The 144,179-nt window shown below is 40.9% G+C and overlaps 1 protein-coding gene across 1 annotated transcript; it reads right to left on the reverse strand.

The window, feature by feature from the left end:
* Positions 1–8,054: 8,054 nt before the first annotated feature.
* On the reverse strand, positions 8,055–106,645 carry ERICH1 (glutamate rich 1; the record flags this gene model as incomplete). The annotated part of the gene is made up of 7 exons (XM_081998009.1): positions 8,055–8,218; positions 9,700–9,780; positions 40,741–40,935; positions 43,193–43,570; positions 75,650–75,784; positions 90,783–90,977; positions 106,624–106,645. 7 exons carry the CDS (start codon positions 106,643–106,645, stop codon positions 8,055–8,057), a joined length of 1,170 nt encoding a protein of 389 aa, XP_081854135.1.
* Between the last annotated feature and the right edge of the window lie 37,534 nt (positions 106,646–144,179).

The raw sequence follows: 144,179 nt of genomic DNA on the forward strand, positions 1-144,179 counted from the left end.
ACTAATTTTGTTTTACTGTGGGAAAGCAATTATGACATGGAATTCAAAATGTATGATTAAAAAAAAACCAAACCCCACCAAAAAGCCTGTTAGTGACCTAGTATAAACCGGTAGCTTTACATTCATCCTCCTGTCACTTTGGCGCAAACTTGTATTGAGACACTTGCGTGGTTAAACCACAGCTAAAAGCACCCAGAGCTTGAGTGGGTCCCCAGCTTCGCTGGGCGCTTGCGGGAGCAGTAGCTCACTAAAGCCACCCCGGGCTCAGCGTGGTCCCGGGCGCACCGCGTGGCCGGGAGCTGGGTTTTACAGCTCCTCTCACCTGGTGGGAGGGATGTCCCTTCTGCTTCTCTTGTTCTTCTCTGAGCGATGCCCTCCCTCCCGTCGCACGCCCTTCTGCAAGACGAGGTCAGCTGGGGCCTTGGGGCAAGGAGAAGGCAGGGAGGTGCAGGGACACGCATAGAAGAGCAGAACTGTTATTGCAAAATTGACAATAAGGAGGAGGGTGGCAAAAAGACATTGCAGGTATCTTTCAATGGCAAACACTCCCAGTGCTGCTTTAGCGTCTCCTCTTAATACTATGCTATCAAATTAACAATCGAATTCAGTTGGGATGAAACATTACAAATAACCCCTTAGGTACGCTCCGGGGCTAATGAACGGGATGTAACTGGCAAGTGAGTGAAAAGGGGACTCCGGGCTACCTGGTGAAGCAGCTCTTGGCAGAGCTGCGCTGCAGACGGCAGGCACGACCCGGCGGGAGTTTGCCCCTTACCCAGGGCAGAGCCGGGGATTCACACACACCAGCGGTGCTGCGATGGCATCCCTCCTCACGCCTCTTCCGTGTTCCCCACTCCTGCAGCCTGAGGGCCAGAGGCTGCTCTCGCCCTCTCGCCCTTACGTGCGCAGACAGACGGACAGACACACAGAGGGTCAGTCACAGCTCCACGTGCTTCAGAGGAGCCAGAAAGCAGCTCTGGGAGCAGGAGAGAGAGATGTGGAACCTCACTGAAGGCTCAGCGGTGCTCTGGTTGTGTGGGCCCGAAGCAGCCGCTGAGGAGCTCCTGTGCCATCAGAAGGTCACAGTGAAGCAGAGGTTCTGGTGCCACTCCTCCACCCTTCCTCTCCTCGCCTACAGCGAGGATCTACCTCGGGGTGCAGCTGAAGAGCGTCCGGGGGAGCAGAGCACAGTGCTATGTGCTTTCTTTTGCCTCAGGGCAAAGCTTGTTTTTTAAAAGGAAATATGGCTCGGGTATGACAGGGAAGGCAGCCGCGTTTGCGTTGTTCCCGGGCAGCGATGATCCCCTTCAAGCTTTCACGCGTTTTGGCTTCACGTGCCACCATCCTTGTTGGGCTGAGAGTTTCAAGTTCCTGTAATTCATTACCGACGAGCACAGATTGAAGGACAAACCTTCCTTTTTTAAAAAAGATTAAAAATCTTTATCAGCAGCAGGGTCACTCTGCCTTGGTACTTCCTCCTTTCTCTGGTTTGAATAACAGCAACAAGATACAGCCCCTTCCCCCAGCCAGGAAAACTGCAGAAAAATAAAAGAAATTCCAAACGTTAAGTGTTTTCACATTGTAAGGAAACCACCCACGTTCCTTCAGCTCATCTTAAAGCACCTTCAGGCCGCTGCCAGGTGGCAGGGTGGAGGTGTCCTCCCCAGGACCCATCTCTGCTGCCTGAAGAGAGAGCTAAGGGCACTGGCAGATGTGGTCAACCCTTCCATCACTCCTGTCAGACATGGTCAGCCCTTCCATCGCTCCTGTCAGCCGAGCTGAACCTCACCCATCCTTTTTTGAACAGCAACACATGGAAGCACTCACAGAGGGACAATTCAAGCCCTCACTTCACTTGGCATCAGACACCTCCTTTGACCACCCTGCCTCCAACGTCTCCCTTGCAGGACGGGCTTTGTCAGTGGGGTGCTGTGGACCACATGAAGTTCCTAAAAGCTTTTGAGAAGGTGTGGATTATTGGCTTTAAAGCACATTGTGCTCTCACAAAAAGGTCGCTTGCAAAAATGCTAAGGAGGTGAAGGAACATCTCTTTCTGGGCCCTTTTGGGCTCTTTTCATGCTGACAAACAGACTCACTACAGAGACAGGGGCGCTCTGATTAAAAGTCAGTGACACGCTGTAGCTCATGATTGCACGTTTAGTTAAAAACTGAAGAGAACATGGCCCCAGGAACCATATTAATCTACCGTTTGATTAAACTACCTTTCAGCTACCTTATTAAATTGACATAGTTGTAGAAGAGTAACAAGAAAGTCATATAAAAGACAAGACTGATTTAGGGGGCTATTTTATGTTGTCATTGTCTACTCATGACTAATAGGGTAAAAGGCATTTTATCCAAAGTAGGGAAAAACGTAACAAGCATTAATGTCTTTTGGTTTTTTTGTTTTATCACTAACATATTAATAGCGAAGTGCCATTGCACTGCACAGGTAAAACCATTTCTCAGTTAAATCCTTGTGGCCGCGTTCGACCGAAGCCAGGGAGGTGAATTACCACTAACACGCAGCTCTGCCACTGATAAACCCACCGTACAATTTGCGAGCGAAAAGGCAATGCAGACACAGAACATTTTAAAAGGGAACCCCCCACGCAGCCTCAGTGCCCCAGTTTTAATTGTGGTATTAGCTACCATTACAGCAGCACCCAAAACTCAGCTGAGGCCAAACTTGAATGTGTCCATCACTAGCAAAAATACACGGTCTAAAATGAAGGGCTCCTCAGCAAGGCAGCGGTGGCATGAGGGTTACACTGCCAGAACAACGCCCAAGCTGTGCAGTACCTCCATCAAGGGCCGTGGCTGGTAATTCATAGACTAGAGAGCAGCTCGTGATAGCAGACAACATGAAACCTCCGCGTAGCTGAAGGGCAGAAGGGAGCCCACACAAGTGATCTGATTCTTCAGCCTGCAGCACATCTGCTTTATAAAAAGATATGCACATAATTTAGGGGTAGAAAAATTAATTTTCTTGTTTGTGTTCTGTTCTTAGTTTGATATACAAATTAAAGGCTCAGCATCACGATGACATTGCCACTGCCTAGTAAGTGACAGAGCATCCACCGACTGGTAACTACTCAAGTTCGCCTTGGTCTATGGTCAAGTTCTTAGTCTATGGCATATTTGGAGATGCACAATCTGCAACTCTCTAATCTCCAGCTTTAGAGATAAATAATGTTTGAGAGTAGTAGTTTTCATGCAGAAACAAAATTTCCAGAAGATGTGATCATTTCCAGATGATGTGAATCATCCAGAAAAGATGTCAGAGATGTTGCCTTCATTTTACACTTCCCTTATTAGTAAATGAGTGTTACCTTGACTAATTGTCCTAGGCTCTCTCTTCTGATAGAAGACAGAAATTCTGCTTTAGGCAACTGAGTACATATATGTGAAGGACTTTTTCATAAAACATTCAAGTGAATTTAATTGACTTTATTTAGCAGAAGAGATCAAGCTTGAATTCACTAGCAATGCCATTTATTAATGCTAGCTCAAACGCTACATCTGTTTGAAGAGAATACCAACCATATTTGATTTTCTGATTATTTAATACTTTAATTTCACTTGCCTTTAGGAGGTGGACTCAGGCAAACAAACCAAACAGCTACAAAATCTCTTGGGATTCCTTCTCAAATAATAAAATAATTAACTTGATGTATCAAGACATAATTCAAACTAGAGAAGTTACTGCTGTTAGAAGTGGATTAGTTTAGTTAAAACTGTTTGGCGTCAGGAGATATTAACCCATATTTGCCTGATATTAGAGGTAAAACCAATCCCATAAATTTTATGAAATGGCTTTTAAAGTGTATTTGTAAAGAAGGTCTAATATTTACTAGCTTAAACAGTACTTCTATTTAAATATTTTTACAAGCTGGGGAAAGTAAAAAGTAATTCCTGGAGCGTAATTCCTCAAACATAACAATTTATGTGCCAAATGAAATCCGTTGCTGGTGTTCCTTAAAAGCTTTGCAAAACTAAGTAAAGCAGCATTAACCTCCCCAAGCTCACCAGGCTCCTGACTTTCATCAGCATTCAATTGTTGATGAATTGCCAACATTTTTGAAGTAAAAGCCATATAAACAAAAGTACAAATATGTTTAAAATGTAAATGCTTTTTAGGGTAGATCAAGGAAGAGATTAAATACCTCAGTCTGGCAAAGGATATAAGGATGTTCCTTAAACCCCCTTTGATTTCAATAGGACATAAACATATGCTTGAAGTTTGGCATGCTCAGAGCTTTGAAGACTAAATTCACAGGCAGGTTTGGGAATTGCAGCACAGAGTGGTATCCTGCCCAGATTTTGGGAGCCCAGCCATGTACTGAGCCTGCAGGTTGGAGTGAGAGGTCTATAAACATGGCAAACTCAGGTAGGGTCCAAGCGTATGGCACACTGAGTGCAGGGAGAGGGGGAAATTTAGCTAATAGGCAATTGGGAGGAAAAAGTCTTTCGTTTGTCCTAATTGTGAATTTAGGCCCCTTGCTGTAGTAGATGCAGAGCTGGGACAGGTTCATACAGCCAGACTCCTTTAGGAGTCAGGAACCCACGGACCATGCCAGTCCTTCAGAAGAACATGCAGAAGGAAGGTAAAGTGCCATGGGCTCCTTGGTGAGAGTTGCTTTGGAGGTCCCTTTCCTTCTTCCGCTGAAGAGTGTTTCATAGAATCACAGAATCATAGAAACATAGAATAGTTTGGGTTGGAAGGTACCTCGAAAGGTCATCTAGCCCAACCCCCCTGCAATGAGCAGGGACATCTTCAACTAGATCAGGTGGCTCAGAGCCCCATCCAGCCTGACCTGGAATGTTTCCAGGGATGGGGCATCTACCACTCCTCTGAGCAACCTGGGCCAGTGTTTCACCATCCTCATGATGAAAAATTTCTTCCTTAGATCTAGTCTAAATCTACTCTCTTTTAGTTTAAAACCATCACCCCTTGTCCTATTGCAACAGGCCCTGCTAAAAAGTCTGTCCCCATCTTTCTTAGAAGCCCCCTTTAAGCACTGAAAAGCTGCAATAAGGTCTTCCTGGAGCCTTCTCTTCTCCAACACTGTCCTCAGAGGAGAAGTGTTCCATCCCTTGGATCATTTTTGTGGCCCTTTTCTGGACCCTCTCCAACAGGTCCATCCATGTCTTTCCTGTGCTGAGGGCTCCAGAGCTGGATGCAGGACTCCAGGTGGGGTGTCACCAGAGCGGAGTAGAGGGGCAGAATCACCTCCCTTGATCTGCTGGCCATGCCTCTTTGGATGTAGCCCAGGACACAGTTAGCTTTCTGGGCTGCAAGTGCACATTACTGGGTCATGTTGAGCTTCTCATCAACCAACATCCCCCAGTCCTTCTCCTCAGGGCTGCTCTCAATCCATTCTCCACACACCCTGCATTTGTGCTTGGGACTGCCCAAACCCAGGTGCAGGACCTTGGCCTTGTTGGAGGTTCACACAGGCCCATTCCTTGAGCTTATGCAGGTCCCTCTGGATGGCATCCTGTCCCTCAGGCATGTCAACTGCATCACTCAGCTTGGTGTCATCAGCAAACTTGTTGAGAGTGCACTCAATTCCACTGTCCATGTTGCTGACAAAGATGTTAACCAGCGCTGGTCTCAATACCAACCCCTAAGGAATGCCACTTGTCACTGGTCTCCACTTAGCCATCGAGACATTGCTCTAACAAATAGCAAGACAAAAGGGGCTAGGGGATATTAGCTTCCAGTCATACTTTGGGCAGCCCCCAGTCTACCTCTGTGCTTCCAGCCACAGGGGGGATGAGAAGATGGCATGTTGTTGCACATGTCCACATGATGTCTTTGTGCTCAACATGCTCCAGCCTCACCCAGACTAGGGGAAACCTGAAAGCAGATCTTCTAGGGAGCCACAGCAGTAAAAGGAACTGACATGTGGCCGTCTGTTGTGCCCAGCATGAGGTGGCAACTGTACTTTAGAAAATAGAAATTTTGGATTTAGATTTTTACAGGAGCAGATAGGTCAGCTACAGATGCTTACATCTTCTGCTGGACGCAGTCCCAACTTTTCATCTAAAGGTGATTTTCAGCCTGGGCCTAAATCCTCATCAGCAAGTTTAAATGTATTTGTTTTGTAATTAATTCCAATGACACCTTCCCCATGTTTCACTGTATGTTCCTGAGGCTCCTAAGGCCCACACCTTTACCGAGTGTCTCTACATTCAATTTGCCTATTGCCCGTGTTGTGCTCCTGTCATTTTCAGTGGTACCGGGTAAAACTTTCAAAACCATTCAAAGCAATTCTCATCGAAAAAACACATATTCCTCATGAGCATCATTTCCATGATGCAGTAAAATGGTAACATCTCAGTAGTGAAGTTATCATTTATTTTATTCTAGCATATCTTCTTAAAATTGTATTGTTATCACACTTAGCTTTTATCTAACAGCAGAGCTCATATTAGCATAGTAATGGCTAATGATCTTACATTCATGTTGCATGGGGGCAGGAAATCAGTTAGCAAAAATGCAGCTGCCCAAAATCCTACGCATTGATTACAAAGCCAGAAATATGGCATATTGAGGGTGGTGGTGGGGGTCACACTGTGTATCTTCAATCAATGCTTTCCAGAGATATAACTCTTATTTTTGTCAAAGGGATCAAGTATTTTGTTTCATTTCTTGTAGGTGAAGGCAGAAGATGGAATATTCCATTACAAAATTTTTTATTTTAAATGTAAACAGAAGGCTATACAAGATGGAGGTAATTTATCACCTGGTACGTCATAAAAAAGGACCTTGTAAACACTGATTTTCTCATCTTCTTCAATTTAAAAACAGTTGTGGGGTGAGGAAAGGCATTTCTTAGAGGCAGCGAGAAAGAGAAACAGGGGCAAAAACAATTTAAAAATTAAAAAATGTTAAAAATTTCAACCTGATTCAATTTGTGGTTTGTAATGTTGCAATGAGCAATCTGAAGACTTCAAAATATTCAGCTGTGTAGGATGCCCCTTAGTGGTTGAATATAAACACAGTTGACAGCAGAAATAATTTTAAACATGGAAAAAAATTCAAAATAATATTTGTATTTAGTAACCGAAAACAAAGGATCTTAAACGCTAACATGTGCACAGAAGAGCCTACAAAGCCATGTTTACATAAAACATCAGAAACAGTTGGAAAAATACAAAACAATAGTAAGAGACCATTCCTGAATAAGCTATTGCATCGAGTGAGAAGAACAAGAAAACAAGGGAAAAGGAGGGAGAAAAAGGTCAATCTCTATGTTTATTTTAATCAGAATGTATATTATGGGATGAGTGGGCTTCGCAGAGGAATATGATCAGATATTGAACTCTGCAATGAAACCCAACCCCATATTTTTACTGATACTTTCTAGATAAAGAGTTTCTGTACAGAGTTACGGTTCCTTCCCAATACCCTGTGGATGGTGTGGCCTGTGGCCATCTCTGCTGCTGCAGAAGGCTACCAGCTTGTGTTACAGTACACAAACATTTCTACACAAAAGGCATCAAGAAACCTTTAAGATTCGATAGGTAAGGTTAGAGTGCACAAATTCTGTAATACGCACAAAAGGACATATCTAGTTAGATATTACAGTACAAAGAGTCTATGAGAGATTATTTTTATTTGGCCTCAGTCTTGTCATGAGGAATATGTTGCTTCCAACTTTTCCTTTTCAAAACCAGTCTTTGCACAGAAGTCAGTTTGCAAAAGCTGCAACAAGGTGACACTAAGGAAGCACGGCACCCAAAACACCACCTGTTTACACCTACTCCGATTTTAACTGTATTTTATACCTTTAGAGCTCTCTCTATGTATACACTGCATAACAGAAGAAGTCCACTGTATTTACAGCCAGTTTGTCTCACTTGGAAATCTGATGCCTCTGCTAATCATTATTTTTTTTTCCTTCTTGGAGAAGTCTGCAATTCTTCCATCTTTTTAACTTTGCATGTAGAAATCACGTCTGCAAAGTGCCTCATTACCTCCACACCGGTAACTGAGGCAGAAAGCCACTCATCAGCACTACTGACATAAGCCTTTACTTCTTGGGTCACATCCCAACGCAGCTTAAAGGATCAAGGGAAGTCTCTTCTTTTGAGTTAGCTGGTGTGTGCTGTAGCTGGATATACTGATCCCAAACATTCCCAGCAGCAACGCCGCCCGTTGCAGCAGCGTGTCTGATGGGTTGATAATGATTTTTCCTGCAGCTTGAGTCTGTGGGAGAAACAGAGCGAGTTACACGCTGATTCAGCTGAGCGCAACACCAAAGTGGGTCTTTGGAACCTACAAAGCACTTTTTTCTTCTCCATGTCATTTAAGATAGTATGACTCTGCTTTCTGCTGAAGAGTATTCAGCACAAACTGTTCCACATTTTGGAAGGCCCCCCCTTTCATCACTTTGTAAAAGAAAGGACACATTTCTGATATGATTTTTCTTTCATTCTTAAGTCATTGATTCCAGTGACTTTAATGGGGTTCCCTCCGGCTACTTGGCTGAGAGGGAGAGCTGAATCAAGCGCGGAGGCTTAGGCATAAAGGGGAAGGGACTTTCTTGTTCTGTGAAGTACAAAGATCTCTTCCTTCCCACAGATTAGCTACTAACACAGTGATGCTCCCAGGAACGTTAGTTATTAATTCAGGAAAGCAAGGCTAAAACAGATCCGTAACATCTTTTATTAGCTGCACAGGTAGGACTAGACCAAGCAGACAAGTTTTAACACAGTCTCTTTGTCAAGTCCAACAAAGAAGCAGGAAATGCCAAGCAAAGTAAAGATAAAAAAAGTTGTTATTTACTGATTATCTGAATAACAATGAGAAAAGAAATTAAGTTACTGTTGCTTGCCTAGTACGTACGATACACTAACCAAGAAGCAGAAAAACAGTTTCAGGGACTATAAGGTGATATCAAAAGATATGCAGGGAGGCGTGAAAGAAAATCACACCGAGGAGAGAAACACGGTATCCTTGGCTCAGCCCCTCAACTTCTCAACTATCACCTCCCAGCTACTATAGTCTATGATTTTGCATGCAGATCACATTGCTAAGAGCTGTGAGATTTTCCAACAAAAGGATATATACTCTGTAAATATTGAAACATGGAGTACAACAAGAAAGATGCTCTACTTTGGTATACATATTTTTGGTTGGTTTATTCTCAATTTACTTAGCTGATTTAAAACATTTTCTACGCATGCTTTTATTTTTTCCTTCATACAGTGATTGAGACTCTGGTCCCCCAAAGTTCCAGAGGCCAATACTGACCGACATTTCTTTATTATAACCATAGAAGCTGGTTGAAGTTTTTCACTGACGACCCATCTGAGTTGCTTAGGAACCCAGCATCCTTCTTCCCATTAACAGTTTCCTACTGCCCCAAACACACAAAGTCATTGCAAGAGAAAATGATGGCTAAGTAGTTCCTGTTTAAGCACTGCAGAAACATAAACTCCTTCCAAGTATTCTGCTTTCGGTATTCCAGCATGATACGAATTATCAAGAATTATCATAATTCGTTTACTTTTCAGCAGAGGCTTAATTAAGACTTCTTTGAGTTGTTATGCAAGTTAACCCACCTGAAACCAGTGCTCCCTTGCGTTGGTCATGCAATAATTTGAAATAAAATCAGTCTGAGCAAGAGAAATACTGGTATTTCGAAGACCTAATTAAAAGCAGAAAAAGAGATAGACTTTTCGTACCTGCAGCAACCTTATATACCCAGGTGTCATTCTCCGGAGAGGAATAACCATGATTTCTGAGACTTCGTAGAATTTCAGCCCCTGCAATTTTAGAACACACAAAACATTACTAAACCCCAGGGATTTTTTACAAGTTGACCTCTTAATGAAATATAAGATTAAGTCTAACTTCGTTCGCTGCAATGCCAGAGCGCTCCAAGAAGCTACACACGCAAACATTTTTTCCTCACCTGATGCTCTTTTCCCCAGAGCCCTTCACACGCTTAAGGTCCTTGCGGTATATAAAGCCCAGCTCAGTTGCATAACCCGTCACATGGGATCTGTCTGCACCGCTTAGGTGTTGGCAGAGCCCTAAATGTCCTGCCCGGGGCCAGGTATGTCTTGCAATATTGGAAAACTCTCTGGGAATGCCTGAAGCTCATTAAGAGACCAACGTGACAGCTGACCTCCTCAAGAAGAAAAGGGCCTAAGCCTGCTTTATAGATCGGACCGGACATAAAAAAAAAGGAGGTCATTATAGCATTTTGTATCGTAGGGCAACAATGCAAATAGGATTGGATGGCTTTTATATAACTTAGAGCATATATTTATACCCACAGGATGACCTGACTGGGTAGGAAGCTTAATGCAGCCATGACCCACGTTGAAAGGATGTGCTAATATAATAGGGTTATTCCTTTTCTGATAGCATTCTCTTTTACTCAGCATTATGCATGTTCTTGACTTTTTTTCTACTGCTAAAGCTTCACCACTAAAAATATTTAACCTAATACTTATTATTACTGTTATTACTACTTTCTGTTAACTGTGATTTCTTTTCACTGTAGTGAGCTTGGGCTCAGTTCTGCTTCTGGGGTCACACAGTACACAGTGTGAGAAACGGTGGTAAAATCTAATCTACAAAATTAATTTTTTCTTCTTTTAGGAGTGCTCCTGGACAGACTGCACTGGGAAAGCTCCTTTTTCCCGTTACCAATACATGCAATCTTGAGTATGGATAGCAAAGCAGAATTTGGCTCTGGTTGCAGTTGTACTTCTAAACATGCAGGGTAAAAATCTTCAGGTGGTGTAAGTCAGTACAGCACCAGAGTGCACAGTGAGCCCACATCGGTGTTCGTCACAGGTGCTCCGCAGAACAGCACTGATTTACACCCCTTTAGTCTCTGCTATGGCAGCCTGAAGCTCTCTGAGAATATTCCTGCTGTAACAGAGCAGAAACATGAAATGTTTCTACTTGGAGAAATACTCTACATTAGGTATTCCACAACGACGCGACTTCTCATAACTCATTTACTTCTCAGCAGATGCTTAATTAATGCTATATAAAGGAACGCTGCTGTTTTCTTCTGAGGCTCTGGCTTGCACAGCACCCAGCGAGCAGATCTCATTCTCCTCTCGCCGCACCACGCTGATACCACGTGAACCCCGTCGGCACCAGTGGAGCCATGTCTTGTTCATAAAAAAGGTAACCTGAGTTGAACTCATCCTATAGCGTCAATCTAAATAGTAAAAGCAAGAGACTGGGAACCTGCCAGTCTGCTCCAGGTTTTTTTTTTCTAAATAGGCAACTTGCACAGTGACCCCATGCTAAACCTAAGTGCCGTGTACCTCAGCTGTAGGAAATATTGTATTAACGGGAAACAACCAACATAAAATTGGGAGCTGACTGAAGTTAATGGAAAACGTATCAGTAAATACAAGTCACTGTACCTGCCCAAGCGCATTTGGGATGAAAATCTATACTATGAAAAGGCAAAGGCTTTTTATTCTTCTTCTTGTTTCTCGCTGTATGCCCCATACTAACTTTCCTGCACAAAGAGGAGACTGCCTGGGCTTGCAGCCCAAAGCAGGACAAGGCTAACGCTGCAGTGTCCATGTTCTTCTGGAAATATGCAGAATGCAGAGTTTTTCCTTTAAAAGTTCCAGCCTTCAAAGAAAAACCTACTTACTGCAGTATCAGAGTTTCAGGAGCTGCAAAAAATGTGCTGCTAACAATTTCTGTCATTTTGTGTGTAATTCTGTCCTTTCGGAGAACAGCAGTGAGATTCCTGTGGCACTGTATTCAGAAAGGGAGAGTTTTCCAACTGAGTTTGTGTGGAAAATAAAAGGGAAGGGAAAGAGTATTCCTAGAATCCCACATGTCTTTAAAAATTATTTCTTGGCCATGCTCAACACAGTTGAATTGTAGAACGTTATCTGTAATTGCAGGTGTTACCAAAATCTGTATTACTTTCCCCAGGACTCTGAAAGAATAGCCCTCCTGGGCTGTTTCAGGAGAACTTTGAACAAACAAGGGGCTGCCTCCGTTCCTTTTGACATTCAGGCCTCTGAGAATTCAGTCCCGACTGCCGCGACGCAGAGAAGAACGTGCCCCGCCTGGGCAGGGGACTGGCTAGCGGAGGAGGAAAAGCACAAGCAGTGAAGGGCTCCCTTGGCAAACACACGGGGCTCCCACGTGCAGTGCAGACTGCTGGCCTCATTCATCTGCCGATGCCTTCGCTGCTTGATGGAGCCACTGTTTTCTAATAGGCGTCGAGCAAGTAAGAGTGCAAAAGATATGTTGACATCCTCCAAAATTAACAGCGAGGGACACTTTGAACCCGGCTGTCAATATTCACCACCTTGTGCTCTACTTCCATTGAGAGGAGAAATCAATAATTAAATTAAACGTTTCTTCTCTGTAATCCTGCGCCTTTGGGACCAGCAAGGGCTATTTCCCCAAATGCAGCAGGACTCAAGAGAACAACTTACTTTCACTCTCACAGCCCCTCCCTGACTGGCACTCCCTGAAAAGCAATTTGTGCTGCCCATGAGTGTGTCCCTGCCTCTCCGGAGCACGGTGCAGGGACACTGCCCACCACAGCTCGGTGGCAAGCAGCAGGGCAAGCATGGCAGCACGGAGCTCAGACCCCTGCTCTTTCATTAAGTTTTGTGGCTCACACCAAGCCTGTGCTGTTGACCACTCCAATACAGATGCCCCAAATATTTAGGCTGAAACTACATTGCAGTCACAGAATCATAGATCATTTTGGTTGGAAAAGACCCTTAAGATCGTAGATTCCAACTGTAAATCTGACACTGCCAAGTCCACCACTAAACCATGACCCTAAGCACCACATCCACACATCTTTTAAATACCTCCAGGGATGGTGACTCAACCACTTCCCTGGGCAGCCTGTTCCAATGCTTGACAACCCTTCTGGTGAAGAAGTTCTTCCTAATACCCATTCTAAACCTCCCCTGGCGCAACTTCAGGCCATTTCCTCTTGTCCTATCGCTTGCTACTTGGGTGAAGAGACTAACACCCACCTCACCACAACCTCCTTTCAGGTAGTTGTAGAGAGCAATGAGGTCTCCCCTCAGCCTCCTCTTCTCCAGACTAAACAAGCCTAGTTCCCTCAGACGCTCCTCAGAAGACTTGTGCTCCAGACCCCTCACCAGCTTCATTGCCCTTCTCTGGACATGCTTCAGCACCTCAATGTCCTTCTTGTAGTGAGGGGCCCAACACTGAACACAGGATTCAAGGTGCAGCCTCACCAGCGCCGAGTACAGGGGCACAATCACTTCCTTACTCCTGCTGGCCACACTAGTTCTGATACAGGCCAGGACATTGTTGGCCTTCTTGGCCACCTGGGCACACTGCCGGCTCATCAGCTGGCTGTCAGCCAGCACCCCCAGGTCCCTTTCCACCAGGCAGCTCTCCAGCCACTCCTCCCCAAGCCTGTAGCCTTGCATGGGGTTGTTGTGACCAAAGCGCAGGACCCTGCACTTGGCCTTATTAAACCTCATACAGTTGACCTCTGCCCATTGATCCAGCCTGCCCAGATCCCTCTGCAGAGCCCTCCTACCCTCCAGCAGATCAACACTCCCACCCAACTTGCTGTTGTCTGCAAACTTACAAACTTATCATTCATGGACTTGTTGCCCCAGACTTCGTTAGCATCTCTTTTACAGATGGCTGCTTCTCCCATCATCCTGAATTTACTTTCATATCCTTAAATACGTTCTCTCTTAAGATTGGGCTCAACTTCCCAGTTGTACTCCAGTGTACTCCATACAGTGATTCCTATTTTCCAGCTCATTTTCCCAGCAACTTTCCAGTATATTTACTTTTATCCTGAACAAAAGGGCAAGCTACGCCAACATTTCCCTCTACACCAATACTTCAGCTTTAGCATGTCTCTTCAGAAAAGGGATCCATACCGCTCTCTTCTGCCGGTCAGTTCTTGCCATCGCAGACCCTTGCAGCTGCCAGAATAACGATGGTCTGTGGCAATCAAGAGACTCTGGATGCTAGCGGGCCCTGACTCTCAGCCCTACAGCAGTCCATTGCATACACTTAGACATGCTATTTTCCCTCTGCTTTCTTATTTCTCAACCAACCATATTTCTAAAAAATTTTGTAGCCATCCTGTGGCAGAGGGAGGGAGGAGCGAGGCAAGCTGGTAGGGCATGTGAGTTAAAGCACAGGCAACGGCAGCTGGGGACGGCAGTTTCTCTTACACCTGCGTGGAAGCCCAGACTATGGAGCTGCAGCCAACGCACGGCTGTTACGCAAAGGATGCCCGGACAGGTTCACACAGACGAGGATCCACCTGTGGGGTCTGCAGCCGACGTCATGCATGGTGTTGCTTTTGGTGAAAAATGAAAACAGAGAAAGGGTGAGGGGAGAGGGACAAAATAAGAAAGAGGAAAAAATGGAAACTCAGTGGCCAGTGGGAAGAGAGGTGATGGGGGTCCCCAGGCAAGCAGCCTCTCCAGGGCTCCCCTCCAGTGCAGCAGGGTCACCCCAGAAAGTCCCTTGCAGAAAGTAGACAAGTGTAACTGGGACCTGCTCAACCTGCTGTCGGTGGTTCCCATTTGTGATGCTGCCATCGCTGACTGGCGCAATGCTGGCAGGGGCTGGTGTGTGCTGACCGACAGCGATGCTCCGAGCACGTATGTTATTTGGTCCCCAAGCAACGGCGGCAGAAGCGGGGGCAAGGCAGGTGATTCTCCCGCTGCCACAGTCGCCTCCTATGAGAACCCACCACAGCCACGTTACCGGCTTCGCTGGGGCAAGGCCACAAGAACGACGGCGTGAGAGCAAGAACACGAGACCAAGGAGGGGGAAATTCTGCCCCACAAGCGGCTGGGGTGACGGGCAGCCCCCACTGCCAGGGGAAGGCAGGCTGCTCACCGGCAGACATGAGGCTCTCGGCAGCACGAAGGCTACGGCACCCAAGGCAAGGCGGTGGCAAGTGTGTGTGCCTACAGGCATCAGTTACTTGTCACCCACTGTACGCTCAAGGGGTTGGAACTGGCGTCTCCCAACAGTGGTCGCTCCTACCTGACGGATGAAGATGGCAGGCAGCACGCTGCAAGGCACTGCCTAGGTGCGCTCGCACTTCTGAACAATAAACTGGCTTAAAGCAAGACTCTCCACTGGCTTTGAGGGTCATCAAGCTTGATTTACTCTAGGCCTTCCAAGCTGATTCAAGGAGCAGCATGTTGAAAGAGGATTTCCCTAAAGCATACACAATTTTCATTCTATACCCAGACAACAATAGCCAGCTGTATTATTTTGAAGTCAAAATTTTGAAAATAATTCAGATATTTAACTAAAGAAGTACTTTCCAAAATTAATCATTCATACATAGGCCAGGACTGAGGAATATGGGCAGGATCCTGAACCTACCCATGGCTTCCGCTGTGGCTCTCTGTGTGGGACAGGAGCAAACACCAAGTGCTGTCAGTGTAGTCAAATAAAGAAAGAAGACTGTATAAAGAAAACAAAACAGCAAATCTTCCTCTACACACAACCGTATGACTAATCCTGGGCTTTTTAACTTAAACAGTTATTGGATCTGAGAGTACATCCTCTCAAACCATTCTGTGCATTACTTAAAATTTAGAGCTAAGCTAAAAGGAATTTTGCCTAAACCAATGGTAACTAAATCTCTGTAGGGGTAACACGACTGGGCACTGTCAGCTCACAGAAGACAGAGATGGTCCTGCCCCAAAGAGCCTACCATCCGTGGGGAGGCAGATGGATGCCAACAGATGGAGGAGCACAGGGAAACAAAAAGCATATATCGCTTGGCATGCGAGGCAATGTTCTCAGCTCACTCACAGTCAGATTGTTTCCAAATTGTTGTAGGCGTTGCAGCAAAGCACAGTGTTAAGGAGGGATGTGAAGGTGGTTAATGAATTTTAAGATGATAAGGCAGGCAAGGAACAGGAACAATGTTAGTCATATTGTTGCATTACACAGTAATATCTTTGCAGAGCACAAAATTAGGGAGATGTATTGGAATATGTTGATGACAGAAGTAGGAAATACTGTCAATAAAAGAAGACTGCAGTATTGTGTAGATGAGCTGAGGCATAGACAGACAACTGCAGTTAGTTCAGTCCTCAAAGTCATCTAAGGTTAGACAGAGAGCAGCAAGAGATGGTGTTGCTGAGGCTTATGGAGTTACCATTGAAGTAGCTTTAACTACTCATTTCCTGCTGAGAATTGACTCATTCACATCCCACAGCTCCACTGCCAAGTGGTTACTCCTGCATTTGCAGCCTGCCTACCCATGGTGCTTTGATGCCATGGAGGGACAAAATAATAGAAACAGACAAAAATGTAACAGCAAAAGACCTAATAGCAGAAATTTGAGTTAATTTCTGCTACAGAGAAAGGAGAACTGCCATGAAAGAAATTTTTTTTGTTAGAAATTGCTGCAGTTTGTATCTGTTAGAAACTACAGGGAAAAAATAATCCTGGAATGTTTTTTTGAAGTATTTCCAAAGCAAAGGCACATAAGCACTACTGTCGCTTCACAAAGGGAAGCTGGTATGAAGATGGCTACTAAGATGACCAAAGCAAATGAAAAGTATGTATTATAAGAAGAAGTTATAAAAAAATGTTTAACCTCACAAAAGGAGGATTGTCAAACCCTTCCTCTCCTCTTACATACTGACAAGCAGTGATGATGTCCTTGAACACTGATTTTTGCCTCATCCCTCAACTACTGGATGTGGTCAATAGCTGTTGTGGTTTAGCCCCAGCCGGCAACTAAGCACCACGCAGCTGCTCGCTCACTCCCCCTCCCCCAGTGGGACGGGGGAGAGAATTAGAAAAAAAACCTTGTGGGTTGAACAAAAGAACTATTCTGGGGAAGACAGTCTGGGTTACTCCTGCCTCATGTCCCCCTTGCTCAGGGGAGGTCTTCATAGAGGGAAAGCAAAACAGCAAAATTGAGTAGCCAACTACACACAGAAAAGCCAACACATGAGAACTGCATTTAAGGCGCTGCGTGAACAGGTACTATCTGACCTGATGTGCAAGTACAGCATCTGTGAGGGACCATCTCCAATCTCCCAGTAGTCAGTCACTGCTCATCCTGACTGCTACTGATCCATGAGCAACCATCTGGGTGAATAAACTCAGTCAGTTTTTCTGTAGCTAAGGTGTGTACTAGTACAGATGTATTTATTCATTTTACAACTGAAAACCAAAAAACACCCAACCTAAATGAAAAACACCCAACCCCAAACAAAGAATATAAATAACTGGCATTAATAGAGAGACCTGGGGTCTTGAAGGTCAGAAAACCTTAATAGAAGCTAGCACCCTTCAAAAAGGTGCTGCTGCACTCATGCCAACCACTGGCAAATCTGATGTTTGGGTCCACCTCAATGATTTGTACAACTTTGCAGAATGTGTAGGTTGGACCATGTTGTGGTTTAACCTGGCTTGTAGCTAAAACTACACACCTATTCACTCACCCTCCTCCCCCGCGGGATGGGGGAGAGAACTGGAAAAAGGGTAGAACTCGTTGGCTGAGATAAAGAGAGTTTAATAGGACAGGGAGAAAAAAAAAATAGGCCCACCAAAGCTGCTCTGTCACTGCCCTCCTCAGCTGGACGGGGGAGAGGAAATATAATGAAAGGCTGGTGGGTCGAGATCAGGGCAGGGAGAGACCAGTCACCAGTTACCGTCATGGGCAAAACAGACTTGACGTGGGGAAATTAGTTTAATTTGTTGCCAAGCAAAATCAGAGTAGAGTAATGGGAAATAAAACCAAATCTTAAAACAACCACCTTCCCCCCACCCCTCCCTCCTTCCCGGGCTCAGCTTCACTCCCAATTTCTCTCCCTCCTCCCCCCGAGCGGCACAGGGGGAGAGGGAATGGGGGCTGTGGTCAGTTCATCACACCTGGTCTCTGCCGCTCCTTCCTCCTCAGGGGGAGGACTCCTCACCCTCTGCCCTGCTCCAGCCTGGGGTCCCTCCCACGGGAGACAGTCCTCCATGGACTTCTCCAACATGGGTCCTTCCCACGGGCTGCAGTTCTTCACCAACGGCTCCAGCCTGGGCCCCCCACCGGTGCCGTCCTTCAGGGACAGACGGCTCCAGCCTGGGCCACGCGGGGTCACAAGTGCTACCAGCAACCCTGCTCCAGCCGGGGCTCCTCTCTCTCCCCACGGGGCCACAGGCCCTGCCAGGAGCCGGCCCCAGCGCGGGCTGCCCACGGGGTCACGGCCTCCTTCGGGCATCCCCCTGCTCCGGCGTGGGGCCCTCCCCGGCTGCGGGTGCAGATCTGCTCCCCCGGGGAGCTCCATGGCCGCAGGGGCACAACCGGCCTCCCCGTGGGCCTCCCCAGGGGCTGCCGGGGACCCTCTGCTCCGGCGCCTGGAGCCCCTCCTGCCCCTCCTGCTGCTCTGACGCCGGCTGGCATTGGCTCTGTTGGACATGGCAAAGCTTCTAGCAGCTTTCTGGAGAAGCCACCCCTGTTGTACACACGCCTCGCTACCAAAACCTTGCCACGCAAACCCAGTACAACAGTATACTATTTGTTGCTCTAAAGGAGTGACATACAATGGCTGCTATTTTGCAAAGAAACAAGGCATCAAGCTCTTTCCTGTGAACAGCCGGCAATTTGCTTTCCATTTAGAAGAGATGGAGCAAAGAGGGGTGAGCTTCTTAAGGAGTAAGGCATGACTTCTCACTCTGCTCTTCTCCCCATAGTCCACTAAAATAGGCATCTACATAGAGACACCTGCCAGATGTTGTCTCCTGTGCCAGGCTGTACGTGTGTTCCTGGCTAGCCCGTCCTCAGTGGGTGTTTTTCACTGTGAGAGTTGATATGAGAAATGTTATTACAATCTGTGATGAGAACTCTTCACATGTCCTTTGCTGCTTCTGCGGCTGATGAGACAGAAAGCTGGGCTGTCAGGCTCCAGGTCCCCATGAGCATCCCTCACTCCATGTGCAGAGGGTCCCAGATCATGACAAGCTCCATCACAGCGTCCCAGGTATCTTCTGCAGCTTGATACACAGGGTACAGCTACACTGCCCTGCACAGGGTCGTAACCGCTCCAACGCACGTACGCACACAGACCAGAGCCTTCTGGATTTGAACCACTTGTTTGCAAAAGGCTGGACAGATCATTCCCAGCAGTTCTGTACTGCTGCTGGGAAATTTTCTCGTCAGTAAAACTGTGCACACGAGCAGGTGCCTACGCAACTGCTGAGCCGGGTTCTTCCTCCTCCTCCGCTACATTGCATGCCTGTTACACACATGTCAAACCTTCACAGTGAATCACAGAAATGAGAGAGCTTCAGAAGCAGCCTTCTGACAGGTAATTCCAGAAACGCAGGTATTTGGGTATGGCAGCTGAGGATGGAAGCCCACGAGATCTCCTGCCATGCCTGCAAATGACTGGGAGGCTTGCAAAGAATTGCAGTATTTTATGTATGAGAAAGACACTAATATACATTATACTGTGCTTTTCTGTAGCTAGGGACATTTTTAATTTGTTTCAGAGCACAGCCACAGTGTGAAAAAATAGCCACAGTAGGGATGTTTGGGATACCAGGACTCTGGAATGGAAAAGGGTTCATTCTACAAAGATAATACAGATACATTCAAAGCACAACCACAATTTTGTTTCTAATTCTAAAGCACTGATTTACAACAGAAATACACAACTTCAGTCAATCATTTCACTGGTACCCCTCTGTTCTTCTCAACCAAAATTTTCAGATACTCAAAATGTGTGGGTTACTGTATGTGGGTTACATATACCATATGGCTTCTTAAATTGTGAGTCATGAATCCTACAAAAGACAGTTTGGTATTTTTCCCCCCCTTTTTTTAAACTCCCAAATTTCAAGGTCTATACTTCAAAGCACCTGATCCACCTTCTAAACAAAGATGTAGAATCTTCTTTTTGGAAGGGCTGGAACTTGTTCTACATGTGATCACAGTTAAAATGAATCTGGAGCTATTATCAAAATGTAGAATTTTATTGATAATATGTCTGAACATTGAGAGGTTCTGAAGTCTTCTGTAGCAGTCTGCTAGGAAAGTTACTTACATTTGGCAGTAACGGATATCTGCATCTGTAACATCCAAAAATGGTTTCTAATTTAGAAACTGTAAACGCTTTGATCCATCCTTGCAGATATAAAGGCCTGAATACATATTGCTGTATGCCACGTGTTTCCAATGCAACAGCCTAATGAATTAGCCCACCCAAAACACAAAAGGTCTTTAAATGCTCTTGTAAGACTTCAAACTGCAATATAAGAAGATATTAATTACCGGAGCCTTGCAAATATGAAAGCAAATGCTTCAAAGCTTTAAATTAAATGACATAGCTTTAGTGGGAACCTTGCTAGTTGAATTTCTGTCTAGCACACTTTCTGACATACACATTATTTTGTTTCCTTGTAATTGCCTTCACACTGCTGATTACATATGGTTCCCATCCTTTACTATCTGTATTCATATTTAAATATTCTAATTCCTTAAAGAGACGCCTAGTATTTCTAGCATGGCATTGTGCCAGCATAGTTGTGGCTATTCAACATGACTGATAATCTATTCTTAGGTAGAATCCTGTGATAAGGTACATGTCTTATGACGTGAACTCTCTAGCTGAACACTGGAAGAGTCTTTCATCAACTTAAGAAGGTGGTAAAACAATCTATGCAGGAAAGGAAGCATGAAAAAGACATTAATCAAAAGAGCAGCATTTCTATAATGTTTAGTTTTTCATTAGGTAGTCTTTATTCTGATAAGCGTTGTGGCTGTCTGACTGTAAGGCCAAGCAGAAATTATTAAAACAGAATTCAAATTACCTAGGAGTGGAAAACAAAACAAGACGGGAAGAGCAGTGAACATTTGCACTTAAGCACGATGCACTGGACTTAGCACAGAGTTCTCTCTTCAGAGATCGTATTTCCCATGGCACAACACTTAACGGCTCACTAGGACCAGATGGTATTCACCTAAGAGCTCTAAACCAACTGAAGGATGAAATAACACAACTGCGAGCCGTAGTGTATAACTTCTCACTGGGAATTGTCTCAGTGTCAGGGGATGGGAAGGCGGTGAATGACTAATTTTTACAAAGGATTCCAGGGGTGATCTGAGGAACTACAGACCAGCAAACCTGATGTCCTTGTTCATCAAATCAGTAAGCACCATTGCAAGGAACAGAATGAGCAGACACGTGGAAAATACACTGGGAAGCACTCCATTAAGCTTCTGTAAAGGGAAGACATACTTCACAAGCCTATCACCATCCAAAGGGACCTGGACAAGCTCGAGGAATAGGCCCATGTGAACATCATGAGGTTCAACAAGGCCAAGTACAGGGTCCTGCACCTGCATCAGGGCAACCCCCGCTATCAACAGAGACTAGGGGTGAAGGGATTGAGAGCAGCCCTGACAAGAAGGACTTGGGGGTACTGGTGGATGAAAAGCTGCACATGAGCCAGCAATGTGCACTCACAGCCCAGAAGGCCAACCTATCCTGGGCTGCATCCAAAGCAGCGTGGCCAGCAGGTCAAGGGAGGAGATTCTGCCCCTCTGCTCCACTCTGGTGATACCCACCTGGAGTCTTGCATCCAGCTCTGGAGCCCTCAGCACAGGAAAGACATGGACCTGTTGGAGCGGGTCCACAGGAGGGTCACAACAATGATCAGAGGGATGGAACACCTCTCCTGTGAGGTCAGGCTGAGAGTTGGGGTTGTTCAGCCTGGAGAAGAGAAGGCTCCAAGGAGACCTCATTGCAGCCTTCCAGTACTTAAAGGGTGCTTAGAAGAAAGATGAAGAGAGACTTTTTGGCAGGGCCTGTTGCGATAGGACAAGGGGTGATGGTTTTAAACTACAAGAGGGTAGATTTAGACTAGATCTAAGGAAGAAATTTTTCATCATGAGTGTGGTGAGAGTGTTGCCCAGAGAGGTGGTAGATGCCCCATCCCTGGAAACATTCCAGGTCAGGTTGGATGGAGCTCTGAGCAACCTGATGTAGTTGAAAATGTCCCTGCTCATTGCAGGGGGGTTGGGCTAGATGATCTTTAAAGGTCCCTTCCAACCCAAAGATTCTATGATTCTAGGATTTTTTTTTAGGAATCAACAAACAAGCATACAAGGTGTACTAAAGTGCATTTTAAAAATTCATTGGAAAATAAAAAGCTCTTAAAAAGCAAGTCTCATGGTCTAAAAAGATCCTCATTCAAATGAATAAGCAATTAAAAGATCTGAAAGAAATAGCAGGAATGCAGAGTTTTCCCACTGGAAGGAAATCACCAACGCAGTACTACGGGACTTTGTGTCAGGATCTGTGGTGCTCAGCCATGTCCTAAATGACCTGGAAAAGGTGATGAATAATGGGGGAACAGAGACTGCTAATTCCACTACAGTTATCACAGGGACTAAAATTGAAATCTGACTCTGCAGAGCTGCAGAAGAACACTGTGATCATGAACAACTTGTGATAAAATGGCAGATGAAGTCCCATGTAGGGTATTGCAAACTGGTGCACATAATTACTTAAACTGATAAGGACCATTCAGCAATGAAATAACAATTCTGTGAAGATGTCAGCTCAGTACCCAGTAAGGGGTCAAAAAAGCAACCAAATTATTTGGAAAGGACCACAAAACAAATGAAAGCACACTTCAAAAATGCGTGGTGAACCTGAAGTTCATTGCAAAACATGAGCAGTTTTGGTCCTCCCATCTCTGAAAGGATGAAGCAGACTCAGAAAAGATACAGGAATAGGCAAAAAGGGTGTAGAGAAAAGTAGGAAAAGTTTCGTTATGGAGAATGAGGAAACAGGACTCTTCAAGCTGGATGTGTCTTTTACTCTTCTTCCCTGCTTCTTTATCTCCTCTATTTGACTTTGTCTCCCTCTCATGTTACTGTGTTCTTACCAACACTTCCATGGTCTTCCCAGACCTGCAGACAAATGAAGGGTTTGAAATACAAGCTGTTGGGATTTTCTTTCCTCACTCCGCATTAGAAGGAGAGCTTCCTCCGATCTTCCCCTACTCCTTCTCCAAGGCAAGATATGTATAAGGATTCCCAGCCCCCCCACACCAATATACAAAAAAACCCAACTTCCTTTGAGATTTTTACCTCCTTCCTGCACCACAGCCTTGTCAACAGGATTTTTACTGATTATCAGACATTTACTTCTCCAGTTCGGAGGCAGAGAGACTGCTTTCAGTGTACGGCTTCTCTGTGAATAAGGAACTGCTGTGACACATTGTCCCACCTTGAACTTACTTTTAGAGCTGATTGTAAACTCCTCCCATTTCACAGCTTATAGAAATCTCAGCCAACTGCTTTTCCCTGGTGGTGAGGTGGTACTACTAGTCTTACCTCTCACTTACGGGAAGTTTGTGTCAACTTTATTTAGAAACTGGAGCACAGATACTACAATAGCCAGAGGGGGCAAATGCCCTGGCTGCTTCATCTTAAAATTCAGCGCTAACCAGCTTTTGACTCTGATGGAAAACTCATTCTGACTTGAGAGACATGTTCATGGATTCCCACTCATTTGAGCCGCAGACACATAGATATTCAGTTACTGAGAAACGCCCTGCTTCAGTCCTTGGCTCACACCACTTCACAGACTGGTACAGAGTTCAGCTGAGGAGGAACAGGACTGATGGGCTGCAGGCTGGAAGCTGCCCTTTGTGCAGGCTCTGCAGAGACTTTCCACGAGATGCGTATCAGTTAATTCCTATGAACTTCTACATAAAAGCCTTTCCCTGCCAGAGACGATTTGGTTTTTACACTGCTCTATAGGAAGTGTCCAATTATACAGATTATGCAGAATTCTGCTTTGCTTGGTTCCCTACAGTCTGAAGCACTGATCTTCGTTAACTTAGTGTCACATATTTTTTGTGAGCATTAGAAACTCTGTGGAAGGCCGAGTGTAGCACTGTGGAAAAAAGGTTGCCCGTCACTATAAAAATGCAAAGCACAACCAAGAGAGGGTGCTTTAATTCCAGATAGACAGCTGTAAAATTGCTTAGCAAAGATAGTTGGAAATTTGTTTGTATTTCTTCCCAATTGCAATGCAGAGGTGAATGGCTGTGTACTGATAAAGCCATCTGTCTTGTGGGTGCCTGGAGGAAGCCTCTGCACCAAAGCAATATTGCCAGTTTTACAGTTAATATCCTGGTGCACAATACTCTTGAGATGAGAGCTGGACCGCAGTCATTCCCATGCCTTAGGGCATACCACAGAACAGCAGCACGCTCAGTTGTAATGACTCTTGCTCACAAGCACAGGCTGCCAGGTTGGGAGAGGGAATGAACATCCCTGCAGGGCATAATGGCAATGTGAGCACACCATTGCATGCACTGAGAAAATATTCAGGTCCATGGACTCAGATTTGAACCCGGAGAAGAGAAGGGACAGCAACTGTGGGTAGAATGCTTTTACTGGGTAGGTTTTTCAGATGACTTGCTTATCCTGGATATTCAGAAAGAGTAACAACAACAATTTAGGGACTCAGGAAAAAAAAGGTGGCAAGGACTGGCCTAGCTTTCTAACTTAGATTTCTAACAGATAGTTATATGGTTTTTGTAGTATTACAGGGCTCTTTTCAGAGTTCTTTGGTTGGCTTCAAACAAAATACCATGCAAGAGACTGCTGTACGAAGCATCTATGATTTCTGGATACCAGTAATTCCTATGATTTGTATCAGCCTTGGACAACTGGAGCTGCATCAAGGTTGATAGAGAGGACCCTTAGTTATTATTCAAAAGACTAATTATCCTCTTAGAGATACTTGCTTGATTCCATCTCATCTTTGTGACTTTTACCTCCCAAGTTTCTCACCACTCTCACTTGAAAGTGCAAGTCTCAGGTTAACAATGAGAACGTTGCTGAGCACAGAGCAGAACGGGTCTGACAATCACCATCGCAACATGCAAGGGACAAGTTTAACTCATGTAGGCCCATCTCTCCTTCCCTCCTGTTCACATCACCTTGGTAAGTCACTGTTGCCAGTTGCTTCCCAGGATCTGCCTGTGTTCAGATTCTCATCCTATGGTACCTGCCAGGTAGTCTGAGACTGTTTTTCACTCTGTGAAACAGGGCAAGGTCTTTCAAATTATGGAGAAAGTGGATGGGCATGGGACTTCTAGAAATACAACAGTCAGCTAAGTCTTTGTGTCTCAGGTACTGTCCTGGTTTCAGCCAGGATAGAGCTGGTTTTCCTCACAGAAGCTAGTGTGAGACTGTGTTTTGGATTTGGGATGAGGAACTGTTGATAATGTGCTGATGCTTTGGGTTGTTGCTGAGCCGTCAAGGACAGTCCAGCTTCTTGTGCTGGCCTGCCAGTGAGCAGGCTGGGGGTGCACGGGGAGCTGGGAGGGGACACAGCCGGGACAGCTGACCCAGACTGGCCAAAGAGATATTCCCTGCCATCCGACGTCATGCCCAGTACATAAACTGGAGTTGGCCGGGGGGTGGAAATCGCTGCTCGGGGACGGGCTGTCGATCACGGGGTGGTGAGCAATCTCTGTATTGGGCCTCACTTGTTCTTGTACATTCCTTTGTTGGTATTATCATTATTGTTCCCTTCTTTCTTTCTGTCCTATTAAACCGTGTTTATCTCAACCCACGATGTTTTTCCTAATTCTCTCCCCCGTCCCACTGCGGGAGGGGGAGTGAGCGAGCGGCTGCGTGGTGCTTAGTTGCCGGCTGGGGCTAAACCACGACAGGTACCCTGACAAGGACACCTGAAATGTTTTTGGCTTGATATTGAACTTTGATGGTTTTTTTGCTTATGCATAAGGGAATCAGACTGAAAGAAAGGATGCTGCCAGGGCATCCTTGCTGCTTTTTTCCCTGACGCTTCCAGTGTAGGTGAGAGTGAAGAAATCTTTTGGAACCCTGCAAGGCGTGTTCTGTTAGCACAGAGCCAGAACCTGGGAGCTGGAGGCTCTATGCTGTTTGTATGCGAGGGGCTTATACAGCCACAAGTCAGATTCTGGCTAGGGCAATTAGACGTTCCTCAAATAAAGCCGAACTGCATTCACCAGCTTTATTCACATTGAGAAAACAAATCAATGTATCGCTCTGAGTATCTCTTCTCTTTGGCACTTCTTCTTTTGCAATTTCTGGTACAAAACACTTTTCTGCCTTTGAACTGTGGGCTCCTACAGCTGCTGCAGAAGTGGTACTTCCAGTTGCAAGTTGTTTTCAAATCCTTTTCCCCTCATGCTTAGCTCCTGCACTAACTGGCCCTACTGTGACTTCGCTGGTTGCTGCGCTGCTGTGCTGTTATTACTCCTTTGTTTTTCCATTGTGTAGCTTTGGGACCAGCCTGTGACACCGCGTTGACTAAAGGGAACCATAAGGGTGATGAACCACTGCAATGAAGTGGGAATCCCACTGGCAGTTCTGTCTCGTACGAGGATCCTCCTGAGAATCCGCTCCTGCTTCGCTCTGCACTCTGATGGCTCTGGGCAAAGAGTAACTGGGATTTCTCTGCCATTTCTAGCTCCAACAGAAAACGTTAATGCCACCTGCATTTTGATTCATGATACCAGCTGCAACTTGGCACTCCATGAGCAGCAGAAGTTGGGAGACTAAGCTGAAGTTCGATTCAGATCTCTGATGAATCCTTACACTGGTCTCCAAGAATAGCTTAGGGTTCAGACAGTTAATGCTGATACTGACAGTTAACATGCCTGTGCTGTAGCCTGAAAATCTGCTCAGAGAACTGTGTCTGTAAAAAATTGAAAATTTGCATATCCCACTATAAAACTGTGAATGCAACTTCCTAAGCAAACTTCCAAGTCTCAAACCCATTTTTTTAATCAGTAAGTTAATGAACCTGTTGCAAGCATCTTCCTCCAATTACCCACTGGAAGAAATGCAACACAACAGAGAACGCACACACTAGACACCTTCATAACTGAAGTTATGGATCACATCTCACAAGAAAAGAAAGAAATATGAATTTTCCTATGGTGTTTAAAAATAAAGAATCTTTCACAACAATCGTTCTTAACTAATGCAAACCATTCCCCACAGAGCAACAGATTGAAAACACGTAAGACAAATTTGAAAGGCTGCTTACATTGAATACTTTTCAATTACTCTGCTTCACCTTAAATATACTCTAAAGCACAATTCTATAGTTCTTCTGTACAGCATCTTTAGTTTGGACTCTTATCTTTACCTAAAAAAATTAAAGCTTGTTCTTGTAGAAAACTGGAGAAATACTTGTTGACAGCAGCTGACAACCATTATGCCTTGTGATCTTACCTAGTGCCACATGACTTTCTGATCAAAACAAAAAAAGCATGTAAAACAATAAAGTACATGTTAAATACATTAGAAATCTGCTAGGTGATTCAGTTTTCTGTTTTTAAAAAGAAGGTATAAATAGGGAATAGTGACTGAATGATGTTATTTCTCTTTGGATCTCATAAAGATTAGTACTAGTACTCGATGCTGTTCGGCATTTTTATTAATGATCTTAATGTAAGTAAACACAGAACCATTACTGGTACAATTTGGAGATAACACCAAGATTAGCAGTCGATACTAATGAAAGCGGTACAAGGGCACAAAATAATCCATCATTTACTAATCTAGACATAGTCAAAGAAAATTAACATCAATATGGGCAAAGTTAGACATTTAAGAATAGGAAGTATGGAACCAGGGACTACATCCTGTAAAGAAATAAATTTCAAGAGTACTTGTCTACTATGACAAATAATTCAACATGGACTCCCTATACAATCCTATGGCAAAAAGTGGACCCACAAACAGTGGAGCAGTGAGTGTGAAAGTTGGCACTGCTATTTTAAATTAAGTTCTATGTGCAGATCCAGCACACTCGTTCTCTAAATGGTAGGAAAAAAATTGAAGAGAACGTACAAGAGAGCCACAAAATCAATTTGAAGGTTGTAGAAAATGCCTTAAATAAAATAATTTAAAGAGATAATGTTTAGGGTGGCAAAAAAGAAGCTGCATGGTAGCTTGATTACAGTGTTCAAAATCTTACAGTAACAGAAAATAGTGGCTAGCGAGGCACTACTTAATCTAGTGAAGAAAAGCATACAAAGAGCTAATGGCTGAAAGTTAAATCTAGACAGATTCAAATTTAAAATAAGGCACATGTTTCTAACTGTGAGAGTGACTGAGTAATGAAATAAATGACCAGAGAAGGGTCTAAATCTTCAGTTCTTGATGTCTTTAAATCAAGCTTGCCTGTCTCTGCAGAAGACTTGCTTTAGCAAAACCCACAAATTGTGCTTTTGTCAGACTCAAGTTACTGGTCTTCACCCTGAAGTAAAAGGAAAATTTATGACTAGGAATTTAGATGGGGTCAGAGAAGACAATCTCATGTCCTTTTTAGCCTTACCCTCTATGAATCTATCAATTTACTGAGTGAGTACAGAGAAAAAACTTCCTGAGTGACTTTTGCCGTCTGGATAACAATGTGATCTGTAGCAGATTGTAAATCATCCAGTAATAAATGTATGTCAGAAACTATTGAGATGAATATATTCTTGCAACGCCTGCTAATTTAGAAATTTAGAGTTATTTAATATTTTACACATTAATTTTATACTGGGTAATTGAATTAATGTGAAAGGGTTAAGCAGACAGGCTAATGAAACACTGTGCCATGTACTTAGCTTAATGTGGTTGGAAAAATCAATGCATTTTCATCTGTCAGTTAGTAATCACAGATCTAATTGAATAACATGTCAAGTATTTTAAACTGTTTACCAATGTAAATAGAATCCAGCACTATAGTAATGGTAATAAGCTAAGCTGCTTTCCCTGAATTCCAATCATATTTGAACATGACCTTCATTTTAAGCTCCGACATGCCAGACAGATCAAACAGCTATCATTATGTCTACAGAGTTTGGTGATTACTCCTGTGATTCTGAAAAAAATGTATCTGCTATTGATTCACTCTCTAGGACACAGGTAATGGGTAATCAGTTTGATATTCCTAGCAATGGTTACTCCTTCTCTGTGCATTTATATTCATTTCCACTTCATTATCATTACTGGGAGGAGGAATAAATCACACAACAGTCTTTTACTGAGCCTATCCAAGAAGTGGTGGAGGCCACTTTGTGCATGACTGCATGAAGGGAACAAGAGGAAGAGGCAGGAGAAGCACCTCCTCAGTTTGTGTTGGCTGAGTTCCAAGCACAGCTGTATAACAGCTCCTTACTCTTCTTTTCCTTCTCCCTTTTACCACTCCCAGGCAATGGCTTCCCAACAGAAGATATGAAAGCAGCAAGGAGGAGGTGGTCACAGCCCTGTTCAAGTTGAAGGAGCTTGCCACTGCCGGACCAGCACCAGGAGTAGGCAATGCTTTGGACATGCAACATGTACATTCCTGCCTCTTTCTCAGATGCAGTAAATGAATTTTTGTTTACAAGATCCAGATGCCTGCCACGCAGATGCTTCCATCTGACCTGTTTATGGTCCCATAACAGTCAACTTAAAGACATAAGTTCTCCTATTTGTACCATTGTTCTTATTCTAAAATAGATGTCTAGAAGCTATCAGTTACACTGGGCTGTACAAGTATCTATTTTATCCCCATTATTATAAAGTTCTTTGGGACAGGCAGCTCAGATGGAAACATCTACACCGTAGACATCTGAAGCTGGGAGAAATTAATCCCACCCTGCACGCCTCCAAGCTCTCCTTAGCCAGCTGCAGATGAACACTGCCTCCAAAGAGTCTACTAGGGAGAACCAGGTCCCTGTTTTACTAGACTGATCACGTGTGCGATGTAAAATTATGATGCCATTTTTAACTACCAGCAGCCTTGCTTATGTGTTCTGGGATATTCTTGATTGTAGTTAAGTCTATTACATTCCCCTAGCACATTGGCACCTCAGAGGTAATAGAAACTCGCTGTGCTGGGTGCTGTGCAGCAGGCCAAACCCTGCTTCTAGTTTAAGAAAGGAGAAAACAGATGAGAAAATAAGCAGATAGATGTGGGAGTACACAGATACAATAAGGCAGCATTAGTCAGCACGGTAGGCAGTTGTCTTAGCACACTAGCGACCTAGCTGTTGCGAAGCTTTCAGGCAGCATCATGGCGAAGGAGAGTTTTGAAGAAGGAAAGAAAGACGACCGAAAGACTGCTCTGCAAAGAGCTGTTGAAGGCATTGTGGGAAAAAGCACAAATCTATTAATCTGAAAATGCAGCAGATGGGTGATGGAAGCTAGTACCAGAGACTGAGAGGATGAAGAAATCATCTGTGCACTGACTAAGGGACTAAGAAGACTGGCAAATATCTTGAAGGTGAAAAAAGCAGCTTCTAGTTGATGCAACCTCTAGCAGCCTAGAGTTGATGCAAAAGAAAAGAAGGTATTGAACCACAGATTCATACCTTTTCTATTTTTGTGTAGTCCTCTTCAACCTTAGATAACACTTTATTCTTGCATTATGTATCCTAAAACAGGATGTAGCATTGCAGTAATAATGTAAAAGAGAAGTACAGCTTACTTATGTATTTTACAAATTTATACAGCTCATTAAAATGACTACAAACTATTAATTCTACAAAGTTATACACTCAACTGGGAGAACGTCCTTATTAAAGCTATATATTTGACCTTGAGTGACTGTGGTGCATAGACACTGTTTTCAAATAATCAAATAATACAGAGTTTTTCCCTAGATCTTTAGATGTGGTAAACATACAGCATTTGTAAATTTCTGCTTTTTCTTTATACTCCTGTGGTGCTTTTCCCCCATGGCTTAGTTCAGCATATATCTAGCAGTTTAAAAATACACATTTTTTTCATCTAAGAAGAACATACATTAAAAATTGTGAAATACTCAAGACATTATAATTATCCTATTCAACATAATTTACTTAGATGCAATGCAGAGGACAAAGGAGTTAACAGTGAAGGTAAATTAGCTGCATAAACATATGCAATGCAGCCCTCCTTAGGTACAATCTAGGGCTGAAGCAATTAATCACAAAATCTACATAGCTATAACCTGAGGTTGGCCTAAATATTAAATACAATGCATTCTTCCAGTCTTATAGTTTGCAGCTTTTTTCCACTACCACTCTTTGTTATTATACTTAATGTGTAGCACACTGTACAAGCATAATACACAACACTTTCCACTCTATCTCTGTGGACTGGTTTTATGATATACCAGATATTACCAGTTGAATCACATTTCCTTCGGTCAAAGACAGCTTAACAATTTTCTGCCTTCATGCTGCCACTCACCACTTCTTTCCTTTCTTGTCTTTTTTTTGAAGTCTTCCCCCCCCCGCCAGATGTCACTGCAGAGATTCAGCCTACTGAGTAGTACCCCCCTGTGCTGGTGCAGGGGAGAAAAGCCAGCTATCATAGAAAACACGTTAAAGAATTTATAACTCTACATTATTGTAAAGTACTATATGAAATATCTCACCACTTATGAAGCAGTAAAAATCTGTAACATTAGAGACTGATTCCCACATTACATATCCACAAAAGAGAAGAATTAAGGTCTTGCAGACAATTTTGAGAATAAAACATGTACCTATATAGAGAGATAATGGCTTTGAACGCATACCCTTGCATACAAGCGTAGTGGCCATCTATTCACTACTACAACTGCCCAAAACTACTTCAGCCTCTGTGGTCTTCCTTGTACATGGAGCCCGGGGAAGGGACCACCACCTTACTCAGAGCCCCACTTCTCTCCCACTGTGCTGCTGTTCCTTCCTTACTGTGTAATGCTTAATTATGTAACCTAGAAAGTTAACTCTTGAAGCCACATGCAGGTTACTTTCTAGTTGATCCTTAAATTTCTCCTACTGTTGGAGTCCATGTAGGTTTTAAAAACAAAATGTTAAAGTTCTATCTTCCCAGAAGTTTGAAATATGCTGATAATAGTGTGTGTACAGTTCAGTCTGAAGTTCTCTGACACAAAGTCCACTTAGAAAACTCTTCCATGCCTCAGAAATTCCACATAATACTGTACATTCATTAGACTGAATGATGTGGAAGAAGCAAAAACTCAAGGCCATCTCCTTTGCCATTTATGAGTTTAGCATGAAAATCCAAAGTGATAAATGTTTCCTTGCTATGTTGAAGCAGCCATGTATACCGAAATGTAAAACACACTGTGTTCACCGACGGATATTAATTTAAAATTTTCAGGTTTCATATCCCAGCTGTGCTGGTTATACCGCTGCTCAAATAAACGATAAAAGGTGTAGGGAGAGTCCGCACCATTTCTTTTGGAGAAGCAGCACAGAAAGTGATCAGGCATTAAAATTCTGGTGTGTGAAATCTTTTTGACTGCAAAATAGGGTGTTAAACACGGAACCAAACAATCCTTCCCCCCTGCCATTTTTAGTACATACTAGATGTATGTACTAGATCATTCGGCTGTGTTCTTTCATGTATTGCTTTTCAGAGTTCTTACACGCTGCAGTTCAGCACACCGTCGTTTGGCATGTTTGTTTCAGAAGCAAATACACTCTCATGCGATTGCATTTACCTACAACGACAACCTACAATTTATCTGCTTGAATTTGGTCCAATTTTCTAAACTCTCCAACATGCCAGATTTTACTTTATTCTCTAGTCTTTATAATCCCTGTTAGTGTAATAGTGGCTGGTGTGATAAGTGTAAGATTCAGCTCCTATCGCAGGTCATTTACAAAGACATCAGATATCACTGACCCTAACTAGCTACGTTCTGAAACTCTTCCCAGGCTTCCTTTGTTAGGACCAGTTGATTCCTGCACAGAATATGAGGCTCTTACAGTGTAAGACAGAAAGTTTATGAAAACAAAGAAGAGAGACTAAAAGCAATCTTTTCCCCATTATTACCTGATTCAGGCAAAGTACGGTTTTGACCTGAGAAATGTTACTCACATTCTGGGATTAGGCTACTGATAGTACAAAATATTTCTGTTTGGCAAAGATACCCAAATATGCTCCCCTGTATGCAGGTATTTAAAATGCAGCGTAATTTTAAAAATCACTTTAATATTATGAGAAATGGCCAAGCACTGGAACAGAAATAATAAAGAAGAGCAATTAAAGCAAGAAACAAAGCTGTGAGACGAGTGCGTGAGTGCTTGTGAGATCTCAGGTCACTTCACGTGTGAACGTGTGATAGCACGTGTCAGGCTGGACTAGCTGGTGAGAAGGAGACCCACAGGGCGGGTAAGAGGGACCAGGGTCCAGGCAGGGATATGAGAGAGGCTGGGGGCTTGTGCAGGTGTCCGAGGGATCTGCGCCTGGGGGTATGCTTGTGAGCCTAGGAAGAGAAGGCATGTGCGTTTTCACTCGTGCGCTTCAATCCCCATCAATCAGAGAAGATGGCTGTGCTTGTGCACTCACTATGTAAGTGGGTGCTGTTAAAGTCTCCAGGTGCACCAGCCTGGGATCCAGAGGACAAGGAGGAGGAATCCCCACGTCCTGGGGACCACCCAAGGCAGCAGCTTTGTAACACCCCTCAGCACAGTTACTTGGCATCAGGAAAGGCAGGCACTACAGTTGTTCGTACAGCCCTAATTTGACCTGGGTTGTACTTGTGTTTCAAAATACTGTCTTTAATGACATGATCTCATATATTTTTTCATACTCAGTGTACAGGACAGACGATGCTTACCTAATGAGTTGCTGCATATCCTTTTTCTGTGGTTCCTAGGCCTCATTTACTGCACGACATTCAAACCTTAATCTGAGGATGAAGTGATTAATTTCCTGTGGGGTCTGTCAACAGAGTATACAGGTGCTTCACATTCAAGTGATATTTTCTTCCCTCTCCAGATGTAGGACTGAGGCACACAGCATCTCAGTGAAAAGTCACAGCTGCAGAGCCTGTGTTTTAGCAAGTCAGGAGCATTAAAACAGGGAACACACTATTAGTTTCCCCTCTGCAAAGTCTGGTTTAAATACGTTTCCTAGCAGATACAGACCTAACTCAAGTTCTCCAGAGCTGCACACTGCTGCCTTAGCCATAAGACCATTTTTTCTGCACCTGCAATCCTTTGGCATGATACAGAACCCCTTTTAACTTCTTTAATTAACGAGAAAGAGGTATGATTGTATTTTTATTACACATTTTTGTGCATCACTAGAAACAATGCTTTGCAATAGGATATATCATGCAATATAATACAAAAAACAAAGCAAAAACCCCACGCAATGTTTATATAGTCTCATCACTAATATATCTCCAGGCACATGTTGGAGAAGATAAATATGTTGCCCCTATCCTGCTGATGAGGAAGCTAACACACTAAGATATGAGAAATGGTTTGCTCTGTATCACCTGTCAGGTGAATGACTCAGCTGAGAGAAGAGCCTCTCACTTATGAAGCAGTTTTTTCTTCAGGATTCCAAAACATTTTACAACCATAGATATTATTTACTGTATCATCTACACATGGATAAATTCAGTTGCAGAAAAACTACACTGTAATCAGTGAGAGAAGCCAGTCCCATAACTCTGCAGTCGGTGAAGCCCATTAGATTGTAACAGGCTGGGTGGGGAAATAGTTCTGAAAATGCCATCCAAGTTTCTGCATAACTCCAAACAATACCTACATGACCCACATGTAGAAATGTATCTCTTTCCATAGTTTAGCAGTTTATTCAGCAAAAATACGTTCCTCAGGCATATTGTTGCTTAGATTTAAATATAAAAATATATTTCTGTTTTTTGGGTTAACAGATATATCAGAAAAGCAAGAAAAGTCAAGAAACAAAACTTTCATACAGGAACGATCAATTTATAAACAAAAAACCCCCAACCATACTTCTTAAACAAAATCCTCAATACAGACTTTATTATTCCAGAGAAGTCACTTATCCTAAAGTGAAACATAGATATTAATCCAGATGAAGACTCAGGCCACACATCATATGCATATTCTTGACCAACCAAACACAAAAATCTCATATAGTTATACCCCATTTATTGTCTTCTGGAGTTTGTAACACAGAAAAATAATTAATTTACCTGAAGGTGTAGGATGTGTGTTGACACTGCTCTTCCTGAACAATTGCTACTTGGTTAAGAGTTTGTATATTAAATTTTAACCCTGCGTACACAGACACAGGCAAGGCTTTATTTCCTGTTCTTCACAGGAAGGATATCTGTAATCCAGTAGTGAAACAGAGACGTGACTATCTTGGTATGATCTGAAACAAAGAAAACAAATTCCTCCTGAAATACCTCTATGACATTTCTGAACATTAAAGCAAAAGACTTGTGCGAACACCTGTTTCCATTCAGGATTAGCATTTCAGTAAAACCAATGCAGATATAGGAGCTTGAAGACTAGTACATATGAATTTCTAGATAAACAGGTGCATTTTCCTTTAGGACGTCAGTTATTTGCATGAAAAACAATTTTGGTTCTATATTTTGGACTGTCCTATTTGTTATGATTCAATAATTCAGGAAAAAAGGAGATCGAAATGACATGATCATATGGGTAAGGCTAAAAGAGTGCAATCTTCTCCATTTCTTTCTGTCTGGAAAGTAATTTCACACATTATTATTTAACTTAAAGTAGCACCTAGAAGCCCTAGTTGAGAATGAGTTGTCTTGTACAGACAGTTGCATTAAAGCCTCAAAATTCCATGGCCTCTGTCTTGATTCAGAGATTATCTATGTGATTTCATTTATTTTTAATGACAGGACTTATCACATAGCATCACATTTAAGATGATGCTATAATGTTATACTAATATAGATTTCATATTTCATTTCCTTTTCTTTGAATGTTCATTCATTCATTCCAAAAAAAAGGTTAATAATTTTAGGGCCTCTGTGTATCCAGCCTGTGCATTGTTGGCACAGAGTAACTGTATTACTTCCGGTCTGCAAAATGTATACCCCACCCCCAGCAACAGAGACATATATAAAGGACAACTCTCCACAAAAAGGCAGTTAAAAGAAGCTTCTAGCTCTTCTGTGAGTAATAATTTCCTAGGCAACAAGTGAAGAGTATATCTGAGACTTACACTAACCAACAAAGGGAGAATGTTAACAGATAATGGAATGAAGTTGATGAGTAGAAGCTGAATGAGTTCATAAATTAGGAGATAATGACTTTTTTTTTTAATTAGGTGATCACCTATGCTTTAATAATTGATGTGAAACAAGAACTAAGTAGCCGTCATTTCTAAAGCTACAGTTTCCAACCGGTAAATGGAACATTACTTCCCGTCACAGCTCTTCTCTTTTGCCCGCTGCACTGTGCAGGACCATGAGGGTGCCTGGCTTCTTTCTGCAAGTGGCCACTGACTTTCTGACAGAGATCAGCCAAACCCCCATCATGAGAAATGCATGTCTATTTGACTTCTAAACATTCTCTTCTCTGCATTTTTAGAAGACTTTAGGTAGAAGTAAGTACTTTTTGTTAAAGACTACCAAATAAATGGAAATAGTAATAGGGCATTTTGTTCTTTTTTATAGTCTGAGAACACTTCTAATAGCCACGTTCAAATAAAAACTCCTGACCAACCTCAACTTTGTATGATTGCGGAAGTACAAGGTCAACGGTAACTTGATGGTGTAACTTGAAACACAAAGTATAAGGTAACTTGGTGGAGGACAACTAGACAGAACAACCAGTATCTCTCAACCATGGAGATTTTCTTGTTCAAGTATATTTTCTCATTTAAATGAACAGTTAAAGAAAATACTTTAATGTTGATCATTTTTGTGTTTCAAACTCCTTAGCAATTTCCTCTTGCTGCAAATTTTTTCAGATCCTACCACCAACCTTGTTAGACCTTTCTTTGATATGACTGCAAATATTTGGATCTAAGAGCTTAAGATAAAGAAGAAACTTTTTTTTTTTTTAATTGTTTCTATTTTTCTTTCAGTTGAACAGTGATTCCCAATCTGAATAACATGCTAAGAGGTGTGAAGGACATACCACAACAAGGTCTTGAACCAGTGGTTTTCAATTTGCGGTCTGCAGACCTTGGGCAGTCCACAGCTTTACTCTAAAGGGTCTGTAAAAAGTTACTAAAAAAAGCAAATTTATCATCAGTAGACATAAACTTGCCAAGTGGGATTTAGTAGCTCCAGTGGAAAATTAGATGAAACCATAACATATATAAATAGATGAGGAAATAAAAGATATATAATGGTATGTTTACTTTGTAAAGTTTACTAATAGAGAATGTGCACTTATATGAAAGAGATGGATCACATAATTTTTTCCCTGCTCTTTCCGTCCTTGAATTAAAGACAAAACTGAACAAAACATAGCTCCCATTATTATTATTTTGATGCTGGCACCTTAAGAAGAATTATAACCACAGGAAAAAGGGTTAACAAACTGCTTCTTGAACTAAAACCAGGGTTATTTTGTGAAATAATACACCTTGCTAAAATAAGAAAAATTGTTTTCTTTTCATTCTGTTGAGAAGGAATGACCTTTTCTTCTAGTACATCAGGCCCTAGCAAAACTAAATAAAACACAAAAAAGGGAAGATAATCAAACTTGTAAAAAAAATTGAAATTATGATGATGTACTGTACATTTTTATCTTCATAAAAAGCCCTAACCTGTATTTCTATAACAAGAACTTGAACTTGCTGGAACAAGTTTTTGTAATAACTCTTAACTTTTATCACCTGTTTATTGTGAATGAAATCTAAAATTAAAAAAAAATGGGCAAAATGACTTATTTTTGAGCAAAGAGTAGGGAAAAAAGTATTATTAAAAGCCTAATTCAAGGTAAAATTTCAAAGCCATATATTGTCATTTACTAGAATTCCTGAATTACAAATAGAATGTATTGTTAAACTCTGCTGAGGCAAATTAGCAGGTGTTTGATTATCCTTTAATAATTTATAACAATGCATTTTCCTCTTTCTTATGTTGTTGTACCTCATGAATATCACATCAACTACTATGGTTACACCACTGTGAACTTGCAATGAGATTAGAATTGAGCCCAGAGTGACAGCAGTTACCAGGGAAAAAAATTAACTGGAAGAATAGACAATTTCAGTCTGTATCAGCAGAAACATAAATGAATTAAAAAAATCACTCAGAAAATTGTTTTCTGCTTTTTCAAGTGATACATATATCAGAAAATTAGGGTAGTTGCACAGTTTGTTTCTAATTTGCTTCTGTTTTCTCTTCTCTCTTCAGTTTGACATTTCTGCTATATAAAAGTAAACAGAGCAGCTTGCCTGAAGGCTACAAAACCCAACAGAATTCCTACTGTATTGAGTAGAATTTGGTTTAAGGTCTGCAAGGAGTATTCTGAATGTGGTCACTTCAACAGTTCCATTCTGATTTAATCAACAGAAGCTGAATTAGGTCATTTAATAAAGGGACAATACCATTACCCCTATTCCTGCTGAGTCCTACTTACTTTGCAATGTGTATTACATCCAATGAGACTGATTATAATTAAGATCATGAATTCTAGGCTTGAAATTAATTATTGAATGCACAGAAGGATTTTCTTTCATGTATATGTGGATATTTCAGATCTATCAGAACCCTAAGGGTTGTCATACTCTGTATGTACAGGACATTTTCTAAGAGTGTCGTTTTCAAAAAGTATCAGCTATGAACTCTACAGGCAGGAATTCTCTCTTTTCTATGTTTTTACAATGCACAGCATGCAGTAGGCTCCAGTCCTGACTGGGATTTTTAGCCACTATCACAATGTAAATTATTTAATGATGTTACAAGCAGTAGTCTCTTCTTTGAAAGTTATTGTAAGCCTCTGATGGCTATGATCTTATTTACTGTGTTACCACACTACTACCAGCTCAGTTGTTATTCTTCAAAAGACTTAGAGCACTATCAAAAATGGTTGAGATTCTCTCGTGCCATAGCAAGTGCTCTCAACTCTGATTAAATTCTCTGGGAGACAAGAAAATTCAGCACATCTTGTAGATTTGGCTGATGCTGGAACAAATGTACTGATGGCATGTAACAATGACTGTTTAAATGAAGACTACTTGGAAAATGAATTATTATACCTTCTATGGACTACATGCTGATCCCACATTCACTTGAGAAGCTATTAACTGTCCAAGAAGAAATTCTACTAGAATTATAGGGGTTATAATAAAGAACAAAAGGACCATGAGTGAAATCAGACTTTTGCCTCAGGGGTGAAAAGATTTAGTAAGAGAATAATTTTTCATTTTATGAATGACGTTAAAATATCATTTATTATAAAGAGTATTATAAAGAGTTTTTACATAATCAAAAGTATTTTTTGTAAACTTAAACCAGATCACAGAATCATAGAATTGTTAAGGTTGGAAAAGACCTTTAAAATCATCAAGTCCAACCATCAACCCAACACCACTATGCCCACTAAAACATGTCCTGACGTGCCAGATCTGCAGGCTTTTTTGAAAACTTCCAGTGATGGTGACTCCACCACCTCCCTGGGCAGCCTGTTCCAATGCTTGACCACTCTCTCAGTAAAGAAGTTTTTCCTAATATCCTAATATGCCCCGGCACAACTTGAGGCCATTTCCTCTTGTCCTATCACTAGTTAGTTGGGAGAAGAGACTAACACCCATGTCGCCACAAACCCCTTTCAGGTAGCTGTAGAGAGCGATAAGGTCTCCCCTCAGACTCCTCTTCTCCAGACTAAACAAGCCCAGTTCCCTCAGCTGCTCCTCAGAAGACTTGTTCTCCAGACCCCTCACCAGCTTCGTTGCCCTTCTCTGGACACGCTCAAGCACCTCAACGTCCTTCTTGTAGCAAGGGGCCCAACACTGAACACAGGATTCAAGGTGCAGCCTCACCAGTGCCGAGTACAGGGGCACAATCACTTCCCTACTCCTGCTGGCCACACTAGTTCTGATACAGGCCAGGACGCTGTTGGCCTTCTTGGCCACCTGGGCACACTGCTGGCTCACGTTCAGCTGGCTGTCAGCCAGCACCCTCAGGTCCTTTTCTGCCAGGCAGCTCTCCAGTCACTCCGCCCCAAGCCTGTAGCGTTCCATGGGGTTGTTGTGACCAAAGTGCAGGACCTGGTACTTGGCCTTATTAAACCTCATACAGCTGACCTCGGTCTATTGATCCAGCCTGCCCAGATCCCACTGCAGAGCCCTTCGACCCTCCAGCAGATCAACACTCCCACCCAACTTGGTGTCATCTGCAAACTTACTGAGGGAGCACTCGATTCCCTCATCCAGATCATCAATAAAGATATTGAACAAGACCGGCCCCAAAACTGAGCCCTGGGGAACACCGCTTGATGTTTATATTCAAACAAAAGCAAAGTTGTAAATCAAACTTCTGCATGCAAAATCTATGTGTTGAAGAAGCCACATAGGTGACCAAGAAGAAACGAAATAATGGGCTTCACTGATTCTTATGGATGTAAGATTAATCCTTAACTGGATGAGTGAAATCTTCAAGATAAACAAGTTAATTCCCATGATTTAAAAAGTCAACAAAGAGAATGTATTAGAAATACGCTTTAAGCATGATTAAGCCTTAAACCAGTCAAGATTTAAAAAATGTTTTTTTAAGAACCTGGATCATCTTGTTCTCTATAGTTGCTGCAAAGTATGAGAAGTTTCATAACCAGACAAGAAACAAGGAAAATCACTGTATTTTTGGTGGGAATTACGCTTTCAAATCTTGTACAAGCATATATTTACCACTATATAATTATTTACAGCTTCCTAATAAAAAAATCTGTGATGAATCTGAATTTTAATCCACACAAAAAAGAATATCAGTGAATGAACATGAATGAATAGTACCTACCAGGAGGCATCATGGATTCTTCTTGGAATTGTTTCAAAGCATCCTTCAATCTCTCAATATCCTGTAGCAATACAAGGGATTTCAGCTGATGCAGAAGAGTCACATCTGAGGAAGAGATGGTGCGAGATTCAAGATACTGTAAAAGCTCTTGGGCAGTTGCTGAATTTACAGCAGAATCCGTGCCTTTTGATTTATCTGGAAAAACGATTGGAAAACCACATTAAAAATACTCAGTGAGCACAGAGAATTTTCCTGATTATACTTTATTTTCAAAGACAGCATCTTCCTTTTTAGTATAACTTACCACCAAATATCAGGTACTAAAGAGCAGCTTGCTCCTTCCACTTTTAGTCAAACATTAAATCAATGGTAAGAGGGGAAAGTATCAAATGCAAAAAGTAAAAAGCAAAGCACTTCTGGAGGCATTCAATTACCTTGTTACTGTACTTTTATGTTTTTATTTCAAAAGCAAAGATATTACAGCATGCAAGACAACAAAGAAGGACATACATTTTTTCTACAGTATTAAACATAAATTCATCCTTCCATTCCACTAACAATGTATAGTCTGTCCCTTTAACTCTACTGTTTTTACCAGCAAGCCCAGCAAGCCAACTGAGAACAGATTTTTCTTGATTCAGCTTTCTGCCATAAGTACAAGAAGTATAATCCAATGTGACCATTTGAAAATGCTGCTAAATGCAATAGCTTCCAATTTTATCTAAAAAAAATGGGGAGTGTTAAAGTCACTCAACTATAAAAGGCAAATAGCATAATGTCAGATCTATACATAAACTGGGATTTGCCTAACAAGAAAGTTAGTCACACTGATTTATGGATGTGATATCTTATCTGCAGATGAACTTTCTTTTACCTGAGAATTTCTCTCTGTGGATTCCAAGGTCCTCACTGGCTCAACACTCCAATCTTCAGGTTTGACAGCAAGGCCAGTGGGTCTGTCAACCACTGCTAAAACCTGAACTTGACTTCCAGGAAAGCTGGAAGCTCAACACTTTTTCTTAAAATTCAACATGCAACACAGCTGTAGATAACTGACCAGGTTTCTGTTCTGGGTCATGTATTAATAGCAGAACTGTTAACTGAGTTTACAATCTTGCTCAGTCACCCTGTAGTTACACTACAGCAAATGCATGTAGTTTAGCTTACTTAAGCAAACACTGAAGTAGTAAAATTCTTATTTCTAGTGATGGAAATACATTAGCCAGAAAGTAGGATGGATTTTGAATGCTAGGCTTAGTATGAAGACCTGACACAGCAGAAATATTTTAACAGTAAGCAAAGAAAATTCTACATATAAATCTTGAGAAAAAAAATTAACATGAAATCCCTGATGTCATCTTAACAGGGTTTTAAAAGTAATTCTGTAGTCAAAGATGAATGTTATTGGACTAGGAGCTGACAGCTTTGACTTAAGGTGGACTTATACAGGTAGGTAAGCTGTTTAATATTCTTCATTCAGCTCTACAAAGACAGTCAAGGCCATGCACTTTGAAAAAATCTCATTGCTTTTTTCCAGTTTTACAAGACAGTCATCATTTTAAAAGGTATGTTCTGAGCTGAGCAACTAAAGAACACACCAGCTTGCCCTTAAGAAATCTTATCTAGTGATGCCAACATAATCTGCTGTATGTACACATAATTACTATCCTTACCATTAAAACTTCATTATCTCTGAAAGGCATTTATGACATAAGCACCATACAAGTAGCTTTTTAGGAAGGCAATGGAAGAAACATACAGCAGGAATTTCTCTGATTTTAGTGGTCAGATGAACATTCAATAGGCCATTAGGGATAACATCCATGCAATCCTTTTTAAAGTGCTATGGAATGTGCATTGAGCATCAGTTCACATTCATCTTGTTCACAAGTGCTTTATGTCAATACACTTTCCCAGTGCCAACAGTATCTTCCCCTTTCCTCTTGGATGCTGTCTGTGTGGATTTCCTTATATATTGCAAATAAATCTCCTGGGAAGGAGAACTTTCTGAAAAGTAGGTTGGTTCAGAGATAGTAAGCATGAAAGTAGTTTAGGATAGCAATTATTGCCCTCATTAGAAGCTCTTCTGAAAGCAAGTAATCCTTCTGGATGTTTGCTTGCAGAGGAAAGAAGAATTTGGTCCACTTTAACCAGTGTATTTACCCCAAGTGCACTGGAATGCTTTAAAAAAGAGCAAGGAATATTACGTATATTTTCAAAGACAGAGAAACAAAGCGATTAGGACCACAGTTTTTTATATTGATGTGAGTTCTTACATAGTCATGTACACACCACAAAATGGGACAAATACTAAGTACTCGCATGTCTTCCTGAGGTCAGAAGAGACACTTCTCTAGTAGATTTAGCCCATTCTACAGCAATAATAAGTTCACTTCTATTTTCCCCTCTGTTGTAATACTCATAAAAAGAAAGGAGAAAGAGTGGTACATACTGTCAGCAAAATAAATTTGTTGTGTTGCCTGCAGGAAGTCCAGAATGCTATCTGCCTTTTCATCGATATCTTTTAAGCCTGCTGCTTCTTCTCTGTTGTTTTTGTCAGGCTGATATGTAAAATCCACACCAGTAGGTTTTGTTACCAGGCCAGCTGCTCTCAATTTTTCTTTCTGTCGCTTCTTTTTCATTTTCCTCTTTTTGTTTTTGCTTATTTTGGGACTGTCTATCTGCTGCAGCTGTAAATTATCTTGAACAAGAGTCTCTTGCATTCCAGATTCTGTTTGTTCTCCATGTAAATTATTAGAGTTTTGCAAATTGTTCTTTTGTTTCTTCCTTCGAATGCGCTTTCTCTTGGTTTGTCCTTGATACTCTTCCTCTGCAGATTCAAGAGAGACATGATAGTTGTAAATAAGAAGATCTGTAATAAGCATTTTGGAACTGCATACAATGAAATATTACTCCTTTCAAATTCTGGGATGTCTGAGTGGCTCTAACCTTACTTTTATGCTTATAATGCCTTTCAGTACTACAATGTCAAAGACAGCTTTTCTGAATGCATTGAGTAAGAAGACAAGTTCTTTCCCTTCTGCTTTCAATAAAAACTTTACTCTCCTTCATGCTACATATTTCACATGATATTTACTTTCTTAAGGCAGGTAATATTGTTCTATCAGAGAGTGAGGTCAAAAGGATCGCCAGGGCAAAAAACAGTATGGGCAAGCTGGCGGACATGCGATGAGAGAGCTCCCCAAAGAGCCCCATGCCACCAGTTGGTAGACTTGACCAAAACATAAGAAGAATGTGTGTAATTCACAAACAAAGACAATAGTGCTTGTATCAACAATATCCCTCCATGACAGTGCTGTGCCTTAAAAAGACCAGGCATCTGTTTCTGATTCTTCTACTTTCTCCTCCTCAAACATCCTCCTCCTTTGGGATACCTTACTGCTAGGTCAGCTTTGGACATTAACTTTATAGGGAAAGAATGCAAGGCATCAGTGACCTTGGAAAGGAATCTCTGATCTCTTTCACAGCCTGTCTTGGTTCTGTCATTCCCTTGCTACGTTATAATTTCCTAATTCTTCAAAAGGTTCACATGTCAATGGAAAGATGCCCCTCTTGCTCTTCAAGACAGCTTTCATGCTTCTTTACGCAGATCTTATCCCTGTACACAAAGTCAGAGTTCTTAAGTCATCTCTGACCCTGAAACAACTACCTCTCCCACACACTCACTTCTGAGTGTGAGCCCTCCTGGCACTAGCAAGGGAAGACTGTCAGAATCCATGTTCCCTTTGACTGCACTGCTGTTGAAGTCTATATTTGTGCCTATAATAATTCCTAATTACCTGAAATTCCCTCTCCAAGCTCTAATAAAATCCTCACCTGTTTAAACATCATGGAGTGCAGAATGCCAGTGTTCTTCTAACATCTTACTCTAGAAAGTTAAGCCATTTATCCCTCCCTAAACCTCTGCCTGCATGTTTCCAAATTCCTCACAGTGCACTGAGCCCAGTGCTCTTATTTACCTGGTTTTAGACCATTTCCTCGGGGTCAAAGGATCTTTGCTTGGCTAACGCTGGTGTAAAGCAGGAGAGACACCTGAAGCTCAACGCTTGTTTCCGAATGATCTGCAGAGTCTCCTGAGCTGCTGCAGATGTTCTCAGCTTGTTTGGCCTTCTCATCACTCCTCTCCCTACCAGTCTTTGCCTCTATTTTCTCCATGGTTGGAGGCCCTCTCTTTCATTTCCGTTTCTTTTTCTGTCTTGAACTCTGTCAGCTCTGAGCCACTTTCTTTAAATATCACAACAAGACTTCCAGTTCTTTAGCTGAAAGATGATTCACAGCAATTTTCCATACTTTCTATGAAGAAAGCTGCATAAAAATAAATCTGCTGTATTGTAATTGAACACCACAGCATGTTAAAGACACACCAAATATCACCTCGTGCCCACAGTGTGCAATGTTTCGCACGCATGGTATTTGAGCTAAATATCTTTATACATGATTTGGACATATGGATGTGGGAAAAAGAACGTCTGTGTCATCCTGTAGGAATAAAATATCAGAACTGAAGGCAGATATGAATGGTGAAAGATGTTATAAACAAAACATCAATGTTTCATCTTAAGATTTAATTTGGATTTTCATGGGAGTATTTGTGTTATAACAGGCGAATTTCACAGTAAACATAGATACATTATTCTGTAAAACTTCTCAGCCCTCTGTTAACCTGAACCACACTGTTTGCTAATAAAGCTACTCTAATCTGTGCTCTCAGCAAAATAGCCCAATGTGCTCTTTAAGCATCCAAGAATCACTAAATCTCTGCAAAACTACTGCATGTTGTGCAGCCAAGCACCCTCAATGGGTTTGAAGCCACTTGAAAAAAACGGTGCAGAAGGTAGAACAGGGCTTAAGATAATAGATGCTTTGAGTCAAATCCAAAAGTTTGCTTATCCTTGGTAGCGCAGGACAGCAGAAGGTCTGAAGAGACCAGGTTGAAGCTGTCAAAAGGCAGAATGAATGTAGTCCTCCCACATATGTTACTAAGATAAATACCCAGTTGAAAGGAAATCAGAACTCTGCTGAGTTTCCTCCAACACAGAAAACAAATCAAACATAAGACTTTACCTAGTTCTCTTGAGGACTTAAGCTGGCAGTCCTCTAGCAGTTTTCGTCATTCTTTGCCCCTTATTTTAATATCTCTTTAGCACCTACTGCTAGATGTGTGGGAGCTACTAGTGATTCAACATCAGGAACAGATGAAATTAGGTGTTGACAAATGCAAAGCAATGCACACAAAAGGGATTAATTTGAACAATTCACTGCTAGAGTTAGAGGGAACTGTTATCAGCTCAGGAAAAACAAAACAAAAGCCTGACCTGTGTATCAGTATGGAAAGCTCAATGAAAATATTTGCTCAGTGGGTATCAGTGCTCAAAACAGCAAACACCTTGTTTGCATACATAAGAAAGAAGATGGAAAATAACAGCATGGAAAATATTCCAAATCCATTATACAAATCTGTTGCACTCTTCAAGCTTGTAATGCTATGTTTCTTAGCGTAATCCCAGCACAGTAAGACTTTGGCAGACAAGAGGAGAACTCTCACAGAAGTTACCAGAGAAAGAAACTCCAGAAAGACTAGTATGATTTGACTTGAAAGAGAGAGTAATAAAATGAGCTCTGTTTCTGCCTCCTCATGCAAGAGCAAGGTGACATCTAATTAATCTGAGCAGTTTCACAAGCAAATAGAAGAAAGTAAATACTTGTTTTACAAATGGTAGAGTTAGCTTATTGAATTCACATGTGTGTGGTATGCACAGAAGCCAAGAGCTTAATGGGATTCAAGAACTGGTCATTTATACAGCCAGCAAGGCTACCTGATTATAACAGCTATACTAAAATACAAGTAAGAGTTGGACAAGAAAGATACCATAGATACCACAAGAAACCATAATGTTTAGGCCACAGCCCACACAATGATCTTAACAAATGAAATGTTCAGTGGGATTCACCTCCCACAACTTTAGTTGTCTGAAAAGAAAATACTCAGTGCATACTTAGACCTATGCTCCCTCTGATAAACCAAGAGACGCTAGCATCTTCAGAAAGCAATTTACCTCATCCTAAACTAGCTGGGACGGAAATGCACCCTGAAGGTCTTCATCTCTCCCCCCCCTTCCATTAACTGCAAAGGAAATGCAGACAATGAATTTGGACTAGATGCTTGCAACAACTGAAAAGAATTAGTCTCTTTTACAAAAATTAACAGTATGGAGGAAGATGCTTCTTAGCACGAGTTTGCTCATCAGACTGATTTTTACTAATTAACAAAAGCCACTGTTTTATGAAGAAAAAACAACGAACACTTTTGACTGATTCTCTACATTTCAAACCAGTAAGGAGGCCTGATAAAATTTCAACAGATATGAATTTGGTTCCAATAATTTTTCTCACTGCCTGAAGAGGTTTGTTATATCAAAGCAGCATAATTATAACAAATACAGGGGATATATACTGCACAAGTAATCTTAGTAAGTGTTGAATACATATTTAAGCAACGTCGATAGGAACATCAGCTTTTGGACCACACCAACTATAGCCACAACTGCAGCTGCAGCTTGTCCTAATTCCACAAGAGCTGATGATTCTTCTCCTTCTGTTCCATAATGGCCTGTCTCCTCTCTCCCTCCTAAGACCCATCTCTGCTCCACAAGTGGCTTAATTTATCACATAATCCAATTATCCAGAAGCAATTGTCTTTAACCTGTTTAGTCTGGACTTGGTACCCTCTCAGACTGAGCAAAGTGGCTTCCAGACAGAATGCCCATATACATTTTCCAGCCACGGTCATAATTTCATAAGCATTTCTTTCAGCCTTAATAAGAACACCCTCCTCAGGAACTGTACGGAGTCAAAAATAACTGTTCCCCCGCCCCGGATTATTTTCAGTCTAGATTACTTTCCTGATGCAGTTTACCATGCAGCTGCACAGTCACACTAGCCTGACTGACAGAATGATATGGAAGTGGGAATGAGTAGCCTGAAAAGGAAAGTCAGCACCAAAAGTAAAAGTCATCTTCTAACAGCCTATCTCATCTGGTATGAAACATTGAAGTTTTCTCCACGCAAACTGCATGTCTCCTTAACAGAACAGAGGCAGAAATATCTCAAAAAACAGACTTAAAATGAAATAGAAGACTCAGTTTATAGGTATTGCTTATTGAATTTTGATAACGAAAAGTGAGCACATCCAGTTTACATCAAGGAAAAATAGAAAATAATAACGATTTACATCAAGACTCCAAATAAGCTGACTTTAATTTATTAACTTCTATTACATTAGCAAGTTATTTTGTCTTCATCATTAGGGCAGCTGGAGACACAAAGGGATTAAATACAGAGCTTAACATAGGCTAACAGCAACAGCAGACAGTTATCCCCCATCCAGACTAACCATCAGCATGAACACATTGCTGGCAACTTGGTGACTGAAAAGATGAGCTTCCTCAAGTTTACCTGTATTATTTCAGTTCCTTCAGACAATGGCAAATGGAAACATTCAGGGAAAGCATCATATAAGAGAATGAAAAATGGAAGGCTATTTACTTAGGTGTCTGCAAGTCTAAGGCATGCAAAGTTCCAGAGCATGCCAAACTGAAGTTTGGCTTTGAGTATCTGAGAAAAAGCTCATCAAACTAGGGATTTTTAAAAATCAGGTCCCTAAATATTATTGGAACAAATCTTTAGAACAGCACATTTAAAAAAAAAAAAAAAAAAAGGAAAAAAAAAAAAGATGCAGCAGACTGAGGAAAAGATAGTCAAAGAGTATCATCTAAGCTTCAGAAACATAATGTGCTCATCATGACTCAAGTATGGTAGCTGGCTCTCCTGTTCAAGGACCAAGTCCCACAGTAGGCTTTCCAGATGTTGTTCATAGTAATTTTGTTCTTTTGTTCAGATGAAACAGAACATGTGCCCATCCTGATTTTCCATCCAGTTTAAACTCTTTTCTTCTCCCTGATATACTGCATGGATTTCCCATGCTGTACCGAGTAGTCAATGCTGAGAAATTTAATTTTGGTTTAGGATCTTGCAAGGGAAAAAAATAATGTTATTTTTAGTGCCAATTAAGATATCAGCAGCTACAATTTGGCCAAGAGTGAAAAGCTGTGGCTAACAAATGCAATAAAATTTAATGGTTCATTAGAATAAAAGCATTACTGAAAAGATCTCACGAGCACAAGACAACAGTAATATTTTTACACTTTTTTGGGGGGGGAAATTGTTTGAAAACAGAAAAAAAAAAAGCACTTCAAAGGTTTTAGTAATCTAGAACACTTTTGATGTTGGAAAAAATTGAAGAAGACTGGAAGCTGTTTAGGACAGGGACCATCTTTTGTTTGTTCATTCATACTATGTTTGTATATTCACAAACAAATAATTCATATAAAACTGGCAAATGTTGCATATATGCTGCCTACCACAATAGAGTACTACCTCCTGGATTAAAAGCAAATCCAATTAACAGTAATGACAATAGTAAGTAAAGGCAGATATCATGGTCTGCAAGTCTTGAATCCTAACTGTTTATCTGACTGTATATACAAACTAATTTCTCTTATGTATAAGCTATGTCAAACTCCTGCCATAAGAGGAACTGTACTTGGTCACAACAAACATCTACTTAGTACTATAACCTGTATCAAACAATAGCCATACATCACATTCAAAATAAGGGGAACTTTGGATTTATACAGTCGTATAATGATGCTCCTTCTTTTGTACTTCTTACCCTAATAATTGCCAACATTTTATTTGCTTTTTGACCGCTGTTGAGTGCTGAATTGTTGTTTTCAGAGTGAGTTAGTAAAATCTTACCCCTGCCTGGTAACAGGCAGCTCCGAGCCCACCATTTTGCAGGTGAATTTTGACTAGTTATTTTTTCCAAAGTGTATCACTTGACAACTATCTAAAATGTGTTTCATCTGCCATTTTGGCATATCACTCAATTACATTGCACTCGGTTCTTGCCTTTAGTTAGTGCAGTCAATATCTGTGTAGCCATCAGTTACCTTCTAACTTCACTATTGACTCTTTTTACCATCAAACACAAGCCTCCAGTTGTGACCTCCCTCTTTTTTGCAGAACTCCTGTATTCTCTTCATCTACTTACCTACTCTGGGACTTTCCCTTTCAGGCTATGTCTGTGTGCCCCCTTTGCTGAGAGGCTTTATCAAAACCTTTGTGGAAATTTGAGGAAACCACATCAGCTGTAGCACTCTTATCCGCCTATTTCCTGGCTCTTCAACAAACTCCAAGTCATGTATAGATTACCTCTTTGCAAACCTTGTGTTGATCTTTCCCACACAGACCACAGGTTTTCGAGCAACGACAAATCTTATTTTGCATTATAATTTGTGCTGAACTGCCGAAGGCAAACACCAGGATTACAGGCTTGCAGTTCCCTGGATGATTTAAGAACTGTTTTAAAAAACTAGCATCACGCTATCCAGCCTCAAAGTCTCTGATAACAAGGCAATCTGAAAAGAAAGAGGTTATGCATTCCTGTCAGTAATGGGCAATTTTTCCCCTTGAGTTATTTCAGAAATTTTAGGTGAGTAAAATCTGGTATTGGTGACTTTATTTAAACACTTACTTTGTTGCATGACCATTAAATCACCTCAATTTCACATGTCCTTTGAGAAAGCCCAAAGAGGAGTGTTCTAGCATGGGATTGTTCATAGTTTTTCCCACAGGTAACGTCAATGCAAAGAATTTATTTAACTTCTCTGAAACAGGCCTCTTAAGTATTTCTTTTACACCATGATCATTGATTCAAAAGACTGGCAGGAGCATTGCTCCTGATGCATCAGAATTAAGACCTATTACCGGTTTTAATTCTTTGTACCATTTGCTCAATTACGCCTTAGCCTGTCTTACCATGTTTTTACATTTAAAACTGCTTAAAACATAATTTGGGTGTGAAATCGGCATTTAAAGGACACCTACTTCTTTCTAATAACTTGCTTTACTCTGCTGTCTAGCTCTACTGTCTTTCTTTCACTTTTTCTCAAGCCTTTCATGGCAAGTGGTGGGCGCTGGGCTTGAATACCACATATGGTGTCCTTAAGTGGCTTCCACAGCACCTGGTACAACTTCCTTCTCTTAGCTGACCTTTTTAGGTTCTTTTTAGTATGTTTACTTTTGTGTAGTGTCCCTTCAAGTGGATCACAACGGTTGTGGATTTTCTTGTTCGTTTTTTATTGTTGTTGTTGCTTCATTAGGATGTTGAACCTAATGGTTGCTGTTGCAATGTGCCTCTTGTGAAGCAAACTCCACCCAGGACAAAGTCAAGAGTCACATTTCCTCTCAGAGCCCCACCAACCAATGCCTTGGTTATTGACTGTGTCTAAAACCTGAGACTTTTCACAACATCCTGATGTGAAAGTTGTGAAATCTGAACAGGGAAAAACTGAAGATCTCATTACTGCTCTCTCTGCTGTTTCTCTGATCTTTCAGCATACAGCAATGAGTATTCACAATCCCAGCTGGATACATGATGAAACAGACTCTGAACTTGCTTTGCTTTTTGATATGTACACTCAGTCCACACACACATTGATCTAAAGCATCCAGGAGGTATTTGAAACGATCCCAATGAATAAATTAATTTTGACAATAATGTTTCAGGACTCCTGTCACTTTATGCAAAAAGCTATGTATGATGAAGTCTCCAAATTTTCTCTAATAACAACTTTTCTGATACAAATTCTGTACAATTCAGTGACTTAATTTTTAAATGAAAGCAAATATTTTGACCTTTTACTGATCACAGAATCATAGAATGATTTGGGTTGGAAAGGACCTTTCAAGATCATCTAGTTCCAACCTCCCTGCCATGGGCTGGTACACCTTCCACTAGACCAGGTTGCTCAAAGCCCATCCAATGTGGCCTGGAATGTTTCCAGGGACGGGGCATCTACCACCTCTCTGGGCAACCTGTGCCAGTGTTTCAACACCCTCTCTGCAAAACATTTCTTCCTTAGATCTAGTCTGAATCTACCCTCCTTTAGTTTAAAGCCATCACCCCTTGTCCTATCTCAACAGGCCCTGCTAAAAAGTCGCTCTTCATCTTTCTTCTAAGCACCCTTTAAGTACTGGAAGGCTGCAATAAGGTCTTCTTGGAGCCTTCTCTTCTCCAGGCTGAACAACCCCAACTCTCTCAGCCTGACCTCACAGGAGAGGTGTTCCATCCCTCTGATCATTTTTGCGGCCCTCCTCTGGACCGTCTCCAATAGGTCCATGTCTTTCCTGTGCTGAGGGCTCCAGAGCTAGAAGCAGGACTCCAGGTGGGGTCTCACCAGAGTAGAGTAGAGCAGAGTAGAGGGGCAGAATCCCCTCCCTCAACCTGCTAGCCATGCTTCTTTGGATGAAGCCCAGGATATGGTTGGCCTTCTGGGCTGCAAGAGCACATTGCCGGCTCATGTGCAGCTTTTCATCCACCAGTACCCCTGAGTCCCTCTCGACGGGGCTTCTCTCAATCCATTCTCTGCCCAGCCTGTATTTGTCCTTGGGATTGCCCCCACCTCTGTGCAAGACCTTGCACTTGGCCTTGTTGAACTTCATGAAGTTCACACAGGTCCATCTCTTGAGCCTGTCAAGGTCCCTCTGGATGTCAACCCTTCCCTCCAGTGTGTCATTGGCAAGCTTGCCAAGGCTGCACTCAATCCCACTGTCCATGTTGCCAACAAAGATGTTAAACAGCATTGGTCCCAATACTGACCCCTGAGGAATGCCACTCGTCATTGGTCTCCACTTGGACATTGAGCCATTGACTGCAACTCTTTGAGTGCACCCATCCAGACAATTCTCTGACCTTTCTCATTATTATTTGTTAAATTTCAAGCTCACTGTCTTCATTCATTTTGGCCTTTTTGGGATGATTTGACTGACTGACTCAGTCACCTTTGTACAGAGGCATCATGCAGCACTTCCTAAAGGGGTTCAGTGGTGCTTCCCAAAAGCACTCAGAATTATTATGTTGACTCAGTAAGGAAAATTAAATAAAATCATGGAGTGGAGCATATTCACAGACATGAAAGAAGAACAGAGATTCAATGACAATCAGTAACTGTTCTGAAGACTACTAAATCAGAAATGCTCAAGGATCCCAAAGCTGCGTATGGAGTTTCTACAGTTTAGCAGCCACAAAGACCTATTGCTACTAAATACAGAAATCTTCTCAGTCTTTGGTTAATAAGATTAGGTCTCTGTGTTTGAAGAGAAAGCATCACCATGAATTGGAGGGGGAGATTTGTAACATTTATATTAAAAAAACTGAAACATTTTAAACATTTGATGTCACATTTATAGCCCATTTTTTTTTTTCCTTTTAACTTTGCAGGACACAAATACACCTTCAGAGTTTTCTTTAAAGTCTCTTTTTTTCCCCAGAGTTATTTTTATCCAATATTTAGTTTAAAGAATCCAAAGCTCTCCCTTTGCTCAGAATAACAACTGAAATAAGAAAAGCTGCAATCTTAAAATCCTGTTCAGCATTTAAAATATTCTTTACAAACATACCAGCTAAAACAGTGTAAAGCGTAAGAATTTATTAAGTCTGCAGGACCAGAGACTATTAAATGATAAGCAACCTAATGGAAAACTGATATCTAGTTTTCCCTTGTGATAAAACAGTATCAAAGAGCAGATCTAAAGGAAAAGTACAATCTTTTGTACAAAAGAGCTATCTAAAAGTACACAGACACTAACATAGCAAAATTAAGATACTCAACAACAAAACTCAGCCCCAATGTATCAATTTCAGTTATCAAATATTTAAATATGATATCTCAATTCAATTTTTGTAATATTTCACAACATTGCTTAACTTTTTACATAGCATCCAATAACCAATCACATTTAATCCAACACATGAAAGAGCTACCACAACTACAATTTATTACTATGGTTCTTTCAACAAATCCTGTTTCAAAACACTTTGGAAAAGGAAAGTCTGAAAGAATGCAAACCTTCCAAGTGTTTTATTTTAAACTATTATTTCCTTTATCCATTTATCTTTGTATATTAACTCTGATTTGAGTTAAATTTAATTACACAATTTCTAAACAGCTTTGTAAAACCAGGGATGTTTTAGGATCTGGGTTCAGCTTATTTTTATTAATCACATTCTAAATTAATTACATTTTAAAGAACAGCTGAAAACATTAATGTAAGTAATTTCTTCATGACCAAGTACTCTATGTTAAGCTAATCATACATATAAATATGCAGACAGGTATGATGTAAAAATGAGAAACACCATAGGGAAGATCCTGAACAGTTGTGTAAACCAGTAATCTGCCAATTTGTAATAGATGGGAATCTGGCGTCACAGTCTTCCCAGTGATGTAGCTTTGTTCTTGACTACATACTGTGCTGCAACAGGGCTCTGCTCCGGCCAGAACTGTGAGGTCAGACTGTGCAAACCTTTTTTTCCACAGTGAGCATTTCAACATGGCTTTTAAATGGGAAAGCTAGGTTTTATTAGAACAGACACTAGAATAGGTGATGTTTTTTGGGAGAAAACTCCAAATGAAGAAAACCAAACCAAAACAATACATAACTGCATCTCCACCTTGCCTATTGCATCCTGCTAAATCAATCCTCTTTGCTTAGGCTTGGTCTCAGTCCAGCACATCAGCGACTTCCAGAGTTGCAGGAAAGTCTGCACAGTCCCCTTCGGGTCTCTAGGGAAAGTCCCTCTGCAGGCTGGGTTCCCACTGTTCTCAGCAGACATCTGGTCTCTGCTACACAGAGGGCTTATTCCTTGGTCACCATCACTCGCCCGCAACCTGTTTGTCCTTCATGTTCTAGAAAGTTATTCCCTCTCAGCAAATGCCTCCTCATCTCCTAAGGGCTCCATCCTGGCTTCTCCACTGGATGGCTACAATTTTTCAAAGAATGAAACACGATATATGACCTAAACATGTGATTATTCATAATAATTGAAAAAAACCCCAATCAGAACCAAACAACTGATACAATCTGCTACACAAACAAGTATTTGGGAAGTGACTGAAATAATTGTGTCACATGTTCTCAACACGAGATCAATGTACTATGCATACTCTATTTTCCTAGGGATTGGTCCTACTGTACATCATCTGCTTTATACTATTAAATCATCTAGCTCTAGACACAGCAAAATATTACTGGGATAACATGGATCACTCAGTCTTTATCATTTCTAGGATTTCTTGTGCTGCTTCCCAAAAGCAAAGCACTTAAAATGGCAACGCAAGCGCAATGATTTGTCTGTTCAGCTTAGTAAAGTGTCAAGTTTAGTTCCCATTTAATTTGTTGAAAAATAAGAGTTACTCTGCATCTCACTGAAGCATAGTATCTTCGCTTGAAAATAAGAGACTTTCTTACTGTTTTTCAGTTATATGACATGATCTGTGAAATAATCCTGCTATGATAAAGGGAAATTTGTTCATCTGTCTACACTTGACATTGTTTTTCATAAAAATTTTAAAATCTGTCATCTGCTTGCGGAACACAGTTTTTTCCAATCACATGCTGCACCCCCAGTCCAGATTAGTGGTGATGCTATGCTTTTTCTCTTTACTTGGTGCCCTGCCTGACACCTCTACAAACTGAAAATTTTTTTTTCCACTTCATAGAGTTTTAGGTATCAATAGCTATAAGTCACAGACTACATATAATATGCTATGGATATGCATAATTTTTCTTTCCCTTCTTTGATATATCTATACACGTACTTAGATGTTTGTTACTAACTGAATCTCTCACATGGTTTTGTGAACTGGCTGATGTGATATTAATCCCACTGGGAGGAAGGTAAATTCCCTCACTGGCATCAAATTTATTCCTTCAGGGAAGGAATAGAAGGGTTCTCCAAAGAGAACTTATCCTGCCGCAAGCATCTATCTTTAACCTATATGCTGACTTTTAGGCAAGATGTTCTCCCTAAATAAAATACTCAGCAGCAGGTAAGAAATCTGTGAGAGGAGAGATGGAATAAATCCAGGTCTAATAAGTTCCTCTCTAGGGCTTAATGGTGTTTCTGTTGTACATCTTCCACAATCGAGACAACAGATTTAGGCAAAGAAATTGTGACACAAGTCATTTGGCAGCTCTGACATAAGAGGCATTGTACTACTGAATATAGCTTGGGGACAGACTACGATTTGTTGTAAGCATCTTGAGCTGTATTGGATATTGCCAGTACACATACCATTGGCTAAGCAGTTAGTTTTGAAGACTTTTTGGACTTAGGGAGGACAAAGCTTCAAAGAAAAACACCTTTCCTCTGTCTTAATTTTCAACTGCTACTTCCAATCTCAAGAAAGGAAACAGGTGTAACTGCGTGACTGTAACTGATGGAGCTGGACAGCACAGCAGAGTGTATTTCACCTTTCCTTCAATCCTTTTGGACTTCGTTTTGCTCTTCCTCACCTTTTAGTAGTAATTAATAACACATATCACAAAGGCTTACACATGATTGGGACAGCAAAAAAAGAAAATTGAGCAGAACTGTTCTAGTCATCTTCTCATCCTCCTGTCATTACAGTTCTGAGGGTGCCTTCTCAGCCAGCCAATAAAAGTTCCTTTTATTATGCTGCCAGTATTTGTGCAATGCCCCTAACATTGCTACAGTTCATCATTAAAATCTACTTGACAAATTTTTCATGAAGAGATGCAATTACATTATCAGACTATACAATAGAAACTTAAAGTTTAACAAGCAGACACAAACAAAAACCTCCTCAAAACTCCTCCTTCTGTCCTTTTAGTCTGGTTACACCTCGAAATAATTTGACATTGGGTGCAAAATTGTTGCTTCCTTTTACGTTTGTAATTTGACATTATTCTTTCCAGTTTGGAGTGAAAAACATACTGCTTCCCGTTTCTGGAATTGGAGTATCTCCACATCATTCCAACAGCAAGATACTCAGAACTTTGTCAAACCTTTAGCACAACTTGAGCAAGATACTCAGCTTAAAGTCAATGACACTGCTCCTTTGGTTAGTAGTGACAAGGTTACAAAATCATATTACTTGATATAGTATATCCTCTGCATGGGATTTCTGCTATGCTTTAATCTGAAACTTTTCAAAAGCTGGAAACTAATTAAGTGATGTAACTTCCCCCCCCACCCCCCAAAAAGACTTTGCTTCTGGTGTCTCTCATCTGGCTTATGCTTGTTGTTAAAGGAGTATTCAGGCTTAAGCTGCAGAAATTGCTTCCACCAATACTTAGGGCAGCCACATCATACCTGATTTTTCCCAATTAGCTACTACACCTCAGAAAGATTTACAACAGTAAATATTATATTTTTATATTCGGAGTCTGATGACATGTCTCAGGCAGAATTTTGTTTAAACAAGAAAATGTAAAAACTGTTTCTTTGTTTTACTTGTAGACAATAAAAGGGAGCCTGCTTGTAGGCTCCAGTTACAAGATTGTCCCCTACATTACCAAGCCAATAGCATAAAGTGAAGACGCTGGATTTAGATAGAAGGAACATAGGTCTGAGAACAATTTTTCAACTTGTTTAACCACTAACAGTTTCCTTAACTTTAATTAATTAACAAATGCAAGTCTGGTGGGAAAAAAAAAAATCTCATTGCAAATGCAAATGTTTCGCTGGAGTCAAAGACTATAGATTCATTTGGCCTTTTCCACCTTGAGAATACAAATTTTTACATCTGCTTAGACAATACAGACTGGCTACGTAGGTATCGCAGATTTAAAAAGATCTGTGTACTTCTGTAACAATTATATCTCTTACATGCTTGTTGCTGCTCCTATCTGTACAAACTATCCAAGTACTTTTACACTATACTACCATTACTCTCATGGCTGTATCGCATGCTACTCAGGAAGCACATGAAAAAATTGTTGCATGAGTACCAACCTGAATATTATCTGTGGGGATACAGGAGATCAAAATTGCTTTCTTGGAAAGTAAGGTTTTTTTTTTTGTGTAAGGACTCCTGCATGGAGGTTTACTTTATGAAAAAGTGCTTTTAAAAAAACCACACAAACCAAAACAAAAACAACCCCCACAAAGTCGATGCACTATGTTTTATACAGGTCCTGAAGATACAGCGTTTCATGCACAGCTCAGCTCTATTTCATTTCTTTCCAAAGGACAACTAAGAGAGATGCAAAATGAACCATGAGTAAGTGGGTCATTTTCTTATATACTGATGAACAGCAGAGAAAGCAGGACAGAAACCTCAATAAAATTAACTGATTTAAACAAAAAATAAACTCCAAGAAATCCGTAGTAAGGTTACAAACTACCTGCACATCTCATTAGCAAAAACAAGTTTCTTAAGGTTTCACTGGAATGCTGAGTTTGAAATCACCACAAGCAATGGTTGTTAAGCCCCGTTCCTGCCCCCCTCATAAAAACTATCCTCAGTCAAGCTGGACAAGAGGCCACACAGTAAAGGCTTCTGTCTTCTCAAAGACAAGACTCTCTTCATTCTGGAATCCTAATGAGTTTACAAAAATCTTGCAGCAAGTGACACAACCAACAAACCACAGCAATGGCTTTAGGTTGTCTGGAGATAAGGGCCAGAGCACTGACCTCTGTGAAAGCAGGACTGGGAATGGGGGCAGCTGGATGGAGGTAGCAGGTGCCTCGCTCTGTGGTGTTGGCTGCTTCTCTGGCTGAGCAACACCAAGGACGACTGCAGCCCACATTTTACTGCTCACTCACCCTCTGAAGGAGACAGATGCTAACCAGGACTTCACACAAGATTCGCTTCTGCCATTACCTTATACTGCAGCAGGTAGAGACGACTTCCACTGTACTAACAAGTACAGTGACACAAAAAGCTGGCAGAAGTTCACCAGAAAGTAGACTGCAAACAGCTCAAAATAATTCAGAGCTTTCCATTTACTTGGCTTTTAATACAAGCATTTCACTGCAAGCAAGTTTAAGTGTATGGAATTACTGCCATTAAAAGAGAAGGTATAAAAAAGGGCAGTATAAAAACCTTGTAAATACATTTAAACTAACGGATATATAACACACAATGAAAAGTTTATACAGCTTGTAATATAACTGCTACAGGCATTTCACTTTAATACGCGTATTAAACCAGGAATGTATTTAATAAAACAAAAATGCCAGAGTTACAGAGTGAAAAGGAAAAGCACTGTAGATGATCACTACAGAACACATTCAAGTATTTTAAAGATTGCATTTTTACTTAGATATTTTTCTGCATATGTGCAAAAGTTCTAACACCATCTCTAAAGCTTTTGCTGAAGTTCTCTATGTGTATTTATATATAGTTTTGCACTAAAGAAAGTGTGATATTTATTTTCAAATGCAAACATTTCTGATTATTAGTGGATGCGGTATACCATTACATTGTCTAGATACATGTCAAAGAAAATACTGTAACAGAATTTTTTTCTTGGGAAAAGTAATTTCTGAGATTACTTAAACATACAACTAAATTCCATGCAATCACTAAAATACCTTACAATCTGCTTGAAATTAGAAACACAGATACACACATATGTATTATGCAATCCATACGAAGTAAAGGAAATACTGCATATTGTATTCGATAATCTTTCATTCTTCCTTGCTATATTCTTCCCTTTCAGAGAGAAAAAAAAAAAAATCTCCGTCCAAAGCTGTATAATACTTAGCATTAAAGGGTTCACCCATCAATAGTATATTCAAGACTATGGTACCAAAGTTCGGCTGAGCAGCATTTCAGAACTGACTATGATAATTTACTGTCCCAAGCACCTGTATGCCTTAAAACAATCATAGCCAAGTGCAGTTAAGAATCACTGAAGAGCAGAAAAAACAAAAGGGACATCAGAAAACGTGTGTGTGTGTAAGCCCAAAATAAAGACAAAAAACCCAAGAGACAGCAAGTTAGCAACGGAGGTTAATGTAAGATTTCCATTGGCAAGTGGTACAAAGGAGATGCCAAGAAAATCTGGCTTTTTTTTCAGGAGGAGAAAAGCTGGCAAAAAGGGACAAGATTAAACCTGGATCCTGAGATGAAAGCGGAAGAGCTGTATCACTCTTGTATTACATTAAGTCTTCCCATTTATCCTAAGGCTATGTATTTCCATTTTTTAAGGAGCGTAACAAGCACAAATTAACATCTCGCTCCTCTACAGTGTTCACTATATACCAAATAAAGAAGTGCTGAACAAAGAATCAATCAATTCTATTCTTTGGCAGAAGAACAGGAAGGATGGAGACTATGTTCTTTTCAGTAAGAATGCTACAGTTCAGCTAAGGTATTTAATTGAGATGTATAGGCTACCATAATATTCACCCCCCTTTCCGTGGTTACATAAAAAGAGACCTAGTAAGCATGATCCTAGTTAGACTTTATTATCATCGCTTGTTATAATATCACTAGATGCCTTGCTCTTCCAATTTTTCAAGCAGTTGAGTAGGGTTCTCTCATATGCTTCAGTGAAGAGGTGGAATAAAATCAGGTCCTTGCACAAATCTGCTCTATCGCAGCAGTCCAGGGTATGAAGTGTTAGACCTGAAGAGCAGCCCTGGAGCCTGCAGCAGTTGCTGCCTCTCTGTGCTGATCTATCAACACTGTCTCAATTTCAACCACATTCCTATATGCATATTTTTGCTCATGTCTTTATACGTTTGGGCTTCCACAGCAGAATCTTCACTATTTTACACAGCTTGTCATATGAAAAGTGCATTAGCCTGAGCATCAGTAAAGTCAAGTTCTCTGGGGATTGACTCTTAATAAAGGTGCATACTTAATTAAACTATCCTGTCTTTAAACCCAACACAATTGTTTGTTAAAACAGCACCCAAAGATGTTTGAGCTACAGATGATAGACAGAGATATAAAGACACAAGGGAATAGCTAAGACTGAAAACAGACGAATTAACAGACTTAAAGAGTAGGTGCTACACTTGAGCACTAAGAACTATTTGAGACGTTTTCGCTTTATTTGCTGCTTCCTCTAGAATGCTAGCTGAGTAACTACAGATATAATTCCGGCACTTAATGATAGTCACTTTTCATAAAGCTTCATGCAAATTATTTTCCTATCAACAAAACAACTGCATGCCTTTGTCATTTTTGGAAATCATATCTTACTCTTCGTTTTATAATCAGGACAACAAAGAATTCTACTAATAAAAAAAGACACATGTAATAAAGAGTATTAGCTTCTAACTCCTTATCTTTAGAGAGACAATGACCAAAAAAATTAGAGCTATTTATTTTTCCAGACTGAGAAAAGATGTTTCTATTTGTAAACACTCAAGAAATGCTGATATACTAATGGAGTTGAGTGCATACTAAAAAAGTAAACAGAATGGAATGGTTTGTGAACACATCACAAACCTAAGCTGTCCGGATGAGGAAGTACCTAAGTTGGATTTAAGATAGAAGCGTGAAAGCAATTAAGCTCATCATGTGTTAAGGATGCGTCTTTTTTATTAAATGTTTTTTAGGTTCTTTTTAAGGTGTTGCAACCATTACAGTTCCATTATACTTCAGATTTTTGCAGCTAGTCAGTGTATTATTTAAGCTACCAAAACAACATTTTTATCTAATATTATGTCTAGCATTGTAACAGTGCAATTTCTATTTGCCAGTGAAAAGCAGAGCAACAAAATAAGTTTATTCTTGTGGCTAGCTGTGCAAGGCTGCCAATACACCTTGGTCCTGGTTCTAAAAATCCCACCACCACATCATCCACTGAGACTAATGTACTGAACAAATTTGAATTGACAGAATCTGTTTCTAGTAGTCAGGACTGTAGGTCACATGGCATTTTTTTAATCCTGTTTGACATACCTTAAAGTTGGACTTATCAGAGAATTAGGCTCATGTTGCATTCTTTCAATGTTCCTAACATTTATGTTCAGCTTTTAAATAATCCCTTGTAAAAAGGCAAGTTAAGAAACTTTTTGTTCATGCTTATTAAGTTAAATTGGTGAAAAATTAGGTTGATGATACTAACATAGGGAAAGTAATTCCATAAAACTGGTTCTGAGTTCTCTCCTACTCCCTCAGCAGCAAGATGCAGAGAGACAGTTTGTGGGGTGAGGTACATGGAAGTCCTTGCCAAATACCATCAACTCACCCAGAAATAAACAGCTCTGAGAAAGTAAGGTAACTCAATTCTTTTGGAAAAGTACAGAAGCAGGTAGAAGAGGTACAAATTCACACAAAACTTCACCTGTTATTAGACCATCCAGGCCACGACTGGAGGCTCAAGAGTACTGTTTAAAATATCTGCATCAAGAAAAGGAGGAAAGCGTCAGATACTGGCAGTGGCCCACGGGTCAGTGAAGATCATGTTCCCCACGATGACCACACAGAGCTAGATGCTCAGCCACTGCAAACTAGCAGATTCATTCACATCAGTACAACCGTGCTGTTATACCAGCTGAGAGTCTGAGAACACTCAGATTCCACGCAGAGGAGGTTGAGAGCTGGAGCATCACGAGCTGGACACAAACCATCTAGTACTGTGAACCAGAGAAGCAGCTGTTGAAGTGATCTGCTCTTTATCAGGAGAGACTATTTGCCCTAATGCCTACTCTTGCAGTTGCATGCTGCCAAAGCAGCTGGGAAATGAAACTAATGGTACATAAATGCAGCAAAAGAATACGCAACTTTGGTAACAATAGGAAAAAACTGCAGTAGCTTTGGTCAGCCAGAACATGCTGTTCAAAGCAACTGGGGATCCTTGGAATGCACTGGGATTGCCTGTAGCGCATTTTAGCTAGAATACAGCAATAAATTTGTATGTGCTAGTACTTCTGTCTTCTGCTATATCAACATAACTGCCATTTTTTTCAGCCTTCCACAGATCTCTGGGAAGAGAGGGTGTGAGCAAGGCCGATGTATGGCATGTGCGAAGCAAATCCTTTAATATTTAGCAATTCTACAGTGAAGTAAGGGAATTCCCTTCGCCCCGTTAGTCTACTATACAGAAGGCTCCAATAGAGTTCAAGTTATTAACATGGCATACTCCAATTATGAAACAATTTCCACTTGCAGGAATAAAATGGAAGGAAAAGAGTATGAAACCAGCACACAAAAATATTTAGCAAAAGTCCTGGGAAAGGGAGATGGATGGAGAACGATTTTCAATTTTTCGTTGTCACAGACTACAGTTGTACATAGGGTTGTTCAGTACTTTAAAAGACCAAAATCTGTAAATTTTGCCGAGGGCAGTAACCCAAGGCAAAGGGTACGAGATCAAGAAACTTCCCAAGTGGAGACTGAATGGGGACAGTCTACTGGAAGCTGTATCAATGTGTGGCTCTAAGTCTACAAACTGACAAATTATACAGCTGCTGTTACAGAATAATAATAAAATTAAAACATTGGGTAGGCCCGATTCTGACTTTCAACACGAGACAGCAGCATTTTCTGTATGTTACTGTGCTGGTTTTGGCTGGGATAGAGTTAATTTTCTTTGCAGCAGCTAGTATGGGGCTGTGTTTTGGATTTGTGCTGAAATCTCTGTGTTATCATCGTTGTTGTTTTCATTACTGCTGAGCAGTGCTTACACAGAGTCAAGACCTTTTCTGCCTCTCACCCCACCCCACCAGCGAGCAGGCTGGGGGTGCACAAGAAGCTGGGAGGGGACACAGCTGGGACAGTTGACCCCAACTGACCAAAGGGGTATTCCAGACCATATGACGTCATGCTTAGCATATAAAGCTGGGGGAAGAAGGAGGAAGGGGGGGATGTTTGGAGTGATGGCATCTCTCTTCCGAAGAAACCATTAAGTGTGATGGAGCCCTGCTTCCCTGGAGATGGCTGAATCCCTGCCTGCCCATGGGGAGTGGTGAATGAATGCCTTGTTTTGCTCTGCTTGTGTGCACGGCTTTTGCTTTCCCTATTAAACTGCCTTTATCTCAAACCATGAACTTCCTCACTTTTACTCTTCTAATACTCTCCTCCATCCCACTGTGGGGGCGTGAGCAAAGAGCTGTGTGGGGCTTAGTTGCTGGCTGGGGTTAAATCGCAACGCAATCTTAACTTTTTATGGATTTTGTTATACAAGACTTACATAGAACTGCTTAAGAAAAAGACAGACATGGTTACTACTACTCACGCGTTCTTCTTGCTGCTGTCTTAATTTTCCTTGTCCACTCAGCCATACTGATTGTAAGCCCCTTCATGTTAGAAATGAGCTTTCCACTCTGTTTTTAGTGTCCAGAGTATTTAAACAGCAGGGTAATACCTAACAATAGAAATTCTGCATTCTAACAGCTTTCCATTTCCCCTGCTCCCTATTTTTTTTTTTTTTTTTTAATGTGAGAATTGAAAATAATGCATTGAAACAAGTTTTGTTAGGAAGAGCAACATGAGCCCTAACAGTGAGAGGATGAGCCAGGGTCACATTCTCATGCTTAGTATTCACAAGTATGCTGTCTGTCAGTGGACATTTGGGTCTTGACATGTAGGAGAGCAACACGTTGCTTTGCTTCAATACTAACAGGTTCACAGGCAATAGCAGAGCAGTGGAAGTTATAATTTTACATGCAACCAACTATACAACTGAGAGACAAAATGCAAATATAATAGTATATTAATAGCGATCAGAAACCTCTCCAAGATCTACAAAACAACTGAATGTCCTGCTTTTACAGGTGATGAACTGTAGATAGAATACAGATATGAGATACAGAATGATGAAGCACTTGAGCAGCCGGAGACTAAGCTGTAAGTTTACCAACATGCCTTTCTCCCTTAATCCAGCACCCTACTGACTTTACCCTGCTGCTCCATGACGATTTAAGTACAAAAGCTTAAGTCTTGATTATGTTTTCATTATGAAATAAGGAGGTGAAAGTCAAGCATGCCAGATTACCAAAGTGTTGCGTGTCTGCTCAAGTGAGGCAGCAATTATAACAGCACGGGCTTTTTACTGGGATCTAAGGTGGTTGTTGGTGCTGTTCTTTATTTCTTTTCCTTTCCAATCAGTTTCTTACTGTCATGATGAGGATGAGAAGCCTGTAACCCAGCTGCAAGGAGGGAGAAAGGGGGAGCAGGCTCCACGGGAGAGTGGAGAAGTGACTCAGTGGGTGGAGGGCAAGAATAGGAAAGTGATATGGGAAACTAAAGAGATGTAGTCAGGAAAGTCAGAAGAGAAGACAAAATAGAAGGCCACAATGCCTCTTTATTCTGTAAGGCTCATCTATTAGAGGAGGGGATGCTCAACCAAAATGTTTGTCATCATTGTAATTTAAAATAAAACAAAAAGCAAAAAAAAAAAATTGCCACAGACGTAAAAAGCCCTAATTCTCTCTCCTGCTCCACATACTGCCACCTGACTAGTGGAAGCTACTTTGATCCAATTACTTTCAGACTTACGGACATGTAAACAAGAGAAGATTCAGTTTGAGACACTGATTGTATCATGGAGGAGTAAGAAAAAAAGAAAAGATGAAGGACAAGCACGGCCACAGACCGTGAAGGTAATGGCCAGAGTACACGTCTCATTAAAAATGCACTCGTTGGCAAGTTCTTGCTCTGCTTAAGCACACCTTTGCCCTCTGAGTTCCAACCAAGCATTCTCTTTACTTTATTAAAATGTAGAGACATAAACCAGGATTAGGGGTACACTGTTTTCTGGACTACAGAAACACACAGGAATGAGATCTCATTTAAAGGTATATTTTTGTTATTCAAGGCTCTCTCAAAAGCAAAGAAAAAGAAAGTTAACTAATACTTATAGCACTTATAATGTACTTACTTACAGTTAGCGAAATATAAATCGAAGATCTTTAATAAGCCATTAACATGCAGCCACAGCTAAAGTAAAGCAGTACCAGTGTATCACATTAATATAATCTTTATTTTTTTCCTTAATACATTTTCAGCACTTACAGCCTTTCCTACCACGCACAAATTTGGACTAAAAATCTGGGCCAGACTTCTTTGCCATTCCACATCCAAAGACATTTTCCAAAGTTTTTTGGGTTTTCTGTGTGTGGGTTTTGTTTTAAAATGGGGTGTCTACCAACGTCTTAATGTTAGACACTATCACACGAGAACTACTGGAGACTTCAGTGACATTAAACAACTCCTAATCCATACCGTCATGCACAAGTTCTGTAACAGTCCCATATGCTTGTGGATATACTGGCATGTGGAAAATGTGAATAGTAACAGACAGTGATCGTTAGAAATAACTGGTTTCTACATTGTGTATAAACCTAAACTAGTGATTCATACTTACAATTTCAATTGATAAACACAGAATTGGGTTAAGAACCCTCAGTGAGCACCAGTGAATCTCTTGGTGAATTTCACACTCACCTTCAGGAGGTTCAGACATCTTTCGCTGTAACTGGTTCCAAAATGTCAAGTACACTTAAGCTGAAGAAGAAACTGGCTAGAGGAGAAAGTTGCTTAACCTCACAGATACCTCTCATTCCAAGTTATTGATTAACCTATAACCACCAGCAACATTATAGAAAGACTTATATTAACAGTCTTAACAGAGGTGTTGTTGTTGCTACAGCTTGCTTTCTGAGGATGACACACACATGAGAATGCCCTGCAGCTGTTGGGAGCTCAGGAAAATCTGCCATTCACAAGCTGGAAGTCATGCGTTAATTTCTGCAAGGACAGAACTAAATTACAGAATGGTATCAGCTATAATTTTATCATGCACAAAGGTATTGTTTTAATAATAAACAGTGACATCCAAACTGGCAGAGAATGAAAACCAGAACAGCCAAAATTAACTAGGGTAATTCATTAGGACGAGAGGAAATGGCCTCAAGTTGCGCCAGGAGAGGTTTAGATTGGATATTAGGAAAAATTTCTTCACTGAGAGGGTGGTCAGGCATTGGAACAGGCTGCCCAGGGAGGTGGTGGAGTTGCCATCTCTGGAAGTGTTCAAAAAACGTGTGGATGTGGCACTTCAGGACATGGTTTAGGGAACATGGTGGCGCTGGATTAATGGTTGGACTTGATGATCTTGAAGGTCCTTTCCAACCTTAGTGATTCTGTGATTAACAGAAATTAAAAAAGACTTAGCCTAACCATTAGAAATACATAAGAGCCAGAACCACCATAATAACTGCTTATTCCTTGCTGAATATTGAAAACCACTTCTTAAAGTAGTAACTCTCTTACAAATAAGTTTTCAATCTGCAAGTCCATCCTATCCTTACTGGAAGAGGAAAGACTCATGCTAACAAGTCAGAGGAAAGGAAGAAAGAGAAACCAATCTTATGGCAATAGTTTTAGAAGTAGCTGAACATGGGACAGGAAAACTCTTTTTCAGCAAGTTGTAAGAAAAATCTGGACATACCAATGACATTCACTTATTAATGCTATACATTGAAATATGATTTGATGCATCTGTGTTGCAAAACACTGACTATTATACTAAGTTAAAAGCTGTACATTAGCATATCATTATTTGGAGATGATTATTTAGAATCTTTCATTATTCAGATGTATTGAGTTTGCATGGCCAAGGCCAAGCCCATCAGGGACAGCGGTAGCACCCAGTGGTAGGGGGGAAAAATGGCAACAGCAACTGCAGCCGGAGAGAGGAGTGAGAACATGGGGGAGAACAGCCCTGCAGCCCCCAGCCCAGAGCAGCAGGAGGGGCAGGAGGGGCTCCAGGTGCCGGAGCAGAGGGTCCCCGGCAGCCCCTGGGGAAGCCCATGGGGAGGCCGGCTGTGCCCCTGCGGCCATGGAGCTCCACGGGGGAGCAGATCTGCACCCGCAGCCGGGGAGGGCCCCACACCGGAGCAGGGGGATGCCCGAAGGAGGCCGTGACCCTGTGGGCAGCCCGCGCTGGGGCCGGCTCCTGGCAGGGCCTGTGGCCCCGTGGGGAGAGAGAGGAGCCCCGGCTGGAGCAGGGTTGCTGGCAGCACTTGTGACCCCGCGGGGCCCAGGCTGGAGCCGTCTGTCCCTGAAGGACGGCACCTGTGGGGGGACCCAGGCTGGAGCAGTTGGTGAAGAACTGCAGCCCGTGGGAAGGACCCATGTTGGAGAAGTCCATGGAGGACTGTCTCCTGTTGGAGGGACCCCAGGCTGGAGCAGGGCAGAGGGTGAGGAGTCCTCCCCCTGAGGAGGAAGGAGCGGCAGAGACCAGGTGTGATGAACTGACCACAGCCCCCATTCCCCGTCCCCCTGCGCCGCTCGGGTGGAGGAGGGAGAGAAATCGGGAGTGAAGCTGAGCCCGGGAAGGAGGGAGGGGGGGTGACAGAAGGTGTTTTAAGATTTGGGTTTATTTCTCATTACCCTAATTTGTTGCCAAGCAAAATCACAGTAAACTAATTTCCCCAAGTCAAGTCTGTTTTGCCCATGATGGTAACTGGTGACTGATCTCTCCCTGCCCTGATCTCGACCCATGAGCCTTTTGTTATATTTTCTCTCCCCTGTCCAGCTGAGGAGGGGAGGGACAGAGCAGCTTTGGTGGGCACCTGGCATCCAGCCAGGGTCAACCCACCACCCAGCCAGGGTCAATCTACCACGTTGGCCATACTTTATAAAGTCTTAAATTAGATATAATTTTTATCTGTAGTCATCCTTTAATAGTTTTTTTTTTTTGTTTGATTTTTTTTAGTGGTATAAAACTGGATGGAAAGAATTTTACTACTTTTTGTTTGCAAATGCAGAATCTTTACCGTCAAATTACCACAGTTCCCTCAATTTGTTGTTAAAAGCTTTGAAAATTCAGAACACATGAAGTTGCTACAAGGCTCTGGACAGTCAGTCTATAAGCAGCTGACAACATACTACAGGAATACCCGATTCACAGGGATTTTTTTTAATGGCGCTTTCTCTCAGATACCAGATTCAGAAAAGCAATATTTCTTTCAACTTCCTTCTACTGATACTCCCCCTCCGATTAATTTGAAAACTTATTTAAAACTTTGATATAGTATTAGTTTCTTCAATGGTAAAGAATTCTGGGCAACCTGTTGTAACTGAGATGTTGAAATTGGGATGCTGGGATATGCTGAAGTCACATGGTGTGACTCCTAGAATAGCAAATCTAAGACATGAGTTATTAATTATTAATATATAGGGAAAATAAAAATATTTACAGCTTTGGATACCCTTTTCTTGCAACACATACTGCCTATGAACTCATAGCACTGAGATTTTGAGATTTGGTTTGAGATGACTTAAACCCCAACAAATAACTGTCAATTTAAATAAAGCCCAGTTCTTCAGGGACTTGCAGGAAGCTTGCAGTTGCTTGGCTTTTTCATCAGTGATTAACATTAAATTTACTGTTTATATAGAAAACGCAATGAGAACAGGGAAGTTATACGTAAGTACTACTTGGTAACCTACTTCTAAAAAACAACAAACAAAAAACCCCAGACCCTAAACCACAGAAATTTTAAACATGGTTAAATGCAGTTGTTTATCAGAAAACACTGTCCAAGAGACTGACTATTGGCAATGGCCAATGTATCAACGTATCAAATAGCAGGAGCTCTTGGCGGAATGCTGTGGCAGAAAAATGTTGATGCAATTTTTTGACATACCAAAAAAACCAGAGTAGTGGGTAGAAATATAAAGACTATTTTATTTCAACACATGGCCTTGTTGAAACCACAAATACTACATGCAGTACTGGAGTTTATATTCTTAAAAGGATGCTGTGAAAAGGGAGACGCGTAAGAGAGCTACAAAAGTGACTTGAGGATTGAAGTAAATATCCTAGAGCAATATACAAGTGAATTTATTTATCTAATCAAAAAAGATTGGTGCTGACTTGATTACTGTGCTGCTGTCTGGGAAGAACAATATTACTTAATAAAGGCTCTTTACCCAAATGGAGGGAGGCAGAAAAAAGTAGTTTTCAAATTATCTTTTTTTTTTTTTTAATAGAGTGAGGCCAATTAACTAGAACAAATTGCCAGAAAGTAGTAGAGCCTCTGTGACATCCTTGAAACGTGCACGGTAATTTACTTTTGCAAACAAACTGCTGAGCTCAACATGGGGTAAGCCCTCTCTAACAGGTACAGAAGATTAAATTACACAGTCTAATGATTCCGCTGGTTTGAAGACTACGAAAAGATTCATAATGCTCAAGTTTCACAACCGGTGCTACGTACCAGCAAAAAAGGTTTGCTGCTGGCCTTAGCTGCTTAAAACATACTGTTCCCTCGGTGTGCTGAGTATATCAGTTCTGTAATGTATCACATTCCAAATCACCTGCCAAGAATGTATGGAGTCAACACATGATTCATACTAGCATCTCCTTAACAACAAACACAGGCTCAAGCATTATGAAGTCTTCCTAAAATGGCTGCCTTAAACCTTAAGTGAATGAAGACACTACAGTCAAAGAAGAGACTACCTGATTATGCCTTTACCAAATTTATCTTTTGCTGATCAGTAAGACAAAACATTTTTGCCAGCAGAACCAAACTCGAGAAACGCAGTAGTTTTTAGTAGGTCTGCCAAGGATCCCTCCCCAACATCACTACCCTTCATTGACATAGCTAATGATTTCCTGGGATGCATCTCATTTGAATAACTTGAATTACTGGTATGTAAATGAGAGGTCTCTAAATTAATTCCTTCAGCTTGACTCTCTTGCTGCAGCAGTAGTGATTCTTTTCGGTATTGCCCTTTCTGACAGAAACAAATTAAAAAAAGCAAAAGTCCAAAGGCCAGCTACATTAACAACTACCCTGCATACGTCTATCTTGTACAACTGCACTGACTCATGCCAACAAGCAAATTCAACTAGGTGAGGAAGTGTCCCACAGAAGTACCACCTTCCCCATTATTGCTGACTTGCCAATTGCCAAAAGGTAGAAAAAAAATGGGTTGCTTGCTTCAATTTCTCTAACTTTACTTCTTCTCAGTGTGGGAATGGAGCATCCAGCCTGGACCCTTCCTCCTAGCTAAAAGTCTTGTCTCATAACATACCCATTAGAAGGTATGTTATGCACATGTTAAAGCACAATTAGGTCTTCCTTCTTTTGTCTATATAAAGAGTTTCACCAAAACTGGGTAGTTTGTCATCAAGATAGTAACAACAGGATATTATCAGATGAATACTGCATTGCGGTTCAAAAATACGAAGGAAAAATGAGTGAGACTTGACAAAACCAAAAAGAACGGGTCATGAAATTAAAAGTAAAAAAATACCCTAAGAACATTTTTTGTTGAATTTTCTTTATCTATTCTTCTAGGTGCACTCAACTAGTGAATATCCCTGCACTCCACGTGCACAGTCTTTTTATTTTTCACAGTCTCTGGGTCAGGAATTTGCTCTGCCATGAGTCCAAGAAACACCAAATACCACTTTGCAACTTTACACATAAATATGGACTTAATATTAAAGCACTTCAGAAAGAAATTATAATCCAGCACACTGTTTTGTGCACAAAGAAAATAATAATATATGTTGTATTCCATTAGCATAGCTTAAGTTAGAGTATCCAAGAAGAAACACTGCTGAAGAGATAAAACAGTTTATCTTTTAGAAGGAATAAGGTTACATTTTTAGCATTCATATTTTAATGCAAAATACAGTATTTCCTATTGTTTCACCTGTCTTAAAATAAGAAGCAAGATCTCCACAATTTAATTTTATCTTATGAAACTAAAAACAAATGAAAACTGAGCTACTGCTTCCTAGTAAGTTAAGCAACACATAATTAAAGTTTCCGGGATTCTCCTTTCATATAGAATGTCCTTTTAAACATGATGGGGTATCTCTCAAGTGACTACTCCTGAAGTAATACTTCTCAATAAGTAGGTAATAAAAATAACTTAATTTTGATCTCTAAGAGCCTTAAGCTATGAGGATATTGAGTTTACAACCAGAATTTGATGGATGACATCTGTAGCTTGAACATTACATGTTTTTAATGCTCTTGTCAAAAGTATAAAGTCTATTGCTAAAGGAAAGTTACAAATGCATTAACATGTTCCAAAGTCAATACAAAAATGATGTGAAAAACAAAAGAAATGCTCTGTGTTATTTCTTCCCCTGACTGCCTAATTCCTGTTATTCAATTCAGTCAACAGAAGACTGACATAATCACACTATCGTAGTGACTCAATTTCTCACAGTCAAGGAACTTTTTAAAAATTAGGCATCTAAGTCTAATTTATTATTCTGAGGTTGTTAGATAAATTTAATTTTCATTATTTTCTCAAAAGATTTAGATTAGACTAAGACTGAAAGTATTTTCATTTTTCTTTTCATTACTATAGGTTCATCCATCATCTGCTTACATGAAGAAAACAAACCTGAAAGAGCAGCTTTATTCTCCCCACCTCTGGAAGATGTATAAGAGAATTACACAAGGAAGCCAAGACCCTTCACAGAACTTTAAATGCCAATGCCATTAGTCATTTATGCATGCATCACAAGATGACTGCGTAATGTTAACGGCATAACTGCTCACAATTTATTTGACACAACAGAGAAAAGTATTTAGAAGTATTTGAAAAATTATTTGAAGTGCTAAAAACAACATGCAGAGACAGATGGAGAAAGACATACTGAAATATCCACACAGAATTGCTTTGCCTTTTTTTTTTTTTTCTCTCTTGTTCAGAAGCTGGTCTGGACAAGATTCATTTCACTCTGACAGTAGCCAAAGTCTAACTACTAGTTTAAAGATGAATAATAATGGACAAACCCAAACATATTTTAGAGATGACAAGAAATTATTTTCATTTATAATTGTAATTAACTTCAACTTTTAAATAACTTCTCAAAAACAGCTGATGTCTAAATTCATCTTCCAGTGACTGGATATTTCATTCTTCCACAGGTGAATTTAATTCAATGACATATCAGCCGTGGCGTATCTACTCCTCTTGACACTCTTGTTATATTAATTTGGTTTTCTTAATTTATTGAAAAGACATAGCAAATCACATTGATATGTAACCATCTTAAAACTGAAAAATTTTAATCCCAAAATATGGTCAGATTATTTTCATGAGACAGATTTGATAAACAACAAATTTTTTTTTCTGTTTGCATTTTCACAGAATTTATTTTCCTTAATTCTAGGTCCAAAGGCTAGAAAAGGCTAGCAAGGCAGCTTTTTGTTACCTGGCATATATACAACATGCTCCATTTTTCAGAAAACACAGCAGAAGATAGTCTGTTGCCCTTCAAAATATATCATATAGATAGTATTATGAGTAAAACAATGCAAACTCTAGATCTCCATTTCCACCTTATGGAGCTGGTTCTCTGGGAATACATGAGGCACTTCTAAACAAAACAGATTTATTTTAGTTCATACATATAGACATGCATTCTCCCTCTTTTTTCTTCAGTAACACTGAAGGCTCTCATTGGAGCTTTCCTTTATCCTTTCAAAAAAAAGATCTAAAGGGATATACAACTAAATCTAGAAGAGCAAACTAAGTAATCCATGGTGTAATTGTCTAAATTGTTCCTTTTGTATTTTACGAGCACTGCCTGAAATCACAGCCTTCATCCTGCAAGAGATTTTATGTCTATGCTTAAATTAAACACTATAAAAAACATACATGAGTAAAGTCAACTATGTTCCTCAACCTTGCAGGATTAGCACAGATATCTAATTCTGCAATCTGTATTTAGACAGAACAAATAATAAGGGCCTTAAGCCGCAGCAAGGAAGATTTAGCATTAAAGGGTAGTGAAACACCAGAGCAAATGGAAAAGGGCATGAAAGAAAAATCTCCCTACGGGGAGGTTTTTAAGAACAAATTAGGCAAATACCAGGCAAGAATAACATTCATAGTCAAACCCACCTTGCAAAGAGAACATAGATTAAGAACTTCCAAAGATCACTTCAAACTTAATTTTTCTTGATTCCATGATAAACTGTAAACTCAAGTAACAAACCAATCAAAAAATAAGTCTCCCAAAAGTCCAGATGCATTTGTTAACTGTTAAAAATGTGGCTGAGGTCCAAAACTACTCTTCCTGAACATTGAGACTGGGATCAGCGAAAAGAGACCACCATCCAACAGTCAATACTGTCCCTAAGCAACACCAGAACGCTACTTATTGCTACCATGGTTGAGTAAATTTGTTTTGAAATACTAGAAGAAAAGATTAAATCTAAAAAATGAACAAGTAAAGCCACTGTTCAGTAATCTATCCATTGTAAAACCAGACAAAAATGTATACAACCCTAAAAAGGAACAATATAATGCAATCCTAAATTCTACTCTACTGCTATGCAATATATCAACACCTAATATGTACCACATATTGATTATTAATAGATTTTAAACAGCAGCTGTGTAAATTTGCCACAGAAGTTCTGCACTGATATCTTAATAAGGATATATCTCAGTTGCAGTAGTGCTCAGAGGCCTGCATTCTAATGTTTTATTTAGAAGTCACTTAAGTCCCTGTATCAAAGTGAATGTTATAAATCTATTTACCTACAAAGTATTATGAGACTTCATTTAGTCTTATTAGCAAAACCAGAAGGGGAGCATCTCTCTAATATCTGAAAGGAGATCACACCAAAGAATAAAGAGATTATATGGTATGGAGGGAGAGAAAGGGTGCTTCAATATCAGAATAAGCAGCTTGAATGTGACATGCTGGGAAACAGAAACCCAAAGAACTGTCCAAAGAGATCTGTGTAATTAAAAAAAATTAAGGATAGTCTAGCAACAGGTGCTGGATTCTGAACATGAATCCTATCTAACAAAGAGAAATGCACAACCTGGAAACACCTTCCTATCCATAATCCAAACAGTATCAAGATCTACTGTTAGGGTACTCTGATAATCAAAGTTACTTCTGCGCCAATCCAAAAAATATCTTTAAACCATTGCACACCAAGAAAGAATAGCCTTGATGCACCACCAGTCATGCTGTGCTTTGCTTCAGTCACTTGGGCTACTTTGATAGTTTAACTTGTATTCAGATTCTGAATGGAGCTCCGAATAGACTGCAGACCTAATTTCAAAGCCAAAAATTCATCCCTGCAAGTACTGTTTTCAAAAGGCAAGCAGGATTAGCCTTTCTGTAACTGCAGGTTGTATCTCAGGTTTTCCTTACATTTGGGCAGTCTCTAGGCTGAAATAGATATAGTAGTTTAATAAATACTGCTTATCAAGTGTTTTACTCCAGCAGGCTCACCTGCATATTTTCTTTGCTGTAGCAGCAAATGACAGTGATACACAGTTTTGGACAAACATACATCCACAGAACCACAGCAACTGAAAAAACCTAAATGAATTTGTCTTACCTGAGCTTAGGAATTAGTTCTAAAACAGGCAGAATCAATTTAATTCTGGCAACATCATTCAGAAAACCATGTTAACTGAGGTCAACTTAGAGTCCACTTCTTTATAGATCCTGTGCTGGTTCTGTTGTATCCTTTGACAACACTAAATATTGTTTCTGAAGTTACCTGGTCGCAGTTTCTCATCAGAAAGCCCCTCAACGCTAAAGGACTGGTATCTACTACCAGTAACTACCAGTTACTACTGGTAACTACTACCCCCCATCAACTCCAATCAGGTGAATGTCTGTTCTAAGTGGGAGAGGTAAATTTGAAAGGTCCTTAAGTCTTTGTCCAATTCCTCAGAACATCAAGCATAAGGCCTACTAAAACAACTTTATCTAACATTTAGTCTTAAGAATATTATGACTGTAAGCAGGCATAATGTGAATACACATGTAGCACTTGAGTGGGAGGAGCTGAAGACACATCGTCAGTGGCACTGTATGGCTGTAACCAAATGTTCAATCTGGTCTTCAAACTCTCAGTGGAAATGAGCCATAGGCAATGGTTCAATCTTCATTTTGCTTATGTTGCAAAACAGTGACACCCACTGGCAGCAACAGTTTAAATACTTAATTGTTGTAATTTGGTCCTACTTGATAAGAGTTGCTACAAAGTTTCTCTTCAGAAAAATTCATCATAGGAACAACCATACAGACTTACCTGTTGAGGCAGCACTACTGTCTGAGTTTTCAGAAACTGAAATACTAATAGCATCTGAAGTAACGGCAACGTAACCCTCCGGAGGAAGACTCACTGTGTACATCCTCCTCGGAGATAGAGTTGTATTGTCACTACCTACAAAACAGAAGAAACAAAGTGTCTGGCTATTGATCTCAGTATAGATTTTCTCAAGTGTTTTCACAACTACAGCAATGATAGTAAGTGGTCTCAAAAATCCTTATAGAGGAAAAGGAAGTGAAAGTCAGGTGTGGAACACTGAAATTATCCTATGACCAACAAAACTGCACCAAATTCCACAGCAGCTACAAATAAACAAATACTCCACAGATTAGTTCTTTCCACCAGAAACACTTTTTTTTTTTTTTAACTTGCATTGGAGAACTCTTCTGCCCTAACTTCACAAGAAGCTTCCACTTAGTGTTATTTTAAGAGACACTCCCCTCATTTTTCCCCATTCAACATGAACAGATGCTATTTCTTTAGGAACAGTTTCATAAAAGATAGATGGAGAGATACAAGCTGACTACAAAGGGACAGAAACAATAGAAAAAGCATCACAGAGTTGTGGTTTGTCCATTTGCAGGCCTTTTAAACACAGCCTATGCTGTTCTGAAGGGTGCAAAGATGAAGGGAGTTGGAAAGCCACACTTGCCTAAGCCTCAGCAGTGCCTGCCCAAGAAGGCTCATCTCCTCATCCCTTCTCTGCTGCTTTCTAGGGTGGGGGGAAGAGTGCCAAAGGCCAGCATTCCAATGATTTCATTCTACAGGAAACTGCAATGATGGCAGTAGACTTTTTTGGTAGGATTTCTTTCCCCTGTAAAAGGTATTTAAAATTACATGCAAGAGTGGCAGTATAAACTTCTCATTTGTTCACCACACAAGAAGTAACTCTGTAGAAATGACAGAGATGCATCTCTGCTCCAGTTACATGAAACCAGTCCAAAGAGCAGACTATTTTTTTTTTGCTCAGTAGTGACAACAGTAGAGATCAACCACAGAGAGACAAAAGCCATCCAGAAGGCCAGGATGTCTCCAGATGCTGCAAAGTAATTTTAGATGGTTCAGCGTGTTCTATTTACACTCAGCCAGCTCCATAAGCCAGAAAAGACGCAGCACTAGTCTTCCCTTCCTGGGGGCAATCTGCCCCTTTAAAACACATAGACTGAACTGTGGCAGGTGGACACAATTAACCTCCTTACTCCACAAATTGCCAGAAGATCCCAGAGGATCCAAGTCTATTACCAAACTGCAACCATGCTTGGACTAATTACCGAAACATTTAAAATGCAGTTGTATGTGATAGAAATAGTTATTGTTCAGGATCTATGTTTCTAACGTGTAATTTAACTACCCACATTGGATGCAAATATATAATTTAACTATAACACTGACACTTCTCAAATAACACACTTCAAAGAGTTCAGCATGACTGATCACCTTAGATACCTATGATAAACTACATCTCAGAATATTCAAGGCACTTTTGAAAAGCTACACCACAGTTATTTTCATCATCATGATGTAATAATTGTGTTTTGAGAACACATTAGAAAGTTATTGTTTCTTCTTGAACAAGCCAGAAAATTTCAAACTGATGATACTTACTGTAAAGGATTAAAAAAGGAAAAGAAATAAATAATACAGAAAGATGAAGAGCACTTAGGCGATTTGGAAAAAGATCCACTAAAAATTAATTGGGAATAATTCTTCAACAGATCCTTTCTATGAAGATGATGCCAAATCACTGAACTGACAGTACTTGCATTGAGTCCGTCTGTCCGTCTGTCCCCTGCCCCGCCCCGGGTTGATGAATGATGAAGTGCTAATTGATTAGTTAGTTTTAAATGTATAAATGCTTCTTGAGTTACTCCTTTCTGAACAATTTAAAGATTCCCCTTTTTTCACCTTTATATTTAGGTTTCATAAAACAAAGATAACCATGAAAACATTAAACTCAATTTGCAGCAGTCCTGACTAACTCAAACCCTTCAGTCATAAAAGGAGTAGATATATTGGGAAATGAACTTCTCAGGACAAAACAGTTACACATGACAGAATTTGGGGGACTATCTGTAATGCATGTCTTACAAAAAATAACAGTAACAACTTTTACTATGTAACGGAGTGATGATTCAAAAACATTTTTTCAAGTCAACCTGTTTAAATGGGAGTCACCAAATTACATATTGATTCACCTCATATGCATCTTCTTCAAGTAGTTTACAAACCATAAATCAAGCATCAGCCTTTTCTAATCCTGTGCAAGTATGTCAAACCAAACTGTTAACATATCATTAAAAAAAAAGTATACACACAACTGTGTGGTACCAGTGTGTCAACAAATCTCCCAGTCTCAAGCCATCAAGCCCGGATTTTTTCAGCTTGGGGCCATAGTCTCCTTGAGCTAAGGAGAGATGGGTTGGTTATGAAGTCATTGCTGCAAAGCAAATAGCTAAGCTTATAAAGATGTGACATAAAAAGTTTTTTTTGACTAATGAAAGTAATTGGATACTGGAGATATTAAAGAATGTTCTTTCTACTAGTTACAAATCATGAATCCCATTTCTGAAGTTTTGTTGGGGGGTGAGAGAAGCATCTAAAGGATGTTTACAAAACCAAAAAAAGAACAAGCACTAGTCTTAAAGGCAAACTAAGAATACAAAATAAATATTTTGAATCGAGTTTTCTCCTATTCGTGTTCTTCACAACATTCCCCACATGAACAGCTCCTTTGCGTGTAAATCAACCTTGTGCACAGAGTAGGGAAGTGCATCTAAATGACACTGTTACCAAGGTTACACCTGCAAGTATGTCAGTAGCTTGGATAGCTATGTTATCACTTGCTATCCTACTACAAACAAGTATCAGACCTTTTAAGAAGGAGCTGAGGGTAAAATTGCCGACTGCCCAGTCTGTCATCATCTCAGACACAGTATATTTTGTTTTAAGGCTATTTTTCAGTATCCTTAAACTTTCCCTTACCTGCAGCTCAGAATGGTGGTACACAACACCAGCATGGCTTCCAGATCACCTCAAGACAAAGCATGCTTGGGCACACCTCGAATACAGGCATGGCCAGAACACTTGCTCATATAACTTTGGTTTCTTTGCTTGCTGGTAAGGCTGATTAAACCCTGGACAGAGATGGAATCACTCCAAGTTTCTGTGGTGGGTTGGCTCTGGCTAGCAGCCAAACTCCCCCCTAGATGCTTGCTCACTCCCCCCTCAGCAGGATGAGGGTGGAGTGAGGAAAAAAATGGCAAGAACAGGAATGAGAGGGCTCATGGGTCAAAGACAGGAGATCACTCTACTGCTGTGGGCAAAACAGACTCAACTTGGGAAAATTAACTTAATTTGCTGCCAATTACTTGAAATATTTATATACTGACTCAGGTTTTGTGAAACAGAAACAAAATTAAAAGAAGCAAACATTACAGCACTTAGGAAAAACACCTTTCCTCCCCAGCTCACATTCACTCCAAACTTCTCTCCTCCCTGCACATTACGCTCAGTTGAAGGGAGTGAGGCAGCGAGCAGTGCAAGGGGGTGGCAGTTCACAGTCAGGACATAACGATTTCTCTCTGATGCTCCTTCCTTCTCACTCTTCCCCTACGCCACAGAGAGTTCTCAGTGGGCTGCAGTCCTTCAGGAACGTTTGCTCAACCACACAGCACCTCCTCCTCCTCTGACCCTGGTGTTCCCACTGCTGTTTGTCACTACTTTTAGTTTCACAACCTTACACTGAAATTTTGTCTTTCCCTGCAGCTCAGAAAGCCTTGGTAACCTACTGCTGTGTTCCCACAGCGCAGGACTCCTAGCGCAAGCAGAGGACCTGAGTCCAGAGGTCAGCTAGAACATCTTGCCGCCTCCCCCAAACAACCGTCACGTCAGCCCAGTCTGACCAAGACTGTGATCTTTTCCACAAAATCATCCCTTGGAAACACTTGGCTATTACTTCTCGAAGTTCATCCCCAAAAAGAGGTCTTTACAGAAAAGCACAGGAAGAAAGGGATTGATGCTGGATCAAATCCAAGGTCTGATTAGTTCAGTGGCACACCTTCTACAAAAGTCAATATTCTTAGTAAGCACTTACTGTGTGGTGTTACAGTAGATATCATCTGGACAAAAATAAGGTTTGAGGAAGATCTGTTATCTTCTTTAACTAGTTTGTATTAAAGTACATTTTTACTTATTACATAAGCTAGAATATGACCATGTTCTAGCTGTTCCTCATTTTTATTAATTATAAGTGAGATTGAGATTACAACCTGAAAGCTATGACAACCCCCAATGCACATTGTGGTGGGTTGAAAATCCTTGGCTGGACATCAGATGCCACCAAGCCACTCTATCACTCCCCTCCTCAGCTGGACAGGGGGCAGAAATTAAGATGCAAAACAGCCCCCAAACTCATGGGTCAAGATAAAGGCAGTTTAATAAAGCAAAAAGCAAAGCCCATGTACAGAAGCAAAGGAAAACAAAAGATATATTCTCTACTTCCCATCAGCAGGCGATGTCCAGCCACTTCCTGGGAAGTGGGGCTTCAGTACACATAGCGGTTGCTCCAGAAGACAAACATCGTAAAAAACAAATGCCCCCCCCGCCCCAGTTCTCCTTTCTCTTCGCTTTTATCACTAAGCAGTTATCATATGGTATGGAAAATCCCTTTGGCTGGCGTGGGTCAGCTGTCCTGGCTCTGTCCCTTCCCAAGATCTTGCCCACCCCCAGCCTACTGGTAAGGGGGGAATGTTGGAGAGACAGCCTGGATGCTGTGCAAGCACTGCTCATCAGTAGCCAAACCCTGGTGTGTTATCAACACCTTTGTAGCTACCAATACAAAGCACAACACTATGAAGGCTGCTTTGGGGAACATTAACTCCATCTCAGCCAGACAATACACACATATACAACTCCTCTCTACACAATATAGACACAGTATCACTTTCGCCCTTCACTGAATAGCAAGACAAGCATCTTTAAAGACATGAAGATCCCAGGCATGAGTGTTTTGTCTCCTCCAGAAAGCCTGCATAAACTGAAGTGTAGCCAAGAGAATATCAGTGACTAACTGTAGAACATATACACCTTGAGGGTCCTCCTGAGCTGTGGTACTGAGAAATAGGTACTTGCCAGCTGATCATGTGAAGACAGCAAATTGTCCTTCATTAGCATGAACAAATCTTATGATCCTAAATACCCCCAATGTATACAGGTTTTTGTTCAGATGATATCCAAGTTCCTGAACATCAAGCTACAGTTACTTGAGTCTGTCATGGTAAGGTATGTGAGAGTAACTTCAGGGACACGAAGCAACTGCATTGTGTACATTCACCCTCTGTCCACGGGTTGACTTTCACAGGATTGTCTTCCATTCTCAAGTCAACACACAAACACACGAGTGCTTTCTATAAAGGTAGAATGTTTTAGCTCAAGTAATATTCTGTGCAATCAGAGAGTACAACCCTTTCCATTGGAGTGCTACATAATTCCTGATGCTTGACCTGAGTTTTCAGGAGGACTCTCTCCCTCAATACTAAGTAAGTCACACTGGGTAGAGAGAAAAAATGATGATGATTATAATAAGCAATCTAGCAAAGAACAGACAGGTACTTACTGCTGGTCATTTGTTTTACTCAGATGATAACTGTCACACAATAATGGAAATGTTGTGCTACTTTGCTGGATGATTGGAGTAGTTGATGCATTATTTCTGCACAAATTCACTACTGCAGGTAGGAACTTGCCTCTCAAAAAATTATGGAACTCCCTTATGGAAAGCTAATAAATATAGTTTACTATTACAGTCTAATTCCTTCAGCTTGTTTTCACAGCTCTGGTGTAAAAATCTTACTAATTTAACTAATAAAAATATTTTCTCATCTGCAAATATTAGTGTCCAATCCACCCCTTGGCTGAAGATACACTCCTTCCAAAGATTCATCACCTCTTTCTACATAAAAGTTTACTGAATGTCTTTTGGACATCTAATTACCTCATGTATTTTATTAGCACCAATACCTGTAATAGAATACTGAAAAAGTATTTTCTTCTGCAGAGTTTACTTCAGATTCAAAATTTTGAAGCTGTCTGCTACTCTGTTTTGAATGATAAATTTCTCTGCTTGCCAGGTAAAACTCCAACGTGTATAGTTCTATTCAAACAACAAATTAATGAAAAAAAAAAATCAGATCATTAAACAGACACACACTGTTCTCTGGATCAGAAAATCCTCAGGCAGCAAACTGTTGGAGAACATTGTGAGGAAGCAGTGCAATATGCTCACTTTATTCCAATACTCTTTTTGACAATAAGGTAGACCGCAGTACTGAATTTTTTGGATTGACCTTAATTTCTGCTGCTTTCCATTGAAAAAAATCCACTATCCTTTCATGCTCAAGAAATAGTATGTTTTCACTAGATTCCCAAATTATTATTTTTTTTAGAAGCCTAGCAGTACTACAGAAGACTGCTCCCAATTCTTACGGTGTTTACCATTTGTGTCTGGTAGCATGTTGTCACTCAAGCCAGTTCATTCCAACCTCCCTCCTGACACTTCCCATCACCAGAAGTGCTTCACTTCATTAAAAAGAGAAAGTCTAGATTACAGAGGTTGCTTCCTCTTCTCAAATAATGACAATGACTGTAAAGTAAATGAAGTCAGTAGTTATGGTAGTCTGTCCTAAGCATTCCTCTTTATGACTTGGTGACTCGGTACACTTGATGAGCTAAATAAAGCTAGGCCTTCAAGATCTATTTTTGAATGAAAATTCCTTTTTCTGCCCATGGCTCCTTGGACTGTAATAACTTGTGCCAGTTATCACACTGATAGCCAACAAGATGGATGAGCACAAGTAATCTCTCTTTAACCCCACCTTTTCCATGTTTGAGCAAATAAGACTAGTGTATGACAGCCTGCACCTGGTCCTCATGACCACCAGACTTCTGAAGAGCTTGGATGAGTACAAGGTTTCACTATGCAGATCCCTAGGGAGCTAACACTTGCCTATGGCTTAGCACAGAGGAAGGGTCTGGAACCAACTCCTACAGAAGCTCCCTCTCCCAGCTCTCCCCCATGTGGAGAGCATGCAAATTGAAGAGACTGCAAAAGGAAAATGGTAGCTGCTGGCCAGCCTTACAGCTTGTCCTTTCAAACATACTCAGATAATGACTAGATTTTCAGTGAAACTAGATACAATCATGCAGTGGTACCCATAAGTTTGGTGGGATGGATTCCCAACCTTTTTCCGCTAAGCACACTAATATTTTTTGAAAGATGTTATTTAACAAGTTACATTTCAGCCTTCCTGTTCAAGCGTAAGTATGATGAGAAGGGACGGAGAATAGAAAGAGGAACAATGACAGCATCCAAATGAATGATGATCCATGCATTCACATTGCACTAAGTCTCTCAAATACATCTACAACTATTGCCAACATAGTTACCGTTTTGTTAAGCCATCTGCGCTTTGGAAAACCCATCTACTTGGGATTTTATTTATTCTGTTTTAAAACTCTGTTTTGTGTCTTAAATTAACTTCCAATTTTATTAAAGTCTACATTACTAAGGTTCAAGCATCTGTTACAGGTTATCTTAACAGTTCCTCATCATCCAGTTGAGAAACATGTAACTATAGTGTTGCTACCCTGCAGTGCAGGAGATCTTCAACTCTTAAAACTGTTTTGGGGGTTTATTCGCAACTAAGGGCAAAGCCTCCTTCTTGAGGGCTTTAGAACAGGGTGGGTTTTTTTCTGGTGGCAATTATTTGCCCAGAATTATTTCTTAAAGCTGTCTCATTATCTACTCTGCATGCTTAGTGAAGACTCTCTCATATAATAGCATTTTGCCACACTGTCTTACAATTACCCTCATTCTAAAGGCTAGTAGTTTACTTCCAAAAACACATTTGCACTTCTTATACTTTTTACAGCTATGTATTTCAATGTAGATTGCAGACTTCTTCAGTATATAATTAACATTCTCTTTCATTGAATACTAGGCCTTATCATTTTCTTATTTGTATTAACAGCAGGAATCCAATTTCTTTCTTAAGAGCTGAAACAGGTGTAAGATGACCTAGATACTAATACAAAGGTTTTTTTCCTATTTTAAACTATGCCATAGGTCATTATCTATCTATCTAAAGAAAAAAACCAACAAACAAAAAACCCACAAGGCCCTATTGTCTTTTGCTTTTCATTCCTTACACGTATTTTTTTTGTCGCTAGTAAAAATGACATCACCATCTAAGTTTGGTTTAAGACATATTTTCAGACCATTCTGTTTTCTGTTAACTTTTGTTCTACTGGAAATATTATCAACGACAGTGACGTGGTCAAGCTTGGAATTTACAGACCTCATTACATCAACGAAATCTTGAGGGAAGATGGAAGAGAAGAGGTCTGATGCTCAGAGGACTAGAGCATTAAAAGAAGAAAACAACTTGAGAAAAATCCTCAGAAATACCTCCTCATCATTGTCTTTTCCTTCAGCTTGATGGAAACCAAAAGCTTCAGAAGGAAATTAAGGTCAATAAAGATATACGCATTTTATAAGGCCCAAAATTGAGATGGGAAATTCATAAAAAACAAGGAACAAGAGAGCTCAAATTTATTTCCCTCACCACCTCCCACACATGCATTAAGTCTTAGATTTTTTTTTTTTAAAGACATGTAGAAAGGCTGTATTATAGCCCATTTTATTGGAGACTGACCTACTATAACTCAGTCTCAATTTCATTACATTAGAAGTGGGCAGACATTCTTTGTCACAGAGAAAAAAAACAGATTAAAAAAAAGTAGAAGTACTTCTTCCTCTTCTTCTCACTCATCGTCTGAGGAAGAATTTTTACCTATGAGCTCTTAAAACATCAGCATTCCCTTAGAAAAGCTAATGAAAACAAAGCACAATACGGAGCGAGAGTAAAGTAGAGGAAAAACGTTGATCAAGGAAACCAAGACACAGAACACTTTCCAGAGCAGAATCTGACTACAGGCAGATGGAAATTTTAAAATTACAAGATGGCTAATTTAAAAAGTGGTACAAGCTATTTTTTGTTTTCTGAAAGCTGAATATATGAGGTAATGATGAAACAAACTATACAGCTAAATGTTATTTAACTTAGAAGCTACAGTGTCTCATATGTCCTGGTATACAGTTATAGGCAATATTTTGATTAGATGTATAAACAGGAGAATAAAGCTACCCTAAAAATGTAAAGTTAATACTCAGCTCAATTATTTCTCCCAGTGTGCAGATCTTATTTGTTCAACAAGCTTTTCAAAAGCCAAATTCATCCCTGTCAATCAATATGTTTTTTAAAATAAATGTAACAACGCTGAATCTAAAAGGCAATATCTAAGTTGCAATTAATCACCCTCACCGATTAAGTGATTATGTCATTACTGGGACTTACCTGAAACTAGTCCAGGAAATAAACAGATGTGCTCATCAGAATAAAAGTAAACAAAGTCTAAGTTTTTAAACTTTTATCCCCCAAAACACACAATTTTTATTCCATAATTGGAAGTAATCAGCAACAGACCATTCCTCTTTGTGTACAAAAAGTTACGGAAAATCATTTGCCCTGAATTTAGTTCAGTACCAAGTTCACATTATAAGCATTTCCACTTCTCAACAGTTAGAGGGTACAGTTGGTAGGAAGTAAGTGTGTGTAACAGCAGAAAACATGAAATTTGACTCTGAATTACTATGATTTTGACAGTGATAGCTTAAGTAATAAACTCCCCAGTGTAAATGGGAGAAGGAGAAGCATCTCACACAACCTGTTTTGTTATCAATACATTAAAAATAATTTCAAATGGGGAGACAAAGGGGACAGTGAGAATGCCAGCACAAACAATTACTATGCTACAGTTAGATTCACCTCAGGACTGTCTATCAGCCCTTCTCTAGCTGAAAGAAGTCAATTTTATCAAGTTCTTACACAAACCATTTTTCTGTCTCCGTTCGCAAGACAGTTTTCCTGCAGCTGGCTACATTTAGGTTTAGTTTGTCTACACTTAAAGCTAAAGCTGGCATCTTCTACTCCAATTAGGCAATGGCTACATACCATTAGATGAGCTACTTGTTAAACTGCTTTCAGTTCTCAGAGGCCAGCAAATTTCTCTATGACAGCTAAGCTGTTTGAAAAGAAGATGGAGAAGAGAAGAAAGAGAAGAGAAAATGTATATACATAAGAACACTGGAAAAGGAAGGAATCTTCCAACCACCAGCAAAAAAAAAAAAAAAAGCATTGCCAGGGGAACTGGAGACTGAACTACAAAGCTGTTTCTGTCACAACAGAAGTTACAGATATTACACATGCATCCAACTCAGTCTGAACAGAGACTGTTTGTTTGTGTTTTGTCTTTTGTTGGTTGTTGTCCTCCTCCCCCCCTGCCCTTTCTACCCGCCCCCCCCCAAAAAAAAAACAAAACAACACAGATCTCTACATTACCCCCAATCATATAGCTACCAGCCTGTCAGTCTGGCTGGGCAGCATTCTACCATAGCCACCATAGGTTGGTGTCTTGTCTTCACTTAAATACTCTACTCGCTTCTGCATACATCTGTCCCATTTTAACAGTATAATGCCACTGTAATATAGCATGTAATAAGAGAACTTTTAAACTCTTGGGAGAAGAGCATAAGAGTGCGTGACAACACTTTGTTGTATAATAATTATAATCCTCATTGCTCTTTAGTTTATTCACAATAGACAGCTCTTCAGAGTAATTAATTAAAACAAAGCTGAACTGTTTAACAAGTCTCTAAAGCTGTTTACTGCACTGGGTACAGCTAGAGTTCAATTTCTCAAGCATACGTGTTTCATTAATTTGATCAACTAAAAGCCAGGGCTGTCAATGCATATTTTTTAGACAAGTTTCATCTTCTAGCCACTTCTGTCACAACCTTGAGTTTTCTATAACAGAATGGCTGCAGGAAGACAGGATTAGCATGGGTAAGGACACAGCCCAGGTGTCCCAGTGATGATTTCTTAAATGCAGTATACTGTCAGCACTAAGAGCTTCAATGGAAAAAGCAAGAAGGACAGCACACAGAAAATAATCACACAGCTGTACTGAATTTTGACAGGAATCCCTAACATCGGATAACAATACTGGGATATTTCACAGCTAATAGACATTCACATTTTTATTTAATGAATATAGAGTAAATTGCATTTTGTCTATTTATACAGTATAATATGGACACCCTTTTTTAAAAAAACCCTAAAACTTAGGAGTAATAGTAGCTTAGTATTTTTCTTCATTACCTCTTAAATAAATGAAGGAGACAAAAAAGATCAAATAGGTTGTCTCCACAAGACCTGAGACTCTGCCTAGGCTCTCTGCATTTCAATTTTCTTTTTCAGAATTAGAGAAAACACAAAACCCAGAAGTATAAAGTATGCTTTATACAGAAAAAAATGAATATTATACATTTCACATGTATACAATTATCCTTCTTCAGCAACTCTTGAATTTTAATTTTTATAGGGAAGATGCTAAATATCAATCAGTAAATCCCAAGTCCTTTAAAAAGTGATTATAATTCTCATCAAGAAAAAGGCCTAAGACTAAGGAGGCCATTAAAAAAGTCAGTTCTCCAGTTATCAAGTCTCTAGTCAGAAGCATGCATGTCTACTTTGAATATATACTAGAGAGGTATTAAAAATAATTAGAGAGGTTGTAAAGTATCAACAAAAGTAAAGAAATCACAGAACTGCAGACTTCAAGAGAAACATTCTCCATGAAATTAATATTTGTTGCAAGTAGATCCTGCCCCAACAAGGGTCAGAAAGAAGCTAAACCAATTCTCAGAACAAAATTTAGTCAAAGGCCATATCCAAGCAAGTAATTCATACTTAGAAATGATTGCTCAGTGTTTTGCCAGACACTTTTTTTTTGGTGGTACAGCAAGTTTTTAAGCATTTGTAATACTGAACTTGGAAACATATTTGCAATCCTAAGGAAAAAGAAATTAAGTCCTCGTATTTGTAGGGGCTTTCAGTTTTCCATTTGCTCTCATCAGTACTTTGCCTGCCAAGAAGGCTCAGTTTTATTACATGTATGTGTGACTTTTAAATTGTTTAAGGTAATAAAGCTGGTTATCTAGACCCTCTTTAATCTTATGTTGAAACAAGAAAAAACTCTCTTCTTGCATCTTCTGAAATTAAGAACTATAGCTCTTGCAATGGAAGAATCAGGTTCCTCAAGGGGAGAAATATTTAGAAAGTCTTACCTAATTGTCCTGGGGAGGGGGGAGCCCCTATTTTGGTTACATTCATTTTTTCACTGAGCATTTGGAAGAATAGGGGGAAAAAATCCAATTTAGGACAACTAGAATCCAAAGGGAAGGTACATCTTAGTACACCCTTGAATGGAAATTTTGGCCACAGGAAAGTGGTTGGGTTTGTTGGTTTTTAAGTCACTTAAAAAAATAATAAAAAACTTCTCTTTTCAAGGATAAGATAAGCAACTACACTCCTTCTTTGGGCTTCAATAGGTGTGTGGTGTCTCCGTATGTTTTGCCCATCCTTAACAGAACTACCACGTTCCTAAAGAAAACACAAAAAACATTCAGAATGCCACTTTCTAGTGACAAAGGACAGTGTCCCTCAGAATTTTCCTTCGATCTCCTGTTATTCTGGGTCTTATTGTAAGCTTTAGTTCCAGAACTATGCGGGGAGTTTTATGGGTCAACCGTTTCTGATACTAAATTATTAATCTTCCAAAATTAAATGAGAACCAGTCATTAACATGGGTCCTGATCTGTATACTTAAGCATCTCAACTTCAACTTGATCTCAAGAGGCATATAAATGCAAATATTTACAGGATATAAGAGTATGGTATTTAAATTTTATAGGCATAAGTCCCTATTATGCTTCAAAATGCAGACATTTAAGGTAATGCTCCAAACTGCATTCCAATACAAATAAGAATCTAGAGGGCTTAGCTTATGCATATCAGTAATGGTATTTTCACAATTCAAAAATAACTGTTAACGGCAAGTAGAACATTGTGATGAGTTTTATAGTAAAAGCTGTTATTTAATGCTAGAAAATACTTAAACTTTAAGTCAGGTTCTTTTTAAAGAAATCCTCAATTTCTTATTGACACTAAATTAAATTTTTCTGTAGATTTTGTAGGACTGAAATAATCACACTAGGAAAGAGTTTATATCTACACACAAAAAATTCCTCTCATTTTCCATTGTCCATCTTAGACTACTGCTATATTAGCTGTTTCATAGTTCTGCCCATAATCTTTGGTCTACAAGAAAGAAGTTACTTAAAATAGTATATGATCAAAGAATTCAATCAAGGCCTTTATGTTTTTCCTTTTCCAAGGTCATACAGTTTATAGCTCCAAATCTTAGAGCCTATCACTAAACATGTACTTTCAGTGCTTGATGCCATAAAAATCACAACGTATACTATTCATGCAAGAGCTCCTTAACTTTAAATGAAATCACAACCAGAAAAGAAAGGTTATCTGTTGGTTTCATAAATGGGTAACTCATTTTCTCCTATGACTTTATCACTGCAACCCTTTTCAAGGTGTGGTTTTTGTTTTTGAAGTACCCATTTGTAGAACATCAGTCAAGGCAAAACCCCTTCTGCACTACCACAGCATTTGCTTTCCTCCAACAGAAAATAAGCTCAGTTAGTTGGCTGTTAATTTCAAGAACAGCCTTGTTGCTTTGCTGTGAAAATCCTAAATACAGAACTGTTCTTTTTGTTCTGTGTTCCCCTTCCCATGAGCTATATTTTACCTGTATTAGGATTCTGGTTGAAGAACAGTGTATTAGGAACCAGGTATAAAGAACCAGGGAATTTATACATCACAAGGTCAACTAAATTATCCCCCTCACCTCCCACTTCAGTGGGAGTTTGGACAGGCCCTAATTACAAGGAATGGTATAGATTCACTACAAATGAAGGCATTTTTAGTTTAGGAAGTTACTCCATAGTCATGCTTATTTAACGTGTCTTCATCATAGAACCAATAAATAGCTTGTTACCTATTTCCAAAGGATAATTAGTTCCCGGTATTACCAAATATCATTTTATAGAATAAGCTTAATGCTTTATCAGCCTTTTGAAAACATGCCTCTCATTATTGACTACGCAAAAGAAGTACTAAAAGTAGTGATCTAGAAAAACAAAATGGGTATCAAACAAACAGAACTGCAACAAGTTGAGATTGCCAGGCAATCTTCTGTCACAGTAACAGGATGCAATACAGGACAACAGCCACACAATCCTTCAAAAGCAAATTCTATCACAGACATGGAAGAAAGCCCTGTAGCCAACCTGTTACTAGCCATCTTTGTTACAGATTGGGTGGGGCGCTTTTCTTCTTTAATTGAAAAAAAAAAAAAAAATCAAACAAATCAAAAAACACCCAGTAACACAGATTGCTAGAGTAATGTGTGTTGGAAGGGTCTTCTGGAGATCATTAGCCCAAACACCATTAAAATTTGACCCAACTAGATCAAGTTTTCTAGTACATTGTTCAGTTTTCAGCTCTTCCAAGGACGGAGATACCACAACTCCTTCTGGGCAGTTCATTCCCAATGTTTGATCATCCCCAAGGTGGAATCCCCTTCCCCATCTAGCTGAAATCACTCTTGCCACAACTTGTTTGTTGCCCCGTCTCCTCTGGCTAAGCACCTTCCAAAAGTGCACAGCTCAGTCTTTATACTCCTCCTTCCCATTTGGTAGTTGAAGTAACGATATTTCCTCTTAACCTTCTTATGACCAAACATATCAAACATGTATCTCTAATAGCTGAGCAGAGTTGTACCAGTGCAAGTAATTTTCTCACTGTTCGACAGACATTACAAAGACAGTTGTAGCTTACACCGAAGCTTCATATTAGCTACCGCTAAACGCTGCATTCACATATATATTCCAAGACTATTTCTTGGATGTCACAGGCTTATGCACTGACATTAAGTGTTCTAGGTATTAAGTACCACTAGTGCTTGTATTCGAATTTGTCTGTTAGTATCAACAGATGAAAAAAGCAGATACTATACAGTTCTCAAGTAAAGTAACTACATTTAAAAGCATATTATCAGAAAGAGGGCTATGCAGTCTCACCTTGAAATGATTTGCAGGGTGTATCAGTTGACGTGCTAGCATCTGCTGATGAAGTCTGAAAATTATCCACATTCTTTTCTTTGGATTTTGAGCCCAGATTTCCAAGAACCGCCTCCTCTTCTATACTCAACGTATGCACAAGAGAAGATGAAGAAGTTTCAGCATAGAGTCGTTTCAGTACTTTCCCTATGAACACTGTGGGGTAAGAAAACCTTTTTTAAACAGAAATAAATGCAGTGTTTTAAAGGTATTTTAAGACTTTAAAAAAACAAGAACTTACTGATACCAGATAGTTTCCCCTCATATTCCGTGCAAGTCTGTTTTTAGTAGTCCCTACCTACCTTCACCTACAGGTAAAGCTGAAAATAATATACTGAAGTCCTAAACTTTAGTCTGAAAAGCAGCTTCAAAACTCCAGAGTTCACTAGCAAGGTTACATTTAAAGTCTTCTATTTGACTACATTTTGGCAATAGAATAATACAGTACATTTACAGACTAAACACACAGTAATTTTTTAAACTGCCTTTAAAACAAGTATCTTCCTACACAAGTGTTATAAGGCTGCTCAAAATGCAGGTCTCTTCTGGCACAGAGGCATTGCAATTGAATCACTCATTAAAATCAGTAAGCTACAACTATTTAATCACACTGAAAAAGTAGAAGTAGACAGCAGCAGAAACACATGGTAAGCCAATTATTTCTACAGAATTAGCAGTATTCTTGTAAGCCTCTTCCTCTTATGGGCCCCTTTCTGACGACACTGGCAATCTGCTGCTAGTCACTAAAATGCAAGCATCATTTGATTAAAGATAAAGAAATACATGCAAATAACCTACTCATCAACAAAACTATCATGTTTATACAGATGCATGCATTTTTCAATCACTTGAAGTTATATATTATATAAAAATAAAAAGTAACACTAAGAAATTAATCTGTTGCAAAACAACACCCCAACTTCATGAATTCTACATAGTCAAGCAGATATTACAAGATGTGGGGAGGAGAAAAAAGAGATTTAGAGAAAGACATGTTATCGAAACTCCAATTTTTAAATTAATATACAGTGTATGGACACTATGCAAGCAACCTGGTGCAGATCCTTAACCAAGTAATTCTGCCAAGAGAAAAGGACTTACATGGTTATAAGAAGAATGGCTCCTACTGCAGCTTAATAAAAGAACATACTATCATCACATAACTCTCTTCAACAAATTACTTTCCTTCACAACTGAAAAAAAAATCACCTTCATTCAGCTGGGAAATCCTTTAACCACCAGTCCTTGATAGACAAACTTTATCTCCACAGGTACCTTGGCAATATGCTTCAATAGTTAGTCATTTACGTGACAATGGGGGAAAATGTCTTGTTAGACTTTTTTTGAGCTCTTACTAGCTTATGCATGATCACTTACTCTTTGCTTGTGCCCAATCTCTTGAATAATTGGTGACCTTACAAAAGGCCTTTGACAAGATATAAGCCTGAAGAGACACTTGTGCAGAAAAGTTCTCTTATGAAGCCCAAATTTTAGTATTTCAAAAAAACTGTGACAAGCTGCTAGCCCTGTCCCCATTAGGTAAGCACCATCCATTTTGCAAGTTATGGGCTAAGACTACTGTTTCCAAAAAGACTCACATCAACAGCTGACTGTGTATTTTCTTTTCACGAGGTTCCCTTGCCATGATATTCTACAGTTAGAAAGACTAAATCCATAATTACTCTCCTCAGAGGACAACTAGGGAAAGCAAACAGAAATAAGCAGTGTAATAAGACAAAAGTTGACCGCCCTTTGCAGATCTCTACCTCTAGTTGTCCAAGAGGTTTATCCTGCATCCTCTCCCTGAGTACTGCTACTAACACTGCAGCTTTTTAATGAACTCCAGTAGAGCCATTACTAAATGTCATGGTTTAAGCCCAGTAGACTAGGCTCCACACAGCTGCTTGCTCACTCCTCACCCCTGAGTGGGATGGGATAGAGAAAGGTAGAATTGAGACAACTTGTGGGCTGAGATAAAGACAGTTTAACAGGGAAAGCAAAAGCCGCGCACACAAGCAAAGCAAAACACGGAATTCATTCACCACTCCCCATGGGCAAGCAGGTGTTCAGCCATCTCCTGGGAAGCAGGGCTGCATCACTCGTAATGGTTACTTGGGAAGACGGACGCCATTGCTCCAAATGTCCACCCCCTTCCTCCTTCTTCCACCAGCTTTATATGCTGAGCATGATGTCGTATGGTCTGGAATACCCCTTTGGTCAGTTGGGGTCAGCTGTCCTGGCTGTGCTCCCTCCCAACTTCTTGTTTACCCTTAGCCTTCTCACTGGTGGGGTAGGGTGAGAAACAGAGAAGGTATTGCTGCTGTGCAAGCACTGCTTAGCAATGACCAAACCATTGGTGTGCCATCAAGACTGTTTTCACCACAAATCAAAAAAAACCCACCCAAACATAGCACCACAGGAGGTGTTACAAAAAAAGCTAGCTAGAACAGACAAAACCAGTACACAAAATTAACATTCAAGCACTTGTATGGAGGAAGCTATTCTTCCAAAGCAAATGATCATTGAGATACTGATGAATCTATATGTGAAAATACATTATCTCCAAATCTGCTGAGGAGAGCCAGCCTCCTCATAGCTACAATGGATTTTATGCTCCCCATCTTGAAATCTGATTTCTCTAGTCATCTGTTCTGTTACTCCCACAAATGAATGACTTCACTCTTCCTTTCCTTTTTAAAATATAGGAACTATACTCATATGCACATTAGCATTGCTTCAGAAAGCAACAGGAAACCAGCTTTGATACATTCATTCTCTCTCATTCACGTGGTGCTCTCCCCACCTCTAATACCTGCTTTTGGAGGGTGTGAATACTGAGGAAAGCATTCTTTCACAAAAATCTCTCTTGCTTCAAAAGAAATATCTAGAGTGCTTCAGCAAAGATGTGGTTTAGCTGCCAACCCAAAGCAGCACCCAGTCTTACAGGCTAGAGTTTTCAGCAGACACAGGAAGAAGCAGCCGGGTGCAGAGTGGGGGAGTTCTTTATTGCCTGCGAAGCTTTCACATCTGTGTCAGCATGTCTCAGCACTGCAAAGTCATCTCTTAAGAGGACTAGTAAGTCCCAATAACCACGACAGACTGGAAATGAGCAGTGGTGACACCTAGGCATGACTAGGTCCCTGTTTGGAACCAGATGTATTTCAAGCCTTCTTAAGACAGCAGGAAGCAATGTATCCCTGCAGTACGCCTTCCTCGGGAGGATGAGGAAGGTGGTAGCACTACAGAGCAGCTGAAAAAAATGGACTGATTTAGTCTGAACTCTTTGGAATCCTAAGCATATTCTAGCCTGGAAAAAAAAAAATCTGCCTGCGGTCCAAAATTTTTGGAACAAGTTTGTCCTGTGTATCAACGAACAAGGAAATTAGGCTCTGAGGAATCTCTCCTCTGCTATACTCAGCAGCTTTACATGCTCCAAAGCAGCACTCTGCTCTGCAGTTAACAGTCTCAGAGCTGATCTACCAAAACATTGTTCAGATGACAGAGGATGCTCTTTACTCAGGGTTTTATTGCTGCAATTATTTTTAAAAGAAGATATCCATGAGCACTGGCTTAACCGCAGGAGGTTGGTCTTGCCTGATATACTACAGAGCAGTTTTTCTCCCCTATTCAAAACTCTCCTTAACCTGATGTCTTTGGCAGTATGCAGCAGAGATCAGTCCATCTGGTAAGAACTGCTCAAACCCTTAAAAATAACTACCTCTTAAGAGGAGATTAGCAATAAAGAAAATTCAAGGGAAAATTACTGCTACCAAAGACCTATCTAACCTACCAGAGTTCCAAAATGCAAGAAGACTTGCTCTCACCACACCCATAGCATAGCCAAGTACCTATTGGTATTTGTTGCTGCTGTTTTCCAGTCAACGTAAGTGATGGAGGATCTGTACAGATACATGTGGTCTTTCAACAGACCAGTCTGGGCACACTTTTCTTAGCTAGTGGGCTACACTATTTGGAGTCAGAACTAGCAAAAATTGCCACACTTACATACAGCCTTAATGCTCAAGGTACAAGGGAGTGGATTAAATATATTCTATTGGGTATGTTTTTGAGGACATTCTTGAAAACTGTATTCACATATTACAAAACCTCATGCTCCAGTCTGGAAGAGAAAGAACAGTTTGAGGGGAATTACCTCTGGAACTGAGGCTGTTATCGAACAGGAAAGAAATGTGAACAGCAATAAGGAACCAATTAGAAAGAAAAAAGGGAAGCCTTGTTGTACAGACAAGGCTTTGCAATTTGCACATTGCAAATACTTCTCTCAGAACAAAACAGTCTCTGGAACTGACAGATGAGAAACTGGAAGCGAGAGAAGAAAGCAGATAAGCTAAGAGCTTTAGGGGCCAGGAATGGCAGTGATGTGGATGCCGATAAAGGCAACAGAGAATGTTTGTTAGCATTAGCTCTGCATTGCTTTCAACCGTCCTTACTTCCCTACAAAATCTGTGACAGCAGATAGTATAATTGATAGCTCATTACTCCCAACCTACTGAAGACTAAAGACACTTTCTGAGTTCTATAGGGAACGTATCCTGCAACATGAAGAAAAATTTCCCCATACCTATACATTACTGAAGGAAGATGTGGCTCTGAACACTTGGTCACACAGGGACAACTGGAGGAAGCTCTAAGCCTCTAGGTAAGATGAGAACGGCCCAGTGACCACCATATTTTGGAGTTCTGTGTTACAGCACCCTTAGTTGCCATTTTAGTTCCAAGTAGCATGTGGAAAGATTTTTCCATTGCTGATGACTCTGGAGTCCAGAAGCGCAAATAGAACTGTGATTGCCACATTTCGTGTGCTCTTTTACCTCCAGGAATCTGACAGGACTTTAATACTAAAATGAATAGATTCTTTATGCTGTGAGATGTATAATGTTGAAAACAAGACACTGAAGGTGAGTGAAGGCGAGAGAAGCATTACACTTTTTACAATCATCAACTAAAGATGACTCTGTGTTCTGAAACTACCTGGCTTTGCCAGACATCAGACAGCGTGTGTGCACACATGTGGTGGTGGGGGCAAGAGCTGCACATGCCACACCAGTTTTGTGGAATAGATTGAACACAGTTCACAATCGTACAAAAGAGAATTCACAATGTTAGAGCTAGGCATATGGCCAAAAGGAGGTACTGCACAGTAATGATATTAAACAGAAATACCTGACCCAAATCCTAAAGGTTTAAAGAGCTTCTTTATTCTTTTGCTACTGGGCCAAATATTTTTTAATCTGAGACAGGAAAATGAACTACATTAATATATGAATCTAGAGAGTTCTCAGTGGAAACCTTATACAGCCTTAAGTGCACTGTTTTACAAACCAGCTGAACTCAAACCTAAGCAGACACAGAGAAGAGTTTTTACAGTAACCAACGAGACAGAAGAACAAGGAGAGCTTCGTCTGTTTGGCATAAGCAAACAAATGCTAGAAGAATTTTAAGCAAGTAGTGAGAAGTGTTATGTAGCTCAAGGATAACACTGCATTACATCATGCCACAAAAATATTTGAGACTAATGGTGAATGAGCATTGCCAGTTTCAAAGCAGTGATGAGCATCTAGAAGTACTGCAACATGCTTCTAATAAACTAACTGGAGAAAGTAAAACAATGTAGTTAGAGGAGTCTCTTACATTGAGCTCTAACTCCTATAAACACTACAGGGGCTGACTGCAAACAGAAAGGACTAGAACCAGCTGCACTGAAGACTGCTTTTAATACTATATTCTGCATACGTCACTCATTACATTTGGTTACTGACACATACACAAACTAACCTGGAGTCAGGAGTATGTGATTGCCCTGGATCCTTTTATTGGTTAAAAGGAAGTAGACAAAATTTATCTTAGTTATTATGAAGGTCACCAGGGAAAGAAAAGTTTTTCTAACATAACAGTGGATCAGTTTTCCTAACATAACGGTGGATCTATTACACAAGACACATTTTGGATTCATTATATGTATGATAGATTTAGACTACTGTATGATAAATTTAAAACGAGAGGTCTCAAACAGGTGTCTCAAGTTAAAGCTAGCAAAAAAGGAGTCATCACATGTCAAACAATACCAGATAAGTTGATTTTCATTAAGTACGCTTATGGTGTACAAGACAGACATTCATAAAGAAAAAGTTACTAGGTATACCCACTGCATGGCTGTTGCTTTTTAAAAGGGGTAAAAAACACATAACATCTTAGTGCAGTAACCAAGATTCCAAACTTTGCCTACTACTTATGCAGTAGCTCAGGCACAGTCACATTTAAAGGCAGTACATGGAAATGCATATACACAACTCATTTAGAGCATTAAGATGAGATTTTTCTCAGCTTTCTTACAGAAATCCCACTGACATCAAGTTTTCCACTTAAAGAAAAGGAAGTGTAATTTGGCTTGTAGTAGTGGCAAATAACACTGTTTAAAAAGCCAACAGTGGAAGATTTTAATCTGTAGAGCCACTGTACTTTCATTCAAAATATATTTAAACACAAGAACTTTCCTCACACCACTATTAAGAGCTATGCCATTTTATGGTGAAATACATGGCTTCTGTGTACTTCTACAGCTTCAGAAACCACTGTGGTCTCATGTCTGAGATGTAGAGAGCTGTAAACACAAGATGAAGAGAGCAGTTGCTGTATTTCTGCAGTTAGAGTTATTTCAGTTGGAAGGGACCCACAGCAATCATCTAGTTCAACTGCCTGTAAGTTTTCAGTAGAAAACTTCAATTCTAATAGACCTACAAATGCGAAAAGCTTACATACTCTAGTCTTGTCTTCTAAGTTTTCTATTTAGATTTCAAAAGTGAAACAAATTCACTTTCCAGCTGAAAACACACAACACTATCAAAATACCCAGCCTGTAATTGAAAGCACTGGATGTTCCTACTGTGCAGTGAGCTGAAGCAATGCCAGAAGACATATCTTTCCAGCAATTTCTCAGTGACAAAAAAGGAGCCAGTATTCTCAGAAATTAGAACAAGTTGCAACAGGTACCAAACTAGTTCCATGGCTAATTTTTGACAATTTATGTGTGGAAACAGTGAAGCACAAATACATCAGAAAGCTGAAAAAGCACCAGGTCTCTACAGTTTAACATAACATAAATAAAGCAAAGTCTAACTCCAAGAAATAGCGTGCAGAATACATGGTGGTTAGTGATACAAATTGTGAACATCCAGGAGCTTTCCAACATAATTTTGTGAGAAGAGTTAAGAAGCCTCCTTCAAATATTGTTTGGCATCTATGTATTAAATCAACACCATTTTAAGTTTCTTAAGTATATAAGCTGACTACCCACAAACACATGTGCCAACACTGGAACAGCAGATTTATAGAGGCTCTCTTAGGGCTGACAGCATGACTTAAAACTCAGTTAAGACTACAGACTAACAAAAAGCATGCTGAGTAACTAAACAAATTCTGAACAACATCAGAAGCGTTCCTGTCCAGCAGAGTGTAGGAGGCAACAGTTTCCTCAAAAACATTTCTGTGGAGAATGCTTGCCACGTACTTTTGGCTACTTGCCACACATACTGTAAGCACCCCCACGACGTTTCTCAGCCGGCGGCCTTCTGCCTACTCAAATGCAACTTGGGCAGCAAAAATAAAATAAGTGGCATCAAGAGCACAGAACACGTTAGAACTCTGTGAAGCTTGCAGGTTGCCCTACTTGGACTCTCTCTCTCCTACAAACAGGAGAGTTTTCCAAAAAGGGAAGAGTCAGGATTTTCTTCTGAAACCACCCCATGTGTAAGATGTGTTAACATGCTATTTCTGCTAAAGCAGAAGAAAAGATAGTACAGCAGAACAGAACAGGATGGAAAGTGTGGACAGAATGATAATCCACATGCAGAACATATGGACAAGGCTTCATTAAAATGTTCAGTTCATCTCAGTGCAGAATTACTGTCTGATATTCAAAAGGATTTAAATCCTTGAAGTCTCTTTTATTATGCAAGGATCACATCTCCTACGAAGGACAGTTACTTTACAGAATGGTCATAAAAATCACAGAATCGTTAATGTTAGAAGGGACCTCCAGACATCACCTGGTCTAATCCTAATGCTCAGAGTAGGATCAACTACAGCAGACTACTTAGGGCCTTGCCCTAGTTGGGTATAACCACCCCATTGCCTGGATAATCTCCTCTTCTCTAATCATGGCTAGACAGTCAACTCTTGACTAGAGATGCTCAAGGGGACCACTTGAAAAAGAGATACCTGGATTTCATTAGGACCCAAAACAACAGGGTGTAAAAGCCTTTTAATTTTAAGAGACTGCTACATACAGGAAATGTTAGCCAGACTGCCATTCTTACCAGCTAGCAGGTGGAAGACCGATGATAACTTCTGGCTAGGGCTACTACCCATTCCCTTAAACCATTCCCAACAAAGCTTACTTGCCCTTTAACCACACAGGATGAAGTTTCATCTTTTAGGTCTTCTGGATTCTTTCTGAAGGAGTTGCTGAACTGGACAAACTGATGAACAAAGGTCTTCACCCTGTATTTGTTTGGCTTAACACACAGTGATTCTTGGGTCATGGCTCCCTAAGTCTCAAAAAAGACAAAGGCACATAGTTTATATTTCAGACACTAGGGGCAAAATTCAGTTTGCAGTTATGATGCCTAGTGGCAGACACATGCAAGGCATCATACTCTGTTTACACATTAGACACCTCTCCAGAGACCAAGTGTATACAAGACACCAATTCTGCTGACCAGCCACTGGGTGTCCAAGAGGTACTCGGTACAGGTGATACCACACTGAATACAAGACCCTATTATAGTCAATGGAAATCAATACACGTGACCTCTGAGGATAATTAAATTTATTAATCCTGATGTGAACCATTTCAGCCTGTATCAGAAATAGCGTGGCCAGCAGGAGTAGGGAAGTGATCGTGCTCCTGTACTCGGCGCTGGTGAGGCCACATCTTGAATACTGTGTTCAGTCTTGGGCCCCTCACTGCAAGAAGGACATTGAGGTGCTGGAGCATGTCCAGAGAAAGGCAACGAAGCTGGTGAGGGGTCTGGGGCACAAGTCTTCTGAGGAGCAGCTGAGGGAACTGGGGTTGTCCTCTGGAGAAGAGGAGGCTGAGGGGAGACCTTATCGCTCTCTACAACTACCTGAAAGGGGGTTTTGTGGCAACATGGGTGTTGGTCTCTTCTCCCAAATAACTAGCGATAGGACGAGCGGAAAAGGCCTCAAGTTGCGCCAGGGGAGGTTTAGACTGGGTATTAGGAAAAATGGTCAAGCATTGGCACGGGCTGCCCAGGGAGGTGGTGGAGTCACCATCACTGGAAGTGTTTAAAAAACGTGTGGATGTGGCGCTTTGGGACATGGTTTAGTGGGCATGGTGGTGTTGGGTTAATGGTTGGACTTGATGATCTTGAAGGTCCTTTCCAACCTTAATGATTCTGTGAAGAGCCACACGTGCATTGCTCACAGACAAAAACAAACACAAAACCTCCAGCTACCAACCCCTGCAGCCAAAGCCCCACAAGCAAAACAAAAAGGACACAGCTGAAAGCTCAAAGACCCCAGAACCATTGCTAGAAACAGCAGAGACCAGAGGCTTGGACTAAGTCAAGACAGACACACAGAGAGACGTTCTAGCCCTGAGGGCAATGACTAGCTATTTAAACATTGACTTCAAAAGTCTTTGAGTAGAGATCACTCAGCTGCAGAGAAGATTCCCACCAGATTTGGGATACCAGCTCAGCAACTACTAACATATTAAACAAAGAGGAAAGGGAGGAATTAACTAGAACAAAACATTCTATGGCAGCTGAAGAGGGTATAATTTTCTCAGCCCCCCTCGTTTTTATATGACTTCCCATTTCCAAGAATATTCAAGCTGCACAGAGCTACGAGAAAAAGAAGAAGAATGCAGTGATATGCAATTACATCCTGTATAGCCTGACGGCTCAGATCATCATAAGGCTGTATGTTATATTTAAGAAGGGATGCTCTTGTTCAAGTCAGGAAGAAGAAAACAAAAGGGTAATTTTCTTGCTACTAGCGAGGTCAGCTTTTCCAAGAGTGACATACTTCCATTCCACCATAGATAGTGTGCAAACCAAAGCAAAGCACTGTCATGGGAATAACAAAATTGATCTTGGGGGGGGGGGGGAAGAGGCAGAGCAATTGTGAAATATGCAGAATTCTAGATGTGGTTGAAGGACAATTTTACGTACATAGGAATGGGAAGCCTCCAATTCTACAGTATTTTGCTTTGTGTTCACAGTCTGCAAGCAGTCCTCACCCTACAGGTGAAGCTATTGTAACAGGCCCTTACGAGAGTAGCTGAAGGATGAAACAGGACTGAAAGATCTGCTGCAGAAAATTCAGGCTGAAGCTGACTATCTCTTGAAAGAGGCACTTGTAAACAAACACAGAAGCTAACATCTTACAAGATCTTGTGTTTGGTTAAAGAGGATGCCACTCTGCAGATAATCTACAACATCTTCACCTTTCATACTTCAGACTTAACCGCATTGATCTGTTGTTTCCGAACAGCACTGTAATTCTCTGAAATCCTTTCTTGAGGAAGATATCAAGTAATTTTTCAGCTTCAAATTTCACTTGCATCTTAAGGCCAGAAAAGCACTAGGCTATCTTGTCTGAAAGACTGGAAGAAGCATTTTACACACCTACCCACAATGAAACTGACAACTTTCAATATATTTCAAAAGACTCTGCAGGCCCTTCAAGAAGGGAAGGAACTAAATAGTTCACATTAGTTTTTTTCCCAGTGCTTAATCACCTTTGGCATAAAACACACACACTGTGTTTGTTACTCACATTTGAAAAGCTTGAGTTTTTTGGCTTTGGTCCTTTTTCTGCCTCTCCTTACTATATTAAGGAATCCTATATTACGTAGTAATTTGTCTCCTATGAAGATCTCCCTACAGGTTAGAAACCTCAATTCTGAAGAAGAGTCTTTTGGTCTGGAAGGCACAGCCTCTCAACCTCATATACCTTACTTTTAATTATCTGCTTTTGCCCCATTTACCCCCGAGCTATTATCGTCTGGGTCAGCAGATGTCAAGGAGGGTGGGTTGCTTGGTTTGGGGTTTGTTTTTTTTTTTTTGAACTACAAAACTCTAGAATTAATACTGAGTAGGAACACCATAGTGAAATGCTGATATCACAAACTGATTATTTTTAACTTGACTAGCTCTTTACACAATCTTTTAGTTCTACTAGCCTCATAAAACTTGAGTTACAGCTTAAAGGGGAAAATTTGTACATTTTTTGACAGAATGTCTACATGTAAGGCAGGAATAGTCCTCTGCCAGTTTTATAATTGATCTCACTGATGTTCCATATAAAATACATCGTTCTACTTTTAACTGCTAAAGCTAGCATTACATATTTAGCAGGAAAGAGGAGAACCCACATGTACTCTTTGGGAATCATATAACAAAAGGATTTACTTGTATTCAAAGTCATATGAATTCCATGCTTGAACTACTAGATATCAGCTGTCTGCATCTCAGTACAGTTGTTAACTGAAATGTCACAGGGAGCTGCACAAGAAGCTCAGATGCTGCTGTTTTAAATCTAGTGTGCAATACTAACTTCACAATATCAACGTTCGTCTCAAGATCTCTGACATTAGTTTCACTGAAAGAGCATCTATTAGTGTTCTATGTCCCATTAGACAATAGAATCAGGTGCTAATTGTCTAGTTTTTACTCCTTATTCTTTATTATAGTTCAAGAATCACACAGCGTAAAAAAACCTCCAGTTTTGTGCTCTAATATAGTAGTCCATAAAACATGGCCTCATTTATCTTTTCACCTAGCACCAATTTTCCTAATATATGGAAAACCACTTTGTTATCCAAAACTCAGTAATATACCATTCTCCTACCTTTGAGGCAACTTTTCAACAAAAGCAACTTATTTAAGCATATAGCATATGTCAATAGGGTAGAAAGGAAGGAAAGGAAAAGAACATAGTGATTACATACCCCACACTTATGTATTCACCTAAATTAAGGAGTGAGTCACAATGGGCGGGTGATTTACCACTCAAAGACTGACCTGTGTCCATGCAGGCCAACACAGTTCATAGCAATTGCAGATACAAAACAGTAACTTACTCACTATGGAAAGTGGACATTTCTTTTATCTTCTTAGCTTAGACAAAACTGATGCGGCTTCGCCAAGCATGGTCTCTGTGTCACACTGCAGTTTCAAATCAGTAAGGGTGGTGTGACTTCTGTCAGCAAATTCTGCATGACTGTATAGCTCAATAAGAATCTGACTAACAGATTGTGCCATCCTGTCTCAACAAAGGCTCTGGAGATCTCCGAGTAGGCCACCTTAATTGCAACTGCAAGCTCCTAGACATCTAATAAACTTGACATGACACAGTTGATAAGAAGCTACATGACCAACACAATGAGAACATCAGGATTTTGTTCCAGCTGTTCATAGGAACCCTGTCTGCTTCGTGGTGAAACCTTGTAAGATGTGTACTCCCTGCTACACTCCTGGGAAAACATGTCATCTTCACCATTATTTCAATTTGTGCACGCTATCCATTTTTCCAAGCATCTTTCACAATCCTTAACAATACATTTCTCATACTGCACCATTATCTTGATTTTACCTGGCAAAATTAAACAGACTTCATTCAAAACATCCAAAGATCTCTCACCCACCCTTACTAAAGAAGCTCAACTTTGCTGAATATTATCATTATTAATAATAATAATTCTGGCTACTCAAAGTTGGGCCAACAGTAAACCATAGCTGTGAAAGACTTCCCCCGCCCCCTCCTGAGACAGATTTTTTTGGGGAGAAAAAAAAAAAAAAAAAAGAGGCTGTGTGCTTTTAACATCACTGGTCACCAAGACCAGTGCCCTGCCAGCACAGGTGTAAAATATCTAAATTTCAGTAAGTTTAAACCTTATTTCTACCTAAAGAACTCTTATCTGGATGCAAACAGCATATGGCTTGAAGTGAACATCAAACTATACTACACGTGGGCTACAGTTAGATGTTATGGTAGGTGCTGGGGGATAACATGAAAAAACAGATGAATAGTACTATAATGGCCTAAAGCATTGCCATAAGAGTAACTGAAAACAGTAAGAGAGTCATTCAGAGTTCAGATTACTGAAGAGAAAAAAATCTGGAAATTAAAAGAGAGCAGCCTGCTCCCTCTGCTCACATGAAGCTCAATATACTAGTATTTACAAAACAAACCGTGAACCTGGAAGTTGTAATATCACTGAGGACAGGCAAAAGTTCAACAAGGCTGTGCATCATTTAAGTTTTATTTAAAAGGAATCTTCATAAGTTCACATAACATAAAATATAAATACAACTGGATGTCTATATAGCCTTCTTCAGGGAGTAAATAAATCACACTTCACTGTGACTGTAATATTTGATTGTAACATAGTATATAGGGGGATGCTTGCAGCAACTGCTGGATGTGTGTGTAACAGAAATCAATATTACACCAAACACCCCATCATTACAAAGTACTGGAAGTTTCAATGAGAGAGAATTTTTCACAATGAGATGAAAATAGCACTCCTCGATGCAATTCTCTCAGTGCTTAAAACCGTTTGTTACTGTTGTTACTGATGACTATCAGGTTGGCCGCACTTGATTTGCGGTTTAATCTCTCAAATACAAATCCTGTTGTAGTACCACTAGATCATCCTTTGTATGGCACACTAACTTTTGTATCACTTGTTATTAGCAGTTAAGGTCAGTGACATATACTACACCTACACCAATACCTCAACTCCACCCTTTAGCAGCTGGACGGACACTCTATAACCCATTAAGATTGTGTTAACTTGGGGCTGCACAAACTTTCCAGAATTATGACTATAGTTTTAAAGATGCAATTGATGATGTTTAACAGCTATGAATTATGAATCCAGCTGTCCCCAAGAAGATAATCGTCCTGTCAATAATACATATAATAACAGGGCTAGATTGTCACGAATCATTGGTACATGAGCAAACTGAAAAACAGAGACCCAAAAAACTCAAGCAACTTTGCACTTTCTCAGTTACACCTGCCCAACCCTTTCCTGGCAAAGTGAAGTGCATTTCACTTACCTGCACTGCTGGCTTACTGTCCTTCAGCTATTTAGATTCTCTCCATTGAGAATTAGACCCACGACCTACAAGCTCCTGACCATCCATTTATTCTATATTATGGCCCAGTTCAATACGAAATAAAAAGCTTCAGTGTTCACTTGTAATGCAGACAAAAGTCTATCTTTAGCATCTTCAACCTACTCCTATACACAGGATCAAAAACAACCTTAAAGAAAAGCATCTAAAGCTTCTTTTTCATCTCTTCTCTGAGACATCTTTTTTTTAAATGTATATAGTTCTACATGATAGAAATTCAACAGTTTCCATATATGCTATCGGCTGCAGAGGCTGATCAGATGAGGTTGTAAACTGTACCAATTTTGTGATTTCATCCCTGGTGACCACATGGCATCTCATCATCCTTTTATTCCTTGCTGTATTTTCTTTCCAGCCTTACACCATCACTCTTTAGAGTGGCTGAAGAAAACTTAAGTGATTTCTAACTTTGCACAGTAAAGGCAGTCACTCAGCACAATCTTTTCAGCTTTCTCTTCCACCCTACAGAAACAAACGGTTCTTTATTTGACCTCTCGTTTTAAACAATTTGAGTGCTTTGACTTTTTTCCCCCCCTCTCTCAGCTCTAGAGTCACACGTGTATTCACAAGTGAATGAAGTCACTCTTTTCAGCTCTCTAACTTTCTCTGAGAAGACATACATTTGTAATTCTCTGCCTTTCCTCGAAGTCACACTAGAAGCAGAAAGTAACTCCATGAGCCTTCTCCATTTCTTGCAATGAAGCTGCACCTAAAACACAGAGAATACTACTCTGTTTTTATTCTTCCTTTAAGCACATAGCTTAAACACTAACCCTTGCTGTTCAGTCTCACTCTCACGTTGTTATCCTCACAGAAAGGATTCGAGTTTCAGGATGATGAAACTGAAAACTCAAGAGCCAGCGGCAAAGTCAGTAGGCAAGCATTCAGCCCTCTTATAGCTTAGCCATACTCCCCTTAAGAACAAGGCTTCACTTTAAGAACACCTGTATTTTTATTATTGCACAAGGCCATGTCTTATAAAAGATAAAGGCAAAGCAAACGGACTTAAGTTATGCTTGGAGAAGGAAAGGCTTTTTTTCCCCTCTGCAAGCACAGTACCATAGTTATTTCACAGTTGTGCTGACTCGCTTTAAACAAGCCAAGCTGTGCCGTCACTAACGAGTACACCTGCATATGCGCACCGAGAGAAAAGGCGTTCCTCTTAAAACACTTTGTGACTAAAGAAGTAGTTTTATCTGCGCACACACCCTGCCAGCCAGGAATACCCCGCGGGAACTACCCCCGTGCAGGGCCGGAGCTCCGAGAAGGACCGTGCCTTCGCTCCGCCCGCCGGCCTTACCTCAGGGGCCGGCCCGTGGGGAGGCCCCGGGCCACCCGCCCACCCCCCAGCCGGGCTCTCGTCGCCCTCAGCCGCCGGGGAAGGGAAGGGCGCCGAGGAGAGGAAGACGCGAGTCCCGCGGGGCGGCCGTGAGGAACCACAGCAGCACGGCCGGCCCGCCCTGACCGAAAAGCGCCTCAGCTGAGGGCCTGGGGCCGTTAGCCGCCGCCTCCCCAGGCTCTGTCTGTCCCCAAGCCCAAGGAGCAGGCACGGCAGCAGTAACGCCCCCACCCGGTACCCCCTCACCCGGTACAGTACAGTACGGCTTTACCTTCCCTCCTGCTCAGGGCCATGGCCCCCGGCGCATGGGCGGCCCCCTCCGGGGAGCCGGAGCGGTCCCGCACCGCCGGCAGCTCCGCACTCGCCCTCCTTCCTGCTCGCCGCCGCGCCTGTCCGTCACGGGATTGGAGGTGCGCCATTGGCGGAAGAGGGGGCGGGGGCGGGCCCGCGCCGCCGGTCGGAGGCGGGCCGCGTGGCCCCGCCCCGCCTGCCGTGGCCGGGGCCGTTGCCCGCGGGCTCCGGCAGGGGGAGCGCAGCTGCGCAAAGCCGGCGGGCGCCGCCGCCGCCGCCGCCGCGCGCGCGGGAGCGAGGGCGGGGGTGCGCGCGGGGAGGGGGGGGCGGCGGCGGCGGCGCCCCGGCGGGGTGAGTCGCGCCGGGGTGATGCTGGGCGCTCGCCGCTGCTCCCGCTCCCGCTCCCGCTCCTGCTCCCGGCCGGGCGTCTCCTTCACCTGACCGGCAGCCCCGCGCGCAGCCCGCACCCGCCGCGTTAATAATGCACTAGAATGTCAGCGCTGAAAAAGGTAGGGAGGGAGGGGGAGGGAGGGAGGCAGGGGAGGGGGCCGCCGTCGGGGCGGCGGGAGCGCTGCTTGCGGGATGCGCCCGCCCCGGCAGCGGTGGGAACGGAGCTGCCGGTGCCGCGGGTCCGGCCGCTGCATGCGGGGTCCGCCGCCGTCGGGGACGGGTGCCCCGGGCAGCGCCAGCCGCGCCGTCGGTTGTGGTGTCCTCCCTCATCGTCCGCGCGTCCCGGCGCCCCGATGGCCGTGGCGGGGTCTAGCCATGGCGGAGGGTCTCGCTGTGGCGGGGTCTCGCCGTGGTGGTGGGGTCTCGCCTCGGCACGGCCCGGGCAGGACGGTCGCGCGGCGGGGTGCCCCGTGCCGGCACGGAGCCCGGGGAGAGGCGGCGGCGGCGGGGCGGGGGGGTGGGGGCGGGCGGGTCGGGACACAGACGGACCCTCCGTGCGGCCGGTTTGGGCGGAGGAGCGGCAGGGGATGCTGCGCGCGGAGCCGCAGTACCGGCGGCGATTTAAATTTTGGGAACGCGTGATTCTCGGGGCTGCCCTGCCAGGAGGGACCGGGGGAACGGGGGCCGCAGCCGCCTTCACCGCTTCCCTCAGTTCCCTTCCCGGCCGCCGCGCCACGGAGGGCGCGGGTACGTCGGAGGGGCCGCGCTGCTCCCCCCTGGCCTCTCACAGCCCCCACCCGGGGACGGCGGAGCCGCAGCTCGGCCTCCGAGGAGGGGCTCGGCGCGGTGGGTCCGCGGGTGCGCAACCGGAGCGCGGAGCCGGGCTCATCAGCCGCGCTTGCCCCCGGTCTCCGGCCCGTGATGGTGCTGTTCGCAGCCGCGCTTCCGCGGTCCCTTGCCGCACCGTCTGCGGGAGAAACACAGTAATGAACCGGCACCGAACCCACACCGCCGCGCTCCCGCCTGTCTCGCCTCCCGGTGCGGAGACGGCAAAGTGCGGCGGGGCCGGGGGAGCCGTCGGGACGGCGGAAAGTGCCGCAGGGGCGTTCTCCTGCGGCCCCGCTGCCTGTCGCCTCGGTAACCTAATTCCTAACGCAGCTGGTCCCCCCGTCCCGGTAGCGGTGCCAGTGCCGCACGGCTCGGCCGCTTAGGTGCTTCGGCCCCAACTTCCCTGAAACTTCCAAGGGTTTCCAGACCGCAGCGACGAACCTTCCGTTTCTGATCGTGCTTCCTTACGGCACAGGCTTACACCGGCTTAATGTGCCTTGGGAGCAGGTGGGAGTTTGAACCTCTTCCAAATTCAAGCGCTTAGAGCGGGATCGAGCGCTCCAGTCCCTCTCGGTGGTGGGAGCCCAAGGACAAGGCTGTGAGGCTCAAGTGCCCTTCTCAGTGCTGGAGTGTTTTGTGCATATTTCTGTGTGCTCCGGAGCAGCATCACAAGTGGAGCGCTAGCAAAATTGGAAACACTGAATCCCTCAAGTCGCTTAGGTAGTAGATGGCTGCAAGGAAGGGTCACCTGCGTGCGGCCGAGTGCGCAAATCCAAGTCCGGATGACTGAGGAATCTCGTCTGGGGTCTTAGTAGCGGAATGCTTTGTGCTGTGGCTTGGGATATGTCAGGGGAGCGTATTAGTTGTGCTGGGCTCCTTTTAAAAAGCGACTCCAGGGTCGAGCAGGGGACTGGTTTATAATGCAGACGTATTTGAGGTATCAGCCCTTCACATCGGTGATTAGTTTCATTTCTGTCTATTACCTGGAACACAGGTAAAATAGGAAGAGTAGAAGTTTTACATTTCTGTGCTTTCAGCAATATAGCGATTATACTTTCAGGTCATTTCCAGGTGGTTTGCACAAAGCAAACCAGAAGTTGCACTGCACTTCAGAATCAGAAGTTTTAATTTTACTGCGTGTAGCTATTTTTACAATGCTAACCAGATTTTATCATTTATATTTGAAAGGTTGTGTCCCCCCCATAATTCTGCATGCTTTTCAAGACCTCTGGTATGTGCATAAAATGGACTTAGATGATGTTTAATAGTTTTATCAATTACAATGTTATAATTGGAGATTTAATTCTGAGTGCTGTAGTCAGACCCTGTGTGATCTGACATCATTTTCCTAAGTTAAAGAATGCATTTATTATGCCATTGTCCAGTTACACACGAAGTAAAAATTAGGACTGTCAAATAAATTCGTTGATTCTGTTTTAGATTATTTATTATTAAGCTACGCTTAGACTGAAGTCACCAATGCTTCAAGCAAGCATTTAACAACCAGCAAACACAGACTGGTTTTGACAGAGGTGTTGAGGAGAATGTGTTTTGTCTACATAACACGTAAAACCACACAGTCGAATCCAAGATTTTCTGAAGCGGTGATAATATTCCTAATGACTTAATGGAATAGGAATCTCACATTTGTGTAGGGCAAAGTCCCACCAGAATTAATGGTGACATTGTTGGCTATGCCAAGCTGTTAAAAGAAAAAGTTACCAAATCAAGACAAAAATGTCAAGGTCCATTATGGCTATCTGAAAATTATATTCTAATAACTTCCAATGTATGAAGCAAGTTACTTTAATATTAGTTGGTACATGTGATAGGAAAAATGTATCCCTGAATAGGATGTTCATACCTGATCCTGAGGAAAGCTTGGATTAGGTTTCCACCGTGTCTGGACACCAGGTAGCATCCTGCCCAGAGGGCACCTACTGCAGGCTTTCCTGAATGTTGCTCGTCCTGGTCAAGGTACCACTTCACAGTTACAACAGGTTTTTTTCTGACAACGGATGTTCTAATAGGAAATATTCATAGACATGATCTGGATGACTGAATTTCAACTCGATTGAGATTTTTGTCTGGCTAAATTATGGACATTGGAGTAATTATTGGGATAGTTTTTGTGTGCCTCAACAAAGGTGGCAAAATGTTATTTTACACCTGCCTTTGGCGGGAACTTTTCTTCCTGTTTGCAATTACACATAGTCAAAGCAATTCCCTTGTATAGCTATGATAATCCGATGAGTGGTTTTGGTAAGAAAAGGAACATTGAAATAAACCCTTGGTTTTTCAAGGTACACCATCAGGGGCGCCTTTCAAACTGTATCAGTCAGACAAAAACAGCTGCTTCAGTTCTACTCCATGAACAAGACACGTCTTATTTGCTGCTTCAGTTCATCACTAGAGTGAATTTGTTTATCTAACTGTGCATGGTGAACGAGAGGACCACTAATGCAGAAAGTTAGTGTTAGCGCATCAATTGTGAATATATTTAAGAGAGACTTTCAGTTCTTAGAAACGTATTATGTGGGCCAAAATATCCCACCTGAATCTAAAATATTCTGTTTCCTAAATGGGTAGTTTTGTTTCAATAACTAACAGAAAAAAAATTTTGTATGTCGTTCAGTTTGCCTTGCGAAAATTCATAGTCATCCACAAACCATATGGCTTTCTTACCTCTAGTAGAGAAATATCTCTGTGCATGGCAGATACAGTATGTCAACAGCTGTGATCAAATATAAGTAGAAGTGGGCATGGATGAATCAGAATCTCTTTTAAAGTAGACCTGTTGGAGACCAAAACTTCTCATATTTCAGTCCATGTATAACTCCATTATAGAATTACATTTCCCAAAACAGTTTATAGTTCATCACAGCTACTTTCTGCTGTAGGGGCCAAAATGATTCATTAAAATAAAATAAGTACTCTTCCCCATGATATTTATTTAGGAAATGTCAAGTAGCAGTTTATTCATTTAGTGCACACTCAGTTGTGGTGAGAGGATGGCAATCACTGCAGTTACATTTCTCAATCAGTGTTTCTATGCATGCATATATATATGGTCTCACTTTGCTTTTATCTGTTTCTCACTGTACTGTCTTAAATACTTGTTTTGTGCATAAAATTTACTTATCTTCCATGCATTTTCATTCCATGTTTGTCACATTTCTCTGTCCTTGCAGTTTTGAAAATGAACAACAGATAGCTCCCAGTATGACATTGGCCTTTAGCCTTCTACATTTTTTGTACTTTTATAACCATACATTCTTACAATCTAAAAAGTCTTACTTTCCACTTTTGATAGTAAATGTAATATATACCTGCAGTTAGCAGAGATGCATGAGGAATACCATAGATGAAGGCTTTTATCTCACAAGGGGAATCAGTGACTGTTAGTAGCTGCTGCTACCACTGTGTGTAGATAAAGTAGATACATTGACAGTAATGAAACATGTAAAAAAAAATGGTCAAATACATACATAAACCCAACAAGGCAAATATCAGTAATTTAGAGATTCAGATTGTACATATATGCAAATAGTAGAAGGAGAAGTATACATCGGAGCTTTCTAACTATTTATAACTCCCCATGTTGGGTCGTTCATAGCTGCTCCTTCTCCACGCAAAATCCTTCCACCACTCTCAATTTTGTATCTTCCATCTTAAATACTCTCTTTAAAAAGTAAATTTGTAATGTCAAAGGAAAGAGGAGCATCTTAGAGTTGTCAGATTAACCTAAGCTCAGTTTGAACACAAAAAGTTATTGCAAGTCAGTGTTTATTCTAGCAAACGTAAAGGTTAAGTCTTGTTAATGAAGTTGAAAAGAGTTAGGAAAATGTGAAACTAAGAAACACAAATTTAGGGAGAAATTTGGCACCAGTTTCTTGCGTAGTGGTCATTTCAGGTGTCTCTGATACATATTTCATCTTGGAAGCTGAGAGGCTGCTCAAGTGGTGTTCAGCCTCTGGAGTGCTGCCTTTCTAGAGGGAACAACTCTCCTGCATTGCCCTGGAGAGGTAGCAGGTCAGTCCTGGGAATAACAATTCAAAACATTTTTTTGTACTGTGTCCTTATTATCTTTTTTTTTTTAATTTAGGTGATACTGTATTTTCAATAATCCCTAACGTGTGGGGGAGACTGCAAATTAATTGTTTAGGCTTGACTGGAATCTAATTGCCCTTAGCATGCCAGGGTTTTTTAATATGTTGATTTCCTACATGAGGTTTATTTTTGTGCATTGGAGGTCAACTGAATTAGTATCCTGTGATTCTTTACTTCTTGACAGTATGTCTTGCATTGTAAAATTTTTTAATGCCTTAATAATGTTATGCAAATTACATATCATAAAATATCAGCAAGGTCTTCAGCAATTCTCCTAGTTTTGCAACTGGATAGCCTGGTGACTTTTCATAGAAACCATATACGGTATTATTAACGATGCAGATAATGAACTTAGCCTTTAAGGAAACTTCATTTCACTCTTGCATAGTTGTTTTTAGAGCTTGTGCAGCTGCAGGGGTACAAAAGTATGTTTATTGTATTACTGTGTGTTTTACCAGCAGAGGAGTAGAAAGAACTTCCCAGCTTTCATGCCTGTCTTCTAGTTTCACAAGTAGCCTATAAAAATAACACGGAAGAAATAGCTTCAGTCGCCACAAGTGGGAGGTTAGTTTTGACCCTCTTTTTTTCCCCTGGATGGCAGACAGAAGGGGGAGAATCTCAAGTAGTTACTACTCCTTTTCTTTCTTATAGAGTAATCTAAAAATGGGGAGGGGAACCCCAGAGGATCTTCCACTTTCACATTGTTACTGATTTATGGCTTAATAAGTCATTGGGATATAAAGCTACAGAGCATAAACTCTCTTATGGTACAGACTTTGTCTAAACAAAGTCCAAGTAAGATAAAAGATGACACTTTTTTGCTGCGTTCATTCAGAGTGGAACTCTTTCCAAAGAACATCAGTATAAGGCCACCTTTATCCTCTGCGCAACAGCAGATTTCACTTAAATGAACAAATATATTCTTTAGTTTTAGAGATTGATAACAATTATCTTCCCTGATGAGCAGAAAGGAGGACAAAACTTGATTTTCTTCCTTTGATTTACTTCTCTTGATCTTGCAGACTTTCAAATCCGGCGTAGTTGAAGCTGCAGGAAGAATCTGTGCCCCTTTTTATGCTAGAAAAGGAATTGAAAAGGCACAATCAAGTTTCTTGAAAAGACTGTGTATCTGTCTGTCTTCTTTATCATACCCTTAACCAGGCTTCCTCATGATAACACGATGTAGAGGAAATAATATGTAGACTTAATAATGCTTAGTTGTTTTTTTTTTAAATTGGGGCATGAAGACATCACATAGCAAGAAGACGTTGTGTATGAGTAAGAAGTATTAATATCCTCTAGCTGGGAAGACTTTGGGCTCCCATTGGTAAGAGTGACACAAGCTTCACCTTCCCTCTGAAGGAGAATTCCAGCCCCTCTGATGTTTCCAGCCCTTTCCGGCTGCGGGACGTGAAACTGATCTTTTCTTTGATGGTGACTTCTGACTTTGTTATCCAGCATCTGGCCCGTTTTTTGGCTATTTTGGGGTTATCTTGGCCATAATGTTTTTCTTAAAGGTAAGACACTATAAAATGTGGTTGTTAAGTATTCCTGTTATGCACTGTATACACTGTAATTTGATTTTTTTTATTTCAGTCTGAGATTTTGATCTCACTCATCTGAGGGTCTGTTTAGAAATGGTGTCGTTTAGGAATAGCTACTATAGTTTGTATTCATACCCACAAATGTCCAAAATTGGTTTTCAGAGCTAGACAAATTGTTGGATTTAAGAGAATAACTCTGATATTCAAGAGGTTAATTTTAAAATAACTAATGTAAGTGATGTTTTCTTAGTAGCTTAACAGAAATTTAAATTTACTCTTTTCCTTTCTGGAATTCAAATGGATAAATAGAATAAATAATAGAATAAATAAATAGAACTGCTGCTTTTTTTTCCCATAAGTTTTAGTAGGCTGAGAAATCAAAGTGTTACACATAGACTAGGTATGGTTCCTTCACAACACACAGTTTATTTAAAGCACAATATACTACAATTTGTAGATGAGAGTGGCTTTGTCACAGGTATCTGCAGTTCATAGCATTATATGCAGAAACGGCAACAGTACATCTGAAAATGCAGCATTACTCATTCTCATGCTGAAAGACATCGTATTCTATAGTGTTTCCCATCTCCATGCATGTCAGCTTTTATCCTGTAAAAAACAATGCAGTTGTGCAAGAGGTGAGTATAAGTGAGATGTTTCCAAAAAAATTATTTTGATGAAGTTGAAGAGGGATGCAATTAGTTATGATATCCGCTACTTTTATAATAATATGGATGGTAAGTAACTTGATGACAATTTTCTTAAATGATAATTTAGAATTTACTACTCCAAAATCTTAACATATATGACACTTCTAAAAGAGAAAGCTTGTCTCTGTATTATTTTTCAGCCTTATTCCTTCTTTTGTAAAGTGATGCATTCTTATATTGCACTGACCTTTCTTAGGAAAACTTGAACTATCTATACTTCAAGATTTCAGCTGCAATAAGATTTAGAAAGTTATATATTGCTTTATGAATTCAAAGGCGCATACACTGGCCTTTGAAAATAATGAAACAGATAACCGAAGCATTATAATAGATCTAAATAGTTAAATTCAATAGTTTGAAGGACCATTATCTTTCTTTTCAAATTAGGAAGTAATAGATTAATTTTGGATGCCTCACAGAGTTTTACTCTCTTTTCTCCTTAAAAATGTTTCTTTACAGCTAAAATATATTGTTAAAGGTTATGTAAATCAGTGGAAATATTCTTACGTCCACCGATAAAAGATCTCCTATAGTAATGTGTGTTCATTCTTGAAGTAATTTATAGTGCAGTTAATGTTCTTTTATATTGTTTCGATTTGAGTTTTCTTTTGGACATACACTAAATGCTTTTTCTTAATTATTGTATTTCAAAATGGCATTTTCATTTTATGGTGCTTTTGGAGATTGTACATTCCTTAGTAAATGTCTCATCTGATACATTAATATTTTTAACATGTACTGTGCTTATGATTTACAGCAGGGTGGAAGTCACTCTGAAATGCTCCTTGTCATGGATAAATTACGAAACACATTTCCTTTGCTAACCAGTGTCAGGTCTCTGATCAATTCCCTGTGATTTCCTATTTATTTTTACTTTCCAAAATTATAATGAATTACTGTCCTAAAAATGATGCAGAAAGAGAAGAATACAAAGCTGAGAAGTGCAGTGTACACCAGGCTGTAGAATGTTGCTTTGATCAATAAAATTGAAAAGTTTCTCCTATATAACTGTATCACGTTCAGACTGCAATCTCTTTAGTTGCGTACCCAAATAATGTAATAAATTTTATTTTTCTTTTCAGTTTCTTTAGAAAGATAACAAATACCTTTTCCAAACTTCCTTTAATTGAGTATTTTATATGTGTTTATTAATTTCTATAAATTACACTCCATCATTTTAAAAACTTTGTGGTATGCTTCCTAATTTGATGGAATTTCATTTAAAATGTTCTGACAGATGTCCACCTGTTACTCCATAGCATGTACATGGACACTGAAACTTAGCAAACTAGCGTGATGCCTGAGAGTCAAGAGAATGTCTGAAGCCTTACGTTCCGATTCCAGTGTGGAAACGAAAGATAACGTTCTGCTTCACTGCTTGAAAGACCAGTGCCCTAAGTACAGCTTGTCGTGCCAACATTTGTGTGGTCCTGCACCTCTTAATGTTGCAATGTATCGGCCCAAGGATGAGCAGACGCAAGAGCAAGCCCAGGTTAGCGTTGGAAAAAAGGGAGGGTCTTACAGAGGGGTTTAGGGAAGCATCGTGGTACTGCTTGGCACCAGAAGAGAAGGAGACAAATGATCAAGGGTATAGATGACAGTGTCTGAATACAACAGTAAAGAGATCCTAATAGGGCTCTACGGGGGATGATATTTTGGTTGTCTTGTTCTGGTTGCACGTGAGGGGCAAGGAACAAGCTGCATAACATCTCTTTCCTAAGGTATTTTACACATTTCACAAACTGCATCATGAAAGATTGACAGACTTAAATATTTTCATGTGCACAAGATAAAACTGCACGAACTATAGAAACAGTCATCAGCATCGTATAATGCATCTTGATATGTAAAAATATATAGAAGGGGCTCAGCTGATGCGAGGTAGCTGTCAGGTCGCCTTTGTAGTGTTCGTTACTTGGAAAACAGATTACCCATAAAATAGGGTAACTTGTCAAGAAAAAACCCTGGGAAGTCATTTACTGCAAGAAAACATAATACCGCTCTTAATTTCAATTGCATAATTCCACATAATGATGAATAAAATTTGCCTGTCTTCTTCAACATCTTTCATGGGGCTGATCCAAGTTACCCTGAAGAAACATCTTACTCGTTATTATCACGACTTGCCATGTAAGCTGAGTTCTTCTTGACCAATGGAACAAATTTTTCATATGTTTCTGATTTTGGAGTGCAAGGAACAAAGTATTCTTGGCAGCCAGGCTGTTCCCATGGGAATTCTCTTCTGAAAGATACCAGTGTGATCATTAGTCTTCATTTTTTTCAAAGCAAAATGTAAAAACATCTTCTCCAGCCTTGTCCTCGCTTTGTAAATATGTCTGGCTCTTGTAATCGCTACCACCGGTGAAATCTCATCTGAAAGATTTGCAAGAAGTACCAAAATAAACAGCAATGTATGTGCATGCAAGGTGTCCCGGTTATGAAAGAATGATGGATACACTGAAATATTACTCAGTAAAAACTTCTTGATGTGTTCTGTTTAAGACTGTATCTATGAAAATAGATACAGTATATACTTTACCATGCCAGTACTACTATTTTTTGGCTATAGCTACTAATACTGTGTGGTTTGATCTAGAGGATTTTGTGGTATTCTTCTAAATTGAATGATATTTCATGTATTGCTTTAACACAAATCTGTGCCAACCTATATACCATAAACCTATTAGAAAAATCAACTGTATACATAAGCAACAAATTGTGTTTACACCCAAGCATTTCTGTACCTTCCACAAAGGAGAGTGGAGAAAGAGTTAAGATTGCAGACCTAACAGTAACTTTTAAACATCTTTAGCATCCTTAGATTTCACAGAAATGTTAAGAGTAATTTCAATATTCCCATATGAAAAAAAAAAAGATAAAAGAAGTGACTAAACAATCAATCAAAGTGGAAAGTCAGAAGATAATACAGAATTAGCAACACTAAGCAATAGCAAATTAGTATTCATATAGTCGTTATGAAGATGCAATTGGTAATAATTTTGCTTTTTTCCATATGGAGGCAGTTAATTGATCCTAAGTATATGGAAAAACTCATGAACTGAAAGACTAGAACTGATTAGAAAGAATAGAACTGATTCCTGTAAAATCCACATATGATATAATATCATTTAGTGGTTATGGATAGAATTTTTTTCTTCCTCACATGTGACTTAAAATTTTTGTTCAGAAATCAAGAAAAAGAATTTCATGGCATGTTGCCTGTTGTCACCAGGAAACATCTTCATCTTTCTGAATTTCCTTGATAATAACGTTTTCACTGTGTTTTTTTTTTCCCACAGCAGACTACTTGGAAATTTCAGCTGGTGCTGAAGTGATATATTTGTGAATTCACTTAAAAACACCCTCCACGTGTGTTTGTGCCTGAACCTGGGTCTTCACTTAGTTTCTTGAGGCAGTAAAAGGGGTTGGCTGAAACCTCCGTTTCCATTCGCGGTTTGGTCCCTATGAAAATCGCAGGCTTTCTCTTGCACGCTGGCAGTTTATTCCTTTACCTGCGCTTGATTCTGTGTCATTTGAGTGATGCAGGGGGTGAAGGACAAAGCAGCAGCCTCATTTTTGACTGGAGGAAACATTTGGATAGCATCGGCTTGCGTCAGCGACTAAATACAGTTGGGCTTCCGTTAGGGCCCAGCATTGCTTGAGGTGCCTTAGCATCTCCAGGACACCCATGCAGACTTGGCTGGTACAACAAAGACTGGCTGGCATCCAGGTCAGGGGCACCCAGCACCTCTCAGGAGCACCGGCTGCCCAGGATGGCCTTCCCCTGCCACTGCTGAAGAGCTCGGGGCCATGTTAGGGACTCTAGGTGGTCACCTTTCTGCTCTTCAGCCCTTGTTCTGGAAGGGTCCCATGTAACCCATGTGCCATATCTGCCAACTTGATACCTATCCGCCAACCTCAGGTATCCTGAGGTTTCCCACATAACACCAGGCAGCCGTTTGCAAGCAACCAAATCCTGCCCTAGGTATGTGTTGCCATCACACCAAGGGGAGCTGTTTAGGAGGCTGTACCTAACTGTAAGAATTGACTTCGATGGAAACAACTTCACTGGGAAAACAAATTTAAAACTAACGGATCCTAGAGATTTAAATGTGTTTCTGTTTGTTATTTGAAATAATAAATGAGCACACATAAAGTTCTCTCCAGATACACTTGGAGAACGTTGTGCTACCCGTGTGCAAATTTGAGCTGTCAGTTGCTTAGACTTCAGCTTATTTGTATTTAATTTTCACAAATTAGCCTACTTCCCAGTGAAATCCAGCCATCTCAAATATTTGAAATGTTTGAATTCAGCTCTTTGAGTTACAGGTGGACAAGGAAGGTTTTGCCACTGAACTCAGACCTGTTTTTTAGGTGCCAGCTGGCGAAGGCATCCCTAAGCGCACGCCTTGCGGTGAGCAAGGCTTTTTGTTTCAGCATCATATTTGGGCTGTGTCATACTTCAGTTCTTTTCACTGCTTCTTATGCAGAAGGAGTGACTTGAATATATTAACTCTTTGAGTGAAATGTGGTTTAAAAAAAAAAAGTCACCTAATTTGGAAAGAGTAAGTGTGGGTATTTTCAAGTCATAAAAAGCGAAGACTGCCTACAAAAAAAGCTGTATTTTTGGCTTCATTGTGTCGTATATGAGAAAATAATCTATGTTCCTATTTTTGTTATAATGGAAAACTGGGAAACAGCATTTTCTTTCTGTTCTTGCTCTTGTCAGTAAAGTAGACAAATACTCCAAAACTGAGGTTTTTATATCCCTGGCTGGACTATATGTTTACTGGTGCCTGAAGAGAGGGCATCAGCAAGTTAATTCTCCCCCAACTTTGCAGTCCCCTTTGTTTGACAGCCTCCCCTTCCGTCGATGACCACTCAAGGTGTGCCAGGTGCCTGAGACCAAGACTCGGCTGCATGAGGTGCCATAGCGGCGCTTGCCCTGCCTCTGCACTGTTGATGAACGTACCACCTTTGGGGCTTGTGGCCGACTGTAGATTGTCTGCAAGTGGCAAAGTCCATTCCTCCATTGTGTCAATGCGTTGTCCATCTCTCTGAACTTGCTCATCTCTCTGAACTTGCTGTGAGCTGCCCCAGTCACTGGCACGAGGAGAATTACAGGAGTATTTTGGGCCATTCCTCTGCTGGCATCAGAGAAGCCTGAAGGAGGTGCCTGGGGGGAGCACCTGAAGATCACTGTCTTTTCCATCCAAGACGATGTCCTTCAGGCCATACTAAAGCTGAGCAGCATATCATGTTTCACTACCAAACCACAATTAAAAGCTCTAAAACTTGCCCCACTGCTTGGACACCGACCTCCCTTGAGGTCGTGGTGTTTGGGAAGACTGCAGTCAGCACTCTTCTCTGCTGATCTCCAGTAAAGTGCGAGAAGGGGCACAGATTTAGTGTTTATCCTGAACAGGGCTGCTTGTGCTTTTCCATCATTTTTAGAAATTTTCTTTGAAAGAGCTGACAATGTGTCATCTATTTTAAATACTGCTTCAGAAGATGAAATTATTTTTGGTCTTAGTTAAATCAATAAGCAGTATTGTATACAAGATAAGGTTCAAGAGAGCTAAAAAAAATCCAGCGACCCTCAGTATTTATCATATGTGTCAGGCCTGCTATGACAACTTTTATTAGCTAATTAATATCCCCTTTCTGTAAAGCAGACAGCTTTCTAAAACCAACAAAACCTTCTCACTCTGAAGTCTGTCAAAGGCATGAGCAGTAACAGATGCAGGTGTGGTGTCTCCTCTTTTATTTCAGGCTTCCCTTTCTCCTCAGGGGTACCTATTCCTCCAAGTCCTGGACCTTGTTTTCTCTGGCTTCCTCGTGTGCATCAGGAAATCTTCCCAATCCTGGTCGGTGTAGCCCACCATGAAGTCAGGTGCTGGTAAAATCCCGACCTGCGCCTCCCTCACCTGCGCTGCTGCGAACTCCTCCATACTGGTACTGCACGGTTGAGCTCTGTGGGTGCTGGGGAGTTTAAAGCGATGCTCCTGCCTCACCTTATGGAGTTCACCTTTCCTCTGCCACTGCTCTCACAGTTAAAGGTCTTGGAGCAGTTTGGATTTTCCCAAGAGAAGCATTTTTAAGTTCTTTATAAAAATTCATGTAGCTCTCCCTTGCTAGCTTTTTCCCTCCAGTGCTCACTCTTTGCTATCTCTGTGCCTCACCTTTATAATTCTGATGTTGTTGGTTCTTTCATTTGCTGTGTTGAACATTTTCTGAAATAAATAAGAACGTTGCTTACATCTGTGCATAATGCTGGTCCTGTATGTATGGTACTAGGAAGTGTTGCCTAGCAAATTCTGTGACTCTTGATGGAATGCATTTGTTCCTTTACATAACCTGCATCTGTTATTTTTCACAGTATTTGATAAATTTTACATGCTTTTGCGAACGTGATTTCAAAGGAAAGAGAAACTGTGGTCAAGTGGACTCATGGACTCAGTTCTTTCTTTGAGACCTTAGTCGCTGGGTGTGACATTCATCCGATTAAATGTGTATGTCGTAGCTGCCCCCGTCTCGGCAGTAACCAGCGGTTACGGGCACGTCTTGGTTCCCTGTGTGGTGAGTGGAGCGAGACGGGCAGCCCTAAGGGGTGATGTTAGCTGCATCGCGCCTGGGAAGCGCGGGCTATGTCAGCAGCGGGGCATGGGATGACTGGTTCAGGGGCTGATTTGCTATCATAAAGGATATATATATCTTGGTATGGTGCATTCCATTGGGAAAAACTAGAGGTAGTCTCTTTTTTAATACATTTCAGTAGAATTTTGGCCATACTGTTAAACAGGTCTTGAAGGAATGAATCTTTTAATTGTAGTTTCTCACTGTTGCTGAAGATGCTTTTAACGTCAGCATCTGTGCATAAACTCATCAGAAATAACTGATATTTCTGTTGTGTAAGGCTGCAATTGAACGCGCTGTTCTCATGCACTGAATTCTGCAGGAAGTTGAAAATTGTGTCATAACATTGCATTAACTTTGAGTTGGATGTCCTGCCTCATGCACACCCTTTTTTTCATAGCACAAAAAGTCTGATTTAGGGTAGTTCCACACAGGAGCAGGGTTGGGGTTCGTGCCTTCTGTTCTTTGGTCTCTTTGTTTTTTGTTTTGTTTTAAATCAGTAAGTACATTTTTGCCTGATCTCCTGAGATGCTTAGTGTTTCTATTCCTTGCTGCGCAATAGGAGGTTAAGACATAGAAGGAGGCTGGTTTGGAGCCCATTTGGAACATGCCAATAATAGCAGTTGTCGGTAATGGTTCTATTCCTTATGAGTACATGACATGCTCCTTCTCTCTTGTGATAGAAGCTTTAAATGGTTAGTAGCCAGGAAGTGCCAGCATTCTAATTGCTGCCTGTAGTTAAGTACATAAAAATATCAGAGGCATAAAATATTTTGCCATATAAGAAAGTAGATGGGTAGAAAAATAGGGTGCAGTTAAGAATTAAGGAATATAAGGAACATAAGAGATGTCTACTTGGAATATGTGATGTTGCCTTTGCCTCAAGTATCACAGGTTAGTTGTCATGTAAGAAATGTGTTCCCTCAACAGCTGCGTTTGAACTGGGGAGCTTTGATCTCTAAGTTGGTCCTTTTAAGATGCAGATTTTCCATTTCTAGATAGTTGTGGTGCTGGTTTAAAAAGGCTAACAAGTGTAAATGCCTCTGGTGACCTGGAAATGCAAGCTCCATCCACAGTGCTCCTGGAATGTACGTATTTGCTGGGCTGATCCGCTGTCGGTTTCGGAAGTGGCAACACAGTACTGTGCTGCCTTTAACTTATCCCAGAGGTAAAATAACAAAACAAAAAGTAAAAGAAGAATCTCATTCTTTTAGAAGAACAATACTTGTGCATTTTAATCCCAGCTGAATTTATTTTGGCATTTTTGTGAAATAAATCTGCTGCTGACCATTAGAATGTTAAAGAGAAAATTGCCATTGAAACTGCATGTTTAGTCAAACGTTGTACATCCATAAGCCCGCTAATGCAAAAGGGCTATACATTATGCACATCATTATACACATACCTGTTGTCTTTCCTGGTAGCAGATATATCTGACAATTTTCAAGGTTTGTAAAAATTATTTTAATTAAACAAAGCCTTTATTGTTGGGATTTAAAAGCATGTAAAGTTTTACCAAGCTGCATACACAACTATCCACAGAAGCAATACAAAGTTTCTCTCAAACTGAGTCAATGTTTGACGGTTTGAGTTCACAGAATCACAGAATCACTAGGTTGGAAAGGACCTTCAAGATCATCAAGTCCAACCATTAATCCAGCGCCACCGTGTCCCCTAAACCATGTCCTGAAGTGCCACATCCACACGTTTTTTGAACACTTCCAGAGATGGTGACTCCACCACCTCCCTGGGCAGCCTGTTCCAATGCCTGACCACCCTCTCAGTGAAGAAATTTTTCCTAATATCCAACCTAAACCTCCCCCAGCGCAACTTGAGGCCATTTCCTCTTGTCCTATCACTAGTTTCTTGGGAGAAGAGGCCAACACCCTTGTTGCCACAACCCCCTTTCAGGTAGTTGTAGAGAGCGATAAGGTCTCCCCTCAGACTCCTCTTCTCCAGACTAAACAACCCCAGTTCCCTCAGCCGCTCCTCATAAAACTTGTGCTCCAGACCCCTCACCAGCTTCGTTGCCCTTCTCTGGACATGCTCCAGCACCTCAGCATCCTTCTTGTAGTGAGGGGCCCAAAACTGAACACAGGATTCAAGCTGCGGCCTCACCAGCGCCGAGTACAGGGGCACGATCACTTTCCTACTCCTGCTGGCCACACTATTCCTGATACAGGCCAGGACGCTGTTGGCCTTCTTGGCCACCTGGGCACACTGCTGGCTCATGTTCAGCCGGCTGTCAACCAGCACCTCCAGGTCCCTTTCCGCCGGGCTGCTCTCCAGCCACTCCTCCCCAAGGCTGTAGCATTGCATGGGGTTGTTGTGGCCGAAGTGCAGGACCCTGCACTTGGCTTTATTAAACCTCATACAGTTGACCTCAGCCCATCGATCCAGCCTGTCCAGACCCCTCTGCAGAGCCCTCCTACCCTCCAGCAGATCAACACTCCCACCCAACTTGGTGTCATCTGCAAAGTTACTGAGGGAGCACTCGATTCCCTCATCCAGATCATCAATAAAGATATTGAACAAGACCGGCCCCAGAACCGAGCCCTGGGGAACACCGCTTGTGACCGGCCGCCAGCCAGATTTAACGCCATTCACCACAACTCTCTGGGCTCGGCCATCCAGCCAGTTCCTCACCCAGCGAAGAGTAAACCTGTCTAAGCCACGAGCCGCCAGTTTCTCCAGGAGAATGCTGTGGGAGATGCTGTCAAAAGCTTTACTAAAGTCCAGGTAGACAACATTCACAGCCTTTCCTTCATCCACTAGGCGGGTCACCTGGTCATAGAAGGAGATCAGGTTGGTCAAGCAGGACCTGCCTTTCATGAACCCATGCTGGCTGGGCCTGATCCCTTAGTTGTCCTGCAGATGCCCTGTGAGCACTCTCAAGACCAACTGCTCCATAATCTTCCCCAGTATAGAGGTCAGGCTGACAGGCCTGTAGTTCCCAGCATCCTCCTTCCGGCCTTTCTTGTAGGTGGGTGTCACATTGGCAAGCCTCCAGTCTTCTGGGACCTTCCCTGTTAACCAGGACTGCTGATAAATGATGGAGAGTGGCTTGGTAAGCTCCTCTGCCAGCTCCCTCAGTACTCTCGGGCAGATCCCACCAGGCCCCATAGACTTGTGGGTGTCCAGGTGGTTTAGCATGTCCTTGACTGCTTTCTCCTGGATTATGAGGAGTACATTGTGCTCTCCATCCCTGTATTCCAGCTCAGGGGGCTGAATACCCTGTGGATACCTGGACTGGCTATTAAAGACTGAGGCAAAGAAGGCATTAAGTACCTCAGCCTTGTCCTTGTCCTTGGAGACAATGTTCCCCGCCATATCCAGTAGGGGATGGAGATTCTCCTTGCCTCTCTTTTTGTTGTTAATATATTTGTAAAAACATTTTTTATTATCCTTTACGACTGTGGCCAGACTGAGCTCTAGCTGGGCTTTTGCCTTTCTAATTTTGTCCCTGCTTGACCTAACGCGATCCTTGTACTCTTCGTGAGTTGCCTGCCCCTTCTTCCAGAGGTGATAAACTCTCCTCTTTTCCCTGAGTCTCAGCAAAATCTCCCTGTTCAGCCAGGCCGGTCGCCTTCCCGGTCAGCTCTTCTTACGGCACATGGGGACCACCTGCTCCTGCGCCTTTAAGATTTCCTTCTTGAAGGCTGTCCAGCCTTCCTGGACCCCTTTGTCCTTCAGGACGGTCTCCCAAGGGACTCTCTCAACCAGTGACTTGAACAGGCCAAAGTCTGCCCTCCAGAAGTCCATGGTAGCAGTTTTGCTGACCTCTCTCCTTACTTCACTCACAACTGAGAATTCTATCACGTCGTGGTCGCTAAGCCCAAGGCGGCCTCCGACCACCACATCTCCCACTAGTCCTTCTCTGTTTGTAAACAGCAGGTCCAGTAAGGTACCTCTCCTGGTGGACTCACTCACGAGCTGCGTCAGGAAGTTATCCTCCACACACTCCAGGAACCTCCCAGATTGTTTCCTCTCTGCCGTGTTATACTTCCAGCAGATGTCTCGTAGGTTGAAGTCCCCCACAAGAACAAGGGCCAGTGAATGCGAGACTTCTGCCAGTTGGGAGTGCTTCGAATAATTCAGAGTAAGACTTTAAATTTTTTTATAGGTAAAAGTAAAAAAGAAAAAGACACTTCTGATTATTGAATGTTTAGTTCAGCCTAGTTCTACAGGGCACTGAGGAAAAAGAAGATAACTCTGTAATACATAGATACAATACAGATAATGACTATTCCCTCTTCAATCCTCATCAACACCGTCATTATCAGTTTTATTGTAATACCGTAGACACAAGTAAAACATTTCAATTTTTTATTCATAAAAAAGTGAAATAAGCAGTTTATTGATTAACTATACATAGATGTAGTATGTATCTATATATCAGATTTAATCATAGATAAATCATACTTTGTAGGGAAGATGACGGTAAACTTTTTCCTTCTGCACAACTGTAGCCTGTATGCATTGTCACCATTCAGGCAGTAAACTCCTTGGTTAGCAATGTTTCACTGCACTTTTGTATAAAGTTCGTGTGCCAGGTGTGTTGGTGTTTTCTGCTGAGCTATTAGGTGTCACTGTTACGTGCACCACTGTCTTTGCTTCTGTCACGCTCCTTTTCTTTTCAGACTCCTTATGCTCTGTGAGCATAAATGGTTACTTTAGAAAATTACTTTCTTTATGACCTATTGCTGTAATTAATTCTACAATATAGCTACAAATTCTTGGATACCATTTATTTCAGAGTCTAAAGATGATACTCAGTTCAGGATTAAGATACCTGAATGTAATATATGAGGGGATTCAGCAGCACCAGCTCAGCCATCTGGTGCCTTTTCAGAAGCCCTGAATTATTCTGCATGGCTCTCAACTACTATGCTAAAGGACTCCAATCCTTCTTAGGTCCTGTGTAATGTCTCCCAGCCTCAGCAGAACTCTTGAGTAAATAGGCAGCCCGAGAAATCATGAGACACCTGTATTTACGCAATGACTCAATCCCTACATGCCTATGATTCCACTATAGTCCATGGAGATTTGGGCGGTACAGTGAAAGCAACCGAGAAATTCAGCTGATCAACCACTATGTGTGCAGTGAACTTAAGCATCCTATGGTATTTCAGATGCTTTATGTTATCTGAGACATCTGCATGGCCTAGAACATATACTGTAGGACCTACAGAAGGTGTATGTTCTTTAGAAATGGCTGTTGGAGGTTAGGCACGATATCGGAGAGCACCTGCAGTGACATTAGGCGCTGTGAGCAACTGTATTGAGCCCTCAGTGTACGATTGTAGGCACCGTTGGCTGTAGTAGAGGTGTTTTGGTAACTGTAGACACCTGAATTTGAGCATTGTAGATTTATGAGCTGAATTCTACCTCACTGAGGACCTGGGTATTAATTTAACATAATTTGCTTGTTTGGCTATTTGCCTGTGGTAACTCAAGACTTCATTGTCACGTATATATGAGAAACTACTAGTCCATCAACTGAAGAGTCCTGTTCCCACAGACCAACCTTCTCTGCTGTTTGGCTTACAAATCTTATTCAAGATTTTCACTTGAAATCCAAACAGTACCCTGTTTGTACATCTTCTGTGCATGATTAAATCTTTGAACAAGCATCTATGACAAGATGTTGACAAGATTAGTTGAACAAGCAACTAGTTTTAATGAACCAACATCCAAGTACCTAGGACCATGATTGGCAAGTCATGTCTACAAGCTCTTTATTGAGTTCTTTTTTGAACTACTACCGAAACATCACTTCAATTTTATGTAGTTCGAATGTTTAAGTATGGGAATCTGACGTTTATGGCAACCTTCCCATCAGAGTACACCTAGGTAGCATGAACAGAAGTCAGGGCCAAAGTCAAACTACGTAATAACTAGAATAACAATACCTCACAATTCTGGATCATCGAAGGTTTTAAATGTGTTTTGCAAATATTAATGTCACAATGGAGTGAAGTGCATGTGCTTAGCTTATGCCCATGTCTGTAAGAATGAGTACTGAATAAAAAAGAAGCTATAGACTCAGTTCCTGAGACCTTGGGAAAATCATTCATAATGTTAACTTCTACTTTAGCTGGATAGTAGTGCTGCTTCTGGTTTCAGTGGGGAGCTGGGAGGCTATGCTAGCTGGGAGGGTATTGAAATCTCAAATGGCAGGTGTAGGGGTGTTTTTGCAGCCAAAAATAATGTAAACAAGGTCTCAGTGCACAATTCTTGTTTGCGTTTATCTCAATGTGTGGAATTCATACAGTGCAGATGTCTCCATCTGAGCTTGTTGCCCTTGCATTTCTTTGCAGTCAATGGAGGTCTAGTCAATGTGAAGTACAATTAATCTCATTCTTAAAGTAGGTGTCTGAATAGATCAGACTGACTGCAAAGGACGCGTGAGGGTGACTAGTTCAGATGTAGGAGAACTCAGTCTCATCCTACCTGTTCCGTGGGCAAAACTGCTATGATTTTGTCTTTAAAAATATATTTAACTTTACTGAGCCACAGTTAGCACACCAGATGTAGAAGTGTTTCAGAATAAGCCTGTTCTGAGCATTTACGACAGATTGTCATATCAGAATTTTCATTTAATTAAAAACACCAAATAATTGTTTCATCATTTTACAAAAACATGAGGTCAATACCCATTATGTCTGCGTAGGTCATCTGGAGCAGCAAGCAAAGCGAATGAACAACGTTTTGCAGTAGATGACTGAGGAAAATTTCTAGGACTTCTTGATTTCTAGGACTTCCTTAATGTGGTCGCTTGGAACTTTGTTCAGGTTCCCCACACATCTAATGCAATACTAGATGCCCTCATGTAACCGTGCTTATCTCCAGCTGGCACTTAAGGAAGGTGTGGTCTTCTATAGATTCTGTATCTTACCTGCCACTGTGCAGGTGACTTGGGTGCTGGTACCTGAGTGTCTCGGAATGGCCCTGGGCATCATATATGGACAGTTGATAAGATTTGCATCAAGATTAAGGTCTGTAAGTTTACTTGTCTACATGTAAGAGGGTGCCAGAATGCTAAGTGTTTCTGTTTTCATGGTCAATTGATAGATTCAACTCATTATTTAATGTAGTAAAACATTCATACTCGGGAGATGGAGGAGAGGGTCATCCGCCTTACACCTTCCTTACTGCTAAGGCATCTAAATGTGGCATCCACAGAGCAAAAAGTTAGATTTGTCTCCAAAAGTATCTTAAACAGCACCAGGCAGCTGTATTTAAGCAGCTGAATTAATCCCTAGATCTTACCTGAGTAGAAGGGCTTTATACCTAGCATATCTGTAGGCACATATGTGTAAAAAACTATGTCTGGATCTCTTCAACTCAAAGTTATCCTAGTCTAGAAGAAAATCATGTTCTAGACAGCAGTTTGCAGCACTGAGAATTTTGGAGCAAGCACAGATCACTCACACTGGAACTGCACACATTTCCTGATGTGAACTCTCATTCTCATCCTAATTATCTGTAATTTCCTTCTGCCCTATTTCTTTCACAGTCATGCCTGGTTTTCCTACTGGGAAAATACATTAGTCTTTTAAAGTAAGAGGGTAGGGTTTGTGGTATATTTTTTGTTATTCTCCATAATCAAATGTGTCTTCTACAGCAATAGCTGGATATTGACGTTGTACCTCACAAATTAATCCAAGAATTATTTTAGTGGATTTTGACAACTTTCAAAAGACTTGGAGATTGCTTCATGTTGGAAGAAAGCAGACCTCTATGGGATCCTATGAGTGATAGTAGTTTTCTGCCAGCTGTTACTGGTAGGGAATGTCTTAGTAATCAGCAATACAGCAAAAATCCCCCATTTACAAACAAATAAACAAAAATACCTCCCCTCCAAAAAAAAATTGTGAATAAACTTAAAGCACTAAGAAAATCTCTATGTAAGATTTTAGTAAATTTGTATGTATGGGACCTGCATCACTGTTACTGAAACCAATAGATAGTTTGATGCTGAATTTCTTACAGATTTTTTTTAAATAATGTTATTTGCATGCTGATCACACAATTTACTAGGAAATTCTTTGAAATTCCATTCTGTATTCAAACTCTAGATGATTTAAATATGAAGAAGAAACAACATGTTGCTAATTCACATTAAAGTGGATGAATGTTTAAGCTCTATGTGTGCTATGGAACCACAAATGGTGCATTCTGGGATATCCATAGCAGCTGCAAAAGAGTATTAAGTGATTCATGTGGTGTTTTTCCTAAGGACTAAATATGATAAGTCAGTGGAGCTAGTCAAGCCACAGAACTCAGATATCCTGAAACCTGCTCACGTGCTATAGCTACAAGGCATGTATTTAATATCTTCTATTTTAAAATCAGTCATAAAATCTTAATGCTTAAACTTAGGAAATTTCAGTTGTAAGCTACGTTAATTGGGAAGGGCAGGTCCTTTAGTACCAATCTGGGTTTAGTACCACCTCCAGAGCCCTTACCCTTGCTCGTGAAAATGCCTGGCAATAAAGAAGGCCAGAAGTGTTAGCAGTCTGCCAGTCAGGCACTGCACGGGAAAGGTGAATTATGAACGGTGGGAGTTACAGAAAGTCATGTTAAGAAGCTGTGTGTATCTAAGCAGAGCGGTGGACAAGCGTCTATTTGCTTTACCTGCACCCACTGCACAGGAGCCTTACATTCACCATCTCCGTCAGGAGCGGTGTAAATGGCATAACTAAACGGAGGAATGGGAAAGCAAACTGGAAGGGAGTATCTTCTCTCATTCAAAAGCTGTGAAGCTGCGTGAGAGCGAAGCTCTGCATAGTCTGATAAGCCCTGGTGTGTCTGCGAACAAATGTGCTAAATTGCAGCTTTTAATGACTTTTCTTGCCACTTTTGCTGATGAGCGTAAGGGCTTGGCTGTGGTGTATCTTGGAAAAACGGTAACTCGTCATGCATATTCAGAAATGTCGTGACTGGCATTAAAGAGATATCTGTGAGAAATTAACTAATATTTCAAATTGCGTGTGTAGAAAGGAAGCTTTCCGTTACATTTAGCACCACTCTGAAATTTGTTCTAAAACTTTAGTGTCTGTAAACTCATCAAGGCTTACAAAAACTTGATATACAAATATCTTCTCAATTCAGGCACTTTGATTTTCATAGGAGAGGGTCATTTCTTTGTCTTGTAATAGTGAAGAAATTTTTGCTTCATGGCAGGGTAAACAGATTGGGATGATGGTATATGATAGTCACTTTGCCCTCACTTAGAAAAGTTGTAAGTAAATAACTAAACAGAAGATAAACTGAGTTGCCTGTTGTGTGCAATCTGTAGCAGTTCAGTAGTTTCTCATGCCATTAGTGTGATAACACAATGCTGTGATGGTATTACTCATAAATACAAAGGGGAGTTATGTTCAAAGTCACAGTCCTGGTATTAATTTCACTGTGAGTCTTACTAGTCCATATATGAATGTGGTTTGTTATTTCATCTCTTAAAATCTGTCAAGCACTGTTGTGTCTCCTCAATAAACATTTTTAGATCAGTTCTATTAAATGTTTTAGTGTGCCTTTATGTGGTTGCTTTTGAATGAAGGCATTCTTGTCCCAAAGGGAGAATGAGAAGCAGCCTAGCAGTGCAACCTCTTCACTTGATATTCAGTTTTTCTCTCTAAATTTACATCAGTATAATAAGAATATAAACTGCAAATTTTGAAACCAGAATTGTTATGACTGTGGTAAAAAAATTACTCTAGAAATGTGAATAGCTATTGTAAAAATCAAAAGTTGGTAAAAGAGACCTACAATATATGAAAGATAGATAAGCAATTCAAAATCTGATCAAATTATTAAAAGAGCTTAATGCAACACTAAGTTTCCTCAAATTAGAGCTTATATTGTCTACAAAACCTTTCATTGTATGGCTTGTGGTTCAATTCCTCTTTCTGCTGTTTTCCATTTTTACTTGTTTTACATTACTCTACTTACACTCTTCATTATCCATTTGTATTCCCCAGCTCTTATCTCCACGCCTTTGCTTCTCAGTCGTCGTGGCTGAGCCAAGCCTCCGCTTCTGTGAGGCTCTCTCTGAGCGATGCTTTTCAAAGAGCCTGTGTATCCTCCCAGAGTCCCTGCTATTGGAAACACAGCTCTCCTCACCGTTAAGGACTTGTATTTCAGTTATTTATGACCAGCTGTCGTCAGCTCAAACTCAGATGGCATGTGAGAAGTTGACTTGAGAGTGAGGAGTCAGCAAGAGTGATGGACATGGCTACATTCAGAAAGGCTCACTGGGCTGGCCTAGACTTTTAAACATGCAAGTAATTTCATTCGTATAATTGTTCTATTGATTTCTGTGTGTTCACTGATCAAAAAAGAATTACTTTTGTGAACAATAAGATAGAAAAATGAGCTCTTAGCAGCTATTTCACAGAGTGATCAGATGCAACTATTAGTCAGGAGGATCTCAAACCATTGCCTGTTGAAAGCCAGGAGTATGTATCAGAGAAGGGTCATTCTGTTTCTTGACTTTTCTGAAGTGTCTCCTACTAACCGTGGGTGAAAGCAGGTCACTTGGTGTTACATGGGCTGCGGGTCTGAGCTTGTGCAGCCATTCTTGCATTAATCTCTTAAGGATGTGGACAATTGTCCAAATCCTGAGTTAGTAAAATTCTTTATATTTGCATTAAAGAAATTACATAAATTGAGTTTCTGTCCTAGTGTCTCAGATTTCTTTGAAAGTATTAGCTGTGTATAGGGACTTACAGAATTTAATTCTAGTCTTTAGGAATGACTTACATAAAAGAGTATCAGCTTCCCAGTCAATAGCTTTGAAAACTGCTCATCAGCAAGGAAAGTAAATTATCAAAACTACTTTAATTAACGTATCCCATGTAAGCCTTTGGCTATCAGACTTTGGCTGTCTAAATCTGTAATTACATATTGTTATCCCTTTACAGATTAAAAGGTTATCCCTGCTTTGAGCTTTTCAGGCTGTTTCATTGGAGCGTAGATTTGATTTCCCTGTTAAATTTTAGAGACTGAAGTAATATCTTTTTTTCTTTCCCCCTGAGAAACATTGAAATGCTTCATGCTTGCAGTTTCAACCCACTCTTGCAGTTTGCACTGAGGACTTGGTGAATCTCTTCTGAACAATTCTCTATGGGGCCTAAATGTTGGATGTGCTCCTGTTGTTTCATTTATCTTGTTCTCTGAAGTAATTTAATGTCCTCTTGTGTGTATACTTAGTGAAGTATGGTTGCTATTACCCTTAGCAACAGGGGAGTTTCCTTAATCATTAACATGACTTTATGTACAAGGTGACAATTATTTTTTGCGCTGAATGGATGAAATGGGAGTCCTTCTGGTCATCAGTCAGTCACGGTGTAATTTAAGCTTGTATCCTAATGCATATTCAGAAGTGCCCAAATAAAAATATTTCCTGTTCCCTTTCCAGTGCCTGACTTCACAACCTAAAATGTTTTGTTTTCATTTACTTTTCTAGTTTTCATTTACTTTTCTAGATCCTTTTGGATTAAAAAAATACCATTTTTAATAAACTTTGCACCAGTGGCACACATTAACTACCACACACCTCTGTCACTCATGCTTAAGAATGACATTTATCCAACAGGAGGAGAAGACCAGCCATGGAGAAAAGACGGATAATAATTGGGAATGGTGGGAAGGGCCTTCAGCAGTAGCTGCGCACAGATATCTGGGTGACTTTGAGGGACAGTGTACCTACACGGCATAGTTTTGCTGTAATTTCTCTTACCCTTATTTAATTGGGTGTGTGGAAAGGTCCTGACTGCATTTGTTTCTCACAATTGGCATTAACTGTCTAAAAGAAAAGCTCCCACAGGGAAGTGTAGTGTCTCATCTGAGGTTACAAAACAAGTGTCTTCTCCAGAAGATGACACCATGCCAGACATGGATGCGCAGCTCTCCTCCAACGTACAGCCTGGGAAGCCTGCAGGATCCAGAGGACCCGCAGACGTGCAGCTGGACGGGATGGTCCTCTGCTTCCCAGAGCCACACGGCTTCCTCACGGCCAGAGGAGCAGCAAATCAACACGTGAATAGACGAACAGATAAAGAAATAAAAGATGCAGCAGAAGCATTTGATGATTGCTAATTATTTTCTTCCTTCCCCCACGCCCCGATGTGGCTATTTGACTGCTATAGTGACATGCTGAAACAGGCCTGCTCAATAAACAAGAATTTAATTTAAAATGACTCTTAGGAATACAGCATTTAGGACCGAAAAGAATCACTTGGATCAGTAAGCTCTAGATCTTTGCAACTCCAAGTGTTTAAAGCAAGATAAATTTATTTTTGGCTATATCAGTCAGTACTCCCCTTCCCTTCCTCACTCACCTCAATACTGTCAGGGTGCTTAAGGTATTTGTTTAGGAAGTGGAAGCCCAATATTCAATTCTTACTGTGCATAGATGTAGTGATTTAACTTAATTTGTCTTTTCCACATCACTGGTCAGTGCTCGAGATAAAAGACTATTAGCTGTTTTCCCCACTCTCCCTAAGATATTACTCTTAACTTGAGAAGTGTTTTCAGGAACTGAGTGTTGCTCCCAAGAAGATATCTATGTTACCAAATTGTTCCTAACCAATATTAATTCTAAAGCAATGTATGCAGAGTAGAAATAAAATGTTGAAGAGTGTTACCAGGCTGACAACAGTGCCCTGCGCTGTCTGATATATGGACAAAAAATGCCGGTGTCTAGTGATCTTCTCCAAATAAAAATGGATTTTTTCCAGGGGAAGGCAAAAAGTACTTCCATGATTTATGTGCCTGCTAAAGTTTGAAGTCTGCAGAAAATTGTGAAGAGAACATTTCAAACAAAATGGCAAACGTCTTATAGTGGAAATTAAGACATAGTAGAATTATGAGGATTAGTGCTTCTTCCATCTTCTGTGTATCTCAGAGTCTACGGAAAGATAGCACCCAATATTGCCAATACTTCTATTTGTGGAATTATCCACTTAAATGAGTTGAATTAACTCTCATGGTTAAAGTTAGTTCCATGTTTGCAGATTTGGGACCACACTCTTCATGCTGCTTCAGCTTCCTCAACTTCACAATGCACCTTTCTTCTTAGGTCCCCCCAGGCTTTCCTTGCATCAGAATTCCTCTCCTGGACATCATGACTGAGTCCTCTGTCCCTTTTTATCTTTTCAAGCAGTTTTTCTGGTAATTTGACAGGTCTAATTCACACTCATATCTCTTGGGCAGGACACATCACTATCAATAAATCCCAGTTCCTCACATATTCATTGTAATGTCACGGGAATTACGATGTTTCTATCATCATTTGGCTTTCCCTCTCTTCCTTTCATAGAAATATCCTATCCTATCTATGAATACTCCATGTCAGATGCTGTTTCTACTGCGTATCTGTGGTGGGTTGACCATGGCTGCACACCAGATGCCCACCAAAGCTGCTCTGTCCCTTCCCCCCTCAGCAGGACAGGGGAGAGAAAGTTTAACAAAAGGCTGGTGGGTTGAGATCAGGGCAGGGAGAGACCAGTCACCAGTTACCGTCATGGGCAAAACAGGCTCAACTTGGGGAAATTAGTTTAATTTATTGTCAATCAAATCGGAGTAGGGTAATGAGGAATAAACCCAAATCTCAAAACACCGTCCCCCCACCCCTCCCTTCTTCCCAGGCTCAGCTTCACTCCCGATTTCTCTCCCTCCTCCCCCCGAGCGGCGCAGGGGGACGGGGAATGGGGGCTGTGGTCAGTTCATCACACCTGGTCTCTGCCGCTCCTTCCTCCTCAGGGGGAGGACTCCTCACCCTCTGCCCTGCTCCAGCCTGGGGTCCCTCCCACGGGAGTCAGTCGTCCATGGACTTCTCCAACATGGGTCCTTCCCACGGACTGCAGTTCTTCACCAACTGCTCCATCCTGGGTCCCCCCACGGGTGCCATCCTTCAGGGACAGACGGCTCCAGCCTGGGCCCCGCGGGGTCACAAGTGCTACCAGCAACCCTGCTCCAGCCGGGGCTCCTCTCTCTCCCCACGGGGCCACAGGTCCTGCCAGGAGCCAGCCCCAGCGCGGGCTGCCCACGGGGTCACGGCCTCCTTCGGGCATCCCCCTGCTCCGGCGTGGGGCCCTCCCTGGCTGCGGGTGCAGATCTGCTCCCCCGTGGAGCTCCATGGCCGCAGGGGCACAGCCGGCCTCCCCGTGGGCTTCCCCAGGGGCTGCCGGGGACCCTCTGCTCTGGCGCCTGGAGCCCCTCCTGCCCCTCCTGCTGCTCTGGGCTGGGGGCTGCAGGGCTGTTCTCCCCCATGGTCTCACTCCTCTCTCCGGCTGCAGTTGCTGTTGTGCAGGAACTTTCCCCTTCTTAACTCCGTTCCCCCAGAGGTGCTGCCGCCGTCGCTGATGGGCTCGGCCTTGGCCAGCAGTGGGTCCATCTTGTAGCCGGCTGGCGTTGACTCTGCTGGACACAAGGGAAGCTTCTAACAACTTCTCAGAGAAGCCACCCCTGCAGCCCCGCCGCTAGCAAAACTTTGCTATGCAACCCAATACAGTTTGACGTTGCATCCACCACCTGTAAAAGTGTAGGGATGGCCTAGACACCTGCTTGAGGTACTGCAGTGGTGCAGGTATAGTGACCTCATGCTTATGTTATAGGACATGGTCTAGAAATAAGATGACACTGTGGGGTATAGAGTAGAGGTTCACTGATTCATGGAATTTCAGGCTAAAAGTGCTACCATGAGTATCTGAACTTGCCTCCTGAATGTTGCTGGTGAGGGACCAATGATGCTCAACCCATGCTCCTCTCAAGACTGCCTGTTGTTGCTCATGGAAGCTTGAAATTAAGAAGTCTACAATTGTGGCTGCTAGAGGAAAATAAGGCATTTTCCGGAACTGGTTACCAGTGATTTCTGCCCATCAGATAGCAAAGAGCGGGAGCTTCATCCCTGAAAATTTCATCCAACAATTCCTGCCTCAAGTTATCAACTTCTTGAAAGCAAAAAGAAGTTACTATTCTACAGAGAGAAAAGGAACAGAAATAGAGATGAAATGGGGAAAAACAAGAAGCGAGAAGAGAAGAGAAGAGAAGAGAAGAGAAGAGAAGAGAAGAGAAGAGAAGAGAAGAGAAGAGAAGAGAAGAGAAGAGAAGAGAAAAATAAAATAGATGATTTGCTTTTTCAAACAAAAGAAATTAAACAAGACAATAGCAAAGAAGTAGTCATACAGAGAAGACAATACTGTTATGAGCATAGTAGTCAGATGAATTTCCATTTCTAAGCTTACCACATGGCTGGTGCTGATTAGGCAAGTTTAATAACTTGCCGATCGTTGCTTTTTCTCCACCTGCTCTACATGCCCCTCTTCTTTCCATGCATAAACTATCATTACAGGCAGTGCAACAAGTACAGCTGTGTTCTGCTTATCTTTTCTATACATTAACACACGTTAAATAGTGCCAGAGGACAGCTCATGAAATAACATTTTCCACTGCTTTTAGTTTGTCCTTGTACTGCAGCCTAAGAGAAGAGAGGAGAGAGGAGTTTTACAGCACACTTTGAAGGTTAACAAATCTGAGCTTTCAGAAACCCTGGGGGTAAATAAATCCCAAACTGAGCCCCCATCACAAAAAAAGCCTTCTCATTTATACCATAAAACCACAATTGAGCATCCCTGCGGATCTTGGCTGCAGTAAGATTTCACAGGGACAGCAGCAATTTCTCAGGTAATGTGGTCCCAAATCACACAAGGCATTGTAGGTCGCAGCCAGCATTTGGCTTCCACCTAGAAACCTATTGTATTTTCATTATGGTATAGAAGAGATTCAGGTGCTTCCCTTCTCTTTATTACAAGTTTTGAATTTAGGGCACAGGACTCTTGCTGTAAACTCCGAAATGTGCCTGTTTGCTTGTGACAGGACGTGCTTGTGTAAGAGTTTCTTCTGCTGGGGAAGCAGTAAGGCAGGGTGTTGGGATAGCATGAAGCATTGCCAGGTATTCATCAGCCTTTTCATTCTGGGCTGCCATTTCAAGCGATGATTTATAGTCCCACTTCTACCTTCCCTCCTCTGCCTTTCCTATTTTAGCCCGCTGCTTTGGCAGTGGATCTTGGGGGGGGACAGATGTTGAGCCTCTCCTGCTATAGGGCTGTTTGGTCAGACCAGGAGGTCTTGGTTTAAGGTGATACCCTCAGCTCAGTGACCAAGATACTGAATAATGCATTTTCTGCTGAATTTGAACTCTCAAGTGTAGCATATTTTGGACCCAACCTAAGGCTGTCTGAGTGGACAGTCTTCCACTGCTTGGGATGGCCTTTGGATGGGGCCCAGACCCATGGCTAGAATCATAGCTACGATTTAATAAGCAGATAATTATGTGTTAAGTATTCACAATTAAATAAAAACTAAATAGGCTAAATTATTCTCTGGGGTTATTCTGTTGTTTTCAATGGAGTTATACCAATAACTGATTTGACCAAATATTTTGTTTATAGGAGGGCTTATGAAATGCTAATTATATTGGTCAAATTAGTGAAAACTAAACAGACCTCAGCTTTGTTTGTATGGTTAGGCAATGTAATTATGAATGCTGGAACCGACAACTCAGCTTAATGTGGAATACTGAGCTCTAACTAAAAATGTATAAGTGAAACACTCTGTTGGGAGTACATACTGTACGGAAACGGGAACATATTTTTGGACATCATCCCTGGCTTTGCAAATCAGATGCTAAGATTCAGCAAAGATCAGTCTTGAAGGTAAGGAACACTAGCAGAAGAAAATTGTAGTATGGGTGTTAGTCATGGATTGTATTGCCCTGTGAATAAAAGTTCAGCTGAAATAATTCAAAAATAGCAAGTATATTTAAACCATCTCTAATTCAGTATAGTAAAGCAATCTACTGGTTGCTTAATTTACTAAATGAATGACTCTAATCTGAATAAAATTCCCCATGTTAAATGTGGAGCTGTAACTGTGATTTATTTTCTTTGTATTGCCCAGTTTGGCCAAAGCCAAATTCTGACACCGTGTCCTAATGCAAACCTATAGAGGAGGACATCCCACACAGAAACAGAATTTAACATCTTACATAACCAAACCACATTATCTAAGTTCCTATCTCTTTTAAAGCTGTTTTGTCAAGACTCAGTGGTATATATTGCACTGTATATACACTAAAATTACATGGCGATTTAACAAAATATTTTAAAATAAATCACTATATGCATTTCAAAGGAATTCTCTCAATAGGGCAGATCATATTTTTCAAACTGTCAGTGCTTGATTGCACGTTTACATTTAGATGCTTTTGAAGTTGTTAGAAACTACTTGAGAAGACAGTAATAATTAGCTACATGAAGATCTAGATAGGAAATGTGAAGAGGAATGCCAAAAATGAAAATGTTTACTCTCTTTTGGTTCCTCTGTGTTTATGAAAATGCAAACAATAGCATTTACCAGAAGCAGAGGTGCTGCACTAGCTTTTGCCATCCAACTGAATAATTGTGTTTTATGCTGATGTATGGCTCTGCTCTAAAAACCTCTACCACACTCACCAGAATTGCTAGCAAAGATGAATTGTGTGACTGCTCTTCTGGTTAATGTCCATTAAACAGGGCAACCACACATTTCTCTTTATAGATTCTAATACAGCCCTCATAGGTAAGCAGTGATTATATTCACCCACCGAGCCTCCTACTCTCTCATAATACACCTTTAGCTCACTGTCAAAAATATCTCTGGCATTCAAGTGATTTATTTTTGCTCAGAAGGTATTCAGAAACAATTGGGAATCCTTTGTTTTTATTACACAGTTTTTCTGAGTAACTAGTGGGGGGAAGATTAAAATACTAAGCCTTTGTCTCTTGTGTGAACAATTTATACTTTTAGAGCATCTTTTTCGATAGAGGACTCTTGGTGGTATTATTATTATTATTTTTTATTATTATTATTACTATTCCATGTAATATATGGAATAGTATTTCATGGACTGTATTACCAGACCAGAAAATGGTTGGTGATTTTAAAAAAGATAGAGACGATATATATATGTGTATATATATGTATTCTATAGACAGAGGAATAGCAATAAAAGATAGGTTTGTATAGTTCTATGAAGTTTCTGGCCATAAGTCCTTGCTTAAGATTGGTGACACAGTTATGGAATTAATAGTATCTCTGTCCCATTTCTGGTCCCCCTGGAATGAGTCCTCCAGGTGTCAGGTCTGATGCCTGGTCCTGTGTCTGGATATAAGCTCAGCCTTTAACCTACATTGCGACCAGAATCTAGGTGCCGTTCCAGCTCTTATTCTAGTTATTCAGCTTTTATTCAAGTTGTCTGTTTGAAAGACTCCTGCTTCTTCATTTTGCTGTTCTCTAGCTACTCTGTAGGCACTATTTAGCCAGTGAGACAAAACATTAGAGGAAAGCATTTTAAAGGCACAGCCAATTTATGTGTTTATCTGGTTGTGCACAATCTTATGCTGCACCGTGCAGACAAATCAGTGACTTCTTATTTAAAGGGATAAAGCCAATTCATTTTAAGAAAGTTAAATATTTTTAATGTAGCCGTTCCAAACATTTTTACGCATTTCTCAGTGATTTTGGTTTCTGTTCTCCCCTCGTTATCCTTTCTGCGTCTTCCCTCTGACCATGGGTCCCTTTGGAGCTAGTCTGGGAGCTGGCATTTGGGTTAGCCCCACTCAGCCCCGCTCCTTCCCCTGGCACCTTCCCCCTCTCCAGACCCCCACCTCTGCCTCCCCACTGCTTGTTCCTCCTGGGGCCCAGCCTGGGCAGCAACATGTCCCACTTTTATTCCTGGCACAGCTGGGCCTGAACTCAGTTCAGACAACATTTTTTTCAGGCAAAAGCCCTTATTTTGTACCGAATGTCTCTATTCCTCAGCTGACCAGTTAGCCCAAGAGTGCACCACTAAGGTGATGGCCCAGCAGTTTGCCAGGTATACCCATTTAACAACAAAGGCTTTTGGTTGCTACTTGGTGCCTATGGGACCATTAACTGGAAGTGTTTATTACTTTGCAGTGGTCCAGCTCATCAACTTAAAGCTATGGTTTGGGCAGGGGTCAGCATCCACCTTGGACTGCACCTGCAGTTACCACTGGTGAGTCTGCTATCACATCACAGGCTTGGGCTGTTTGGTTGGGAAGTTTCAATGTTAGTTCATTACTGAAACCATCTGATCCAAAGAAAAGTGATAAGTAGTTGTTGCACTTCTGAAAGAGTCAATTTCCAATTGTTTTGACTCATAAATGGATTTTTTTTTAAATTTCACTACGGACTGCAGTTTCTTTCCTCCAGCCCAGGAAGGGTTGATGCAGTATTTTAAAAATTTATTTATTTTTAAAAATTTTGTTAGGCTGTTTCTTAAAGTCGACAAGAAACTGATGCAACTGGCATCTTTCAGTTGTCACTTAAGTCACAGGCTAAGGTACAGGAGGACAGGCTTCAACTGGTCTAGCAAATAGAGGTTATAATGCGATTTCCAAGCAAACTGGCACTGCAGTGCAGTGTTTAAAATCCCTTTCAGCAATGATATTAAAGTCTCAGGGGTGCCATTGCATTGCAAAAATGCTGGTAAAAGGATAAAGTTACTTGGTGTTTTGTTCTCTCTTCTTTGTTCCTTGCAGCTCCTGGTAGCTTGTAGAAATTAATAGGCTGGAATTGAGAGTATTGCTCTTTATTCTCTCGGTTCAGAGAGATTCATGTCCTTTCTTTCCCAAATATCTTTGAAAAAAGGAAGGGCAGAAACAACCCACATTTCAGTGGGCTGGCTAGATTCAAATACCAGGCACTGTTGGCCTTTCATTGACGTTTAACAGTCTTTGCGAGATTGTTTTGGGAGCCTCTCCAACACATGAATTTGCAATCTGCTGATACATATGCCGCAGAGTTGAAAGTTTTTTTCATCTATGAGGAACCTCTCAGAGCATCGTTACATTTCCTGCACTGATTCCGGCCTCTGCCAGTGTTACCCCTTACATTTCATCAGTCTTCAGTAGTGGAGATGAGGCATTGCTACTGCTTCATACCAAACTCATTCTATGGATGAACTTGCTGCGTGTATAAGTGAAACATTTTACTACTTTCATAATTACAGTGTCAAAAAATTACCGTATAAAAGCTTGCCATTGCATCCAAAACAGTTTAAAATGTAAATACAAGGTTATGCTACTACTCATATACTTGCGTTACTAAAAAATTGTCTTAAATGAAGCATTTCCAAACAGTACCCAGGACATGATCTCCTTAGGGTCCAGAAGATAAAGACTCTAAAGTGCTTATTAAAAACCCAGTTGCTTTCAGAGTTCTGAAACTCTTAAAAGTTGGTCTCATTTTTTTCTCATAAGAGAAAAATAAGAGGGTGTGAAGAAGTTTATATTTCAAAACCACCTCCCTCAGGTTTCATTGCAAGTGGGGAGCATCTTTGTATTCTTTTATAGAGTGTGTTAAAATTGTGGTGGTTTTGGGGTGGAGACCATCCTCGTTGCAGCCTGAAATCTACACAAGAAAAGGTCTCTCTTTTTCCCTTTCTCTATTTTTTCAGAAGACTTACATTCATTTGCTTTCCAGAATAGTCACAGATATGACTTAGCAATTGTACTGCATCAGTAATATGTAATTAAAGGGTTCCATAAAATATTCTACATAGGCCTAAAACAGCACTACCTAATCCTTACAAACTACTATCAAATAAGTTAATACTGAACCCTAAACAAAACAAGCATTTTAAAGTTTTGTTCCACACCCAGGACACACATGCTGAGACAACCGATAAAGATTTATAGTTACAAGGATGAGCATCTTCATTGATGCCTAGGGGTCTTCCATAATGAAAGAAAATAGTTGCCATAATTTTCTTGAATATTTGTGAAATTCAAATAAGCAAGGAAAGCCTAAGCTTGCAGATTCTTATATTCTCCAAGCATCTCATCTATGGAAAAGGTTATGTATGAAAAGGCTAGTTCTATTCATGGAAAGGCAAGATTACAATGACCTGACATTGTAGAAATACGTTGTACTTATTATTATTCAGTTTTACATTGCTACAGAAATCTGTTCTACAGTAAATAAGTTTGTTGTAGAGAAACATTTTCAGACAAAAAATGGTGGCCATCCAGCTTACTCATCTGCAGCAGTGTTGCAAGCTCAAGGGATCTCAATTGTCAGCAATAAAAATGTGCCTTGAAGTTTCCAAGATGCTTACTAGCTCGTTTTCCAAGTTCTTCATCAATAAATCAATTGAAGTGTAAGATGGTTACTTGAGCAAATGGGAAGGTAATGACTCAGTTTAACTGTATTCCTAAAAAAAAGATTATTTTTTTCAACAATTAGCAGTTTACAGCCAATTCGTTTCTCACTCCAGCACGCTCCTTCTCTCAAGTTTGGATAACCTTTGCTACCCAAAATTTCTTTAGCCTTCGGTAGATACACATGGATGAATAGACAAACTGCTCTATAAAAAGAATTGAAAAGTATCTTCTGCCTTCCCTATTAGCAATGAGGGCATATATTTCCAGCCCCTATGTTCCCACAAGTTATCAAATGGAAGGAGAAAACTTTAATTCACAAAGGTAAACATTGCTGTTCCCTTCTAGTCCTTTCTGACACTTATTACAGAAACATCCAGCAAGAACCCTTGATTTGTAGTTATGCTTCTGCTTGGGCCAAAGTCTAAAATAGTGCCCAAATGCACTGTCTAGTTGGAAAACAAGGCCACAGACTAGCATGTAAAAAAATGAGCTTATAAATGTCAATAATCTTTACATTAAATCTTATAGGATGAGGTGCTTTGCATTCCCTTTTATCTCTTGTATTTCCTAATTTCTAAACTAAAAATTTCCTAAGTTTTGTTGTAGTTCAAAGAATAGTGAGCTATTAAGTAATCTGTTAGCTTAAAGTAACACGAAAACATCAAGCTGATGCATGTTTTAGTGTTCAGTTCTTAGATGCATTGGTTTTATTTTTCTGAGCTAACTACATATCCTTTGTCTTCAATGGAAACTTTAACCAAATGACCCTCTAAAATTACATCTACATCTTCCTGAATCAGCAGGGGGTCTAGCTGGAAAGGATATATATTCAAGGAAAGAATATACACAGGACTTGAATGCATTCCTTCGATTCATAGGTTCAGCAAAAGCTTTGATGTAACAACTGTTTGGAGTAATTCAGTTCGCCTTGGCAGTTTCAAGGAGTAAGAAAGTTCAGAATTAAGAACTGGCCATGCATATGCCTATGAGAAATCATTCTTCATAATCCTGTTGAATTTTCCTAATTTTTGACCCAAATGTTAGTAAGTTAATAGTCAAGGTAAAATTGGCCAGATTCTTCATTACACAAAGGAACTGTGTGCTATTCAGATGACTTAAATTAGCACGCTCACTTTAAGGCACCTTTACCAATGAAGCACTTTGAGACATCTCAGGGAAAGATGTGTGCACTCCCACCCTCAGCACTGCAGTGCCTGTTTTTCGGTCCTGTCTCCCAAAAGCGGAGTCCTCAGTCCTGAGATGAAGCCCACAGAAACTTTACACATCACCTGGGGTGAGAGAAGAGCGTTTCAGAATTGGATGTGAAGTGGCTAGCACGTTGAACCAGACAGCTCTTCAAGTAGCTCGGTGTGAAGCCACGTAGAACTAGCCAAAAGGGATGCTCAGTGTCCTAAATAGACGTGACCTACATCTTAGACTTTTGCAAGATTTAGATACATATGGCAGGGACCTCCCTCTGCTCTGGATTTGAAAATATTAACTTCTCATAAACACGTATGATCACACCCTTTCTTTCACTATTTTATTCTGAGGTTTTATTTTGAAGCAAAACCATCAACCTGCTGTGTTTTTTGGTCCTGTTCTGAATCCTGGAGCATTCACAAAAGGCATCATCTTGTCTTTAGTTTCCACTCCTGCCGGAAATTAGTGATTGATCTCAGCTACCTTCTATGCTGAGGGTCAGGTGAGGAGTTGGGGAGTGCTACTAAATAAATCCGATTTAAATAAACTAACCCAGTTAATGCAATCCTACCCCAAGAAATCCAATTTATCATTTAAAACAGTAAGTAACAATATAAACAATAATAAATATAAATAATAACATTTAAAAATATGAATGAGGAATTACTAGTTTTGCTAACATTGCTCTTCATGCTGTCTCCAAGCCCGTCTCCAGAGGTGGGGGGGGGACAGAGGTGAAAGAAAAGGCTTTCACGGGGTGGGAGACCTTCCCGCCAGGACATGGGGTGCAGGAAAGGCTGTCCTTGTCCTGCACCCCTCTTTCTGTAAGAGACCGCAGAGGGTAGCGGTGTGGTGGCCGTGGTGTTGAGCTGCAGCCGC

The sequence above is a fragment of the Phaethon aethereus genome (genome assembly GCF_964289735.1).
Source record: "Phaethon aethereus genome assembly, chromosome: 3".
NCBI lineage: Eukaryota > Metazoa > Chordata > Aves > Phaethontiformes > Phaethontidae > Phaethon > Phaethon aethereus.